This window comes from Rhipicephalus microplus, chromosome 4, assembly GCF_043290135.1.
Source record: "Rhipicephalus microplus isolate Deutch F79 chromosome 4, USDA_Rmic, whole genome shotgun sequence".
Lineage (NCBI taxonomy): Eukaryota > Metazoa > Arthropoda > Arachnida > Ixodida > Ixodidae > Rhipicephalus > Rhipicephalus microplus.
In genome coordinates, this window is record NC_134703.1 from 150679489 (window position 1) to 150823667 (window position 144179).

The 144179-nt window shown below is 45.0% G+C and overlaps 1 protein-coding gene across 2 annotated transcripts; it reads left to right on the forward strand.

Annotated features, from left to right (window-relative positions):
* The first annotated feature begins 27924 nt into the window (after positions 1-27924).
* Positions 27925-85293, forward strand: LOC119171487 (uncharacterized). Of its 2 annotated transcripts, none has more exons than XM_075893746.1 (4): positions 27925-28163; positions 29439-29638; positions 30597-30674; positions 83782-85293. In XM_075893746.1, exons 1-4 carry the CDS (start codon positions 28063-28065, stop codon positions 84042-84044), a joined length of 642 nt encoding a protein of 213 aa, XP_075749861.1. In that variant the 5' UTR covers positions 27925-28062; the 3' UTR covers positions 84045-85293. The 2 variants fall into 2 exon arrangements, with proteins under 2 accessions (XP_075749861.1, XP_075749862.1); XM_075893747.1 differs by lacking the exon at positions 83782-85293 and adding an exon at positions 37169-42383.
* The last annotated feature ends 58886 nt before the right edge of the window (positions 85294-144179 follow it).

A 144179-nucleotide genomic window follows, 5' to 3' on the forward strand; every position in this document is an offset into this window, starting at 1 on the left:
ATGCCATGTTACCCAACGTCACCGACGAAGAAAACATCGATGTGAGCGAGTACCTTCATCGCGCCGAAGAAGCCCGACAACTTGCGCGGCTCCGTATCAAGAATCAACAGACGACCGACAGCCACCGTTACAACCTTCGACGACGCTTCGTGGAATACCAGCCCGGTGAACGTGTTTGGGTGTGGACGCCGATACGCCGACGTGGACTAAGTGAAAAGCTTCTGCGACGGTACTTCGGACCGTACAGGGTGGTTCGACGTCTCGGCCCACTTGATTACGAGGTTGTCCCCGACGGCATCACGAACTCTCAACGACGCCGATCGCGACCTGAAGTCGTCCATGTCGCACGCCTAAAGCCGTTTCATGCACGTTAACAAACTGAAACAGTGTTTTTTGTATTATTGTTGTATTGTAATTTATTCATTGTACTTTCTTGCATTATTATTGTACCTTCATCTTTAGTTAAAGCATCGAGACGATGCCTTTTTCAGAGGGGGGCAATGCCACGTTCCATTTCCCAAGTTTTTGTTATCGTCCCAAAACACCACACGATTCTCAGCGCAAACCGCGCCAGCAGTTTTCGAGAGGGTTCCGGACTGTAGTAGATCGTTTCGATAAGATCACGCCCACTGTGCGAATGGTACAGATTGTTCTGGAACGTACGCCGCCGCCAGCGGTAGCGCTAGAACATTCGACGGCGGGAGTATAAATGCCAACGCGCTTCGCCGCTTGTCAGTTGTTGATCGAAGGCCGACGCTCCGTTCGCCGCTATCAGTCCGAGGCTGCTATCTGTGCAAGACTACTGCTGTAATTGGACTTTCCGTTTACCGGGCACAGGTTCGCCCAAATAAACAGGTAAATCCCAACACGAAGTCTCCTGTCTTCGGCCACGTCACGACCCCGTGACATTTGGGAACCCTCTCGAAAACTGCTGGCGCGGTTTGCGCTGAGAATCGTGTGGTGTTTTGGGACGATAACAAAAACTTGGGAAATGGAACGTGGCAATATTAGTGCTCAATGTGGCAAAAATTTATTTCTAGATGACGATGTCCACTTATCCGCTTTAAAACGACACTCAACAAAAATTACTACCTAGCTTGTATTGTTAAACGCCACTCTGAGAACTCTAATAATGTATGTCCTTTTAAAGAGACACTAAACAGAAAACTGATTTTTTACGTATTAGTAAAGCACAATTTCACAGTACCGAAAATACCACTCTTACCGCGAGATGACGCTTGGTAAGTGAAAAAACACGGGCACAAAAATGCTAGCGCAGATGCCACCTTGAGATTCTGTGAAGCTGTGAACATCATAGACCTAACGTACAAAGTTTCAAAAAGTTTCATCGAGCCCATGTTGCAAAAATACAAAAGATGCGTTATTAAATTCATGTCGTCACGCAAGGAGACATCGGCCGCCCTGTCGTGGTTGTCTAGTGGCTAAGGTACTCAGCTGCTGACCCGCAGGCCGCGGGATCAAACCCCGGCTGTGGCGGTTGCATTTCCGATGGAGGCGGAAATGTTGTGGGCTCGTGTATTCAGGTTTGGGTGCACGTTAAAGAGCCCGGAACCCGGAAATTTCTGGAACCCTCAACTATGGCGTCTTTTATTATCATATGGTGGTTTTGGGACGTTAAACCCCACAAATCAATCAAACAACGAGACATTGGCCTGACGATTTCAAAGCAAAACTACAACATTAATTTTCTCCTGTAAATATGATAGTCAGACTTGTGAGATGAAGTTCTCAATGCACCGTTTATTAATCTAAATGAGGTCAATGTTTCCCTCTCAGGAATCCACCAGCTATCGCTGATTATTTTATCTTTCTTTTCGTTTTGTACGAGGCTCGTTCCAATCTTCAACTTCTGCAGTGTGGTGTCATCTTACTGGTAATTTTTATATGACGCGTCGCCAGTTATAAGAAAACGAATTCTGAGATTGCTCACCACACATACTCTGAAAATCCCTACCTTCATCCAGATTTCTCTGCACTCCACGTAAAAGGTAAACATGAATGTCATAATACTATTATTAATGATAATGATTGCCGCTTTAAGTTACAAAACCATGATTACGAGGGGCGCCGCAGTGGTGGACCCCGTAAGTTTCCACCACATGGGATTTTTTAATGTGAACTTAAGCACACACTTTATGACGTTCATCTGGTACAACACTGTGGAAGCTGTGCAATAAGTTCGGTCAGTGAAATGTGTGCGCCCGCAAATATCGAGTTTAGATTTCATCGTTGTAAACGCGGCCTCCTCGACTGGCTGCACCTGCGCGCTACCGGTACGAATGGCGTAGGCCACAATACGACAACAAAGGGGAGTTAGGTGATCCAGAACGTCTTGTTGTCTACCACATAAATAAAAAGATTTGCGCAATTATTCGGCAGAAGGTGTCTTCATTTACTACTCAGTCTAAACACGAGAAGATCCCTATCATTTCGTTCCGTCTAAATACGCCGCCCACGGCTTAGATTCGATACCGGTACCTTGTGGTCAGCAATGGAGCACCCTAACCACTTGACCACCTCGGCGGGTGAGGCAATGCGAAAAATTTCATGTCCTATTTTTTTTACGAAACAGAATCATGATGGTATGTTTCTGTAGTTAGCTACTACTTGAGCAAATCTAGCAGATGAGGCGAAGGCTGGAATACGGGTTGTTTTGTACTGTTTAAAGTGAGTTGAAGTCATTGTGGTAAGTGTGTCAAGATAGTAACGTGGACGAAAAGACAACTTGCCATCAGCAGGGACTGCGCCTGCAACCTTTGGATTACGGGCACGAAGTTCTGACCAATTGGGCCACGGCGGTGGTCCCCCCTGGTATACTTTATGGGGCATTTGTATCCATGCAAACGAAAAGAGTTGATATCTCACGAAGCATAAAATACGGCAAGCGCAAGGAACAAGTGAAGAAAACCATAACTCGCCTGTGTGTCTTCGATGTATTTTTTAAGCTATATCTACTCGGTTGTCTATTTTTTTGGCCAATGGCTATTTCCTCTGTGCATTCCACACACCCCATGTATTCGCGTGAGACCCCTTTTTCGCTACTGCTGCGTAACAAAATGCTTTAACAAGTCAAGCGAAATTCGTATTTACAACATGCCCAAGCACAATATTGAAAGCCATCGTGTTAACAAAGCTGTAAGCATATAGCTTGACGAGGCCAGGGCACCGCAATCAGACAACTGCACTGCACACATGAGCAATACAAACAAGTCTTTTCGCCGTTGTAGTTTCATTAATGTGACGCGTCTTTCTTTGGTGAAAAACAGACATAAATACTTGCATGCGCACAGTGGACAGGTTAAAATACGTATGAATAGTACGACCACTACGTAAATGAATAAAAACAGCAGTAAAAATGAGTATGCATGTGACGAATACTTTATAGTAACCATAGACACAATGTTTATTTTCAAGCCTCAGGCGCGCATTTAAAACTTATCAAGGAGAAAGGCATAACGCAGCCAGGTGCAGGCGTGATAAAATTTATCTGCATTTGCGCACTTCTGTGCTTCTGGTGCTGATTTACCTGCTTGGGTACATTGTAGCTGTTGTTCGGAGTATAGTCATTCCTTCGATGGCGTTATATTAACCATCTTAAGAGTGGTCATGTTACGCGGGCGCTGGGTTGTTCTAAGAGAGCTTACAAATTCTTTAGAAAGTGTAGAGTTTTCTTCTTATTAAAATATAGTAGGAGCTGGAGGCGGTATGTGTACGGATCTTTCACGGTAATTATTCTGCTTTTCAGAAAAAGCGAGTTTGTGAGATATAAATATTGAACATTTAAAACGCAACGAACGGTATTCTCTTCAACTGGTAATAATATTCTTTTGAAGTTTTAGATTATACTACAGGGCAGTGGCTCATATGTGACCGAAAGAGAGAATAGTAATACTAAAGCATTACGCGAAAAGAGAACATGTGATGGCGTCTAATTAGAACTGAAGGCGCAGCAGAGAACTTCTTTCGAATAAGGTCTGTGTGTGAGTTCCACATCACGTCATTTTCATCACTTTATTTCCTAAAGACCCCTCAAAGGTAATACATAAGGGCTGGGTGTACAGTATATGGCCAGGTGTATTCGATTGCTAATAAAGTGGGTTAGATTGTCCAAAACGTTTGATAGAACAGTAATGGTTGCAATGATGTGGGAAATGCCATTCCTATCTGATGCTGCTCGAGGGAAAAATCACAGTATATCCACGGAGTGCATGACGATGAGTGGGGCGAAGCGTCAATCCGTCCGTTCGTTCTTGCTTCCGTCCGTCCGTACGTCCGTCTGTGCGACGATCCTGCGTCCATCCTCTGTGCGTCCTTCCCTGCGTCCAAACAGCTGTCCATCCATCCGTGCGTCAGTCCGTGCATCCGTCTATCAGTCCGTCCGTTCATCCATCCGTCTATCAGTCCGTCCGTTCATCCATCCGTCCATCCAGTGAACAATCCAAGTACGGCCTTCTCGCATTTTTTCATCATATATAGCATATAGAAATATCGCCATCCAGCGGATATTCCAAGGACTGACTGAGAGGTGGCAATGGCGCACTTTCTTACGGCCTGCGCTTTGTGTCCACTTCCCACCTTTCACCGCTTCTAGTTCATGGCTATATACTAGTTCACTATATTCATGGCACTGCGGCCCAATGCTCGCTAAACCTTGCTGAAACCAAGGAGGTTAGCCCAGCGAGTTTAACTTTGCAACCCTTTCTGATCAGATAGCGCTCAAAGCGCGTCCTTCTGATACTAGATTTTTCAGTAAGCATCAAATTCAAGGCAAATTTTATTGGAGATTAAGTCCCCAATACTTGTAAGAAAATTATGTGCTAACGCGAGAAATCAGACAAGCAGCCAACTTGCCCTTCGCATCTTCAACTTCCTCGTCTTCTCTCGCAGACCTAGGCTGCGTACATTGACTCCTTTTCTTCATCCTCCCGCCCCAAGGAGTTGCAGGCTGTCTCTACCTTATAGAGCTTCTGCACCGTTAGCCGCACAATGTTGCCTTGTTGTGTCTTGATTTGATAGGCCCGCACTACACCGTCCTGACCGGGAACGACTTCTGCCACATGGCCAAGAGGCCAGATGCACCTCAAAACAAATGGCTGCTCGACAACAACGATGTCATTCACTTTTATTATGTCCTTGCTAATACGTGATGGATACCGATGAAGGGCTCGCAGCTGTAGCAGCTACTCTTTTGTCCAATGGTGTCCACTGGTGATCAAGCAGTTGCAAACAATACCTCAACTTTTTTGTAAGGTCACTCGTTGTTGTTTGTGCGCATCTAGCTTCATACTCGGAGCTATGTGGCCCTGAAGAAGCAATGAATGAACATCTGATCAGAAAATGGGTGGGGCACACTGGCGTAGGTTCTTCGTTGTTAAGGAAAAGCGTCATTGGTTCACACGTTGGTTAGACGTTTTTGTCGGAAGTAGGATATCCGTTTGTTTCAATAGGTCATGTCGACCTTGGTTGATCTAGCGATCTAGGACCCTTGCACCTGTACTTTTTGTCCAGAAAGTTATTTAGAGACGGTGAAGCTCAAGTGCGCTGAGCTTTGCTGTCGGCAATTCTTGTGTCACTTTTCTGAGGGGTATATCGTAGACATGCCGGCTGTCAAAAACATCTTTAGGCACTAACTCAGCGTGTCTGAGCAAAAGATATTGTGTGACGACCGCGTCGTATTGGTGAAGCTGTCCATTTAGAAAAAGCCTTCCACCTGGTTTCGGTAGTCGAGTGAGAGGGTTGCCATAGTTGATTCCGTGGTGGCTCAACTGTACACTTCTTTTGCAATTCGCCTGTTGTCTGATGGAGTGCGTCGAAAGTCTTGAATTGTGCAGTCACTTTGGTCCATGATACCACTTGCCCCGAGTTTCTCAGAAGGCTGTGCTCTCTGTGATGTCACTTCGTCGTCAGGCTGAGTACTAACGTGTAGTGCACAGATGATCAAATTCGCATTGCTTGCGGTGGATATCGCTTGCTGGGTTGGTCCTTAGAAGGTCCATCGAAATAGTGAATTCTTAGCGGCCAAAGCAAGGATATATGTGCTGCGCGAGAATTCGCCAGTCAATATCTTCCAAAGGTTACATAACGCGATGAGTCAAGACAGCCCGGGTTCTGCATCTGCTCCAAGAAAGCATCGTTTGTCAGCGATGAACTTTCCTTCAGCTCGCAGCTGTCTCACGAGTTTGTTGTCGTGAGATGGTATACAAAGGTCATGGCAAATAAACGGCACTGTGATGGCTTGTTCAATGCAAACTTGCGAGTTATGCTGGCTAAAAATAGGCACTTCCACAAGTTTCAACTTTTCAGCTCTGGAAGTTGTAGTTCTTCCAGAAACATTAAATGCGATTCTGGTCTCCCGAATGATCTTGAGTCGTAGCATAGTGGCGAGATGTTCCTTCATAAATGATCGTTGACTGCCACCATCCAAGATACCTCTTTTGTATCGACAGTTATTGTTGTGACCTGCCCAAGCACGGAATGTTTGAAGATATACTCCGTTGTCGGTCTTAGACAGAATACCCGATGACTCATTATGCCGGAATACAGCTGTTATTGTAGTTTGGGTCACACATGCTTGAGGCATATCTACAATGGAAAAGTGAAGAAGTGATCTTCACAAGACAGGACCGCGCCTGATGACATCAGGATGTACTCCTGAAGCAAAAATTGTCTTTGCTTAGCTGTTGTCTCTTCGACTCGGGAGAAACGTCGAACTCACAAATATGGGTGTCATGCTTATTTGATCCACAAAAAAAGCATTCTCCACGTACTGCCCCAGCAGTGATATGCAACACCGACACGGTACTGCGATCTCTAAACTCTTCAAAGTTTTCTTTTCGCTCTTTTGGCGTCGTAAAGCACTGCTCTCGGCTTTCTAATTGAGGAATGAACCCTTGAGGAATGAAAGAGGTCACTCAGATAGCTTTCGGAAGACAGATCGCGAGTGCCTGTTGCGACAAATTACCTACAGGTTCTGCAATGGGAGTACTTCTTAGTATCTCTCTCCGTTTTTCGTGAACGAACGCCAGGACAATGTCACCCGGTAGGACGTTGCGCAGGATATCGACAAGCATTGCAGAAAAGCTTAGTGTCGAAATGCTTAAACCTTTCAGCCAACGAATGTGGAGTTGGGCAGCATCGTGGAACTTCCGAAGACCTCTTACATTGTTTCCTGACATGACGTGATAAAGATTTCTTAAAGCTGACAGGTGGTACTTTTCTACTTCCTTCTAGTCCCCGAACCTTACTTTCAGAATTTTGACGGCGTCCGCATAGCATCATTCTGAGATTGGTAGCCCTACGATAGATGCCACTGCTTGTCCCACAAGGAAATACGTAAGTAGTAATACTCCGTTGTCTCGGACAGTGTACATTGCGATGACCGTATGCTCTAATTGTTCCCGAAATCCTGCTCAATTGTGAATGTCACCGTTGAAGTCGGAAGGCTGAGCTTAGGCAGTGGTAAGCCGCAAGAAGTTCCCGCGTTGTCCTCGCTGTACAGTCGTTGGCTGTGCAATAGCTTCCGCCATAGTGGTAGTCTGAGCTGATACTGCTGGTGAAGGCTAGCTTCTAACACACACTAAAGCAGCGATCTGACAGCGTAATTCAACGAGCATGCCTATCGCCTGGTCGTTGTAATCTGCCGCAGCTCATCGTCAGGAATGTGCTCTTTGAGAGCGGCACTGATGCTTGATAGTTCCAAATTACTCACGCTGAGGCGGTCGCGAATACCCTTGAGCTTGGCGATGTCGGCGTTGGAATCGTTGATCAACGTTCGGTTCTCCTGCAGTAGCTTGGTGTTCTGTGCGCGTCGAGCCACACGCTTGGCCTTGAGACGATCCATGATGCAAGCCTTTCGGCTGCGAGTAGGCAGGTGTCCGGCTCCTCCAGTGAAGATCAGCGAAGCGCTCGTCGGTCGGTCGATCCTCACCACCCGCAACGGGACGTGGACAAGTAGAAGATCCCTTGAGTCGTGCGTAGAAGTGGTTATACGTTCCGCGCGGGGTTTTCGGCACCATGAAGTGTAAGAAAACTATGCGCTAACGCTAGAAATCAGACAAGAAGTTACCTTGCCCTTCGCATCCTAAACCTCCTCTTCTTCTTCTTCTTCTTCTGATGATGATGATGATGATGATGATGATGATGATGATGATGATGATGCTCCGAGGATCACTGGCACCTGCCCACTCTGGGATCGGCCATGAGTCGGGCGAATCATACATACTGAATTCATAATTAAATTTAGTAAGATTTAAAATATTTTTAGATTACTTTAATGTAACGTTAATTATGAATAATTGTAATTTTCTCGCAGACCTGGGCTGCACACTTTTATTCTTTTTCTTCACTTGTATATGAAAGTTATTTCATCAGAAACAACTATCATTTATCTTTGATTAACGTACGTAGGTTTCCTTCTTAATTGAAAAGGGTGTGTGCGTGCCGCTCCTCTAGTCCGGCCGTGGAGGTGGCTACCCACTACTACTACTGCATTCATCACGGACACCCGACCCACGGCATAGGGGCCATCGCCCCCAAAATGAAAACGAAAATGTGACGATGCGAGCACGAGGGTGTGACACTTGTAGTTGCTGTCCACTATGATGAGACATGCGGGCAAGGGGAACAATGTTACGTGAATAACCGAGATCCCCCTGAAAAATTCTGGAATAAAGATGGCGTGGCAACACAACGACGAAGACCGACATTAGATAATCCAGAATCCGCTTTCAAATAAAGCACGCTAGCTTGTTACGATATGTGGAGCGGATGAATCTAGCAGCTCGGTTCTGGACTGCTCGCCGGGCAGAGGCGCAGTAGGAGTAGTGAGGGCTACAAACTACGAATGCATACTCTAGCTTTGGTACCGTGAGTTATTATAGACTAGTAGTACCTATCTTCCTACAAAACACAACACGCAATTGCGTTTCTGTATACCATATTAAGCGAGCGAAAACTTAAGTTTAAGCTGGCACACAAAGCAGCACAGATTTGCTTTACAGCAAAAGTGATCAAAATTCGGGTTACGCGCGGTGTCGTAGCCGTCCAGTGCAGCCGCCACCAGTGTCCGTAACCACTATCGCTGAAATAAAGAAAAAAACTTGTACAAAGGACACAGGCGGCTCGAACACGGGTCTTCAGTGTGCAAGCTCAGTGTTCTACCACTGAGCCTTAGCCAGGCGTGAAACTTGCCCCAGGCAGGCTTGATGTCAGGAAATGAATCGCGTTACTATGAATAATAAAGTGTTTTAGAACAGCGAAAAAAAAACAGTCGTCTCACAATGCGAATAAGGTAACGTGTGGGTCGTCCAATGCTCCAACCCAATACAAAAGCTTGTTTTTTTTCACCTATTAGCTGGGGCGCATACCCACTTCAGGCATAATTCATCATCATCCGCAAGAACGTTTGGCACAAAAATCTTTGCAAGTGTTTAGCGGATACCACGCTTTTCAGAAGAATGACGAGCAATATCATAGCGAATGCCGGCGTACTCCCCAGGAATTATGATTTTTAATGCTGCAGTGGGTACTCAGCAAGTGTTTTCGCAGCAGTTACTCAATGAGTCCTTAAAGCAGGCTCTGAAACGCCGCTCTTCTAGCTTTCGCTGTCACTATGCTGCGCCTTCCACGCAGGCCTTGCGTTTCTATCGGAGCTAAAACAACAGCTTTCGGATTTTCGGACATTGATTTGTAGACTGTTGCACAAGAACAATTAGAAACACTTTAGACAGCGCATTATTCAGTTGTGAAAACGAGTCTAATTCGGTATTATAGGAAACAAACAGGCTAGTGTTACCTGCGTATAAAGAAAAGTTGTACACTTTTCAACAAAAGCTAAGTGACTCACGTGTGCGTAGAATAAAAAGGGCCTCTAAGATGCTTCGCTGGGGCATGCCACTTACTAATGAGTGAAAAGATCCACCGTTCTGACTGCAATAGACTGCCCTCTTTCTTTATTATTGTTACGGAAACCCCTCGCTGTAGTTTCCACTGTTTAGGCAAGCAACCCTGTCGATACGACCAGCTCACTTCAGTATGACATCGTACTCTTCGTCTATTTGGGCATGATGACACTGAAATGTAGCAATATTGGCAAGGCTGTTATGATTTCTACCTTGTTGCCAGGGGGGTGTTTTAATTCCCTGTCTTAAAGGCATGCTTTGCATCAGCCCTGTCAGTTTTGCTGCCCACTGACCTCTGTCCGCCTTATTTATTGAGCGGTATTGCTATTCAGGAAGTAGAATTGGCGGGTTACAGGAAACAAAAAAAACAATAAATGTTAACAATCAATTTAATGGTCGCTTCACAAGTACTTTTATTTACCCCTTGTTTCTGAACGTTATGTACAAATCGCTAAGTATCCATGAGCCGTAGACTAAAAACACTTTTGAGTAGCTCCACGCCATCTGAAGCCGTATGCTGAATTTAAATGTGTTTCACCGTTTTATAAGAGTAAAATACGTCAATACAAATAGTACTATGGAGACGGATTCGCGGCTCGCCATTATACGTACTGCAATGACACGACTGTTTCATGAATTCTGCAATATCTCGCCAATGATCTCTGTGGTTATGAAGGTTATATCCTGGATAACAATGTAACACATTCGTATCATCCTTCATGAATCACTATTACTATGCATTTCTGTCAAAATGTATGTACCTTTCTCCACACAATTCTTCGAAAAACGAAAAAGTCACTACAAAAGGCAACTTTCCGAGCCTCCGAACTTTTACATCGAACCGAGCGAATTGTGCGAGGCATTGAAAAACGGCTCAATTGACCACGATGGAATTTCACCGTGTCTTTGAGATCCTTCGTCCTTTTCACCTTTGGTTTCAATGGCTCACAGTAAGAAGAAATCAATTTATCGTTCTTACACCACAATAAGGAGGAAGGAAAGTCGTTTGGCGACCCCATGAGAGGGCTATCGATAAAGCCATCTGCGCAGGAAACATCTGTTCGCCCAACAAAGAATGTAGATTCTATGCGTTTTGCTCTCCTTATTCAACGTAAGAACAATAGCGTTTCAGTTCTCCGTCGGTCAATATACAAAAAGGAAGGTGGATCAGTGCCGACGTTATCTGAAAGCCGTCAGCCAGAATTTTTCTTGTGGTACTAGGCTTAAAAAACTCCAACGGGCTATTCCCCGTTCTCAGCGCTTCACGGAAAAAGAAAAGCTTGTAATATTTGTAGGGAGCAGCATGCCCGTAGCCTGGGAAACTGCCAGAAAACTCTCTCACACCCTGAAATTCCGATAGAGGGGGTGTTTGGCTGAGAATAAGAAAAGACAATATTTGTTAATTTAGTATAGCAAGCCTTCTAAAAATTTCCAGGCTACGGGCCAGAAATTTCTTTAGGAGCACATGCATATATGCGCCGAGCCTTCTGATAAAGAGAGAAACGAGAAAAAAAAAGGAAGGCAGGAAGGTTAACCAGATGCTAATATCTGGTATGCTACTCTACACTGGGGTTGGGGAATAGAGGGTTGAAAGAGAAAGGGAAAGTAAAAATAATAAATAGGAGAAAAACACCGACATACACGCACACACAAAATCAGTCCACTCAGAGGCGTTCCGACAGGCCAGTAGTTCGTAAAAAGACCAGTAGCGCTTGCACGGCTTTCTTCTGTGACGATGAGTCATGACGATGGCGCAGTATACTTTCTTCTGACAGCGGCTGGTCATCTAACCTGTTTAGTTAATTAGAAAGATGTTGTCTTTCCAGGTTGTATTTCGGGCAGTCACACAGGATATGTCGAATTGTTTCTTCATCTCCGCAGTGTGCACAGTCGGCGGTGTCGGCCATACCTATGCGGAATGCGTACGCATGGGTAAACGCGACTCCATACCATAGTCTGCACAGAGCAGTAGCGTCGCCACGTCGAATTTTTGTTGGAAGCTGTATGCTTAACGTTGGATCATGGGATCGTAATCTTGCATGCGTAAAGAGACGCTCATTCTAAAGAGCCATGGAGCGTTGGTGAGCAAGCATGCAGAGCCTCCTAGCAGCGTCCGTCCTTGAGAGAGGTATAGCCTTCTGATAACATAAGTTTTATCCGAATAAGTGGAGAGTAGACTATACACCCTCCACCCCCGACTTCTTCAATATTCACCCTCTCCCCTTTTTGTCGACAACACCCATTCTACTGTTTCACATTGAGCAACACTGTGCCGAGTGCCGAGTTCATTACGCAGATTGCATGCATGCATGCATGCATGCATGCATGCAAATGGATGGATGGATGGATGGATGGATGGATGAATGGATGGATGGATGGATGGATGGATGGATGGATGGATGGATGGATGGATGGATGGATGGATGGATGGATGGACGGACGGACCGACGGATGGACGAATGGATGAATAGATGGATGAATGGATAGATGGACGGACAGATTCATTAAAGTATCGATGAATGGATGGATGGATGAATGAATGGATGGACGGATGAATGGATGGGCGGACGGATGGATGGACAGATGGACGGACGGACGGATGGATGGATGGATGGATGGATGGATGGATGGATGGATGGACGGATGAACGGACGGATGAATAGACGGACAGATTCATGGATGGATGGATGGATGGATGGATGGATGGATGGATGGATGGATGGATGGATGGATGGATGGATGGATAGATGGATGGATGGATGGATGGATGGATGGATGGATGGATGAATAGATGAGCGGACGGGTGGATGGACAGATGGACGGACGGATGGATAGATGGTTGGATGGACGGACGGATGGATGGATGGATGGATGGATGGATGGATGGATGGATGGATGGATGGATGGATGGATGGATGGATGGATGGATGGATGGATGGATGGACAGATACATGAATGGATGGATGAATGGATGAATGGATGGATGGACGGATGAATGGATGGGCGGACGAATAGATGGGTGTACAGATGGACAAGCGAACGGATGGACGGATGGACGGATGGATGGATGGATGGATGGACGGACGGACGGACGGACGGACGGACGGATGGACGGACGGATGGATGGATGGATGGATGGATGGATGGATGGATGGATGGATGGATGGATGGATGGATGGATGGATGGATGGATGGATGAATGGATGGATGGATGGATGGATGGATGGATGGATGGATGGATGGATGGATGGATGGATGGACGAATGGATGGGCAGACGGATGGACGGACGGACGAACGGACGGACGGACGGATGGATGGATGGATGAATGGATGGATGGATGGATGGATGGATGGATGGATGGATGGATGGATGGATGGATGGATGGATGGATGGATGGATGGATGGATGGATGGATGGATGGATGGATGAATCCTTAGTTCGGGCGGCGGCTAACGCCACCGTTCCGTAATACTTAGTGAACCAAAACTATATTATGTTTTTCCCCTTTAAATAGTGAGGTTGAGGACTGGTACTTTGCAGTGAGGAGTTTCAGTCGTGGCTTGACTTTAGCCACTAGTCAGATAACCTCCTTCTCGTTGATTCTACCCGCTTAAAGTCTTTTTTGCCTTCCCAGTTCCTAAACCCCAGTGCTTTGAAAAAGTCTGCGCCATAATCTTGAACTATAGGGTGAAGCCCTTTACAGAACATTATCAAGTTTTCGGCAGTTTCCTCCTCCTCTCCACACGCACTGCATAGCGTGTCTACCTCTTCATATTTGGCCTGATAAGTCTTGGTTCGCAATACTCCCGTCCTGGTCTCAAACAGTAGAGAACTACCCTGAGTATTATCATAGATACTTTCCGTGGACATTTCCTGCTTAAAAGTTCGATAGAGCTCTAGTGGGGACCTCTTAATCATACCAATTCTCCACATATTAGTCTCAGCTTCCTTCACCTTCTCCTTAACCGATAGTTTTTTTTTTGGCCCCCTGCTGCTTTCTAAGTATTTACCCGTCAATTTTCTGGTTTGCCTCCTTCATTTTATAGCGACACTTTTCATGTACAAGTAGCTGGAAACCATCCTAGCCCAACAATCCCACCCCCCCCCCCCACCATTTCTCTCAATCGCTTCTCAAATTTTACCTTGCTGCCAGCTTCCCTGCCCACAAATGATGTCCACCCATATCACATTGTACTCACTCATTTTGGTGTATTCCCGTGAGATCCCAAGGCAATTCTACCTATTCCACGTTGCTTAATTTCTAATCTTGCTTCAACTTCTTATCTTATGCACAAGACCGCATTGCCGAACGTCAGACCAGCAACGATAACTCCTTTCCATATTCCTCTGACAACATCATACCTATTGTAATTCCACAGTGCCCTATTTTTCATCACTGCTGCATTCCTGCTACCTTTAGTCATCAGGTATATTTCATGCTTCCTTAGGCACTCGGTCCCATTGCTTATTCATACGCCCAGATATTTGTGTTTATCTGTTATCTCTAGCGTGACATCCTGTATTCTAATCTTACAACCTTTATTATCACAAAAATTGTGACTGCTGATTTTTTCTTACTGAATCTCAAATCTAACCTATCTCCCCCATTACCACAGATGTCCATCAATCTCTGCAAATATTTCTTGTTTTCAGCCATTAGCACCATATCATCTCCGTACATCAATACTGCTAGTTCCTGTTTAATGAGTTTTCCTTGTTTGACGAAAGAGAGGTTGAAGCTAAGTCCACTTCCCTGTAATATAGTCTCTAATCCTTGTAGGTACATCACGAATAACAAGGGTGACAGAGGACACCCCTGCATAAGCCCCCGTTTTACCTCTGTGGGCTTGAGTACTTGTTTTTCCCACTTTATAACTACCTTGGTATATAAATACCTTGCAAGGCCAGGGTCGCAGCGCTCCTACCACCGACAGGTGATGAAACATACTCAGAAACTCTTCCATTACTTTCGCGAGGGGTGAGAAGGCCGTAAAAAAAGAAGCGCGCGCAGGTGCAATATAGCCTGGCCGTGAATAAGTAAAGGTGCGTGTGTAAGGTGTTAGAAGCTGAGTAATACTTGCGCAATTTATATGCCACATACGCCCCCTAAAGTTCACCCAATGTGCGTAAAATTTGCATTTTTAGCAATACTGCACTTTGTATGAATAATATCTGAGTAATGAATATTTATTTCACCAAAATTATATTTTGCGGGTAAATACTTTAGACCACTCAAGCGGCTCGAATATACAGGAAAAAATAATGAATTTCACGAAATCGTCACTTTTGTCCACATTGAGACGCAATGTGGGCCGTATGGTGGTCCAAAAAAAGATTGTCTATATATATTATTCAAAAGCAAACAACCAGTTCTTTTTATTTGGCGAGTTTTTTCTGTAGAAATTTCTGTTCAAAGAAAGGAAATATTTTTTTTTGCTTCTCACTGTAGTTGCTTCTCAAGTTGCTTCTCAATGTAGAGCATGACGCTTCAATCTCTCAACCGGACTTGGTCGACCAGCGTCAAGGCCAGATGGTTCCTAAAATAAGGCACCCTCCCACCATTCCTCACAAGCTTTGCCTAATAACATTGTCTTTCTCTCTCCGTGCCGATTTCACCAGTTTTTTTTTTTAGAAGGCCAAAGCAGAGTGGCGGCCGCTGCCAGTCCCCGTATACGGCCGGGCGTGAGGACTCGCTCGCATGCATCAGCTCCCAAAAGGAGTGGCGCAAAAAGCGTTGTGCTCTGGCCGGAAAGTGATGATAATTGTGAAAGATGAAGAAGAAGGCGCTACATATAACCAGCTGTTTTGATTCGTATCGCGATCCAGGCTCTACCTTGCGCACGTTCTGTACCTGTACTGGGAAGCTCGCCTGTGAAGAAGCTGCCCGGGCTCAGGATCGGGCCGCAGTATCCTTATTGCTTTTTGAGAGTTCGTTATTTTCAGTGACTGTATCGGTCTCTCTTAGCTGAAGCGTGTCATTCGATCTCGATGTCATTTTCTTCTCCCGGCCAAGGGCACTCCCCTTGGTTAGCTTTCACTCCCGCCAAGGATTAGCCGATTGACTATTTGTTACGCGGTGGGGCGAGCAGCGTCCCTGTGGCTCTGTTACCTACAGATAGGGGCAGTATTCCGATGAAGAACCCACAGGCGATTCAAGTAAAACTTTGAAAAGCCACTTCGCAATTGCAGGAGATCAACGAGGTCCACAAGTTGGGTCGTGCAGGCATCCTGTGCTGTTCCGCAGATCAGAAATGCATTCGTGAGGGCCAGCAATGTTAGGAATTTGCAGCGCACCCGGTAAGTCTGTTCATTCCGGCCCACCTCGAATACTCGAAAGGATTAGTCCACGGTATAGACACAAGCCTGACACCTGCAGAAGTGCTCGATTTGTTTTCGGTGGCGGGTGTAATTTCAGTGTACAGGTGCACCGTACAACTTACCACGGAAAATCCCCAACGTGATTGGTGATAGTGACCTTTTCATGAACACTCCGACCTTCCGAACTTAAGGCATGGCAACTGATCTACAAGGTAGAGCCACTTTCCCCCAAACCACTGCAGTGTTTGAAATGTTGGTGATGTGGTCATTACATCGGAGGGTGCCGATCAGTTCTTAGATGCCGTCGGTGTGGTGAAAATCATGACAGCCGTAAGTGCAGCTCTGAGAAAGAGCGGTGCTGCTTTTGTCATGGGGCGCACCGTACAGACTGTGCAGACTGTGCAGCAGAAGAAAGGGAGCTTGCTATATTGGCTATTGTAGAACGAAAGCTGTGCTCTCGGAGACAAGCCATTGCAGAAATGCAGGAGAGATCCAAAGGATATCTAATACCACCGCCATGGATGCATCTATCGCCACATATGTCGCAGAGGCCATAGAGAAGGCTACGGAAAATGCAATGGAACGCCTCGCAAACAACCTTTTTGAAAGCTTGGCCCAATTGGTTTCAAATCAACTGTCTCAAATTCTTCGTGTAGCATATACGAACGATCAGGATCCTCAGGCATCAGTGGTATCGCAGCGTACGCAGTTAGACAGTGCGACAACACGTCAGCGATCGGTTTTTCCTGAGGCAGGGACTTCCAAAACAATGGAAGGGGGTGATCTAACGGATAATTCGAAAGCATGTGCAGATATGGCTACGGACTCTCATAAGGCTCTGAAGCGAAGCCGATCTCCCCATTGAAAAAGTTCTTCGAATAACTTGAAATCAAAAACGTATCTGTCCAAAAAGAATTCTTTGAGGACATGTCTAAGAAAGACTTTTGCGAAAAGTTATTTTGGACCAAGCAGTTGCTGCTATGGTTCTGTCATCAAAATAGGTTCACTAACCATATTACAGTGCAATTGCAGATCTGTTGTTTCTGCAGCCGCAGACGTATCATAGTTTTCTTCACAACTTTCCCGGATATTACATCACTGCAAGAAACCTGGCTTTCAACCGGCCAGAAGTTTCACCTAAAAAAGTACTGCTATTTCGATTAGACCAACCTAGCAGAGGTGGTGTACTTGCTGTCTTGATAGCAACTAAGTTTAGTCAAAAATTAAGGTCTCTAATCGGTGTATGAATCCAGATTGTGAAATTTTGATAGTAGACATAATATTATCCGATGATTCTTCCTTTTCGTTTGAAAATGCATATTTCCCAGCTGGGGTGCAAGACACACGAAGTCTAGACGATATGTTCTCTGCCTGCAGAAAGAATATATTAATCACTTTAGATTTCAATTCATATCATGTGGCTTGGCGTTTCAAAACAGATTCAAGCGGAAAACACTTGTGGGAATGGGCTATTCAGAAGAATTTATCTTGTTTAAATTCGAATTCCGCTACATTTGTCCGAGGTCTCTGCTTTAGATTGTGCTACTAACAGTGACCACTTGCCTATTAGTTGTACACTCAAGTTTTCGAGAATACTTCTCGCCGAAAAGGTCGGCTCATTCCTCATTTATAGAAAATTAGTTGTAACGAGGGCAGTGAGCATGGAGCTCGAGTATAGAAAAGGAAGAAGACTTGCTGTGATCGCAGGCTTGCGTTCAGTTAGCCCTTGCGCTAAATAAAGCTCCCGTTCGCCGAGTCAACTCCTGCTTGTTCAACAACCCGTTTCAAGTGGTGGAAGTGCGGGGTACACCTGGTCCTCACCCGTGTAACTTCGCAGCCGCACACTCCAACGACCTCCTACAATGACTGATCCGGGGCCATCTCATGCCGCTACTCCAGATCTCGCACCTGTCCCTGTCTTCTGCGCTGGCGCTCTCCGGCAGCGCGACCCCGCCATATTTAGTGGCACAGAGGACCAAGATGTGGACAACTGGATTGCCGAGTATAAACTGGTGAGCGCACATAAAATAAGTGGAACGCAGCCGATAAGCTCACAAATGTGAGTTTTTACCTGACCAACGTGGCAAAACTATGGCACAGAAATCATCAAAGTGATTTCAGTACCTGGTCGGAATTGGCAAAAACCCTCGCGGAAGTCTTTGGCCGTCCTGCTGTCCGCCGCCTTTGTGCTGAACAGCGCTTGCGGGGCAGAGTACTGAGAGCAGATGAAACTTTTACGAGCTACATCGAATATGTGCTGTTTCTCTGCAAGCTCGTCGATTCGACTCTGGACGAGGCAGGCAAGATCAAGAACATCATGAAAGGAATCGACGACGGTGCATTCCAAATGCTGGCTGCGAAGAGTCCCCAGACGGTCGCCGAGGTGATTCAACTCTGCCAAAGCTATGATGAGCTGCGTAGGCAGCGCGCTTCTACACGTTGCACTGCTCAAGACACCGCGGACATCTCATCCCTCGACCATCGCCATGACACCGCTGACCACTCTGCGTTGATGCCAGTCATAAAGCAATTCATACGCGAGGAGGTCGCCTGGCAGCTATCTATAATCACAAGAACTACCGAGCCGATGGCACCCTTGTCGCCTTCGCTTCGCCAGGTCATTCAATCGCAAGTTGCCGAAGCATTGCCGCCAGCTCAGGCTCCATCAACTGTTACCGCACCACTAACGTATGCAGCCGCAGTTGCTCGGCCACGTGCGCCAGCGTCTCCAGCCATCTACGAAGCTACTCACCACGTTTAATCGTCGACGCCACCTTCCCGATCGCTGACCGTCTCGTTTCCGGCTGTATATGAAACAGGTCAGAACGTTTATATGACGCCACCGCCTGCACGACCATTTACGGTACCTTATTCAGCGAACAGGGCCCCTATCGTCAGCCAATGGCGCACTCCGGATAATCGGCCGATATGTTTTTCATGTGGCATCCCTGGTCACGTAGCTCGTCACTGCCGTCGTCGCAGCTTCCCTTCTCACGACATTGTAGGGGCCTCACATTACATGTCCACCATGCCCACTCAGCCGCGATATCCCGTTCCTGCCGATCCACCTCTAACGTACGTCCCGGTCGCCGACCATCCGGCGCAAGCCGTTCATCTTCTCCTCGTCATCAATCTATTTCTCCGATCTTACGTCGCAACAGCCCACCGCGAGGCGAAAACTGACGGGCGCAGTTCCGGAGGCAAGAACTGCGTTGGCAGCAAAAATTTCAAGACCTAACTGCTGTCTTCCGAACGGAATCGAACTCTATATTGATGGCATTAGGGTGCACGGACTTGTTGACACTGGAGCTGCCGTATCTGTAATTATCGAGAAACTGTGTCGAAACTTGAAGAACGTGACCACGCAACTTACCGACCTATCTTTGCAGACAGCTACGTCCCGTCATATTCAGCCTTCAGCTTTGTGCACTGCACGAGTCGTCATTCAAGGTGCGATGTACGTCGTCACATTTGTAGTTTTATTCCGTTCTTCGCATGACGTTATCCTAGGGTGGGATCTTTTTTCGTCGAATTCTGCTTTGGTCGACTGTGCTCGTTCTGAACTCGCGTTATCTGTGCCGTGCTATGACCCCGACGATGGTGCTTCGTGTAGAGTGCTTGCTGCTTCTGACGTTGACATTGCGCCTTTCTCAGCTGTTGTCTCGGTGTGTTGTGCCTCCCCTCTGAAATCGCCTGTGTTGTTTATGTCATCGGTCCCATCTGCGTGCCGTCGAAATATCATACTTTCGTTTGCCGTCGTTATTTTTCGCAATGGTCACGCTGCCATTTATATGTGCAATCCCTCGGACAGCCCGTCATCCCTACTAAGTGGAGAATGCCTGGGAAGCTACAAACCTTGCGAGTGCATTCTTCCGGCTACTATACCCGATTCAACGGTTTCGCTCCCAATTTGTGCTGTCACTCCTACCAAAGCGCCTAATGATGCTCTGGACGTATTCTCGGATGCCATCGACTCTGAGCTCGCACCAACTCAGCGCGAAGAGATTATAAATCTTCTTCTCCGCTTTCGTTCTTCATTCGATCGTGACCAGTCAGGCTTAGGTTGAACCTCTGCGGTCGTTCACCGTATTGACACCGGTCAACAAGCCCCGCTAAGACAGCGTCCCTACCGTGTGTCATCTGCTGAACGCCGTGTCATCGACGAACAAGTGGACGACATGTTGAAACGTGGCATCATCAAGCCCTCCAACAGTCCCTGGGCTTCACCGGTTGTTCTTGTCGAGAAAAAAGACGGATCCATCCAGTTCTGCGTTGACTACCGCCGACTCAACAAGATAACGCGCAAAGATGTATACCCCCTGCCGCGCATCGATGATGCTTTGGACTGCCTACAAGGAGCAGAGTTCTTTTCTTCGTTAGATTTACGCTCCGGCTACTGGCAGGTGCCCATGGCAGAGGGTGACCGCCCGAAGACAGCCTTTGTAACACCAGATGGACTATATGAATTCACCGTTATGCCCTTCGGCCTCTGCAATGCGCCTGCCACTTTCGAAAGGATGATGGACACCGTCTTGCGAGGTCTGAAATGGAAAACGTGCCTCTGTTGTTTGGATGACATTGTGGTATTTTCAAGCGACTTTGCGACCCACCGCAGCCGCCTCGAGCAAGTTCTTACGTGCCTTTCCACGGCAAGACTTCAACTTAACTTGAAGAAATGCCACTTCGGTGCTCGCAAGCTTGTAATTCTCAGCCATGTGGTTTCTAAGAACGGCATTCTCCCTGACCCTACGAACCTTAATGCAGTCGCGGCGTTCCCAAAGCCAACCACCATCAAAGAGCTTCGAAGCTTCATTGGCCTATGTTCTTACTTCCGGCGCTACGTCCGCAATTTCGCCTCCATTATCGCCCCCTTGACCGATCTTCTCGCCGGAAGTTCTGATTTGTCAGCATGGTCACTGGCGTGTGATGATGCATTTCAGGAACTCCAACGGCTCCTCACCACGCCTCCCATACTCCGACATTTCGATTCGTCTGCTCCAACGGAGCTTTATACGGACGCTAGTGGTGTCGGTCTAGGGGCCATACTGGCCTAACGCAAGGAGGGCTTTGACGAGTACGTCGTTGCCCATGCCAGCTGCACCATCAGTAAAGCCGAGAAGAATTACAGTGTAACTGAAAAGGAGTTCCTCGCCATTATTTGGGCAATCGGAAAATTTTGGCCTTATTTATATGGACTTCCGTTTGATATTGTAACAGACCACCATGCGCTTTGCTGTTTATCTTCACTAAAAGATCCTAATGGTCGGCTGGCTCGTTGGGCATTGCAGTTACAGGAGTTCGATATCCGTGTTATCTACCGTTCTGGCCGGAAGCATTCCGACGCTGATGCCCTGTCACGTTCGCCATTGGCTTCAGAGCCTGTCGGCTCGCCTATCTCCACTAGTGCTGCCTTGACCATCAGCATTTCGGACATGCCTTCCGAGCAACGCAAAGATGCTTGAATTTCTTCTCTTTTGGACTTTCTCTCAAACCGGACGCCCGCTCCAGTTTCCAGGACGCTTCGCCGTCAAGCAGGACACTTCGCTATTCGGGATAACCTGCTTTGCCGCCGAAACTACAGCTCGATCGGCCGTAAGTGGTTGCTCGTCATCCCCCGACATCTGCGCTCTGACATCTGTGCCACGTTCCACGATGATCCGCAATGTGGCCACGCTGGCGTGTTAAAAACATACACTCGCTTGCAGCTGCGGCACTACTGGCACGGTATGTACCGTTTCGATCGCCGTTACGTAAGGCCTTGCCTTACGTGCCAGCGACGCAAAATTCCCACTCAACATGCCACAGGTCCCTTGCAGCCGTTGCCATGTCCAGCACGAGCTTTCGATCGTGTCGGAATCGACCTTTACGGTCCGCTTCCCTATACTTCGAGTAACAACCGCTGGGTCATTGTCGCTATCGACCACCTAACGCAGTACGCTGAAACAACGGCGTTACCTTCTGCTACCGCCAAAGACGTTGCGTGTTTTATACTGCAAAACCTGGTTTTAAGGCATGGAGCACCTCGGGAGTTACTAAGCGACCGCGGCCGCCTTTTTCTCTCCGATGCCATCAAAGCGTTGTTGAGCGAGTGTCGCATCATACACCGCACTACCACAGCCTATCACCCGCATACTAATGGGATGACAGAGTGTTTTAATCGTACACTTGGGGATATGCTGGCCAAGTACGCTTCATTCGACCAGTCAAATTGGGATAGCATACTCCCTTTTGTGACATATTCTTACAACACTGCAACGCAAAGCACCACTGGATTTTCGCCTTTCTTCCTTCTTTATGGACGCGAGCCATCATCAACAATGAATACCATTCTTCCTTATCGACCGGACCCTTCAGAGATGACTACTGTTTCACGAGCAGGAGCACACGCTGAAGAATGCCGGAAGCTTGCTCGTGCGTTCACGTCACATGGCCAGACGCGCCAAAAACATTGCCACGACGCGTCAACCATGCATATGAGCTTTGCTCCGAACTCACTGGTGTGGTTATGGATTCCTTCTACTCCTCCAGGACTCTCCCACAAGCTTTCGTCCAGGTACCATGGCCCTTATCGAGTTGTACGCCAAACATCCCCTGTCAACTACCTTGTCGAGCCGCTGGATGCATCTCCGGGCAAGCGCCATCGGGGACAAGAAATCGTGCACATCTCTCGGCTCAAGCTATACCATGACCCTTCTGTCTACACCTGTCCTTAAGTCGCCAGGATGGCTCTCTCATCGGCCGGGGGTGATTGTAACGAGGGCAGTGGGCATGGGGCACGAGTATAGAAAAGGAAGAAGACTTGCTGTGATCGCAGGCTTGCATTCAGTTAGCCCTTGCGCTAAATAAAGCTCTCGTTCGCTGAGTCAACTCCTGCTTGTTCAACAACCCGTTTCAAGTAGAAGATCTGAGGGCTACTTTTGATCGCCGCAAGGACATGCAAGGTGACATAAAGGCTATGAGTCGGTGTGCAGTGTTAAAAAAGATCAGTAAAAGATGCTACGTTTAAATTAAACTCAGCCACAAAAGATTCTTTTAGTCCATGGTGGACTGAAGAGTGCATGAGGAGCTATAGAAAACGTAAAGCTGCATGGAAACAACTGCTGGTCAACCAACGTCCTAAATATTGGTGTCATTATAAAGTCGCAGCAGCAGACTTCAAAGGCACAGTAAGTACAGCAAAAGATGGCAATAATATGAAACGATATGATTATCTTTCTAGGGCTAAAAACGAAAAAACTCTCTTTAGATTTAAGATCGCAAAAGATGTTTCCACCCACTGAAAATATTGACTCTTCCCTCCTTTCCCCCCATGAACTCTCTGATTTAGTAGAAAATATTGCGAAAGGACTCCAAGATAGATTTATGTCAACTATACCACTACAAATTGTGAACCCAATGGCGGGCGAGGATTTCGAGGAGGTTACATTGGATGAGCTGGCAGAGATAATAAGGCACTTATCTCCTTCAGCACCTGGACAAAACGGGGTAACAAATGAAATGATAAAAGTAATATTGGAGATTTCTTCAACTTAAGTACTTACTCTGGTGAATTTTTCTTTTACAAAAGCGTGGTTACCTGCGGAATGGAAGCTGTCTAAAGTGATTCCACTTCCTAAAAAGCAGAAAACAGCATTTGCCTTACACAATGCAAGACCGACATCACTGACGTCTAATCTGGTTAAGCTCATTGAAAGAGTTTTCAATGCCAATCTTAAACCACAGTCAAATTAGTTTTAGATCTGGTTGCTCAATATGGTGTGCGCATGTAGATTTAAAGAGCCGAATACAACTGGCTAGGCGTCGGCGCCAATACTGTGCATTAGTTACTCTAGATTTGGCTAAAGCATATGATAGCGTTCAGCATTCAATTTTATTAAATCAGATGGGATATCCCAACTACATTACTGCGTGGGTGTCAGAGTTTTTAAGAGGGAGAGAATATTACTGCTTTAAAGATGGGTACTCATCGAATGTATATAAGCAGACACGTGGCGTACCACAGGGCTGTCCTGTCGCGAGTTCTATTTAACATCTTCTTGAGCTCCATTCTATCAACCAAGGATATTCAGTTATATTTGTACACGGACGATATTGCTTTCTTTGCAAGTAATACCGATCTTGAATCTCTATACCAGAGTCTACAAAATTATCTCAATATGATAGGAAGATGGCTAAAGAACATCCATATGACGCTGAACGTAAAGAAAAGTGAGCTTCTTGCATTTTGTTTTCTGCAGCCTATCAACATCTCGTTAATATATAGTAATGAGCTCATACCGCAGGCGAATTCCCCTTAAATATTTGGGCATCCTATATAATTATACATTCAATTGAAGAAGCCACATTGATGATGGGCACTTCAAGGCAACAGGAGTCATGGGCTGGCTACGTAAGCTCGCAAACCGTAAAGCGGGTTTCAGAAGAGATGCGCTAATAGTGATAATGTCACAAAGACACAGGTACGCCGGTACAAAATAAGGCGTTTACTTTCGTAACCCAAGGGCTAGAAACGCGAACACCAGAGCACGTGCACACAGAACTACTTCGTTGTCATCCTCAGAGGCTGGCTACTATAGTTGCCAGCCTACCTTGCGTCAATTCCCCCCTTTCAAGAGCGACCGTCCCGGTCGATTGACTGAGATGCTAGAGGTGGCCATGAAAAAAAAAATGATCACGTCAACGAAAAAAAAACCCACGTTGTTGTGGATAATAAGGAAAAAGTTCGAAGTGTTCATAACTCGCGGGAGTGGTACGGTTTCATCCGTACTACATAGACTACTTCTGGACGTGGACGTCTTCGGTTTAAGCTGGTGTCAGAGCTTTGGGGAACTATCTCGTAATTCACGTCACTGAGGCAGCGCACAACTTCTTAAGGGCCAAAGTAGCGTCGCAATAGCTTCTGCAAAAGCCCACGATGTCGAATTGGTGTTTACATCCATACATAGTCACATGGTTGATAGTGGACGTTCCTTCTGCCTTGGTTCTAACGGCGAGCGTCGATATCTTGCTACGCGCGAATGCGGTTCCGTGCAAGCTGGTGGGCTCCCTTGGCTTTCTCGACGAAGTCGTCAATGCTGTCACTTCCGCTGGTGTCTACGGGGAGCATAGCATCTAACCGTGTTGTGACGCGACGGCCATAAACCAGCTCGAATGGTGTTAGGTCTGTGGTCTCTTGCACAGCGTTGTCATAAGCAAACGCGACGTACGGCAAAATTTCATCCCACATTTTGTGCTCTACATCAACATACATAAACTTTATCTGCGGCCTATCTTGAAATTCGGATGTGTACTACTTTGTGGCAGTGCAGCTTATACAATGAGACCTCTAATACTGCTGGAAAGAGAAGCGTTGCGTTTGTGTCTGGGTCTCCCAAAGTTTGTTGCAAACAACGTGTTGTATAAGGAAGCTCGCCTACCTTCTCTGCTAAATAGGTTTAGAATTCTTACTATGCTAGTATTCCTAAATATGTACAGTGCCCACCAAAGACATTCATTTTACGTTTTTATTCAAGAACCAACTTTATTTTCTGAAATACATTGGTCGCGACTACACACCCCGCAAATAATATTTGCACAAGCGATGCTACAGAAGCTGAATGTAAAAATTAAACATATTGGTCCAATACACAACCTAAAGTCAATGCTTAGCATACAATTTCATGATATATTTCCTCATAACACGAAACAATTGGCACAAAGGTACTTAAATTACCAGTTAGCAGATCATCTAGCTCATCTAGAGATAAGCAATATCATTGCGACTGATGCATCTGTGTCAAAAGAAAAGGCATCTTCTCTCCTTCTTTTGACTAGTCCTTTTCGATTCTACTTCCATATTATACCCCTGTATTCATTGCAGAATTCTTGGCCATTGTTGTTGCCCTACGCAAATTGCCCTCAAGCCAATCATCAGCAGTTATCATTACACATTTTTTATCAGTATGCAATGCACTTTCTGCGACAGCAAATGCAGAGCTGATGAATACATTTCGGCATTTAGTACCGAAAAACGTAAAAACTGCATTTGCTATGGGTATCATGCCACCGTGGATTATATTAGAACGAAATGGTGGACTATTTAGCTGCAGTAGCCCTGAGAGGGCCCACCATCCCAGTTTTGCCAGATATGGCTCACATGATAGCGCTGAGGTTCAGAAATGCTTGTTTGCAATGGGGAATAGGTAATTTGGATAAATTTATAGATTTCGAGCATTTAAGGCATTGCTAGAAAAACAGTGGTGTGTATCTCGCCAGTTAGAGGTCACTTATACCAGAGTGCGTTGCACAGTTCCACAACTAAATTATTACCAAAGCTCGGCTCAAGGCGTCACCACTGTGCATTTTTGCAACAAAATTGAAACAATTGAACATTTTTTTTTATTCTGTCGTCGTTACTCTTATCAGAGAAAACAGATCTTTAGTAGCTCCATTACAAAAGCTAGGAATAAAAGTAAAACTACCAGTACTTTTATCACTTGGTGGCCCTCCATTTGGTTACTGCCACAGGGATATATGCTCAACTGTGTGTGATTACATCAATGCAACTAAAATATTACCATGCTAGTGAACCCTAACCTTTTCAGATATTTAGTTTATAATTCGTAGCGATGTCTGTCAGCAATAAGAGATGGTTTGACCACTTTCTCAGCAAACACTATTGTTTATTGGCACTATTATCTCTAAACTTATTTTTCAGATTGGCATTAATTTCATTTTAGTTTCATTTAAGTATCCTTCCGCCCGGTTCTTGGCCAATCCCTCTCTGTGGGTGAGCGCCATCTATCTGAGGTCATCAACATCAGCATCAGAAAGCTGAAACGTGCAGCCCCGGTGTTTAGCAATGGGTTCAACCCGACGTGGCACAGAAGCCAATCACAATAATTGGTTACATGTTCGCGCTTCTTTCCTAAATTACACACGTTTGGCTTGAGTTTACCACAGTGTTCATTAAATATGCCGCACATTGTGCCTCGCATGATCATAGTCATGCAGAAGTGTAATCAGCGATAAAATGCGTTTCGCAATGTGGTAATCACAGTGGTTGTTCTCGAATGACAGGCGGTCACAGACAACGCAGCCAAAGCCAAAGTGCCGCTTGAGAAACTCCCGTCAAAGGTGGGCGTTCTCTCCGGCAAATGAGCTCCCGCAGTCATCACGTTGACGTAACAACGCCACCTGTGCGGCGCAGGAACGTAGCCGTGCCACCTACAGGCCGGCAAAAGTTAGGTGCCTTTTTTTCCTTCTTCAACAACCGCAGTCATTGTTAGGCGCGGTACTGTTGGAAGCGTTTGACTTCGCGAGTTAACTCACCGGCGTGGTTTGCAGAATCCATCCGTCACAGGCGCTTGCATTGCCGTTCTCGATTTAGCGTAGCTTCCAAGGCTGCCGCATTATCGGTACGCAGTTGTGCCGACACTCGGCCTCCCGACCCTGTTTGTTTTGTCAGGACAGCACCAGGGGGTGAAACTTCGCGGTTTTTTTTTTGTCCCGTGACGGCAGCAATCCTAACGTTTGGGGGCTGTACTACCTAAATGAACGTTCTTGTTCTATTTTATAGTTATTACTAGGTTACTCATTAACTCCGGAGTTTTTACTACACAAGTGAACCTAAAGGGTGCAGTTCGAGATTGCGAAAATAAGAGCGCCCCCCCGAAGTGGAAAACAGGAACTGCGCAGTCGTCCTATCTCTCACGGCGAAAAAGGGGCGTTTCTTTTCGCGCGCCCATGTATGCTACAGCCTGCGGTGTCCCAAAGGCCGCTTTTACCGCTGTAAAGTTTGTTTTAGCGAAACCCATTCAAAATTCAGCCAAACAGACGCATCAATGGATTCTCGCCATCATCACAAATCGTGCTGCGCTGAGTGGTGTCGGAATTCTTCACGACACACCGGCATAAAATTTTTTCGGATCCCGGTGGACGAAAGGTACGATCTGCATGCTGCTCGTTTTGTGTTTCTACGCTTGCACGGCATATCAGGATGCGGTTGCTGCAGTAGCTGTGTAATTTAATTGAGCTACACGTACATGATTTATTCATTACATTCTGATTGTCTGCTTTTCGGTTTCAATTATACATGACATGCACGGCAGAGCATCTGGAAATTATTCCAGCGAATACATTTGCTACACACGATTGTTTATACTTGCGTTTTCAATTTAATGTGTTTCGATCGTGCATTGCATGTCGATGTTGCACTTTGGCTCAAGGCGATGCAAGGCATGTCACAAATGTATTTGTAGCAGCATATACAGTAACTAATAGAACAGTGTAAGCTTATCCGCACTCTTTTTATTACCTTTTGATTGCCTGCGTTCAGTCTGTTCTCGTTGCACGCGTTATTATTATTCTTGAGTATTATCAGCCTATTTATGTCCATAGGTGGAGGAAGGCGATTCCCATTATCTTTTGGCTATAAGGGAGGGTTCATATACGTTCGTAGCATGTGTTGTTAGTACTATGTTAATTAAGTACTGAGTACATAAATTATTACACTTGCGAGTTTAGACGGATGTTATTACATTATTGCGTTTCATTTGTGTGTTTTCATTTTGGCCTCACGTAAATCCACGGCATATTGCAGAGGAATTTAGCAAGAAATTTATAAAGTAACAATTTATAATGTATACTTCTATTTCATGTTTTCAGCTTGAGCCTTAAGTACAATTACGATATATTTACAAGAATGCAATTGCAGCTAAAAGCCCATAAATAATTGGACAATGTAAACTTACGTGTTCTACTAATTTATTACCGGTTTTAATAAGGTTTTTATGAAAGATTTGCAGCAGGGCGCGAGAAATACCCGAGGAACACGCAGTTCGCGAGGGTATATATGTACAAATAGTTGTTTAGAGATTTTGGTGTGGGATGATTGCTATTGTCTGCAGAAATATATTTTGAATTAGGAGGAAAGCTGGGGTCGTTGCCACCAAACATTACTATCGCGCAAATAGAAGCATGTATCCGCGTCTCTTAATAATAAAGACAGATTTTAATTTAAAGTTTGCTTTCAGGATTGCTATCACAAGTCGTCTTGGTTACAAAAATTCAATTAAGAAAGGAAGATGAGAAATGTATCAAATAACGCTTACTTCGAATAAAGATGCCAGTTTTCACTCAAAGCTATTTATCTACGCCTGAAAACAGAAATAAATCCATTCTAACCCAAATATTACGCACGCACACATTGATTTTCCAGATCTCGCGCTTGGCTTCAGTATGCGAGACGGCAGGACCTGGCTCATTTACCACCTCGTCAGATCCACAGCAGCTACCGCGTGTGCTCTGCCCATTTCACCAGCAAAGACTACGCAGACCCTGGACAGACAGGGCTGCTAAGATGTGCTGTGCCAACAGTTTCCATCTTTGGCGATGGGCAGACACACGTCGAAAGTCCAGGTGGGAATACCGTAAAGCGATCATACAACAGCACAAACTTTCATGCCTCTTCATCTATTTACAGAAATGTCTTAATACTCAATATGTGTACCTGTCCGAGTTATCATGACTCAGTATTTCTAAGATTCTCGCGCAGATTACACCAACAATACCAACGCATGGTGTACACAGCATCCATGGATTCGCCGGCATGATTTTGCTGGTAGATATAACTAGCTAAGTAAAAAATTTGCCGGCTTCACAATCGTTAAATTTAGAGCAAACGTCTCACTCAGAACGCTCTGCATGTAACCTCCTCGATTCTGATTCCGTTGTCTCTGCTATTTTGCCCGTGGCGTAGTGTTTTACAGGAAAAGGCGAAAATGACCTCATAACTTGAGAGAGTGCTCCATGTGGCGCGTTATCAGCTACTTCGCACATGGCGAGTGAGTAGCGGCCAACTTGGTGTCGCTGTTAAAACAATTGCGCGATAGCTCTGACAGTGGGAGCAACAGAACTGGCCTTTTAGAAATATATATATATTCTACGACACCCTAGTTCAAAGTCGCTTTTAAAATTAAGAATCCAAAAGGTACTTTATTTTTATTAGCTTTATTATTACAAAATTACTTTAATTTTCGATGGGCCAAATAAGTGTAATTGGCAAGAATTCGGTTACGTGCTAGGTCATCAACGGCACCACGATGTTAACCTGTTCTAGGCACATCGCATTAAGATTTTTAAAATATTGGTTTAGGATAGTTGGGACACCCATATATTTAGTGAGTGACACGTAGCGTTCTCTTTTTGTGTGTTTACACTTTTTTATTACTTGTACTGAGAGATAATACGCGAGGAGACCAATTAATAGTGAGAAAACGCCCTGAGTGATTGTAATTGCAAATATTTAATGTGACGCCTAATACCAGCTGTATGTATGTCACGCTGAAATCTGTGCCCCGCCAATTTCTCTTCACAGGCTCTCCTCGGCCCGCGAATACCAATGCAATGCCCGCTCACAGCGCCGATGAAGAAGTTCAACAGACTGAGCCCTCATGTACGCAAATTGTATTGCTCTCTAAGCTCTTTAAAACTATTCCAGATAAATTAATGCCCTGCAGCTATCGTTTTAATGTCACGTACCATTTAACAGATCCTAAAGTGCACTAGGGTGTCAGCTGGGCGAGCTAGTTCATTGCTAGGGGACGAGAACCAGAGCGATGTATACCGAAAGGCAGGACGAGACGAGTGCTTGTCCGATCCCTTTCTTGCTTGTTTGTTGCCTCCTAAGAGGGATTAGTGCCCCGCCGCGGTGGTCTAGTAGTTATGGCGCTCGACTGCTGACCCGCAGGTCGTGGGATCGAGTCCCGGCCGCAGCGGCTGCATTTTCGATGGAGGCGGAAATGTTGTAGGCCCGTGTGCTTAGATTTAGGTGCACGTTAAAGAACCCCAGGTGGTCGAAATTTTCGGAGCCCTCCACTACGGCGTCCCTCATAATCATATCGTGAATTTGGAACGTTCAACCCCAAATATCATTATTATTATTATTATAAGAGGGATTAGTGTTTTTAAAGAAGACTATGAATTCGTTGTTTTTTTCCTAAACATACCATTTTAAACGTATAACCAATAATGTTTGTTAACAAGGAGTATGCTAATGATTAGGAAAAAATAGTTGACGCTTCATGTTGCCCGCGATGCTTATACATGCCATTAGTAGGCTCAATGCCCAGCAGTGTGCTTATCAGAGGCCTGTTCCCAATGCCCCAAGTTTGAATAATTGAAGGATCGAGAACTAAATATGACCAACTGATTACTCATGGAAGTAATTCCTTCAATTCTAAAAGCCGCCAGAACTTTTACTAGGTTTAAAGATCATGGTCAGCTTTCACAAAAACACAGTATAATTGAGCTTTTTTTCTAAATCTTTCGGGTTCCAATCCAGCGGGTCGACAACACAAGCCTTCTAGGTGCTCGCCCCGGAAAGCCAGAAAAATGAAGAACCTGGAAAAGATAAATTCAAGGCTTCGGAAGGCACTGTCAAGAATTGGCAATAGAAAGGTTAAAAAGCTTTCCCAGTCTGAAGCGTTGAATGCTATCAGGCCCTAGGTCCGCAAGACATTCTTTACATTGCTTGAGACTCAAGTTAAAATTGATGGCGTGAAACGTAGAGGACGGAGGTGGTCGCCCGAGCACCGCCAGTTCGCTTTAAACTTATACTTTTATGGTCCGAAAGCGTACAGACATATGTCAAGACTGCTTGACATGCCAACTGTGAGGTCCCTAAAGCAGTGGTTATCAAATATTCCGATGACTCCCGGAGTTATTCCAACCACTATTGAAGCCCTCGAAGAAGCTACCCGAAATTGGCATTTAACAGATCGTGCGTGCACATTAATATTTGACGAAACGTCCTTGAAGGAACATCTGCAGTATGATGCAAAGCATGACATTGTGATGGGATTCTCCGATGATGGTAGGCAAAGAACACCAGCCGTGGCAAATTCAGCGCTCCTGATACTTGTGGCAGGCATTTCAAAAACGTGGATTAAGCCTGTTGCTTACACAGTATCAAGGACCAAAACGCCCGCAGATACTCTTCGTCATCTGATCATAACATTAATCAAGCAGCTGCAGGGAGCCCGGTTGTTTGTGAAGGCGCTCATCTGCGACCAGGGGGGAAGCAGCATCACTTTGGCAAGTAAGCTAGGTGTGACGCCTGAAGAGCCGTTTTTTGTGCTTGAAGGCCGCAAAATTTATTTCCTATATGACACACACTTACTTAAATGCACAAGGAATAATCTCCGCGCACCTCACAAGCTCCATATCGCGCAAGAAATTGTAGATTGGTCTTTCATTACGCAACTATACGAAAGCCCGCATCCTCTCAAACTCAAATTGGCGAAGAAACTAACCGACAATCACAATTACCGGAAGCCTTTCACTAACATGAAAGTTAAATATGCCAGCCAGGTGATGATAAAATCGGTCTCAGTGGCCATTGATGTATTCATTGCTCTTGGCGTGTTGCCGGCATCCGCCAAACCAACAGCTGATTATCTCGAGAAGATAGATAGGTTATTCGACTGTCTGAATAGCTCTTCTGTAAAAAAAGCCAGTGACAAGTTACGTTATACAATTTCGGAAGGGTCCGAACACCTAGCCTTTTTGCGGGATTGCCTGTCGTGGGTTGAAAGGTGGAAACTTGACGGGCCTCGGCAACCCCACACAAATGAGGCATGGAAGGTCACCTTAAAAGCTATCCTTCTCCTCTGGGACGACCTCTTCCAAGATTTTGATTTTCGTGTTCTCTTGACTCACTGGCTACAGCAGGACCCCCTGGAGAACCTTTTCGGGCTTCTTAGGTTAAAGCATGGCTGCAATGACAACCCAAATGTGCTTCAGTTCACATCAGGTCTGAAACACATTTCTGTTGGCAAACTGGTTGCCCTTTTTTCAGAAGGAAACTGTGAACAGGATCACAGCACTGTGTTGGCACAAATGTCAGAGCCACCACATTCGCTTCCTACTACTTGTGATGCAGCACCAACAGTCGATATGCTTCCTGATGAGGAACAGCCCGTTAGCCATGATATAGTAGAGGATAACGTTCTCTACTATGTTGGGGGATATCTCGTACGGCAATTTTTGTTGCACAGGCCTCCACACTGTGTGTGCAACACCCTTTTGAAGAATGCCGACCGCCAGCTTTGTGCATCACACCAGTATTTTGCTATGTTTAAGACAAGCAACATCTCCTCAGATTTATTTGGCAATGTAACAATGCCTTCTGACGGTTGTTTTCAGGATATTAAGGCCACGGAAGCTTGCTTTTTGGAATATATCGGTGTTGTGGCGCACCTGCCTAATGTGAGTGGAGTTTTGGCAGGCATTTTGCACAGTTGTATGGGAAGGCAGAAATTCTGCTCTGAAGAATGCAAGAAAGCCTTTGTGCACCTCTTTGCAAGGATTCGCCTGTTGTGGCCTATTCGCTTCGTGAACATCTCCTTGGCTAAACAAAGCACCAGAAAATCTGCTGCAGCACGAAAAATGCGGAAGTTTTTGTAACTTTTAGGATTCTGTTTGCATATTTGAGGTCTTGAAAAACTGAGCGCTCAGAAAACACAAACGACAAAAAGACACACATATGCGCAAAAGTAGGCGCTACTTCCATATTTTTGAGTCACGGATACTTCTATAGCTGAGGTCACCATTTTCTGCCTCTGAAGCGGACATGTGTGTGTACTATTTATCTGCTTGTATTTTGTTTTTGTTTTTTTTTCATTAAGCAATATAGGTATGTTACGCTGAAGAAAGCATAAACCCTTCGTGTTATTTTATGAGAACACTTTATAGTGGCTTCAGTGTTTTGTAAATTTTTGCTTAAACTTTTATAAAGAAACCTGATGCTAAATAGAAAATATAGCAATGTCTAACTCCGGTACCTTATGGTTTTTGTATCATTTCCTCTTGCATCCTAAGTGTGCGGTGTGCCGTATTATGTTGTCCCACTCATGGGATGATTTTATATCGGGATACGTGCTGTGAACTTGTGTATAGTTATTACTGTTTTTCTTTTGTCTTTGTATATACGTATGTGCGTCAATGTGCACTGGATTGATACTAGGTTATTAGGATGCTGGCATGTGCGGTCTACTTTTGTATGCGACCAAAAACGTAAAACATTCAAGTTGTGTTTGTACTGCATAAACCGTACGTTTAGGCAACAAAACATTCAAACAAACTCTTCTCTTTATTCTTGTCTAATTTATGTGTACACGTAAACAAAAACAACGTCTTACTTAGAATAAGTAGTACACAAATAGGTGGATGGGCAGACCATCGATCAGAACGCAATGATGGCCGTTCTCATCATGTGGCGGGTTGCGCAACAGGAAAAAGGTCGCGTGCTCGCCATCTGAATACCTTCCACTCGCTTAATTTGACTTGCTGGTGCATCCCAATTGAATTTGGCGATAAATCCCCCCCCCTCGCCACTCGGATCCTCAGTCCTTATCAAGATGGCGTCCCCCAGTGCATGTCTGCAATGCGCCGCCATGTTTTCGTACCGCCCCCAAACACCAGGCGTTCGTCCGGCACTGCGAGCGAATATCGCGTTCCATGGAGGGTATAGGAAGTTTCACTCCCCTGACAGCACCATCAGCCCAGTGAATGCTAGAACTGTGGCGTTTCCACTGTCGGCGCTCTTCTGGAGTTTTCCATGACTCATCCATGTGAAAGGTTTCAGGGGAAAGTGATGCGGGCATGCTGGGCGCCTCAGCTGTGACCAGATGAGTGACGTCATTCAAAACGCAGCCAATGGCGCGCGTGCATGGGTGCGACGCTCAGAATGACGTAGCACAACCAATAAAGACCGCTCGTGACACCATTGCCGCACAGTTTTAGGGGCGAACCTCATTTGGGTGTTGGTTGTTCTTTCCTCTGAAATACTATGTTGTACCAGCAACTTCTAGTTAGTTTTAAGCATTGCTCGCTCGATGGCGTTGTGTGTATATGTCCCTGGAAATATCACTAGATGGCGTAAGTGGCTTTCTATAGTTGATGATTAAAGACGATATATGGCATAAAGACAGAAAGCTGGCTCAGTTGGTGACAGTATACTTGAACATAATTAGCACATAACGTCATTTGTTTGTATAGGTCTGAACGCCCCTAAACAATGATATGATTATGAGGAACGCCGTTGTGCTTTACTCGAATGTCTATGTATACGGAACTATTTCCGGTTATATCGAACATGCTACGGCCGCTTTCAGAATTCGGTTTCGCGACCTAGTGTAAAAATCATAGTGAGATCAAGTTTTGAACACAGGCACTGTACGTGGCAGTCAAGTTTTCTACCACAGATTCACGCTAGTGCTTCACAGTGCTTCAGTTACATGTCGGTTACAGTGAAACATGTTTTAGTTATTGGCTATAGGATCTTAGTAAAAATGTAATAAATATTATGTTTATACTTTCATGACTCAACAGGCTACTGTAAAATGTTACAGGAATCAGTAGGGATTCGCTAACGGACGAAACTTATGTTATGCAGATTATTCCTCAATGATGTGCTCTTAGTTTTTATGCAAATCACGACTGTACTGCACATAGCATGAGTTCGGAAGTCACGTAGGACCATAAGCGACCATTTAGGCGGCGTTGTAGTTGACGTGGGTGGTAAGCCCTTGGTATGCTTGAAAGCGCCTAATGTACAAAAAGGCGTTTTTTTTTTTTCATTTCGTAACTCTTCGCTCCAAGCAAAAGGAACGAGAACAAAGAAAAATGAATGCCGCTAACGCAGCTGCTAGAAGTCTTCTTCGCGTGGTGTCGATTTCCGCAATGCGTTGATTCTGGCGGAATTTTTAGTTACGACAGTCTTCGTCCCCGACATTCTTACGGTTATCAGGTCGAAGATTGATGAGAAACTTTCCAACGTGCGATTGCCACTGCCTGTCTACAGATACTGGTCTCCGAAATTTTATGTTGCATCAATGAGTGGTAAGTTTACTGGACAAGGGTCAAACTAACTTGAAGGATGCTGGTTAACACTCATAGCGTCTCTCACTGCAAATATGCAAAGGTGATCTCGAAAAAAAAAAAGGAAATTGCTTAGGGCTGGAAATGTGAATTTCACTGACATCAGTGTGATGTTGTTGTTCCAATCGTTTGAACGTCTGTTAGCCGATAATTTCCGCAAAACATCCCCAAGCTTCAGTAGTGATTCTCGCAGCGTGTGCTAGCTTTTTTTTTTTCGAAGTGTCTCACATGTATGCAGTACAGCTTGGACAAATGCAGCTACTCGCTACTAAAAAGCCGTCCTTCTGTAGATTATGGCCGAAAACTGTATATTTACGCTGTTTGCGAGCACGGTTAACACACTAAAAACTGGCTGCTTCTGCAGAACGCTGTACAGGATGTAAAGCGAGCGTGCACATGGTAGTGTACTGCAGTGCACACCACGATTGTGCTATGCTTTCAGTCAAGAATGGGGCCTGAAGAAAAAAGAAATAAGCATCGTTGTCGGAGAGGAAGTGCAAGGTAATTCTCACGACATGGCGAGTGCGCACTCCGGTTCGCGCTCTCTATCGCGTTGGCGGTCGGCTGTAGTGCGACAACTGCGATTCAGAGCGGAGAACGCAGGTCCGTAATGGGGTGCTGGAGCCTTATCGCTCCGCCGCGAGCTATAGCGCACCGAGAGCTCTCGCTGTGAGCATATACTATAACATGGCTAGTCGCCTATCACTGAGTGCTCGGTGGAGCACGGCGGGCTGTGTCAGAAAAACAAGGAAAAAAGAAAAGAGACAGTCTAGGACGGGGCCTGTTTTCACCTCGGCCGTTGCTTCTTGAGATCTCTCTTATATGATGTGCCAAACGATCGAATGTGAGCTCTGAATGCCTCTACGAACAATGGGCCGTCTTTGCACTATCCCGGAAAAGTGGTCGCCACCAGGACAAGCGAGAGATGAGAGGTGCTTCATTCTCGTTGTCACCAATGCAAGACTTCTTATCCCCCCCCCCCCCCCCTTTTTTTTTCTTTTTTGGCAGATCACCGAGCTGGGACACCTAGAAGTAAAGAGGAAGTAGAGAGTGTGAGAGAGAACGTCGTCGAGAACCGGCACGTGCATTAGTTTCTTTAGGAGCGTTAGGTACCAGCGCTGAGCTGAGGTGTGGATAGGCCGAACGAGTGGCTTGCGGCATAGTAGATCTCGCGACGCTTACAACGTTCGTTAATGCATTATGTTCAGTAATTTTTTTATTATGTGTGCCCAAACATTGTTTGGTGTTTGCGCGAGGAAAAAAATAACCCAAAATTTAGCTTTTTCTGCGATTTCGTACCTGAATACAACAGCCTGCACACAACATACCAATTACACATACAAATTAAGTGTAGAGGGAAACATAACTGGCAAAATAGTCCCCCTGTAGTGGCCTAGTGTTTATTGTGCTTGAATGCTATTGTGAAGGTCACGTCATCGAATCCTACATGCAGCGGCCGCATTTTTAAAGGCGCAATATACTAGAAGCCCATTCGCTTAGTTGAGAATGACGTTAAAGAACTCGTAGTGATGAAAAGCTTTGGAGCTGTCCATTATAGTGTCACTCGTAATCATATTGCGGTTTTGGGACAAAAAATCCCTACGAAGATTTTCTATCATTTTTCAGCTTGCATCACATTAACTATATGGCTTCAGTGTACGTTGTGATATTTCAAATGACTGCAAGGGTATTTCACCTGCCGGTTAACACTATCTTGGAAATAATTATCAACGTGAAATATACATCTATTTTATTTTGTTAAGACGCCTAAACATACCCTTTCGTGGGACTGTGCCATGACTTCTACCGTTGCCTGACACCGCGTTCACAGTTGGTACACACCAAAAGTATCGACTAAAGGGCCCCAAGAACTTCTAAAAATACTAAACACGAGCACGTTTTTTTTTTCTCCTAGTACTTCCTGTCTCTGCAGTACGAATTCTGCCACCAGCTGTTTTGTTCACAAAACGTCAACGTGCAATAAGTACTCGATTGGCCAATTATCGATTGATATTTGTTTTTTAATTGCCACTCCCCTTGCTTTGCCATTCAGTCGCAGGCCCATTCTGTCTTGTCGCGCTTGAATATTGTGCTCGATAAACTGATTTTACTTCGTTTTCTGCGTTTGCGACTGCGCAAGCGGACATAGCTTGGGGTCGAAAATCGTAAAATACTGACTGGCTCAACTCTCAGTGCAGACATTAGACGCTTTTCATGAAGAAATAAGTGGTGAGCAGGAGATAGCACTTGCAGGAAGTATAATCTAGGTGAGAAAGAAACTACATTCTCGCCTTTGAACTCGCTGAGGTTTAGGGCCCTTAAAACTTGGGTGGCGCATATATATCTGAGATATATCAAAATAATGCTATGCATTCCCTTAGGACCTGCTGCAAAGTTATCACCTGCCGTCGCATTTCCAAAGTGTTTAATTTGACAGCGCGTAGAATCTAGGCGAAATTATCTGCCGCTACGCTACATGCAGGGACCTCTTTTAGAACGTCTTTTAGTATGTCTTTTTACTATACGTGAACTTGACATCCAGTTGCGTTGCGCTGAACACTACGGCGCCGAAAAAATAGCAACAAAATAATAAAAACAGGTGATACAGAGAAGTGTTGGCTGTACCCTCAGGTTTATTTTCTAAGACACGCATATGGGTATTGATTGACCATTGGGGATCTGTAAAGGAATAAATAATAACCACAAGCATTGCGCACATAAACGGAGTTTCTGATTAAACAAAAGCGTTATCTGGCAGACGCCTCTGCAGGTGCAGCCTAATCCCGTTCCACAGTGAATAAGTTAGTGGATGGCGATCAATATCGGCCGCTTCTCTATTTTTTTAGTCAGTCGATTGCTCCTCAACACAACCACTCTTTCATTGTAAACAGGGCCGCACCACAATTGGTACATTGCGCATTCACGTGTCATATTTCAGAAAGGTGATGAGTTGCCACTCAGCACGCTTCAAAAGGGTTCATGCGAGCTTGCATGAACACGTCTTGAAGTCTGGGCGGCGTATTTCTTGACGAAGAAACAAAAACGACGTATACAGCGCTGCCGACACAAGGCACACTGTAAGCAAAAATAAGCCCAGAGAGAAGTAAATGACTTGTCCTCTATCAAAAACATCGGGGCGTGCTCTATAAAGCACGCCCTAATAATAAGAATTCATAAATACCGTACGGAGGGAGTAAACAAATTCTTCCCCAAATGGCAGGGTATTAGGATGCGTTTTGGGGAGTGTTTATTTACATCACCGGAGAACTATAGCATTTATGTATGGGAATAAATTATCACATCCAGTAAGAAAAATGCTGTCAGTCGCACCATTCGCAAGCGCACTTTCTAATAAATTACCTTCGAAGCACATAATCTTGAATCCACGTACAAAAACATGCCATCCTATTTGCGTAATATTAAAACAATAACACTTTTTTCCTTATTGGCTTGCATATGAAGACTGTTCGTGATATACAAAAGACTAGCAGTAGAAGTCCTATGAAAAAACGTCAGCTCTGAACTGAGTATGTAATGATCAATGCAGATAACCTTGAACAGTGAAATCTACATGGCATTCGCTTTCTTTCAATTAAAAATGGAGGTATCCTTAAGCTTCGCTTTCAAGACGTGAACGCGGTCACAATATTTTGTCCTTAGTGTCTACTTTAATCACTTAAAGTGGCTTGTGTCAGTGAAGAGAGGGAGAGAGAGATAAAGATGCAAGGAAAGGTAGGGAGGTTAACCAGACGCACATCCGGTTTGCTACCCTGCACTGGGGAAGGGATAAAGGGAAGAAAAGAGGTTGTAGAGAGATGAGAAGGTAGACACAATCACGAGCACACTCGGGGAGCACACACAGTCTACAGGCGGTCACTCAGGTTTGTTGACTTTAGGTAAATTAGCAGTGCTTTAGTTGCTTTCTGCGCAACTGAGGCAGATACCCAAGGTCCTAGCATCTTCTGCACACAAAATGGTCCGGGGTCAAGTTGATTCAAAACCATCCGGGGCTGGCATCGCTGTGTGTCGTAGCAAGTGCAGCTGCACAGGACATGTTCGATGGTCTCTTCAGCTCCGCAGTAGTCGCATGTAGGAGTGTCTGCCATACCAATGCAAAAGGAGTACACCTTTGTAAATGCAACACCCAACCAAAGGCGGCATAACAGTGTCGCATCGGAGCGGGAAAGTTGTGATGGTAGCTTTAGCTTGAGCGAAGGATCCACTTCATAAAATTGACACCTTTGGAAGCTGGTAGACGACCAGAACGTGCGTGTGAGATCTCGAGCCAGCAGGTAAAGTTGTCTTGCCGCATCATTTTTTGATAGAGGAATTGGGACTACACGGGTTCCTTCATGGGCTGACCGGGCTGCATCATCGGCTAATTGATTTCCGGTAATACCGATATGTCCAGGCAGCCATTGATATATAATATCATGCCCTCGTGCTAGAGCTTCATGGTGGCAATGTCTTATTTCTTGTACCAATTGGTCATGACTCCTCCTACGCATGGCAGACTGCAAACTCTGAAGCGCTGCCTTCGAATCACAGAATATGACCCATTTTCCTGGACGTTCTTCAACGAGATATTGTAAAGCAGCCCTTATAGCAGCAAGCTCTCATGCCGTAAATGTAGTCATATGCGACGCTTTCACAAATGGCTGCGTTCTGCGTGTAATGGGTAGCATTCTTTAAACCACGGGTCGTTATGGGCCTGAAAGTTTTTTGAACTGGCTATGCACATACTACGTGTCCTTAAAAGAGCCCTGAAACACTTTTTCGTGTAACCATGGAATGAATTCACTGGAAGATCTTATTGCCTCACGACCTTAACGCCAAAAAAAATTTCAAGAATCCGTCCAGTGCGAGTGAAGTTTCGAATATTTGTCGCTTTTCTGCAATTACATTCTCTCTTCCTTCGTCCCGACGAAAGTTCTGGGAAGCTAAGCAGGGAAGAATGGCCGGGGCAAAAAAATTAATAAATACGTCACCTGCGCCTCGTGACCTTGAGCACTTTTTTACTTTTTTTTTTGGATTCATGGTTCTTCAGTGTGATCGCACGCGCACGCGTGGACAAGTCTCGGCCAGCAGCGGCGATATCTGTAATGAGCGAGCGCGCCATAATGATACCAGCCAATAGCTCACAGACGGGCTTTCTACGATTGATGTTCGAGCGTCTTCCGTCATTCATCGAGAGAAGAGAGAGCAGTTTTTAGCTGACTTCGATAATTTATTGAGAAATACAGGTCACGTGCTGTGCTATAATATTTAGCGCACGTGTTGTCGGTAGCCTCTACTACCGACCGGCAGGGTTTTCTGACCATGCTCAAAAAGAGGTGCAGGGCCCCTTTAACCGAATAGGCATAGTAACATGCATGCCTTTTGTAGTGAGTGGCCGTCTTTAAACAACGAAGTCGTCAGGATAATCTCATGTCTTGACGCCTATGGCAACATCCGCTTCTACCACGCATTAATACAGTGATATTACATGTTATGCTGTGAAGCATGTATACAAGACGCGTTCGTTTAGCACAAAAGTTACTTCACTGAATTTCGAAGCAGAGGCAGTTATTTTCACTCTACGCATAAGTTTGCATGTCTGTGTGGTGGAACACCCACTTGCCCCGCAAACGCCCCTGGATTTGATCCGGATTCGGTTCAGGAAGTTATCATTTTTTATTTGTTTAATGCTCTGTCTATGTCACGCATAAAATTATTATTTTTTCGCTCAAAATCAATGACGCTGACTCCATTACCGACGCCGACACCAGATTTTTCGCGAAAGGAGCTGTTTAATGGTGTCGCGTTAAAGTGAGGCCGATGTACCTTATGATGTACTAGTACTCCTGGGCCTGCAGAGTATATGAATAACACGAAATGCCTTCGAGAATGCTAATGTGGAAGTGCGATTTGTGCGAGAATGCAGTTGCTATCCTCTTTTTCAGGATACCAAAGTGGTTTTTCAATCTAACAATTTATTAACTTGTGAGTTAACAGAACCTTTTCAGATAAAAAAAGTGAAGAACAATGCGTCGGCCAGCCTTCGGTTTTGCTGCACGATAAAGAGTTCGTTTTTCTAGATTATATTTGTGGATAATATCTCCGCTTTTACTCTGTGTTCCCGAGTTGCCACGGGTGTATATTTTGCCTGCACACGCATTCGTTGGCTTTGATTGCCTACTTATATATTCTTACCTTTCCAATAAATTGTTTGATTGCGAGAAAGCGCTTGTCCTCCCTTCCTTTCTGTTTATTTGTGCGCTTGAACGACAGTTAAACCGTGCGAGAATATTTTCGCGAGTCTGTGTGCCATTTTCTGTGAGCGCTGAAGGTTGCAGAAGGATGTACCGGAGTGGATTGCGCAAGTTGAACCATTGTTACGCAATCCAAACAATACCCCCACTCTCATTTCACAAACACACTTCAGTTGTGGGGTATACATATAGGCACCGCATTTTGACCTCCCGTGTAGCACTGTTGGAACGCTTCTTTTACTAGTATATAAGGTATTAACACCTATGGCGTTAGTTCGCGGTGACGTAAGAGACACTCTTCAACACACATATATTATATTATAAACAAGCGTAATATTTTATGCTTTTTCAAGTATAGCCAGACGTATACTCATCAGCCTGGGCTCAGTCACGTGGGCTGAATACGTGCTAGCAGCAATGTGTGTGAATTCGTATAATGCACTAAATTGTGCACAGAGCCTACGTGGCCGTGCATGGACGCTTTAACGGCCCACATTCAATTACGCAGCCCAGAGTTACTACCTAAGTTTTAAATGCGAAGCATTCATTATCGAATTTCGGTGACTTCGAGCGTATCTATCTATATAGCCGCTTACGTTTGGGTGCTGTCATGGTCAGCCACTCAACTTGGCGTGAACCAAAATTAGCATGGGAAGGTAATATGGTTTGACGAATATGATGTGCTAGTCAAGACTTGATTAATGTCACAATTCCATCACGTACGTCGTTAAACACTTCTTGCCAAACAGTGGCACATACCCACAGGTTGATGTGCTCCGTTCGTATGCGGGCATGTGGCACAGGTCAGTGACACTTAGTATCTACCCAGGAACGACGAGAACACACGTGGGCAATTTTAACGTGTAAGCGTTAAGCACTAACCGTCAACGGTAGCATCGACCCCAACGAACACATAAAAGAATTGTCATGGTTCCAGCTGGAATCGAACCAAAGCATTCTGCATGGCAATGAGGCATTCTACCACAGAGCTACGCCAGGTCTTAGAACTACGTTTCAAATAGACACTAATCTACGTGAAACGTCAATAGTGATTGCAATGCTGCCTACCCAATTTTATAAACATTACATATGTACCCTTTGGTACCGCCGTCCCGTGGGGTTACGTGAATTGTGGTTAGGTGCCAAGCACTGAAGTTGATTTATGTAGCTGTGTCCAGGGCCAGCATCTTCGCGACCATCAACCTTTCATATTAGCTTTTGGTGTTGCTAATACGCATGTCCCGGTTGGCATCGTTGCGCAAATGCAAACAGCTGCTCATATAACCATCCGCAATTATTCAACATATGGCTATGTCTGCAACATTTGTACATATATTCAGCGTCATTTCATGCCGTGTTCCTCAATAAAAAAATTGCAGCATGGTCATCTTCTCTCCGCATTCTTCGCATAACGTCAATTCCCAGGTACGTGTGATCTCCCAAATTCTTTTGCTCATATTTTTGTAGTATCTGATACTTTGTTGCAGTACTACTTTTTTTATCTTTAACTAGAAGACGTTTATTCAAAAAAAATAAGATTTTTTAAACTAGCTGGTTCTTGGCGTGGATGTGTGCCCCTGTTCATGCTTCTACTCTACTGTACATTCAGCAGCACCAGCGAAGAACAAAAGCACACCACCACTAACACGTTATATCGTGAGGCATTACCCAAGAGTACGGCACGTCTATACAGTGTCAAGACGGGACGGTGTCCCAAGCGAAGACGTTCCGCGAACTAGTTCGATTTGATAGGAACGGAGGAACACCACCGTTCTATTCAGGATTGGTGGAACTGTAGGGCAACGCATTACATATAGCAGTGAATAGCAAAGGGAATGGGGTTCCTTTTATAAATGTTCCAAGTTGCTCAACAGGGGTTCAACGCGCAAGCAGCACGTCATGCAGAACATTGCGGATGGCCAACCACGTCAGGCACGGCACTAAGCTGCGCTCCAGTTTTCCCTTCAAGGCGCTCACCGGAGGGGAAGGAAAGTGCGTGACGCCGAGACCGACTGCAAGAGAAAGGGACAATGGATCGTGTAAAACAGAGCTGCTATGGTCAAAGTTCGCCATGGACACAAGACTGTCGTCCTCATTAACCAGCACAAGCCCTCATCAACCTTTTCCTGTTTTCCTTCGCTCTCAGAACAAGTGCATTCTTTTGTCAAGTGTGGGATACAATGATTTCATTGAGCGGCAAAGCGGGTAAAGAGGAAGCAAAGCAAGGGATATATAAAAAAAAACAAAATAAATGCTTGGCGAAAAAAAAGTATCGGCGAGGCGAGATTTGAAACTGCTTAGCCATGATTCGAAGAATAGTGTCGTAATATAAGCACTTGGTTATAGAGTATTTGATGGTATTTATGGAAAGCCCGGTACTTTCAAGGAATTCAATACAGGCTGATATGTTTCAAGGAATTCAATTAACTGATATGTTTATTTGCTCGCATTGTCGCCCAACGATGTACACGTAGCCCTAAAGAATAATCATTCATCTGAAGAGCGAAAACCTAGCAGCATATACACGGAATGAACGAAGATGCGTGGTGCGAAGCGCCGGGGGGTTTCATTGCTAAACCGTGAACTATCCGCAAATATCGCCCACTGTATATACTTATACAAGAAAATTTAACATTCATAAGTTTTAACTATACGTTACTTCGGTTCCCCTTTCCTTATAGTGGCTTTATGGAGGGTGAAGTGGTGGACTGGTGACGGAGCGTAGTGGGATGTTTACAAGGACAAAGTAGTGAGCAGTTTTCGAAGGTGGAACTATGGGCGGTCACGTACAAACAAATGATAGACACAGTGGGACGATCTATGGTTCACTTACATACACCTGGACACAAGTACACGACCATCTTGCATTTCATATTGACTATATATTTTTCAACAGTATTTGCTTTATGGTCGGTGAAGTGGCGAATCCGTGATGGGGCGTAGTGAGATGTTTTCAAGAAGAAAATAGTAGGCAGATTGCAAAGGTGGAACTATGGGCAGTCATGTACATACGTGCAAGAAATAGACAGACCCACGTGCAAGAAATAGACAGACCCACGCCTTGAGGAGCTATATATATAAATATATATATATATATATATATATATATATATATATATATATATATATATATATATATATATATATATATATATATATATATATATATACATATATATATATATATATCAAGGCATTTTCCAGTCGTATACACTGTTGCGGCGGTAACGTTCTATAAACACCCTACCAATTAATGCATGTAGAATTCCGGTTTACTTTCCATTTCTTCGTGTATATGTCTCAGCTGAGTGGCGCTGAGGCATACCCCCACTACGAGAGGTGAAATATATAGCTTCCTTTCTTCTCTTCCTCCTCATCCAAACTACTCTATCGCTTTTTTTTTCGCTTGATAGGCTATGCGTTTCTCTGCAACTTGGGCGCACGCTAGCAGAGCATAGCACAGCTTAGTATAGCAATGTATTGGGAAAGTATAATAAGGGTGAGAAAAAAAATGACGGAGAATGGGCATGAAAACAGAAAAATAGAGAGAAATACAGAGAAGAGAAAAGTAAGAAAAGCAGAGAGAAAAAAACTCAGAAATATGTTACAAACAGCGGAGACTACATTAAGTTGCAAATGTGTTTCTTAGAGAATATTTTCTACTCCCACTGAAATATCGCATCAGCGTTCAATAAACGTGGTGGTATTGTTCATTTCGATTATGTTTCCTCTGAAAGAAATTTAGTTATATAGGTGCATGGGTGGAAATTTTTATATGGATTCTGAAGGGTTGACTGCACCTGGAAAGACCGACTTTGAAAGTATCACTTGTGTGGGTCATCTTGTAAATGACTAGCACGCAAGCTGCAGTCACACATGCTTGTTATACGGCCGGTGATCTCTATAAGAAAATGGACTCGGAGCATTTATCTGTATTCCTTTTACCTACTTATAACCTGGTGTCGGCCAAGCCAGACTCGCTTAATATATGTGGCTTAATGGGGAGGATTGCCACCTTTTCTCGAACCAAAAGCCGGCCTTTCGACGAGAGGGGATTAGCTGCTAGAAGATTAAATTAGTGTTGAACAATCGACGCCGAAGCAGGACTTTGACATGCAGTGACATTTAATGTAACGTTGCTTCCTTGAGCCAAATAAAGCTTATGTACAGACGAAACGGCCCACAGAGCGCACATATAGTCTCCTTGCTGGCATAAAAATACCCGCGATTAGATTCAGACTTTTTCAGATTTTTATTTTTCTTTAATTGCAACAAGAAATATACCTAGTGCAAATGTATAGCAATACCTGATGAAAGGTGTCTGATCTGTACCTGTTTTACAAAATTAGTGAACAGCAAATATAAACAAAATTGTTCGTAGCATACAATTTTTTTGTGTCCATGCAGATTGAAAAAGACAGACAAAAACGTAGCACACAGTGCCTATTAACTAAACAGAAAGAACTTTTGTAAAGAAGTAAAAAATTGAAAAAATTAATGTGGCCAACTGGAATGACGCTTCGTTTATAGCTCTAAAAACCGGCCAATTACGGCACATGCCAACCGCCTACCAGTCCACTGTCTGAAAAACCGGCCGAGCCAGTCTAAAACCGGAAAGGTGGAAATACTATTGATGTGAGCATCAATATTTTTAGCTTATTTCGCTTTAAGGAATAACCTGCACTATATATTTATGTATAAAAAAATAACCGACCGACCACTGCATACAAATGGTTAACCAACGAAAGCTGAAACGTGGGGCCCGAGTGTCTAGTAGTAGGTTCCACTCTACGTGACATTGAAGCCTTTCATAATTACTGGTTACATTTTTCACGCTTCCTAACGAGGTCAGACACAAAGTTAGACCCACGTTCGGCTTCGGTTCACCACAGAGTTAATTTCACATGCCGCGCATGGTGCCTCGCATATTACAGTCATGGAGGAGTATATTGAGTGGTTAAATGCGTTTCGAAATGCCTTAACCACAGTGGTTATTCTCGGACCACAGGTGGTCACGACGTCACAGCCGAAGACTAGGTGTTGCTGGAAAAACTCCCGCCAAAAGCGTGCGTTCGACATGCCGAACGCACTCCGGCTATCATCACGCTGACACTTGTGCCCGCAACGTGCGGCGTTGTTGCAAGCGTTTGACATCGCGAGCTTACTCAGCGGCGTGGTTTGCAGGATCTGTCCCCTACCGGCACTGGCATTCCCGTTTGCTATTTAGCACGGCTTGGAAGGCTGTCGGATAAACGGTACGCTGTTGCTGCCGGCACTCGGCCTCCCAGTCTTGTTTTCTGCATCGACCTGGCGAATACGAGCAGCCGAACACACTCACGTTTCCCGGTTGCTCTTCTTAAGTTGTTCATGGCTTACCGATGTAAAAGTTCTGAGTAGAACTGATGCGTGCGTGCTCGGCGCCACATCTGCAGTGGTGGAAGGGATGACGTATTTGACAACGCAGCTAATGGTGCGCGCGCTTGCGTATGTCACTGAAAACAGCGTAACTGATCGCACAGCCAATGGAGACCGCCCGTTACAGCGATGCCGAACAGTTTTTCATTTCTCCTAGCCACATACCGCTTTCTCTGTAAAAAGTCGAATGTAACGGTGAGGTAACGACACGTTCCGATTTTAGAAATGTAGTTGGAACGAGTTCAGTTCGCCATAGATAAACTTGTAACGGAAGCTTGTTCTTAATATTTAAAAGGAACGAGGAAACCGCTTTCGTTTCTGCTGTAAAGCAACGTGTGCAACACTCCGTCTATACGATGAACGACTGCTGGTAAACACAAAATGCTTGCTGCTCTCCAGTTTTCATCGTCGTCATTTTCCACAGGCAGAAAAATAGGTGTCTGCTATCCATGCAGTTTAAGCTACGCAGCAACTGACTTAAACGAACGACACGATTCGCAGTCGGGTTTCCTGTTGCTCGCAGTGCAGGGGCAGCTGTACGCTGGTTCTGTGTGTCTCCGCCTCTTATGGGTGCTCGCTATCGCGTTAATCATTTCACAGCTGCGGTCGCGAAGCGCTGAAGAACCATTCTAAACTTTATTCATTCTATCAGCCTTTATTTGTAGCGAAACACAGTGTTTGCTTCGACGGTGGCTGGTGCGAGCTCGTAGACCTAGGCACAGCGGCCGAAGTAGCAATGTGAGCTCGCTACGTCGCCGGCTTGATGCCGATGACGTAGCGAGGCCTTATAATCACTGAGAAGGTGTAGCCGGTGAAATAACCGGTGAAATTTGGAGAAGAAGCGCCCGCAGCCAACAGTAGGGGTGATCGTGTCGCCGGCCAGCTTGCTGCCGTAGCGAAGCTCACTTCGTATCGTTTCGAAAGTCTCATACGTGAAACCCTAAGAGCAACCGCTCACGATGATATCACCTAACTTCTGTTATGATTGAATCTATTTTTCTCCATTCCTTAAAACTCAGCACTATGAAGCGAGGTATTTGCGGCCTTTCGGTGAAGAATGGAATCGATGTCCAGCGCGTTCGAATGGTGCGAAAGACCTTGACATGGTCACGCTAAACGCCAGCCGATCATTGCGAATGCTCGCTTTGCTGATAATTTCGTTCTGTCAGCTCACACGGTGACCCCCACAAGGTACTGGAGCTTCCCACCGGCGTGCTAAACAGATACCCGCACGCACACACCGACGCACGCATGCACGCTCACTCTCTCTCTCTCTCTCTCTCTCTCTCTCTCTCTCACACACACAACACACGCGCGCGCACGCACACGCACGCATGTCACGACCAAAAAGGGTTTTTAAAACGTCCATGGGTAGTTTCTAACCACGTGACATGAGCGTCATGGCCAAAAATACCGTTTAAAACTCCAATACGGAGTTTCGATCAACGGAGCGGAAACCCTGTTGACAGTTTAGCAAGGTCGTGTCATTCATGAACTCTGTCGTTACAACGGAGTACTCCGCTACAACGGAGTACATAATTAGGGCACGGGAGTTTTGAAGGGTGATATGCTGAGAAAACTCCCATTTCGGCTGATTTTTGGTTGCAGCGTCCAAACGATATCCTTGGCTTGATCTCGTAACGATATTTTCTTGTAGAGGATGCCTGTATGGGTCGTCTTGATCGCGCATATATCCGCTTGGCACCGACTTACCCACTAAGCAACTAGATTATCTCTCCACCGCAAAATTTTGCGAGAAATTGTGCTTTGATTTGCCTTGAATTTTTTTTTTCGTGGCGCTTGTACTTTGCTTAACCTTTTTTTTTCTTTGCAATCTCAGACTCACATTTGTTGATACCTATATGTGCTTTAGGGAACGACTGAAATTGGCCTAATTGATTAGGATTCACAATTACAAAATGGCTCTACACTGTAAGACAAAATCAGGGAAAATTTATGCTTGCTTTCTGCTTGAGTCTTTCGTGTGCTTCACATTAGTTGTGCTTCATGGGGCCATTTCATCGTATTTATGAAATATACGTGCATGTCTCAATATTAAACTGCCTTCTCAGAAAATTTTTGAATGCGTCCCGTCTCATCGCCCATTCAGTCGTTTTCTTTTTTTTCACGTCGTAAACTTTTTTTGCTGTTCAAGTAACAACTCGCCCAAGTGTTCACGTTTTTCTTCTCTAATTAGGGCACGTTTATAATGTCTTCGCTGATACTATGACCAAGCAAACTGCTTGCGTATTGCGACAATGTGGTCATGTAGTGGATTCAATGCCCCCTGTAGTCGCTCACTGTTCTAAGACATTTTATTGCGATAGCCATTATATGGATGCTCTCCGTTATTTTGCTGCTGGCGTCGGCGTCGACGTCGGCGTCATCGTGTGCATCGTTATCACTCACCGTGTATATATATATATATATATATATATATATATATATATATATATATATATATATATATATATATATATATATATATATATATATATATATATATATATATATATATATAGGCGTTAACCACCGAGCCACCAAGCAGCACGTTTTCCAGCATTCAAACAGCAAGCTTTTTTATATTTACCACTTACCACTGGTGATGGGCATCTCGGGGAGAGACTAAAGTGTTTTCAGCATTACCAGCAAGATCGCACATTGAGCGCGTGGCGGCGCTTGTCTCGGAGAAAAACTATTACGTTTTCAGCCTTACCAGCAAGATGGCGCATTGAGCACGCGGTGGCGTGCGTTCTCATCTCCCACGAGTCCTTTGTTCCTCATAGTGGAGAAGGTGGACGCTTGCTCGCGCGCCCTTATATCGCGGTGTGGACGATCATACGCCTTGGCTGTCTTTGAGCTTTCACCGGAACAATTTTGTTGTTTTTGTCGGGCGCACGAAGGTCACTGCAATCGTTGCACAGTCTCCGTTTGCGAAAAGCGCGCTGTTCAGACACAGTGAAATAACAACTCAGATGCTTATTCGCATTTATCTCTACTTGTGAGTACGTTTTGTGCGTTATTTGTGCGTGAGAAATGCGGGGCACGTTTAGATCTGCTTCTCATTCGGCGCGTGACCTTCCAGTTTGTTGCTATCACGTTATTTGCTTCGCCTTTGCGGCAAAGCTGTCATGCTCTTAAGCTGCACACTCTACAGATGGCAGCCGTAACTGTCAGCAAGTACTCAATGAAGAAAAGAAATGCACATTCAAGGGCTCGTTTTCTGTTTTAGACACAATAATAATGAGACCTAACAGACACTAATGCCAAGCAAAGTATAGGGGAAGTTATTAGGAGGAATTGCATTGTAAATGTGAAGAAATAAGAGTGTAGGAAATGATAACTTGCCGTGGGCAGGGACTGAACCTGCGACCTTGGAATAAGGCTTCCATTGCTCTACCCACTGAGCTACCACAGCAGCTATCCCCCTGTGAACCTCACGCAGTGTATATTTGCATTACACGTAAGAGAATTATTCAGCGCCACCAGTAGACATGTCGGTGAGTGTGGAATGCTCTTTATGTGCCTGTTTCGCGTCCCGTAGAACGTGAACCAAATGCAATCTGGCAGCTGACCTTGTATACTACTGGAAGGTACGAAGTTTGTCAGAACGACAACCTCGCTGAAGTAGTACTCAAATATCAAAATAGAAAAAGATGTCGCTATACAAGCTGCTCGCGGGCACATAATTCGCCGCTTCGCAGTCAATGTTTGAGGTTCATTTGACTTATTCATACCATCATTATTACAATCATCATCACCAGCCTCACTGCACCTACTGCAGGGCAAATGCCTCTTCCATGATCCGCCAATCTTTCCCTCCTGCTGCCACGTTTTACCTGCGAACTTTTTTAATCACATCGGCCCACCTGACTTTTTCTCTTCCTTTTTTGGTTTGCGTTCTCTGGGAATCCAGTCAGTTACGCCTAATAAGCAGTGGTTATCATGCCTACGTGGTACGTGCCCTGTTCATGTCCATTTCTTCTTCTTGATTTCAACTCAGATATCCTCAACTACAGTTTGTTCCCTGACCCAATGTCATCTTTTCTTGTATATTAGGCTTACAGCTATTATTTTCTTTTCCATCGCTCGCAGTGTCATCTTCAATTTAAACTGAACCATTTTCAGGTTTTTGCTCTGTAGGTAAGTACCGGCAAGATGCAGATGTAAGATACCTTGCTCTTGAGCATTAGTGGCAGATTACCATTCATGGTTAGAGAATGCTTTTTGAACGTCACCCACTCCATTGCTATTCTTCTAGGTATTCCTACGTGATGGTTCCATTCCACCGTTGCTACCTGCCTCAAGTAGACATATTCCTTTACAATTTTCATCGCCTTTCTACCTACCGCAAAGCGCTGTTTTCTGCCGAGACTGTTGCACATAACTTTAGTTTTGTGCATATTAATTTTCAGACCTACTTTTCGGCTTTCCGTGTCCAGTTCGGTAATCATGAGCTGTTTTGTCGCCTAAGTTACTCTTCAAGGCAATTCCATAAGCGAATCTAAAGTTATTAGGATACTCTCCATTAACTCTGATCCTTAACGTTTCCCAATAAAGGGTCCTGAAAACCTCCTAAGCACACGCGGTGAATAAAATTAGAGAGATTTTGTCTCCCTGCCTTACACCCTTTTTTATTAGGATTCTGTCGCTTTCTTTATGAAGAACTATGGTGGCTTTGGATTCACTGTAGATTTCTTCCAGTATGTTTGTGAAGAGTTTATCGATATACTAATTCTGTAGTGTCTGCATTACCACTGAGAGTCGCGACTGAGTCAAACGTTTTCTCGTAATCTATGAAGGCCATGTATAAGGGTCGGCTGTATAGGTGCATTTCTCTATTAACAGATTGATAGTATGATTATGGTCTATTGCGGAATAGCCTGAAAAAAATCCTGCTTGATCCTTTAGTTGATATAACTGTAATGCTACCTTATTTCAATTAGTTATTATTCTTGTAAACAGTTTGTAGATGGTGGACAGTAAGCTAATCAGCCTGTAATTTAAAAGTACTTTACACCTCCTTTCACAAAAACAGAATGACGTTGGCCTTCTTCGAAGATTCTGACACCCTTCCCGACAAAATACTTTTCGTGTAGTGGCCAGTTTTTATAACGCATTTTTTTGCCATCTTTCTGCCTTTCTGCAGGTACGCTGTTACCTTATCCTCACCAACGGCTTTGCCTCTTTGTATTCCTTCTAGAGCTTTTCTTATTTCCCCTGTCGTTACTGGTAAGATATCAAATTGTTCTGGGCTGTTATTGCTTCCTACGAAATCACCCTGCTCTTTCGGCTTCTGTAGAGGTCTCGGTAGAACGCCTGTGTCATCTCAATTATCCTATCCATATTGTTTATGAAACTGCCTTTCTTGTCCCCAATTGCGTACATTCGTGTTCTGCTTATGCACAAATTGGCTTTCGCAGCTTTTAAGGTTCGGCCACTTTTTAGAGCCCGCTCAATTCTATTCATGTTGTATACATTCTGGTTTCGTCTACCTTGCGCCTATTGATTAACTTCGGAAGCTCCACTAGCTCCATATTGTCAGTTGCATTTGAGGCGTTCAAGGTTTGTCGTCTCTTAAAAAGATTTTTTGTCTCCTGATTTCGCCTGCCAGTGTCTAGTCTGGTGGCTGTACCTCCGAATTCCAATACACACTCTTTCATATCCACCCATCACTTCAATGCCACCCATCTCACTTAGGATTATGGCAGAAGGAGCCCAAATCGAAATGCTGCATAGAAAAGGAGACGTGAAAGAAAAAAGCAAAAGCGTGATTGATGATTGAAAATTGTCAAGTATAGAATTGTTTTTCAGTACTGCCCACGTACAACGAAAAATCCTTTTTCGTATGTATCTATCACTTTTGAATCATTATTCAGTGAATCTTTATACATAAATCTTGAGAGCGACGTCGTCGAGACAGTCACGACTGTGTGCTTAGGCGCTCCATTTGTCCACGACTGCTGTTTTTACACAAAAACTAAATAAGTCATATCAGATGGATGTAGAGAAAAAAACAGCCGTGTAAACAAGTATCCCTTTCAGTGCTAAAATTTTTATTTTTCCAGAGTACCCATATTACTAATAGTACGTATATTACTAATAGTTAGAGCCTCAGGAGACTGCAAGCAACAAGTTTTGCCAGTGGTGTAAGTATTTTTTTATTTTCAGACATGGCCTCAAATTAGGCCATCATGGCCCTGTATGAAATGGCAAAAATGACAAATTTATTCCAGCTACATCATAGAGTACACAAAGTCTCCACCAACATGGTAATTGTCAGTGGGAAAGCGCTTAAAACAACTCCGGGGTGGTATCCCAAGAACACCGCTTTCCGCCTCTGTTTGGCCGCCTCGTCGTTACCCGTGACTTCGGCCAAAGTTATTCTTTTTTACGGCTCCGAACTCCGCAAAATTGCAACACTGGTGGTGTCGATCGAAGTGCTTATAGCTGAATAAATACTTGTACAAGAATTAAGAATTAGCAGGTTTGGTTTTGTTTTCAAACTTCGAGAAGTCTTGTATGGTGTCGTCATGACGCCCAAAAGGGATAGGCCGTAAATCTTCCATAAATTGTTTGTACGCCTTCGCCAACGACTGGCTACCTTGCTACATTAGATACAGCCGTTTAATTACTCTTAAGAAAGATAAACCATCGGGGCCTGAGCTGGAAACTCATTATTAGGGTTGTTTTTTTTGTACTTGTTCTTACCCAAAAAATGAGGTTCTTCAGACTCCTTACTGCATAAAACTCTGAGAGTGGATCAATCATTTATAAGCAATAATGAACAGTAGTCAGTGCACTGGTGGCGGTAGTGAATTGTGACAACATTGAGTACGATCGAAACTCGTCAATTCTTCACGCAGTTATCTCTTCCAGATCCAGAAGGTTGTGTTATCGAACGGCCAGCCAAGCAGACTATAACAATTCATTCATGCTTTTGCATATGCAACACGACATGGTAAGTAACTATAGCATATGCGTTAAGCACAGCAGGAGCAGACTGGTCTTTTTCCGATGGAGGCGGAAATGTTGTAGGCCCGTGTGCTCAGATTTGGGTGCACGTTAAAGAACCCCAGGTGGTCTAAATTTCCGGAGCCCTCCACTACGGCGTCTCTCATAATCATATAGTGGTTTTGGGACGTTAAACCCCTCATATCAATCGAGCAGATTGGTCTTATACGCTGAAAGGCATCGTCGTACACCGGGCTTAGTGGGAGCCGACGCGAACGGGAACAATCAGGTTATGTTTCAGTTTGTCAATCAGTGGGCCACTCTTACACAGTCCACTGGTGTATTTCAGAAGACTTTCTCCTTTGTGGCACTACACTCCATGTCACTACCACCGTTGAGCATTATCTAAGCTATGGGTTGTAGGCAAGCGACGCGCTAGCGCAGCGATACGTAGTTCCAGATATATAATTACTTTAGACTTGACAGGGATTACACATTTGTACTTGTTAGTCACATGTTACGTGACATCAAAGCGTGATATGTTGATCATTCTTCGCATAGATTCACTGTGTCTCACGGCATCTGTAGCCACCGGTATTTGTGTTCACATATCAACAAGATAGCGCTCGCAGACGCGACCAGCCGCTTCGATCCTAACGTGCGCTTGATATTCACTCACCGCCCAGCAGCAACAAATAAATGGTGAAATGAGTCATGACCTTGGGCCACTTCACGCTCAGGACCAAGCGTCACGTACATTTCACCGTTCTTTGCTAGATAAGCTGTTCGTTTAGCCATGCCTGTTAAGCTTAACGTGCAGAGCTTTTGGTAATGGTTCTTGAATTTCGCGCATCATAGTCGAAACACATTTCTGTTGAAGCACCAGCACAATGACCGAAGGCAACTACAACTGTCTGTTTATACATTTCGCTTGACGCAGCGCAAAATCGCGAGTTGAAAAATTCGAAGGGGATCGCACCATCGGCGATGGGTGTAGCCATTATTTTAGCTGGCAACACTGTCTGTTCCCTTTACTCACGCAATACGCGTGCTAGCAAACGCCATGGAGACGCCGAGCACACGTCACGACACAAGTTGGATACACGAAGAGGGGCTAATCGCCCTTCTTATACTAAGGAGCCCAGTAGCCTTCTCAGTGCTGAAAGGAAGCTCTGAGAAGGAGGAAAGCTTGTGCTTTGACGCCCCTGTTGACAAGTTCATCACATGAAGTTGCGACCACCTGACCTATTACACAGGGCGCACTTCCTGTGACTCAGCACTCACAGTTTAGAAATTGCATGAATTAGTGCTTATAGTTACGATCAGTACTGCCTCACATTGCGTGTTTTTCGGGGATTTCACAAAAGTTCTTATGCTAAAATTTATGGCGTCCTACAACGTTTTACGTCAGCAACTCTCCTCAAGGTATAAAACCTATGAAGTTTTTGATAATGAGTTATCTCACAGGAACGTGCCCCGCTGTGGTCGTCTAGTGGCTAAAGTGTTCGGCTGCTGACCCGCAGGTCGCGGGATCTAAACACGGCTGTGGCGTCTGCAATTTCGCTGAAGGCGAAAATGCTGTAGGCCTGTGTGCTCAGATTTGGGTGCACGTTCAAGAACCCCAGGTAGCCTAAATTTTCTGAGCCCTCTACTACGGTGTCTTTTATAATCATATGGTGGGTTGTGACTTTATATCCCACATATCAATCAATTATTTCACAGTAACTTCGGGTACAGAGAAGTGTTTCCACCATGACGTAGAGTTCGTGTGTGAAAACAGCATGGTCTTGAATGTCATTATTTGTATTTAGAACCTATATTGCATAAAAAAAAGCTGGTATATATCACATTGTGGCTCAAAAATCCCCGCATACAACTGAAACAGACAAAATAAAGCTTCATTGTGTGTGCCTTTATCAGCCTTCTTTCGTGTTTCACCGCCATCACCATCACCGGCAGCTGCCGCCGCAACCGACCAAAGTGGGGGGGAACAATTGCATCGTCTGACGCCGCTTAACCGCATTTGGGCGACGTGATAGATCGAAAGGCTCCGCTTGCACGATAGGAATAGAATGTAGAGAATGAGTGGTGGCCGCAGTCTCTCCACGGGCGGAAACCGCGTTTAATTTCGGTCGAGTGATCTAATGAGGAACATTTACAACCCACTGCGATTAAGATCAATACGCAGCTGACTGAGCGTTATGCCAGAACCCCAGTTTAGCACGCCACTTAGGCACCAAGAACTTTTAAATTGGACTATTGAAGTCGTGGTGTCCCTTTTGCCGCTCCGCCAGCTTTTCAAGCGATTGTTCGATGACAATTTCCTTCTTTATTTCTTGGGATTCTTCTGTTTTTTAGGATCAAGTTAAAAGAACATCAAACAATACCTTGCTTTCACAGTGACATGTAATAAAAGACTGCTGCCACTTCTGGCGGTGAGGCAGTAAATTAATCTTGCCATACGTCAGCCCATTTATCCTGTTTTAATGAATTCACTGCGACATAGAGATGTGGTGGGCCGGCTTAAAGAAAAACGTTATGAGCGTGAAACTTCCCTCTTTTTTTCCAAAACGTAATTTGCGGAAAAATCTAACAGTGAAAACTAGACAAATAAGGAGCAGTGAACGTACAATAATTATTCAAAACTTACATTGGTGTCACTTAATGAGTGTAAACAATATTTCTGATAGTGATGTATATCATGTGTTTGTTGTACTAGGACACACCCTGAACATATGTCACATGTGTCTTTGCCAAATGAAGAGTACAGCATCTTACAAATAAAACGGCAGAATTCTGGATCATCCTGTCATTTCTGATTACCCAGACATCTTTCATTTGGAAGTCTGACGGATGTCAGTTTCTGTGCGAGGTAGTGTGCAGTACTTCGTAAGTTATAAAAGCATATTTAGGTAAGTGATTTTTCCTTCCCTTTCTAGATGTCGAAGCACGCGCCACATCCGGCTGGAGTTTCATCTCACTTCCAGTGTGGTTAAACATTAGCTCGTTTCATCCAATGCCAGTATCAAATTTCTGCAAAATTGAGCGACTGGTCTTTCTCTGCAAATAAATAGGCATATATAAAGTATATTGTGCTGCCGAAAATGCACACAAACTGTCGGGAAGAGAAAAAGACGTGACCACTGATTATTGCCTGCCTTTCGTGGTTATAGCAAGCACACTATTTATTATAATGATAAATGGTTTTTGGCATGTAGTAGTTGTGTCTATGCTTTTTTTTACTAGGGACAACTGTATAACATAGCAAGTACTATTTAGACCAAGAACAGTTCTTCTAAAGCAGCAAGGCTATGATTTTCCTCATTACAGCAAAAAAAGTGCAATCATTTTTTTTGTTATTTCTTAAAGACATACTAGCGCTTTGATCTAGCCGCGGGTGGTGCTTTTAGCTGATATCAGAGATACTGGCTGCAGGCCAGTGTCATCAACGTCTTGATGAAGTGCACCCGACGTACTCGTGCAATTGTTCTCTCAAAATATTTGAAGTGAGAGCCATAGTACGAGGCTTATGAGGCGGAAAATATGATGACCTGCGTCCTTTGCCACGGCACAGCAATTAGTCAGGTGCCGGCGCGAACCCAAACGGCACATTTGGTCACTCGACGGCGGTGCGATAGGCGCCTCGGGAAGCGTTACAAGAGGTGGCAGTACAACGCGTGTCTAGAAAAGAAGGGGGCGTGGTAGCTACGCGCATGCAGATGCTTAGCACAGCATTTATGGTGTGATACAGGCAAAACAGTATTCGTCTTAGAGGTCGTTAAATTCAATTTCTTTATTACAGACATACATGCACAATTCGCAGTGTGAAATACTTCCGCGAGGTAAAGCAACTCATATAGGAGACTCATGTCTATCCTGGCGAGGCCATCTCCCAAGACTTACAAGTCTGCCGTGAAGCATTATTAAGGAAAACCGTGTAATGTAGTAGACAAAGTGATAAAATGAAAGTTATGGAGAGAAGACACATATGGGTAAGGATGTGAGAATGAGGGGAGGGAGGACGGGTGAATCATGGTATAGCCGTTTATAGCACATTGTAGCAAGGGCAATGATGTTAATTGGGATGGAATGCAGGAGAGGAAATTGAGAATGGTAGAAGGCGCTACTACATGTTAAGTGATTGTTTCACTTCCCGCAATGAACGCCGAGCGGGCTACATGTTCGTGCGCTTGGCCGAGGTCATCAGCGTCACGGAAGGGCAGGCGAATACTTTCTACGTGTAGCCGGCAGTTTTCACCCCGAGTGCAACTTAAAAAGAAGAAACCTTATTGTGCATCATCAGACGCGAAAATTGACTGTACTGTTAGTGTTCAGCGACATTGGGGACAAGTGATCAAAAAGTCATTATTACATTATGACATCGGCATATAACACCATCATTACGTCACATATCACAATTGTGGCACAGCGTCACATGCTAATGTGATGTGATAACGTCAGACGTTATCGCAAGACATGATGGCTTGATTGAAATCGGCCCGATGACTGAGGCAGGACAGAATCAGGGGAAGTTCCTCCGACCAAGGAGGCAAAGTAAAATCACGTTAAATGTAGCAAGTTTTCGTTGAGTGTATGAACAAGATCAATGCACTCATTGAAGAGTAAAAAAAAAAGATGACTCTGCCTCGGAATAGTGCTATGTGAATGCATGAATGACTTTGCGTGTTTTTTTATATTTTTAACAACGATGCAATTAAGGAGGCATTTGGCCCATTCCGTATCGCAGAAAAAAGTTACACCATATTTCGTTAAAGAGAATCATGTGTAGGAGCGAAGCACAGGAGAGATGGTTTGCTTTAGCGAGAGACAGCGTAATTTATTCAGAGAACGAATGAGAATATTATAACAGTTATAAGAGAAGAGAGAGATTATTTTTGTCGGTAATTGTTGCGTCTTTATATAGAGACAGTATGGGATTCCAAGCGTCGGTACATGCGGCACTTTCAAAATAGCGGCCTTGTGGCCATCGTTTTCAAAGACTTGTTTTCCACGCCACTGTCGTTGACACTGGCTCTAACAATGCCGCTAACGCTGGCACTGGCAGTGGCCTTGACACTGGCGCTAGGCGATGTGCTGGAGATAACGAGGCGCACGCGCTCTGTGATTTCATACCGCGGAACTACCGTGGCACTCCCAGAGGTGTACGTAGCTGTCGCACCACATGTCGTGCGCGCCACTCCGTAGAGGATTGCTAAAAGAAGAAAGAGAGGCGGAGGAGGCGTGCATGCGGAGTGGGTGTGTGGACGCCACGGTAGGGATGTACGAAGCACCCATGGCTTCGCATCTAAAAGCTAGCTGAGCGATGATGTCACCATGCGTCACCTAGCAAGATGTCGGAGAAAGCTAAGGAAGGGCAGAGGAGAAAGGAAGTGGGGAAAATTTTGGAAAGAAATAACAAAAGGGAAACAAACTTTTTGCCCAGGCTAACCGGGTTTTGAACTTCGATAGCCATTGTCCAAAGGCATGCGTCCTTACCACGTGGCGATCTAATGTTTTTGTTTTTTGAGTTATTGCTTGGCAATCGAGTCAGGATAGCAGAACGAAAATTTAGTGAAACCATATCCACACTGCTACAAGTGGGAGAATGAGCACAACCAACAGAGAAAAAAAACAGATAAATATGCAGACAGAAATCAGCACGGAAAAACAGAACGAAATAGGGATAGACACAATCATAAAACGAGACAGAAAAAAAACAGAAAGAGAGAGAGTACTCACTTGTAATTTTAGTCTAAACTTTCCTTTGTGTGTAGAGAAAGTGGTTGACGATTTCGAGTACTTTGTACTCATATGTTCATATGGCTACATTTCGCTTAGCTATTTAGCTCTATGTTATGCATGGTTGGTATGATAATGAGGGACGCGTACCTGCGCAGTTTCTTACCGTTTGTCACCTAAGTGCACAGCTGTCCTAGCTTTTTCTCCTATCTTCGCGGGCATACGTTTTCTGTGGCAGTTATAACCTCTCTAATTTATTGCTTTAAATACAGTAAACTCCCATTTATCCACCCAAGTCTTGCAGTTATTTCCGGTTACACATGCGTGAGAATAACAGGAGAAATTTAGGAAGTGCTCTTTAGTTTCCACGTTCACCTGCGTTTGCTACTACAGTCGGCGGCTTATTGGGGCGCCAACGTGTACTCTTACAAATATTCAATGCATGCTCAGAAACCAAATAAATGGTGACTGTTTGTCGCACTTCAACGTCATTTTGTGAAAATTCCATTCGTTTTTCTTAACGATTCTGTTACGAAGCACTCTCCTGTCTAAATTTGGTTTTCATATGGTAGGTATATTGATGCAAGTGTATCTGTTTTTACCACGCAGTACTGTAGTACACTGCTTGGTAATTTTTTTTTTCAAATGTAAGTACTACATCGCGCAGTGCAGAGTATGGGAGGATTTTGTACAAAATTATGTACAGTGAAAGGTGACGCAGGTGGTGGTCACACGGAGTTTGTAAGCAACTATACAAACATTGTATATATTACAAATGCTCCATAACTGTAGTTCAACGCTGTTCTTCTGTTGTGAAACCCCGCTTACCTAATGGTTACGTCAAACACTTACCACTTATACGGCATCAAAGAACAACATTAAAAGGTTCTTCCCGATCGAAAAAAAACAGCGTTTCTAGTGCCTCCTAGTTCATTTCAGCGTGCTGGTTCACACTGGAGGCACGCACCAGGCCACACTGTAGTGTGTGGTTCAGTGTCTTACAGTGTTATTGGAGTCACTGCTCCCGCTGTGCAGAGTGTGCTTCGGACACTTCGAACACTGTCGGCACGTATGGGAAGAATCTGCGTGCACTCCGTGAGCTTTCTATGAGACCTTATAAGAGATGGTAGGATGTTGAACGTGAAATTTACCGAATATTTTAAAAATTTTATTCTATTTCGTGTGCTACACCTATGTAGTTTTATTCGAGCGGCGGATGTGCAAGTGCACAAAAGCGATCATCTCTTGGGTGCGCCCGCACGTATACACTTTTCCTGTACAGTGATCGAGTGTCGTCAATCTAGTCTATAAACCACATTGAGAGAACTGATAGTGCAGAACACACTATGACAGTAGTATTAGACTTATAATCAAGATCAGCCTACTCTGGCCGTCAGTAGTTCCGGCTTCAAAAAGCCGCACGTCACCGTTCGTACTTAGCCACTGAAACACCGAATGTCGGCGTTTTTAACTTCTGATTTGTCGAAGATGGAGATATCACCTCACAAGGGTTCGTTATGATCGAAACTACATTTGAGGGGCTCTTGGGCTTTTCGAAATACATATATCTACTATCTTCACAGTAAGTGTGGCTCACGAAGTACAGCCCTAGGCCTAATCGTCATTTTCACTAGAGCGAATCGCTGAGGTTGTAGTACGTGGAACGTAAACATGTAGGACGAAAATATTTCTCAAAGAGCGACGAAAGCTACAGTGTTCAGTGAGCAATTCAGATGCACAGTGTGACCAGCTTAGCGAGGTAGTGAGCTTGCCGCAACACATTGGTGTTTACGCTAATAAGTTTTGCGGCAAACGTGCCAGATAGACGTTCCGAACCAAGGCTGCCTACAGCAAACTAACAATCAGCTGTTGTATTGTATACGGGCAATCGCGTCTTGCAAGTGTGGTGTGGCGGGTAACCCTTCACCCTCAAAGTGTTTATTGCTTGAAGGTGGTAGGTTCTACTTTTTTGCACTCATTTTTTGTCGCAGTTACAACGTGAACGTAACCAAAATTTTGAAAGACGATTTAAAAGCCTGATATCGGCCCATAACTTGTGTCCCAGTATGCACGGTACCTTCTGCAGCTTTCCAGCGTCCCAGTATTCAGCGCCACACTCGTTCAATAATGAGGCATGGTGCTCGGATACTGCTACTAAGTTTTTCAATAGAGCTGAGCACCCTTTCATGCTTAATGAAAGGGCAGCCACAACGAAAGACGGATGCGACTGGGAACGCTCCTCCCCGAAATCTTCCTTTGCGAAACAAGGATTGTTTACCAGCGGAGTGTGAAGCAGCCTTCTTTCGTGTGCTTTCCCTTCATACAGAGGCCTCTTATGGCGCTCTTCTGAGCGGCCAGTGGTTTCATTATCATGCCATAGAGCAGATTGCTGCTATTGGTCGATATCTGAGGTCAACCAAGAGTGACGTTTGGATCAGGTGCCCTAGCTTCTTCCCGCGAATTGACAGCATGTGCTGGTGCCACGCTCTACAGTATGTCAAAATTTGTACAATTGCACAGGAGTGGGGTGCGGGCATTACTGATGCACAAAAAGGACGCTCTTTTTGTCCCGCGTCGACACACATTCTTTCCCACTTTATCCTGCTCCTTTATTTGCAGCGCTCTCATGGTTACGATAAACAGGAATTGTTTATTGCGCAAAACGAACTTGTTTAACTGCACTTGGTAATCAAGAATTCAAAACACTTTTGCAGCGAACTATTCGTGAGACAATAAGCTGCTCTAATGAGGTGATTCAATGGTTTTTTACCACTGCAATTCATGATCCTTTGAAGATTAGAGGCCACCTGCAAGTACGCACGTTCACATGTTGGCTGAGGTTTCCGCATTATTGCTCCTACAAGCAAGTAGGAAAATTAAGGTGCCACCTGTTTCGCGTGATACACAGAGTATCGAGGTATCAAAATTGACTACATTGAATACAAAGTAGTAGCCTTATGTACACGCGGCTTCATTGAAGAATTTCGCGCTTCATTGTGACTGGTATTAAAACAAAGTGTGCGCCAAAAAAAGAAAGAATTATGGTTGCCTCCGCAAAACATTTGCTTTTTTTACCGTTTTGCTTAGTATTTTGCGCAGACTACTCCTCACGCGTGTGTTTTAATGTCGTTTTGTGTCTCTGTGTTCGTTCACTGCCTGCTTTCGAGGTCTACTTAAGCATAATTATTTCATCCGTATTATACGTATCTCATTTTCATTTTCACTGTGAAGCGTGACTTGCAGCCCAGTATACGTGTACAGTGCGCATAAGCACACTCACTTTTCTTCGCATCTTCACACAAAAGAGCAGTACATCGGCGGTGGGGAATTAATGCACACGGCTGAATAGGTTTACCCTACACTTCTCGCCAGTCACTTATACGTTAATGTTCTCAAGTTGTTAGTTGCGTCTGAAGGAGGTTAATGTTAAATCAGTAGTGCCCCTTATTTCCCGCTTCTTAGGAGAAAGTGTTTTGTGTCACTTTCCATGCTAGCACTGTTCTGTGGAACAAAGAAAGTATGATTTGCATGGAGTAAAGCAGCAAAAGGAAAACGCGTTGTTTGATGGAGGAATTATACTAACTTTCTTCTCAGCAGAATAATCGCGCCATTGTGCACTCATACAACAGTGCCAGAAAAACAAGGTTGCCTTGCTCAAACATAGAAGTGGAAAGTTTAATAAAAACCCAGGAAATAGAAACCAAGGTGATTTATTTAGAACGCTTTACTTTGGGTAGTGCTAAGAGAAAAAGGAAGAGTGGTGCAATTGCGGAAAACGGATTCTACCCGATGAGCGCTTTACTCAGATAGCTTTGCTTTGATGAGTCATTTAAACTGTTTATTGCTTGAGCTGCTAGCTTCTAAGCTACAGCTGAATTGCTCCGATATCGGGCGCTGCACATGCATTAGGAGAAGCTGAATGGTGTGGAAAGAAAATGGCCCAGCTGTACATTTCCCGTGAATGTTCTCAGGGATGGTTATGGGCGGGTATTAAAGTATCTTAGGATATCATTATCTGCAGGCTAGTCATTACGTTTTGCAAGCGTTACTGCATTGCTGAGATGGCGAGCATTAGTAAACATTTGGTATACAAACCCTAAGCTGAAGAGTATTGCCAGCAAAAGGAGCGATAATCATGTTACAGACCAGGCTCTGTGTGAAATCGGGACACAGAGCGAATGACGCCTAGATTTTGGATGTATTCTGTACAATGAATGCAACGCGATTTCCATGCACAGCCCATATACCTTGATTCCGGACAGTCCCTTATTTCTGTGCACTGTTTCTCGGCAGTCTGGTGGATGCATTCCTAACGTTATTCGTCGCGCGTCCGAGAAAAGAGCAGCGATCTCTTGCACACAGTCGCATACGTTGCCGACTAGGTGTGTTAGGGCAGCCGTCTTGAACAGGGAGAATCATCGTATCTGCAATAAGGACCGACATTTCACCTGCATGTGCGTACGAATGCGACGGCGAATTCCACGTAGTCCTGGTGAATGCAAAGCCTCGTAACATTAAGCGCTGCGTAGTAAAGCAAGAAAATTCATACAAGCTGTTCCCTTTCAGAAACTCTCGGTTGTGTGTGTGCAGCTCATATGGAAGCCTCAATTATTCATAACGAAGCGCTTGGTTCACCCTAATATCGAGATATAGGATTGTTTACCATTTTATACAGTAGGTAAACGAGCACGAGACGGAGGCTGAAAAGAAGCTTCACACACACGAGCGCTCGTGGGTGTCAAACCTGTTACTGTATTCGTCTTCTGCGCATTTATCATACGTCATTTAACGCTTAGCCGAAACTGCTATACTATTTGTTTACCATTCGTGACCCTCTTCGACAACGAGCTTATGCAACTGGCAATCAAACCAATCGAAAAAACGCAGAAATAAGTGTAAACTTTAAATGAAAAAAAAAGAAAAATATCATAACAACAAACTCCTTAAAACTTCGGACAACTGGCTTGACCATGCGATCAGATGCTTGCATAAGTGAAAAACCTGCTCTATATAGTGACAGATCTTTCATAATTTTTATAGACATCATTTTCTCATTGTCATGAGGATTTAAATTTTTTAATCGTGTTTAAAAGGAAAAGCCAGTGTGCTACGCTGCCTAGCGAACGAGCCTAAAAGCTGTAATATTTTATTATATTTTTTTGTACAGAATACTGCAGACCTAAGTAGGTCTATTCAGGAGGGCAGCACATAAATACATACATGCACAGAAACCACAACAAAATAAGACAAGTTTAAAAGACCAAAAGAAAAAAAAGAATAACAATAGCATCAGAACAAAACAAAAGTAATAATAGAGAACATAATGCACACGCATGAACATTAGGTAATACTCATACAAGATCGAAGACAGCAATAACACTATTTAAATACTGAAGAACAGTAACAGTAAAACTATGTAACGAAGGGTTAATCAATGTGACATTGTTGACATCATTAACCAGATATATGTTCAACAGAATCTGCCTTTACTGTTTGCAGTGCCTCCAGGGTATTCCAATCGTTTACAGTTCATGGGAAGAAGGAAAACTGAAATAGGTTAGTTCTGGTGCTGTATGGCGTTAGAAAAAGATCATGACGATGCCTTATTCGACGTGCTGTAAGTGGTGGCACTTAAGCCTGTGGGTTAAGAGAGAAGCAATTGTTTTTAAGTTGGAAAAGAAATTTTAACCGGTTTATTTTCCTTCAGAGTTATACAGTCTGAATATTATTATGTATCATTAGGGCTGTGGGAGAGTAATGTATTCTATATTTCGAGAAAATAAACCTCACTGCTCCGCGTTGTGTCATCTCTAATGCATTATTGTTAGTTTTTGTGTAAGGGTCTCATACAATGCAAGCGTATTCGAGTTTTAGTCGGATTAGTTCTGTGTAAGCCAAAGTCTAGTGTCATAAGGCGCATGTTTTAGTTTGTGCCTGAGGATATGAAGTTTCTTGAAACAAGAGTTACAGATGTTGTAAATGTGGTTATTCCAGCTTAGGTCACTGGTTATTGTGATTCCAATGTATTTATATTGGTTTATTTCGGTGAGCGGTGTGGATCCTAGGTTGTAAATGAACGACAATTTGTTAACTTTTTGTTACATATATGTAAACAGTTTTTTTCAGTGTTCAATTCGATGTCACACCGCTTGCCCCACGACAAAATATATTGAAGGTTAGAGTTAAGTATTAACTAATCATTAAGGGAACAAACTTCGTTATACAAAGCACAATCGTCTGCGAATAGCCTAATTTGTAAAGGGGGACAAATTTCAATAACAATGTCACTTATATTTATTATAAACAGTAATGGCCCTGAAACACTACCCTGGGGAACTCCAGAGGTTATGGAAAGTGCATTACAAAATAATTATCATCGATACAAACTGCTTGCGTTTAGACAAATAAGCTGCAACCCAGGTAATAATGTATGCTGGAAGGTTAATTGACTGCAATTTTTTTACGAGTTTACTATGAGGAACAAGGTCGAACGATTTTTTAAAATTCAAAAATATAACATCAATTTGGTTTGACTTGTCAAGAGTACTAGCAAGGTAGTGAATGATTGTCGTAAGCTATATGTTACAGGGGAAACCCTTTGCGGAAACCATGCTGTTGAAGCGACAGTACAGTGTTATCATTTAGAAACTTTGTTATTTCATTAGCAATAATATGTTCGACTAACTTGCAGCATGCAAACGTCCATGAAATGGGGCAATAACAGGTTAGCTGGGCTAAGCCGCCCTTTTCTGGAATGGGAACGTCCCGTGCAGTTAGCCAGCCTGCAGGAACAGTAGCTGATGGCAACAAGGAACAATAAATGATTACTAGAAAGGGAGCTAGTGCTTCAGCATACTTGCGCAGAAAGGCACTCGGTATGTCATCTGGTCCTTGAGAGGATTTAACTTTAAGGTTCAACGGCATTGACACAACTTCTGGTTCATATATGATATCAGTGTTCGAGTGACATGGCATGCGATCAGACTTTATAGCGGTATCAGAATGAGAAAATACACTTTGAAAATAATAATTAAAGTGCTCCGCGATACATTTCTGATTGACGACGACGAGGCCTTTGTGAACAATTTGGTCAATTCAATTGCTTTTCTCGCTATAAAAAGGCCAACATTTTTGGTGTGCTCTGCGGATAAGTCAGTAAAGTGAAAAGTTGGGCGAGTTGATGCTGGTTCATGATGATACGGGGCGCGAAAAAACGACACACAACAGAGAAGAAGTACACATACGCTGCGGATAAGGTTTGACAAAGTGTGTTGAAAATATCAGGGCTTAGCTAGCCGTACTTCTTCATTTAGTATATTTTGCATTTGGTAAACAATAACACATGAGGCTCGTCGTCGCCTTTAGCGCTTTACTTTTCTTTTGAGGTGTAATATCACTCTTGTTGTAAATCCTTGCTAATTAGCACTTACTAATATGATGACAATTAGTATCCTGATAATAAAAATTACGTTCAATAGCTCCATTCTTTTCACGGCCTTGCTGATTGCACCTTATATAGTTACCTTTTAATTGAAGCCTTGTCAATGAAGACAACATAGCTCTGTGTAATGGGCGTTGAGCCTCAGCTAATAATACAATAAAATTAGGAGGACGAAGCTGACGCGGTCGTGACTTAGAAGCCGACCACGCACATGAGTATACGACCAACCAAATAAGCTGCAAGAAGCTAGCTTATCACAAGCTTCTCTATGGTCCCAGCCTTGCGCAAGTATAGTGTAAGCTCACCAAATTATTATATATGCAAAGAATCTGCCGCGTAGCGTTCACCACATCAAACGCTTGACAGTCACAACAGCATCATCACTGTCACAAGTAGAACTTGGGACTTCTCAGAATACGAGTTTGTATCCGAGTTCATGCGTCAATCATTTTGATTGACAGACGCCTACCGCGAAAATCGGGTATGCCCTTCACGTTTTTTCTTGCCCGGAAGCAGTTCTCACGCCGAGAGGCACAATTTATCTGTCAGTTTTATCCCGTAGACTATGCACACATGCACACGGAAGTAAAAGTGGTATCACCACGCAGCTTCGATGTTTCTTACTCCATTTGACCACATTCACGACGTATCCAATCACAACTGCGTTGCCGCCATGATGCGAGTGCCCCTCGTAACAAGCCGTCCTCATATTTATCTGCAACATTTGAAAGGAACGAAACGAGCAGCACTAGAGTGCTGCGTGTGCACCCTTGCTGCCTTCGATGTGGAAATTTCCCTTCTACAGCTGGAACGAAAGAAGTTGTCCAAAAGAAGACATACGCCCACGAACACGCCTGTGGGACGCGCGCATTGAGTTGGCAAAAAGATAGCGTGGCAATCACGCTAAAGTCGCTGCACTGTAAATATGTCGACTGAGTGATGCCGCTGACCTGTTCGCACGTGGTGTTTCTTTGATAACCACCGCAAATCTCCCACGTGCGTTTCCAACGCCACGCGTATTCTTGTAGCCATTTTCATCAACGCTGATATCACGTGCTCCGCGCTTTCTTCGTGTCATGGCTGCCGCAGAGCGAGCTCGTCTGCCTGAGAAACTCGGACCATCCTGGAAAGTACCACAGGCCTGAAAATTAAGTCTTAGGTGGTATGGGATCTGCTGAATGTTCGGGTGTCGAATGGATCGTTTAGCGTAAAAAGACGAGCAGCAAGTCATGCTTGCTGCTTTTTTATATACACTGGTCGTGAAGAAAAGTAGTCATCTTGAAGCGTGCGATGATACTTTATGATTAACGTTGAGTGAGCGAAGTGATGTCGACGTGATAGTGATTTTAAGTCCCCTCGTTTTCTCATGGGCTCCTAAACCACCCCGAAAATACGAAGAACGAGCGCATTCTTCCAACAGTTTCTAAAAATTCTTCCGCCATCCTCACACCCTCTTTTCTTTGAGTGCTACGTCACGCCAATTGTCCGACAGCTACGCGTTTTTTTTTTCTCCGACACGCAGAAAAAAGCATGGCTTCCATCTATCTCGCGCAGGGATTTCATGCCGACAGTGCATGCGAAGGTAAATAATCGTAACATTACTATATCGGGCGTAGGAATCTTGGTTCTTATCTGGGACAACTGGAATTCTCGAAAGGAAATGGTCGAAAGGTTCACCGGCATCATGCGATGTCCACTGGCCGTTGTAGTCAGGCAGAGGGTCTGAATGTTGGTGCACCTGCTTAAGGCGATGTGGACGTGCTTTCGTGGGTGCCGTTCCCCATCTCTTCGCTGCTTCACATCCACACATGGTTCCCTTAAGCGGGAAAAGGCGTAATTGTTTAGATGCGAAACATCTTATGATGCAGCCCAACCCGGTGTGCGTGTGGCGGGACCACCCTTACTACGCATCCGCCTAGTCTCACACCTCTTTCCTGAGCGCGAGGAGGCGTGTAGACTTTCTGTTCGCGTGAGCGGCGCGAGGAAGTGGGGTATAGCGGGTGGCATGAGTGCTGCCTCCACTTTCTGGAGTCACTCAGTAGAATAAATCCTGACACGCTGCTTGTGAAATTAGAAAATCGCGAATTTTACGGCATGCTTCATGAGCCTATGAAGACGTCCTTGAACGCAACAAAGCGTGATCGCTATAAATTATCAATTACGTTACTGAACACGTAAGCGGGGGGTCCATCGAGAGCGTTGGCTCGTACTCCTTTTGACCTGCATCTTAACGAATATAAAAAAATTATCTACGAGGCCGCATTCATAATTTTCGCTCACATTAAAGCCCATTACTTCACTGTTTATTAAACATTATCCATTTGCAAAAACACACAAAATGTTTCGGAAGGAGGCAAAAACAAAGGCTTAAAATAATTCCTGAGGGGTTTTTGATCTGCTGATAAATAAAGAAAGTATACGCATTGGTGATAATACATGCTATACTTTTCATTAGTGAGATATATTTATTTGACTTTACATATTTATTTATAAAATAGCAAATTTTTATGATATACTGCATTATATGCGTATTATGTACACAAGTAAGATAAATGCACTTTCTAAGAGACATACAGTCGAAATGATCTATACGTTTATATCAAGTTCGCCTGCATTCTGCACCAAAAATAAAACATAATGTTACAATCAAATATGCCTGTTTTTCTAGCGTGATTAACAACTAAAATAAACAACAAAATCAAGTAGTTATACAAGACTGCTTGATTGCTAATAACTATTTTTCTAGAAAGACGTTAGTCAAAAGAATAAACTAGTCATGATGGCGCTTAAATAGATCAGTTTCCTGTGTAAATTATAATTTTGCTTCATGAAGGTTCAGTAGTTGTAGCTACTGAGTAATTTAACAATCCTATATTCTATCACCTGCGTCTGTGTGTTTGTGGGTTATGGCATTTGCCAGCATTTACGTTGTTGCGGGTGAAGTTTCTAACCTATTTTCGTCATGCAGTACGCGGAAAGGAATCGTATAGTTTGTGTTCACAAATGTGTGCATCAGCTGAAGCATTTATACTTTCCTACCAGGTATAATTCTGTTTTCAGCCTCAAAACATAACACTTCCATGACTAGGGAATGCCGCACTAAGCAATCTACCTGTATTGTAAAGAACAAATTTGTTAAATTTACGTCCAGCTAAATCACCAAACATACTTAGGTCAGCAGTATGCTTAGTAAATTGTGAAGCAGTATTGGCGCAATAGTTGAGCTCTAGTTTTGCAGTTCAAACTCTTTTGCCCACAACTGTGGTATAAGTGCATATTGTGTTCGACTGCTGAGCCTATAGTTATAAACTCGTCAACTGCGGCAGCGTTTAAATGAAGCCGAAATTCTCTATACCCGCTTCCTTAGATTGATATGTGAACAAGTTAAGGTAGCCAGGGTGGCCGAAAATTCTTAGTCTTCGACCCTGGCACCGCTCATAATTATATCGTGATCTCATGATTCGAAACCCCAATTGTTCTTATACTCTATTCTCACGCAAAATGGTAAGACTTATAACGGTTGGGGTTTATTATCACGAAGCCACATGATTACGAGAGACGCCGTAGTGGAGGGATTCAGAATGTGGGACCACGTGGGGTTCTTGATCAAGCATTTTCACTTGTGAACAAACCCCACGAGGTCGGAATATTGCGATAAAACTCAAAATAAAAAATAAAACATGCACAAGCCCTGTTTGCGTGCCATTCTACTGGGTGTGGTAAAATGAGGAAAACGACATGGCTTAGTAAGTCGAATGACCTCGGGGTTATCGTCGAACACACTTCAAAATTTACAAAGTCTCCTTAATATTTTTTTGCTCCATTCCCGGTATTTTGTCTTCTACGTAAAAACTGAATATGAAACAGAGTCGACTTCAAATATATAGTATATATTACCAGGTGCTTGTCATGCCAGAACTACAGTACGACTATCAAGCATGCCATAATGGAGGGTTCAGGAAATTTTGAATATATGGTGTTCTTTAACCAGCATCATTTTAAATAAAAGTTTTCTAATACAAGATGAGGAAAATCCTGCACATGTTTTAATCAAACTCAGCAACGGCCATTAAATTAGCGCTGCGTCAACAACCGTAACAAAAACAACCGACATGGTCTGATGCAATACGTTTCATCTTTGTCCTGTTGCTTTGCTATCGTGTTTACATGTCTTGTTCTCCAGAAAGAGAGGCACTCATTCCGAACCCAATATTGAACTGCATGGGCAACGTCTTCCCGTTAATACCGAACACTAATTTTTAGGCCTAATCTTGGACAGCAAGCTAACCTTCATACCACACATCAAATATTTAAAAAACAAGTGCATAAAAGCTATGAACGTTCTAAACGTGTTGTCACGCACTACAAGGGGAAGTGACAACAAGTGTTTAATGAATTTTATGAAATCCTCATACGTACCAGCCTAGATTATGGGGCAGTAGCATATAAGTCTGCGACACCTACTGCCCTTAAAATGCTTGACCCTGTTCATCATTTTTAGGCATGCATCTCACTGCGGGTGGTTTTCGCACTAGCCCCGTAGAAAGCCTGTACGTGGAATCGAACGAATAGTCGCTCCGCCTACATAGATGTTACATGTCTCTTGAATACTATCCTAATGCAAATGGAGTGAAAGATCACTTATCACATTCCACAATTATTACATGTCAAGCCTTGCTGTGTTTGAGAAACGGCCTTCTAGGGACCTTGCGAAGGAAACTGGTGCGCCACTTGAACATCGTTTGATGGCTCCCGCAGTTTGCCTGCCACCATGGCAATGGCAGGTGATAGATTGCGACGTGTCTTTCTTGGAGGTTACGAAGCATGACCAATTGCACATATCCAGACATACTTTCTAGAACTACAACATAAATACACACGCCCTGAGTTCTTCACGGATGCTGCAAAGTCCGACACTTCTGTCTCGTATGCATCCACCAGCCCATCCTGTTCGGAAGCCGGCGTTCTGCACTCTGATTCAAGCATTTTCACCGGCGAAGCTTATGCGATACTTGCGGCCGTCAAACACTATAAACAAATAAAACTACAGAAAGCAATAATATATACAGATTCACTCAGCGTAGTAAATTCTCTGAAAACTCTTAAAAAGCCCAAAAACCCTCTTTTTGTCTCGCTTTATTCGCTCTTATGCACCGTCTACTCATCTAAGCAGCATGTTGTAGTCTGCTGATTGCCAGGAAACCGCGAAATTCAAGGCAACGTTCTGGTGAACGAGCTAGCTGGATCCACCAACAAAACCGCTTCCAATACATTGATACCAGTTCCTGCACTCGACTTGAAACCTTTTCTAAAACAAAGGCACAGGGTCTATTGGCAGAGCACATAGGGCACACACAGGTAATAAATTGCATGTCATCAAGCCGCAACTTGGTCATTGGCTGCCAGTATCAAAATTACGCCACTAATAAGTGATCCTTACAAGGTTAAGAACAGGCCATACAAACACAACACATTCATTTTTTTTTGTCTGAGGGCGATCCTCCTTTGTGTGACAGATGTGGAGAAGCGCTCACCGTACTTCACATTCTAATCCAGTGTAAACAATTAGACACGCTGAGAAGACGACACTTTCCGTTAGCCTACCGACAACAGATACCACTCCATCCTGCAATGTTCATCAGTAGGGAACCACTTTTTACACATAAATCATTGTTAGCTTCTATAAGAGAAGTTCGTACTTTTCATATTATATACCAGGGCGTTTCATAGCCCGACCTCTCCAGAGAGGTCTCCGCTGCGGTGGCTACACTCAATAAAGCACTTGCCTCACGGCCCTTGGACGCAAGGGTGTCATTGAGTGAGGCACTTGTGCTAATGCCATACATGTCCACCATCCTTTTTATTATCACAAACTTTTGTCATTCATTAACACCACACACGTTTCACGTCATGGTCATGATTTTATTACTTGTATGTTTTTACCCACTTTAGCGCGAGAAATTTCATGGTCCTTATGGAGGACGACGACGAATTGCCGGTGTGGCAGAATGCCGAATGTTTTAGTTCCATTGTTTTTTGTGAATAATTTTCATTTCACCTGTCAAGCGCGGTCTCCTGCAGGTGAGCGATGGAAGTAGAAGTAGAGCCCTACGGAAGACTTCCCGACACCGGAATGACCCAGGGTGTCGCTTCCAGGAAGCGCTACATCTCCGAGAATGGCACTAACAGTGATGACACCGAACCCTACAACGTCAGCAGTGATGAATCAGAGGACGACAACTTTGAGCTCGTGAGAAACCACAAGGGAAAGAGACCATTTCTGAGCACGTTACCCAATTCGAGTGAGCTCACCATGCGATCTTCACGGAATACCGAGGTAATAACCATCCTTTTCATGCCAGTTCTCGCTATTGACAAAATGAGACGCCTTAATTGGCAAGCAGTGTCTGTACAGCTAGAGGCACTGGTGCCGAATGAAGTAAAGGAAGTCAGAGTGAATAGCCGCAAGAACATCCTAGCGATTGACGTCAATCATAGACTGCGCTTGACAGATTACTTGAAGTAACGGAACTTAGCGGGATGAAAGTCTGCTCCCATATACCGCTGGGCAAAGAAGTGAGCACCGGGGTGATATATGACGTTGCCGAAGCCATTACAAACTCGGACCTACCAGTCTTGATTAAGCCGGCTTCTAAAGATACCATTATTACAAGTATATGTCGTATCGGGACATCACGATGCGTTAGAATTACATTTTAGTGCGAATCACTTCCATCACACGTAAAAGTGGGCCACTTCTGACGCGCAGTTTGCCCTTTTATACCGAAACCACTTCAGTGGTGAAAGTGCATAAAGTTAGGTCACGTAAGTGGTGTGTGCACGAACTTTATTACCTGTTCCCGATGCACTGAGCACCACAACAAGGACACGTGCCAGGCCACGACTCTGAAGTGCTCAAACTGCGATGGGCCATATGATGCCGCTTCAAAGGACTGTCCTTTTATTCGAAAAGAGCTAATAATACTGAAGAAAGGGGCCACAGATGACATCTAATACCGAGAAGAAGCTGCATTCATTGCGCGACGATGGTCCCGTCACCGGCGCTGCACCAAAGCCACCAAAACCTCATCACCTCACGAAGCCCGTCCAAAACCACCTCCACCTCTCCCGCTCTGGCCAAGCCCTATCAAGCACGGTCAGAGCGGGGGAGGTGGAGATGGTTTTGGTTCCAAGAACAAAGACGCTTGTGTTAGCAGTGGAGGTGTCGCTTGATCCTCATTACCCAGTCAGAACGCCGCCATTTTAAAAGAAAGTGATACCTCTACCAGCAATGCAGGTGACGCTTGGCCCGAACTCCCAAAGATTCATGCGCCTGATGAGAGGCATCAGATTTTGACAGTGAGGGGCAGTTCATCGGTACTTCATCACTTTACGGACGAAGCACAACTTATCGGCATGATAAGCACCCTGGTCAGTGCTATGCGCGTGATGCTGAGCAAGATGCTGACACTGACAGTTCAAAGCGTGTTCCAACTGCTTGACACCATCACTCCCGTTCATGTAGGCCTTCAGAAGTCTGCTGCTCGAGAACGCAAGCAGCTCCATCATGGCTTCACCATCGGCAAAATTTTGGGTGCATGGAACCGTGCATACAAGTTAATGCAACGAATGTGCTCAATTGAATAAGACACGGATGTGACTCCCCGTCTGTGATGTTAAGCACGTAACTGCCATTTTCTCTATGGCATGAGTGACATTTCTCTCCTTCTCTCTCTCTCTCTCTCTCTCTCTCTCTCTCTCTCTCTAACGTTTATTTCCCTTACTCTCTCCCTAGTGCAAGGTAGCCTACCGGGCTCAGTCATGGTTAACCTCTCTGCCTTTCTTTCGTCCTCATTCTCTTCTCTCTCTTTCTCGCTATGGCCCTTAAACAGCCGGTTATCACAATCATTGTCTATATCTTTAGTAAAATGAACTGGCGCTCTTTGGCCATGAAATGGCCCTTGCACCACCAAACATCAAAGGTCACGTATCGTGTTTACGTTCCACGATTAATTTTTTCGGGCTAGTTAGAACTTAGTGAAGGACATAATGTTGCGTGGCAAATATCGAATAAGAGAATGATTTTCAGGTTCCTTAAAACCTTTCGGCTTTTTTTCCGATTTTAACGCCGCTGTAGCATTACCTACCTTCACCCCAAGATGATATATTTGAAATACAAGATACTACAGGCTAAAAAAGTGTGAGGAGTATTCGGACGCACGCAGATCACTCTTCGATGCTTACAGCAAACTGGGACTCTCCACCAGCACTGTTGATGTGATTCTCTTTCCCCGTGCGCACGCATGCCTGGTGAAGCGCGCGCAAGCTGCCCTCATCACCTTCCTCACGACTTATGCGCTATTTGAGCGCTTGTGAACTGAAGGAACATAGGTGCCTCCCCATTGAGGTCCACTGTACTCGTATTAGTGAGTGCTACGGACCACAATTTTTTTCGTACAGAGATTACGCGCTTCGGCGAGTGCTTCACGCGCTTTCTACGACTCGCCAATCCATCCCGTTGTCCTCCTCTCGATGACGATACCTCTCCGGCCCTTGGTAGCTTTCCTAGTCTGCTGTGCATGGCGCGTAGGGGCTTGTGAGTCCGTTGCGGGAAGCAGATCGAATGACCCTCGCTTCTCTTTTTTTTTTCTCTGTTCCGATTTCTCCCTCCCTATATCTTTTATTCCCCATACCCCATTCCTGTGCTGACCTGTTGAGGTGTCCTTGTAAGGAGAGACGGTTACGGGTCGGCACTTTTCTTTTCTTCTGTTATAACCACTTATATATAAAGGCTTGTGCAGAATATATTCGGCACTAGCCTATTTATAAAGCAGCAAAAGTTATCCGAAGCGGCATGGCACTTCAGCAGAAGAAGAAAAGCTGGGGCATTTTTCGTAACCTTCAATAGACGCCAAGGACAAGAAAACGCAGCCAACAGTCCAGAATTGTCCACCGTTTACCCTGAAGACCGCATGCTCTCGAAGTCTAGTCAACACCCGCGGTAGTCCAGTGGATATATAGTGAACTCGTGGCTGCTGACCAGTAGGTCGCGGGATCGATTAGTGGGCGTGGCGGCCGCATTTTCGATGGAAGCGAGGATGTTCGAGCCCCGTGAGCTCAAATTTAGGTGCGCGTCGTGAAACACCAGATGCACGTGGTTGAAATTTCCGGAGCCCTCCACTACGGCGTCTCTCATAATATTATGGTGGTTTTGGACGTTGAACCCCGACAGTTAATATTTAGTCTGGTCATTGCAATAACGATCATTACGCCCGACAGAAGCAGATGGTTGTTCCTAATTTTATCAAAAAATATTGTTATACCATGCATTAAAATCATGTTGAACTTCTTTTACGAGCAATTTCAGGCCCAAATATAATAATATACTCTATAGGAGCGAAACACAAACTTCAATCCGAAATACCGATGATACAGAACTGTGTAGCTTTTAGCCGCAATGTAGATTGGAGGTAATTTGGGTACAGGAACAAACTGCGAAAAAGTGTTGGAGAACGCCCCACCACAACGACTGAAGCAAAAAAGTTCTTTTTATTTTTATTTTTTGCTCATTCTCAGAAGGGCTGCACCTAGCGCTTCTTAAAAAAACGCCAAATATGTACGTTTTAGAAGTCAGCAACACGTGTTTCACTTCTTTCAGCATTGTATCGTCTCTGTGGTGCTGCTTTATTCATGGCATGCTCGGCAGAACAGAGATGAGGGACACATTGAAGGGAAGCACGTTGGAATGCGCAATAGATCGGGCAGGTGGAATATTTGAAATGACTTTCTGCATATCGGTCAAGCAAGATCTGAGCAAGAACTTCATTCAACGGTGGGCCGGGCCGGTGTCTAAAAATGCTCAGACAACCTGAAAAGTTCGCCAGGAGGGAGGAAGTTGAACCACATTCTTATTATAGGCTTATGATCATATAACTTTCTGGCCAGAGCTTCAATACACCGGTTTTCTTTTTTTCTCGGTAGTTTGGTTTCCAGGCAATATCATAAAGTTGCGTTTTTATCTCTCCATCAACGTAAAGAAAATGTGATTTAGCTATAAGAAAAACGCTTTCAGAAGCCGTGGCATTCTTTCGAACTAGCTATATTGAAGCGTTGCGCCTGCTCGACCTTGGAGGAAACTTCTATAGAAGTTACGTATGATGTTCCCATTCAGGCATTGTTAGGTGTGTGTTTTTTCGCTCACAATGACGTCTGTACGTTAATTTGAGTTTTCTCGCTTAAAAAAGCCACCGAAGCCGGCTATAAAATGAACACTAGGACTCCATCAAGTCCCATTCACAATTGTAATACGAGAGAGGCGTGAACCGCTGAGCTCAGAAAAAGATCACCCAAGCTACTGAACCTAATAAAGCGTATTGCCAACAATTTTTGTCGAGTACGCCAGCTAATATGCGTTACCGTAGTCAGAATAATCGCAGTTGGTAAAATCACTTACGAGCCCCTTTCTGCAAAGAAAGCCAAAAAAATTCTCCTGAAGATATTTGGACCATTACGGGCCCCTCCAAATAAAAAAAAAACGATATTTGTGAATCTAACGCCCATGTCACTCAGTGAAGGTTTGCTTAGAAGTTTGAGCAATAATCATGTAAGGTTCAACAAGTTAAGCAAGATGAGAGCGGAAATTCCCAGAAATACTCAGACTACTTTATAACTCTTGGCACTCATACATACTACGGCAGGACGCCCCCATTTCGGACACGAGGCATGCTCGTAGGTAACCCCGGGAAACTGCAGCCACACAGCGGCTCTCTCATCGACACAATCCGCACACAACCAAAACCAGATTTACTGCAGTACAAACCTTTAAGCACAGCACAAACTTCCAAGTGGTGGAGCCAAGCACTACACAATCATAATGGAATACGACCGGACTACAGAAGCAAAACTTTTGGCTATCTGCTCCGCCCTGCTGAATAACGTAGTGCCATCTGTCGTCTGCACTGACTGATATGAAGCGTCAATGACGAGAGTAAAATACAGAATGTATCACAGCTTTAGGTATACGGAGGAGTCTCCTGCACGAGAAGAAAAACAAAATTCGCACTACAAATGTCTGCGTGCAGGATAACAAGGGGATTCAAGGTGTGGGTGTTGAGGTGGCGCAAACTCTTGCTCCTAAAATGCTGGAGTTCTGCTTCCTCGTATCGCACCTCTTCTACGAGGTCATCTCGATCTCTGTATGGATCCTGGGACCAGTTTGCCCCTCAGATCCCAGCTAGAGAAGACAGGCCTGCAAAGCTCCCTCAAATACAGTAACAGAGAAAGGCTGAAAGAGGCCACCCCTCCTCACATCTTTCAAAAACCCATTCTCAGCCGAGCTTGCGAGGTATTCATAATAAAAGTACTCGCAGACGTAAGCACTACCTCAGACATGAGATACCGATGACAGATTCTTGCTAACCGTAAGTGGCATAGATCATCTCCCCCCTGTAGATGTAAATTTTGCCACTCTTCTTTCATAGCGACCATAAAGCAGACAATATTGTACTGCCCTGCCCCACGTCCTAATCGAAATAACAATGCTATTTTTCAAACGACTCGATTTGCATTTCAAACGTCAGATTTGTGGTTCATAACTGATTAAAATAATGTGGGCAAAGCAGAAATATCGATCAGGTTCTGAAAGGCAGAGTGGCAAGGTTGTATTTCTGAGCGAAGAAATTGAAACATGCATTGGAATAACTCATGATGTAACAGAATTACGCGTTGCTGATTACAGTTTTCTGTTGTTGCTACAATGAACAAGCACGCTGTCATCAGGTAAGATGAAAGACGTATAAGTAAGCATTTTACTTCTAATGGCGACCAATAATAACTCCGGTATCCGAAGGCTTTACCATTAGTTCATTGGAAGTTATGCTAAACAGCAAACGACTAACATTTCCTGCCATCATCAGAAATGCGCTAAACTTCCCAAAGCTGTTAACTTTTGAAGTCACCACTCTTCATTATATTAGCTTTTTTATGCTCCCGTAGATGTATGCGAGATTAAGCAAGGCCGTACTAATTGACAACGTACGACGCTCTCTAATGGAAGTCACTTTGGTCCTCTGCCCATTCGGTCACTCAGCTTCAAAGCCCTGAGGCAGTATCTAGCTAAGTTAAGGGTTCTGGTTCAAAGCGATGAATCTGGCGTTTTTTCAGTCTAGTAATTGGGCGTATTGCGCATTGCTTTGCAGTAATTAAGTTTGCACCGACGCAGCCAGCTCAGTAATCATTCCATAAAACTTTTAGTGGCTTTCTTTTGTACAGCTTCTGTCCTACACCCTTACAGAATAATGCATAGGGCACTTGTAGCAGATGAAAGGGAGGCACAGTACGTACTCAAACTAGTCAAGCAGGCTTCACTTTACTGGTCGCTTCTCGTATGTCCTGTCAAAGGCTTCCACCACTGCGGTCAGTCCCTTTGAAATGGCGCATCAAGGTTGCGTTCTTTTTGATTACTTTTTTTATATTGGTTGAAGCCCCACTACAGGAAATATGGCTTCATATCACCGATATTACCTTCTGCACCAGTGTTAAAAATGTTTAGGCCTTAAGCCGAGGTCAGTCGTATCGATTACGAAGAACAGACTCGGCTGACGTATGAAAGAAGGGCACCGAGTAGAAACACGAACTCCTTCATGACTGCCTACGCAAAAAGTAATTTGCATAATCATTTTACATGCTAAATTAAAGTACAACTATTTTCTCCAGCCGTACAAATATTTCTTTTGCCTAATAGCATAACGCAGTTGATCTTGCTTCTAATAAATAATGCACATATATGACAATGAAACTTATCGAAAACTTTCCGTTGGACTAGGTAGACCAATAATATTTACACTAAGCTTCCATAAAAACAGATTCATCTTCGTTTTATATCAAGATCTGTGCTTTTCGAGCAATGCAAAAAAAGAACGAAAAAAGTTCGATAGGGTGCTACAATGTAACAGTGATAAGTGGTGATTATACTGTTTATACCATCGTCGAGAAATGCTTGTTACTTACCTGAACAACTCTCACTGTAAACTTACAGTTCAAATTCACAAGCTTTCCTTGTGGACACATTGACTCTTAGTACAATCTAATTTGCCATACGCTCATACGATATTAGAAGCACGGGACGCATGCCGGTCAAAATGAAAAGAATGCTGATTATGCGTCACGTTTGCGGAAACGTTGATATCTACAGTGTCGGTCTCAAGTCGTTTAGAGTTTATAGATGACATGTCGTTTGATGCGCAGAATGTACCAACATGTTCTAATTAATGCGTTACATGACTATTAAACTCGCGGCATATAAAGCAAGCACTGCTTAGAGATAACAATGACCAAGAAAAGAGCCTCTTAAGAAAAAGAGACAATGCACTCCCCACGTATGTGAATAACTATGCAAAGTTTGCCATCTGAAATTGCATATTTATTTCTGTGGCATTTGTTTTTACACTTCAATGACCATATTATTCAAATATAAAGAAAAACTGCCTATGAAATGTAAGTTCCGCTCAGATCCCGGCTATATTTCAGGCACCATACTCTAACCTCTCCCTAATTTCCGTTCCTTCGTAGGGATTTGAACTACTGCATTGAATCTTGTGGACTTGTATATAAAACTCCGTTAAGCCCATTAAGGCATATCCAAAAGCAGGCACTTCGTCTCACAACACACAGTACCTATCACACTCATTTGGCTCAACCATTCTCCTAACTGAATATTCTTCCTATTTCAAATAGTATTGTTTTCTACTTAGCAGTAATCGCTTACCGCATGGTACGTAATCTGAATTTCTTGTATATTACACAGAGTGAAATTTACAAATTCCGATAACAATCCTTTCGGAGTCCTCCACTACGGCGTCTCTCATAACCATATGGTGGTTTTGGGACGTTAAACCTCATATATCAATCAATATAGTCAACCAATGACAATCCTCGTTTATCCCTCTAAACTAATATTCTATTGCCTCCTGTACGCAGACATTAGGGAAAAAAGGTAGGCTCCTCTGCAATCATGATGTGGATCACTCTGCATGTGTTGGTTAAAATCTCGAACTCACTATATACTTACAGAAGTTCAGTTTCTCATCGTCTGACTGATTCTTTGAATCATTTGATTAAACACAATCATTCTCGTTCCTTCTTCGTCGCTCCTACAATCATTTTAACACCACTCCTAGATTGCAATATCCAAAAAAGTAATCCAATATATTCACTCTTGTATTTGCATTAATGAGTACGTTCTCTTCTTTGTTTTGTAAAAGTATCCGCAGAACATTCCGTGACGTCTGGTGCAAATGTAACTCAATATCTCTATTTTAGGCCTCCAGCATGTGCATACATATTTCAATATCTGTATTGCGGCGAGCTCTTGCGAGGACTCATTTCTGAACACCAAGCCCCGAACTCTAAGCCTCTAAGCTAGACGACGAATGCATCATTCGAAGATCGCATGTTCGGTCCCTGCCCGTGAAAAGTTCTATTCTCGTCCACTTTTACTTCTTCACCTTTACATAGGTTTGTTAGTAGGAACGTCTTCTTTGTTGTGCTTGGTATTATTGTCTGTTACTTTTTATTATTATTGGTGTGGCACCTAACCACTAATCAATCTCAATATGGCATACATAGCATGGCTGCTTAAACATCTGCGCTGTTAAAGAAAGACATAGTTACTATCACTAAAAAAAACCTCTGCCTAAACAGCTGTAGTTGCGTATAGAAATATGTTTAGCTAACATGACAGATTTCTACAGGCGTTGGTGCACTCTCGCTGACTCCCATAGCTACATCTCGGTTAAGCATTTTGATCCTGTTCCTCAGTGTCTTTGGCAAGTCGGAAAGTAATTTCGCACTCTAATTCATGAATGTCAGAGGTGATATTCTTAGTGTACGCCTGTATTGCGGGAAAGCATAGGGCTTCCTGCCGGTGCACGCTTTTCCAACGCAACGCCGTCATAAGCGCGTCCTGGTGCGCTCAGACGCTGTCACAGGCTTTTGGCGCTTCACACAACTGCTCCTAGGTGACGGCGCCACCATTGCTTAAGTGCAAAGCATGTATTAGCATTTTTGCAGCTTGGATTCTGCTCTCGTCTTTGGAGTAACCGTCAAGGCGTCCCACCCTCATCCTGGAAGTCGTGGTGTGAGAGAATCGATTCTATGAGTCGAGTAACTCAGACAAATTTTCTTTTCTGTTTTTTTTTATGATCAATCAAAATGACCTTGCGTTGACCTAACTTCTATGGTAGTTACGACATGCCTAGAACGCGGATGACATAGGCAATTTAGGAATACGGGCGTCCTACATTTTAATGAATGTTCAAAAAAGGTGCTTAAATTCCCTTATTCAAGGTGAGCTCACCCTGATTGGTAAGTTGCGATATCGTCATTTGCATTGCCTTCCCATTTTTTTTTTTGCCTCGCTCGCTTCTCGGTAGCCACAGGTGTCAACTGTGTCATGACAAAAGAAAAGTCTGCACGCGAAACATAGGCCCTTGTAAACTGTCCAAGAGCGCCTACTGTGAGTACACTTTCGAAGTTCTCATTGCGTCATTATTCACCATATCCCCTTCCCGAAGGGGCAGGCAGGCGAAGGGGCAGGCAGACTGCCCATAGGTGGCAGTTTTCAGCCTATTTCCTCCCTATTTTCTCTGTCTTCATGTTCTCTATGTACTCAAACCAAATAATAATAATTATAATGACGAAGTACCAAATACTTGTCCGCGAGCCGATGCACGCACCATGTATTGGCACCATGTATTGGCATCATTGGCAGCAGCGGCCGCGCACTGAGCAACTGACCGAGATTACCGTATAATTTACTGCAGTTACTTCGGCCGATGCCCGATCGTCCAAGCTTGCTTCCCGAGGTGCTGCTTCATCGCCGGACGCCCTGATTGCTGCCACGGACTACCTTGCTCATGGCGCCTTCGGAGACTGCGCAGCTCTACCTACGGCTGCGTTTTCGGTGATATCACCACTGGGCGGCACTGGAATCGTCAAGCAACGCTATAAAAGACCGGCACTGTCAACGGGATGTCATTGGCAGCAGCGGCAGCGCACTGAGCAACTGACCGAGGTTACCGTATAATTTACTGCAGGTTGGTTTTCACGCCATTTCCGATTCTTTCGTTTTTCATTTGCTGTCGCTGCTGCCGTTGTTCGCATTTTGAGCTTGTCTGAGTGTCTTCTAACTGTGTCCAAAATGCCAACGAATGCTGAACTTGCAAAGAGATTAGAAGAACTCGAGGAGAAGCTGAAAACCGAGGCTTTGGTGGAGTCGGTGTTCGCAAGGATTCTGTTAAAGCTGCATCATTCTGGTTTCGATGCGGTGCAAATGAAGAAAGAAGTTAATGACCTTGTTGCTAGCGCAAAATGCACGGAAAAAATTGTTGAGGAATTAAGGCAAGACAACGCTGTCTTGATGGCCGAAAACAAATTACTGAAGTCTGAAAACCGCATGATGTCTAAGAAACTAGCTGAAATCGAACAATATTCACGGCTCGCAAACGTCGAGATCAGAGGTGTACCGTGCACACAAGGGGAAGACTGTGTCGCGATCTTGCAAACGGTGGGTGAAAAGATCGGATGCCCGGTGTCACCATCTGACCTTGACGTCGTTAACCGTGTTCCTACAGCAAAGGAATGCAACAAAAACCTTCTTGCGCGATTTTGTTCAAGGGATAAGAAGACTGAATTCATAAGCAAGGCCCGACAAGCTAAGCTCTGCCTGAGGGACATCAACATAACACAGACACCTGACAATCCCGTGTACGTAAATGAGCATTTGACCCCTGTGAACAAGGCTCTCTTTTCTAAGGCTATGGCCCTAAAGAAAGAGAAAAAGTGGATGTTTTTGTGGACAACAAACTGCCAAATCAAAGCTCGCAAGACAATCGACAGTAAAGTATACAGGATACGCGATGAGGCTGATCTGGCTAAAATAAACTAATTGGCTCCCATTGTACATAATGCGCATGCGCCAGCCATGGCTTCCTCGTCGGCTCTTCTGTCACCTGTGCAACTAAACTCGTTTTTAGAGAGTAACTCCCGCTTTTTTATTCATCCCAATGCCAGAAGCCTACGAAAACATGTTGATGAATTTCAAAGTCTTCTTTCCACGTTTACCAACCCTTTCTCAGTAATTGCAGTTACAGAAACTTGGTTATTAGAAGACGATAGAAATCTGTTCGGTTTCCCTTCCTACATGCCATATTACAGTCACAGGTTATCTTGCAATCATGATGGCGCAGCCACATACGTATTTTCTAACGCTTCCTGTAAACGAAGGTTTGATCTCGAATTAAACACGCTCTACTGTGAATTGGTCTGGCTTGAGTTTGAGCATACTTTTCTTAATATAGATAACAAAAGATTCATATTAGGCTGTATATACCACTCACCATCTTCTCCAGTTACTGAATTTTGCATAAACTTGCAACGCTCCCTAAATGTTATTTCGCTTGAAAATAAAAATGCTAATATCACTGCTGACATCAACATTAATTCACTAACTCTATCAACTATCTAGCTGCACTAAACAGCTTTGGGTATGAATCTTTAATCAGTCTTCCAACTAGACCAAACAGCAATAGCAATGGGTCCCTCATTGAATATGCATTTTCAAATCTACTCACGGCATCAGACGCTGGAGTGCTAGAAATTAATATTACTGACCACTATCCCATATTTCTGCGTTTCGATTCCACTGGAAAACGTGATTCACCTTCCTTTATTCGTGATATATTGGACAAGCAGAAGTTTATTGATAACGTTGCTAACACTAACTGGCCTGAAGTTTATCTTAAAGCTGATGCACAAGACGCTTTCACCCCCTTTTCATCTTTGCTCCTATCACTTGTTCAATCTTGTACAGATAAGCAAAAATGCAAAAAAATAATCGCATCACCAGCAAATCCCTGGCTGACGAGGGGATTACTAACAGACATGCGCAAACGTGACAACCTCTATAAAAAAACTAAAAGGCAACCGTTTCACACGGTTAAAAAAATAACACGGTTAAAATAAAAAAATTTGCAACCTAATAAACACCCAGCTAAAGGAAGCTAAAAGAAAGTATTATGCGCAAAAGATAACTGAGGCCGGAAATAGTACTAGGAAAAAAATGGGACATCATTAATTCTTTTTTAAATAGGAACCCACGTTCGGATAAAATAGCTACAGTTCTTCATACAGATGTCACTTATAGTGACCCAGCTGACATCGCCGATCAGTTTGCAAACTTATTCTTTAACGTCGAGCACACCCTACCTTTATTAAATGAAATGGCCTTAGATCGCCTCCCCCATTCGTTCTTTCTGTTTCCCACAACTCCAGATGAAATAATCAGCGTTATAGGTACCCTAAAAATGACGAGTGCTGGCCTTGACGGCATTCACCCCTCCATTATAAAAATGGTAGCTCACCCTATATCAAATGTATTCTCTTCAATTGTGAATTTAATGTTTATAACAGGTGTTTTCCCGCATGAACTGAAGCAGGGTAAAATAATCCTCGTACATAAAAAAGGAAATGCTTCGTTATTGAATAACTACCGCCCCATTTGCATCTTACCCTTTTTGAGCAAAGTAATTGAGAAACCGATCTGTACACGTCTCACAAATTACCTGAACAAATTTAAGATACTATCGGCTTGTCAATTTGGCTTCCGTTCCGGCTACTCCAGTGACCTTGCGCTAATCCCACTTACTGACCGATTAAAAAAGGCTATTGACAACGGTTACTATGCGGGCAGAGTTTTCATCGACCTAACTAAAGCTTTTGATTCGATAAATCATCACATTCTTTTCAATAAACTTGAAGCATTTGGTATAACTGGCTCAACATTACTATTATGGCGTAGCTATCTCTGCAACAGGACAGAGAAGGTGGTGATTTCTAATGCATATTCGTCAACCAAATTAACTAATAGTGGTGTACCCCAGGGGTCCATTCTAGGGCCTCTTTTGTTTTTACTCTATATTAACGGTTTGCCGAAATGCCTTTCTTCATCCAGTTGTATATTATACGCTGACAACACCCCAATTTTTAACTCCGATAGCAGCATTACATCCTTAACTGGAAAACTAAACTTTGATCTGGCACAACTCGTTCGGTGGTGCAGTAATGACATGTTAGAAATTAACTCGTCTAAGACAAAATTTGTTGTCTTCTTTCCCCACAAAAACTCTTACCTTCTATCCCTCCTGTTATAATTGCGCGCAATGACATCCCTGTGAGCGACTGCTGTAGATTTCTAGGCGTTGAACTCGACACTAACTTGAAATACCACCGACATGTTGCACATATTAGGAAAAAAATGACGTATGGCGTTCGACTACTGATTAAATCTCGTCTTTATTTCAATCCATCAATACTTATGTCACTGTATTTTTCTTTTGTTCATTCGCACATTTCTTACTGTATTACTTCACGGGGTAATACATACACCCCTCATCTTACGTCAGTTCAGACAATTCAAAACCAAGCGATAAGAATTCTCACGTCAAGCATATATCTCTCTAACGCTAAGTTACTACTTCACGAAAACAATATAATAACTGTATCTGAGCTAGTTAAATATAACCTTGGTATTTACATGTATAGAACTATAAATAACCAACTCCCACACTTTACTATCATTCTCTCAAATAACAATATCACAAGGTTTGTCCTTAAAAATAACTTTCTACTGCCAAAAGTTCGCACCAATTATGGCAAACAAATCATTCATTTTTCCGGAATTTCTTTTTGGAATAGTTTATCTGTTGACATTAAAGTATGCCGTTCCCTGAAGGTAATTATATCGAAGTTAAAAAATCATATCATGTCAACTAACTAGCCTGTTTTGCTGTTTCTTAATTGATTCCTGTTCATTGTGAGTTGCGTTCTGTAATCACTTGTCATTGAAGTTAGCGCGTTATTCTTGCTTTTAAATTGTTTCTGTGAGATTACAAGGGTATATTCTTACTTTATTTGTTTCAATTGCATTTTACTGTAGCTCTGTCTCCCTGCTATGTACATCACAATCATTCACAATTCTACATTGTACAAGAGGTCCTCTTGCAGTCTCTGACTATGGGACCTCTTTCTGTATATCATGCACATGTATTCTTCTTCATTTAGCACAATAAAACCTTCTGTTCTGTTCTGTTTTGTATATGCACACTTTCTTCGTGAAGTAATGATGGTTAATTCCGACTGATTACCTAGTGCCCTCGTAGTGAGTAGGAAGTTTTAAAGCGTCCATTCATGGCTCAATTGACATCATGCAATGTCTGGTGGAGTTCTGCGCATCTCCAACTCAATATTTTATATCTTATAGCGACTTCTCGCCCGATAGGTCATATTTAAGTGTTTGCTAGAGCACGGCTGTAGTGAAATAGCTGTGAGACAGACTTGTTGTCTGGCGCGCAAAAGTCATGACATAGTATGGATAGCTATTTAAAGAGAGCACGGCACATCTGTGACCGATATCACGTGCTCTGATACTTGACGTTCCCATACAAACAGCAATTCCCTAGTAATATGGCTAACGCATTAAAACACGAAAAGGCGTTTTGAAAGCACAAGAATTAGCATAGAAAGGGCAATACGGAAAGGTGAATCATGTCGCTTGTGAATCACCAGTCTGATCAGGTTTCTCGAAACACAAAACGCAAAGGATGCTGAGGAAAGAAAAACTGTTAGCCATTTCACAACATAAAGAAACTGCGAGACATAAAAGGCAATGGCGCCTACCCGCCTTACTATGGCTAAGTAAACGTGATTAGCGTGCATTGTCCGGATACGGTCATTACAAGCGTTCTTTATATTTGATAGTATATTCAATTGAGTCGTGAAGTAGCTAGAAGCGCTGCAGTAAAGTCATAACGATAACCAAGAAATCGGTCATCGTTAACGGATGGATCGTCTGGAACCTGCTGATAGCACGAAAGGGCTGCACTAATGAAGAAAAAGCTGCATGCGTGTTCACTGTGGCAGCACGTGCCCCGTGCCTCCATTCTGTATCTGGGAGAACCCGTAGGCTATCGCCATTCGTGTTGACATTATTACGATTTTAGTGGAACTGCGCATGTATGGAAGGATGACTGGCAGGGTGCGTGGTCAGATGGATGCATGGATTACATGAGCATTCCCTTCAAAAGGTTGCGGTGACCTGCGAGTCACCAGGCTCCATGTTCATTCTTCATACAGTGTTGCTAACATGAATTAGGTGCTGCAAGTTTAATGAAGAAAATTTTATAATTTATATAGCTTAATGTTTTGCGTTTCAAGTTGAGTAACATTAGTTTTCACGCAATTCAGGTTTTTGGTTTCCAATATGGTAACGGTACTCTACTGCTCTCGATCGCATGTTTGTATTTTCTGTGCTATACCTGAAACGCAGGGCTGTATCTAGACTAACTCCAATTCAGATATCCAGTTGAATATCGTCACATTCAATGAAACCATGCTCCACCATTTCCATTTTTTTCATGTGCCTCCTCCTTTAGGAAATCTCATCTTACAGATACTCCCTCTATTCCAAGCAGACTTTTTTTAGCAATAGTAAGTGCGTGGGAGACAGCCTCATCTGGCGCTATTCAAACGAACGCAGATACGTGTAACGCTGGAAGCTGTTCGCAACGCCACCTCCTGTTCTCCATTTCTGTACGTCCTTCGTCTGCGCAAAGCTCTACTGTGAGGTTGGTTAGTTAGCTTGTTTGTTTTTTCTTCAAACAATCACTCAAGGCGATTGGCCAAAAATGCATAGGTGAAAATTAAAAAAAAAGAATATTTGAAGAATGTTGAGTGATTAAAAAGTATAGAAATGCAAAGGAAATAACATATAATAGATTGAACTAGGACTAGCAGTTATATGCTAGTGAGCTCGCATTCAAGGCTGCCGTATTAACCTGATTGGAACAATTTTAACCCTTTTGTTACCACGCCTATTGAAATCAATCACCGGTGAACGACGCTTTGATTCGTCAGTTATGACATTTTGAATTTGCTTCTTGCGCACCCAGCACTTTCCAGTAGTTAGTCCAACCACTGAACTTTTGAGAATCAGTTTGAATTTGTCAGTTTTGGCAACATGGTGATTTTTGTCAGACGTTTACGTGAACCAATGTGTGGGTGTTTTTGGAAGAATGCACGTGGTTAATAAACTCGACAGACGTGCGTACCGATAATGGTTATGATTCAATAGCATCAAAGTCCTGTAATGAAAAGTAACTTTTACAAGTAAAATATAAATATAAAGTGGCAGCTTCGCATTATGACAGGGTTGAAGGGTAATAAGGGCCTAAAATTTATGCCAGCTATTTTCTAGAGAACTGTCGCTTCGAGTCGGGGAGATTTATTGCGCAAGTAAAATTTCTAGTGGTACACCGCATATGTAAAGTGTGAGAGTGGCCTTTTCGACGAGTTTCAAGCGGCTTCGCTTGTATCGCTATATAAGGCACAGAGCCGCATTTAGAGTCACTAATCGCTAGTATACGGCTTCGCTGTCACACGCGGCTCGCTTGCACCGCACCGTGACGTGCGCTGCTCGAAATTGTCTTGAAACCGCACCTAACTTGAGTGACGACGAGCTTTGAGTCTGAATATGACAACCCCTTAGCTTGAAGCTCGCATAGCAACGATGTTTCGCGTCACCCTGGGGCATCCGCAGCCATTCAGGGGTTGCTTTCGTCTGCGGCCTCACGTGGTCTCTTCCGCCACAAGTGCAGAGCTGCTGACCTTTCTGCCCAATCTTAGAGCTACTCTGGTTACGCGCGAGGTCCTCAAGTCGCAAGAGAGCGGTCTGTTGATGCCGACTGCAGAGATTCTCCTCAAGACAGAGAAGCCACAAAACATCTCAACCCTGCACTACTCAGTGGCGCTATCGGTTTTAAAACTGCGCGCGAGATTGTTCTTTTGCTATGCCGTCTACAAAATCACTAATAAATATGCTTGAACGCATATATTGGAACGCCAATCTATGCGGACAGAGGTAGCTCACGAAAGGAGGTAACGCTAGACTAGCTAGAGAAGTTCATTGGACGTATGATTTATAAAATACTTGTTCACCTCACGGGTATCCATCTATATAGGAATACCTGTAGGCTTGTATCGCAGAAAAACAAAAATTTTGAGAGAAAAAAAGGAATGAGCTCACCTGTGAATTGGTAATAAAAACACTGTGTGGAATATTCATTATTTTTTATACTTTTCCTTTATCACTTGCGTTCAAAAAGTTTATTCCGCATTCTGTTTCTTCTGAATATTTTTTTGCACATAGATTGTTTTTATTGCACTGTTTTCCATCTTACTGTAAAAAATTACTCACATTTCTTATTTTTCCATCTCAAAATACTTTTTTTGCTCAACAACTAACATTTTATGCAAAGAACATTTCACTGCTCACAATATGATACGCTGCAATGTGTGTTGAAATACTTTTCAAAATGGCCAAAATGTTCTTCTCGAGACATGAAACATAACAATTTTCTCCTGGTAAGAAAAACCTAAATAGGTTAGTTATATGTTACTACATCTTCGTAAGGAATAATTATAAGACAAGATTAAAATTGTACTTGTTTAGCAGTTAGGATGAAATTCCACATGACATCAGAGGCATCCCTGTGGCAGTGTTCCAAACCTAAGCCACCGAATGCGTCAAAATGGCAAACTGCCCTTCTGTTATAGACCCAATCGATGCTGTTCGGGGGAGTTTCGTTCAATAACTACTCTCCAGCCAAGAAGGCCTCACAGTGCACAATACATCCGGCGCAAGCTTTCTTGCATGCATGCTCACTTTGCTGCTTCAAAATTCATACGCAAACTTCGCTTGTGCATTGTCATTTTATGAAGATCGAGCCGTAAATTGTGAGCTGACAAGAATACAACGGCGTAGGTTGCCTCATGTGCATCAAGACGTGTCAGATCACCAGTCAAACGCGATACCTCAAATGGGTTCACGTGTTCAGCGTGGCGAACTGTAGTACATACCGCATCGGCAATCGCAAATTATGCTAGGAGCCGACGCGTCGTCGTACTTTTCAGCCGGAGACGAACGCACTCACACACAATCACATCCATTACATTTTCAAAGCGATAGCGTTAAGGAGTTTCTTTCATAGATATTCAGAAGTTCGTTTTGGTGTCAGCCTCGGTCTCGGCATCATTAACTACGAGCACAAAAGAAACACAAGGGCGTTTGCGAGTGAGAGTTTGGGAGATATGCAAATAAAAGGAATTAAAAGGTGCCGCTCACGTGAGAGTTGAAGAATCGAACCGAGGCAGACGCACTGCAAGCAGGTGTTTTGTCACAGAGCCACGCCATTGCGTGTAAATGCTCCCGAAAAAAAATTGTTGCACGATTGTCGTGTAATGTTGTGAGGAACAAGCATAAAATCGCGTTAGATGTCAATACATGTGCATTACACATAGAGTGAAGGCATTAAACGCCCCCGCCCCCCCTATTACAAAGCGTTCACACATCTTTCATCCTAATCGTCAGCCAAAGCGACCACTACGAGCCCTAAGACACCAAGTGGGCAGCTGCGCAGGTACACTTGGTGTCTTAGGGCGTGTAGTGGGTGATTCGCTAATTCGCAAGAGGAAGGCTACAGGCGAGAAGGGCACTTCACAACTTTACTTGCAGTAGACGCTCTAGTATAAGTTTAAATGGCCAGTTTTATATGCACCGACATTTCCTTCCTTGTGGAACGGCTGAAGTTTCCACTGATAAGAAAATTGCGGCTACCGATTGAGAAGGCAGTGCAAACGTGGCCTGAGTACGCTAACGCATTCCGCTCTCCAGACGTAGTTCAAGTGCCCTCCAATGTTTATGTTCTCTAAAATGTCGAAGCTTGATAGTTTGTCGACAACCAGTGGTACCAAGTGATCTTATTAGACACGACGCATCACACTGCTTCCACAAACACGACGCACCTCTAATTTTCCAGCACACACTACATACAATAGTAACTGTTTCATCGTCCGTAAAGATGAATCAACATAGTCGCTGCCTTACAACTGACACTACATGTCGCAATAAACATGGGCCATTTTTGCAGACGATAAACATGGGCTATTTTCGCAAACGATCACGTGAGTTCACTTCCACAAATTCAACAACCAGTGACAATGGAAACTTCTTCATCCCGCAATGTGCCACACGTCAAGTTTTCTGACATCTATCACACTTAAGTTGGCCGCGTAGAGATGTCGCCAATATTCTTCAAAAAAAGGGGGGCGTCAAGCACCGAGTCACTGTATAAAGCTGGGCTAGCAGCGACGTTGCTTTAACAACCCCCACCGCTGCACTTGCAAACTTGTCGTCATGTTATGATCGGGCAGACAGCATACCCTCGAACGACGCCTACTGTGGAAGTGCATGGTCACTTATATGATGCTTTTGAAGGAATTATTTTTTTCTCCGTCAACTAAATCGTGTTCTCGATTTTTAAGAATACTTATTTGTGTTCAGCCTAACGAAACAAAGACAGTTACTGGCATTTTTTTTATTTTATCGATAGCAGCGTGATTCTTATTCAACATTAAATTGTGAGAGGACGAGAACTGCCGGAACCAGAAACATCATTTACTTCTGTACAAGGAACTGAAGATGTCTCGATAACGAGAAGAGAACCAAGCGGATGCATGAAAGAACGCCCACCTGCTGCAGGCGGCAGCTCTTGCGGCCATCACGCACAGCCGGCACCGAATGGTCCCCAACCATGCAAGATCGATATTTCTTTTGTCGCGGTGTTTTCAAGATGGATTTGTTCTGTTCCTTAGTGACCAATACATCTACTCCCCAGCGCTCGCGAAACATGCACCCATTTCCTGATTTCACCTTTGCTTTGACGTAATAGGGTTCGCAAAGATATAGAACCACAATGAAAAAAATTTGTCCCGTATCTGCATGTTAATCTGCAAATGTCGTCGAAAGGCGATTGTCTTGCGTGTGTATAAATTGAACAAAATATTTATTTGATGTTCTGCACAAGAAGTCGAGGAATGCTATTCTGGAGGCGCTGCATTAGAGGGCTTCGAGCATGCAGCGGAGGTGAACGAGCGCATCAAATCCTGTCACGCGTGAGACATGAGCGCTATCTGGCAGTTTTCTTGGAAAACGAAACGCGCAGCTCTGAGACGGGCGTATACACCTGTTGCAGAGATGATAAGGTATAAAACGCAAGGCGACAGGTAGGTGCCACCACCGTGTCGTCTTAGCAAACCGTTGGAAACACAGCCTTTTTGTGCAAGCTTTCCATCATGGAGGAAGCAAACATATAGGAGAAGCCATGACGTCATATTCATGAAGCCACCACATCGCAAGCACCCGCACTACCTCTAGCGGAAAAGCAGATAAACAATTCGAGATATCCTGCAAACAGCCGCCGCAGCGGCCTTCGAAGCGGCCCCGGCTGAGTGCGAGATGTTCTCTGCCGGCAGGAAGTCAATGCACAAGTGCTGCTTCTTTTGCGTGTTTTAAGAAAGCTGTGCGATGCCCAGCCGTAGTGCATACTCGGTGCTAATCGCGTGCACCGCCGGATGTACCTGGTGGCAGTCTTCATGTATGTCTGCTTCACTGTTGATCAATAATGCATGGTATTTGCATGCAGAGCTCTCAGCTGTACGCTACGTTGGTTCTTACTCATTGCGCCAACTGAGCTAGAACACACGTCAACTTTCGTTTTTAGTGTTGTAGGCATCGTGTCACGTTTTTCGAAGTTGTGTCGTTCATACGGAAGGACAATAAACTTTTATTCTTATCAGACTAAATGTGTATGTATTGTACGGTGTGCGCTCGCTGCGTGTTAGTTGTGTGCACGCGCCCTGAAATTACACACTTCACATGCACGATTGCGTGTACAATACAGAGGTGCCTTCTTACCGACGTCAAGTACTTCAAGTACTAGGCTGGCGTTGAACAGAATAGCTGCGAAGCAAGCTTTCAAAATCGTGCATTGCCACACTGACACTATATACGAGCAAAGAACTGCTAATGGGTCCGAAGACCGGGAAATCTGGCTAGGAGAAAAAAAAAGCAAGGCCTCATGGCGAGTAGAACGCGTAAGTCACTGTCGGGTGAGTTCGAATACGATGATGCAGAAGCTGAATCATTTTGATTAGGACACGTACCGGTGCTTTCCATGCTGTTGCACAAAAACACTCCACGAAGTATTTAAGCCTGTCGCGTTTGGGGCCTGCCACGCACGAACAGTCTGGGAAAGGTGTGCTCGCAACATTTTGGTGCATGCAAACCATACAATACGCGTTGAGTTTACGCCGGAACTATAAGTCCGCGCAGAAGCGAACCATCGCTGAGAAGCACGCCGCGGAGCGTCTGCTGTTTTCTTTGCCCCATACCAGTTTGTTTGCCCCATTAAATTTGACGTCACTTCCCCTACACTTCTCGCAATGCATTGAGATAGGATAGGGCCTCGCCTCAGTTTTTCTTTCCTCCATGCTTTTCCATGGTCAACGTAGCGTGATAAACGCTACGGTTCTTAGAATTACTTGTGTATGTCTTTTCTAGTGAATGTACATACAGAATATATACGTGTTGTTATGCTGCGTCAGATATGCGCAATAATGGCTTTTTAATTGACAATTACACAAGTATGAACGCTAAATCTTGAGCAACGTTGGTGGGTGCTAAGGATGGGGTCGGCCGTTTGGGGTATCGGCTGGTGCGTTAGAATACCCGGAACCGTTGAAGGTGGACAAACAGACAAGTGTACAGACAGACAGACTAAAATTGTTGCGTCGAAGGTCCCCAAGAAAGACTATCGTCTTTCAAAGAGCTGACACCTGTCCGGGGCACCAGCAGAGAATCCTGTTGCCATGAAGCACGCGGTTACAGCGACCCACAACTTGCACTCTTTCATTTTTACTGAAGCAAGAAACGCTATGATGCTATCTCTCAGGTGAAGGAGCTGGATAATATAACTGCACCAAGAGTTTCCCTTTTACGCTGTCACAAACAGCGTAGAAGATTGAGCAAGTCGGTGTAGTATAACTTTCGGCTTTTCACATGAAGTAGAAAAACAACACAAAACAAAGAACGCGTTCCTGTATTACTCTCTCTTCTGTAGTTTGAGTCGGGCGCAAAGCTGATTAGGCTCAGAAAATGATGCACATGGTTGCCTTTGTCATTTTTCTGTACACAGTAGGACCCATTCGTGGTACATTGAAGCTGTTTCGAGTAGAAAAGATTAAACATAAACTGTGCATGAAGCATAGATTCTCGTGTATTGTGAGTTGGAACTTCAACCCCGACTACGCAGAGGTAAAACACTTAAACACTGCTCAAAACTCTAACTCAGCCCCAAAGCATTTTCTCACGTAAATGTTTAAATTTAATCGTCGGTGGAGAATGGCCGTCAGAGAAAGCATAGGTTTAAGTATTATTTTGGAGAAGATATTTACACGATATACACACAGAATAAATTCAGTGGCTGGAAAGATGGCGCACTGTTCGCAGTGTCTGTCAACGTCTTCTTTGCAGTCATATTCGTCGCCCTCTTCAGACCGTTATATAATTTTCCTCTAGCTGGAGCACCGACCTGGTGCTAATGAAGGGGCAGTCACGTGTTGTGGTTCGAGCTGCGGAAGATGCACTACGGCAGTATTAGGTGACTGATAATGGGGTCGATAGGGGTGACTCCGGAAGTGACGTAAGTCACTTACCTTAATTTGCGGTAGGGCATGAATAGCATGGGAGTAACTTCTCCGGAAGTCCAACGTGCCACGAGGGGGACCAAAGCAGGACCAGATTATCAGCTGCTTAGAAGACTTCGAAATAGCGGGCGTCATATACGCGCCAATGATTGTGCTAGGAATCCACTAGTGATGGTCGAGCAACATGACCCGGGTCTTGGGTCTTCGTTATTGCTTCCCGAATTTACTCTGAAGTGTAACTTGTTCCGCTTAGCCGAAGCTTTTAAAAGGGAGCACAGGGTCATTGCCGAACAACAACACTTCCTCTCGTGTCGAGAGGAAGTGTTGGCGAGTCTTTGTCATGCCAGCAAAGGTGAATATCATTACCGAACGTCTACAGCGTACTTCGACTGCCTACTTCGACTATTGTCATCAAGAGACATCTTTTCGGCGCGTTGGCATAGGAACACCGACAGATGGCGCCTATTGTGTGTTTTCTGCGCAGTGTACTTTCGATGGCGGCATGTCGCGCAATCTATCGGTTTCTGTACTGAAGTTGTGAGGAACACAAATAAAAATAGACGTTGCGAACAATGTCTCTTATGCAGGGATGTTCAAGCGTGAGTTATCATTTCCTTTCGGGAAGTAGAACTTGCCCAAGGAAACCAAAGCACCCGCTGCTTTTCGAAATTCCAGCTGTATTCAGTGCAGGCGATGCTTTGTTACTTTTAATGTTCACAGGCGTTAGCCTTAGCCAATAAACAAGCATCGTATACTAATCATTTGCAGTGCTAAACCCGGCGAATGACACGTTATTAGGCAAATGTTGTAACACCTAATAAAATATTCTATGTTTGAGGTTTCCTTTGTGTATATCGCAGAATTCTGTTCATGAGGCCATACAGAAGCCGTCGTTACCCTCTCTATTCTCTTTTCTCTTTAGCACTTACGAAATATTAGACCATTTTACTGAAATTTTAAAGAATCTGCTTTAAACTAAGTGTAAGATAGTCTTGGAAAGCAGCCCTTGTTACTATATATATGTGCTCGTCCTTAGTCTGAGACATTCTTATGTCAAAGAAATTGTGCGTAATTGGCGCAAGAATTCTTCACACAATGCGTCATGTTCATCCCCCCCCCCCCCCCCGTTGCCTCGATAAAAATGATCCCTGCGCTTTTCACACTTACAGTTGTTCGCTTAAAAAGTGTCTACTGCACTGAGTGGTTAAACGAACCTTGCAGCTTATGGGAGCGGAGGCCGCGAGCATGCCGATCGCAAGTAGAAAGGGAAGACGACCATCGTGGGTGCACTCATGGCACGCTGCAACCACTGGCAGCGGGAAGCTGAGGCGGAGCTTGAGAGTAGTAAACGTGGTTGGCGGTTTCTCTCCACCTCTTTTCTGGGGGGTTTTTTGGCTATCCGCAGCCCCGAAACTTCCCTATATTCTGAGCCTAATCTGAAAGACTCAGCCTCAAGATGGCCTCTCGAAATCCATCCGATGGTTCCCACCAGCTCCCGACGTCGTGACCTCGGATGGACATATCGGCTACGAGGCGCTTGGGCAACTTAAGCGGGCCTGCCTGGAGGTATTCCTGATCGGAACTTGTGACCATTTTTGGCTGCACCAGCCGGTCTCAGCTCTCCACATCCTTTTAGGGGCGAAGCTCGAGAAGCATCACTCTTTTCAAGAGATCATGGAGTGCCTTCGTTAAATGTGCTTATTGCTTCAGGAATAGATTGTTACAGTTTTTTAATCTGTCAAGCACGAGCAAAGTTAAGGAATAGTACTAATAATTCTGAGATTTTTGTGTACCGAAACCTTGATTTAAATATAAGAAACGCCGTAGTAGAGGGCTCTATAAATTTCAACCATCATGTGCTTTTTTGCTGTAACGCGTGCCTCAATATGAGTACACGGGCCTTAGCATCTTCGCCTGCATCAAAAATGCGGCCTCCGTGGCCGGGATTCGATCCCACAACCTGTGAAGCAGCAGTTAAGCGCCATAACCACTGCATTACTATAGCGGGTGGAATTATAGGCATATGTCGCACACTTAAAGTGCTCTCGCTCTTTTTTTTTTAGTACTAGAGAGAACGCGAAAGCTACGCAAAGAAGGGGTAATTTCAAAGGGGTAAGAAGTTGTGTCCCCTTGTCAGCGCACGCCATGACCTGGAACATTTCATTTTGAATTCTGGTTTTCGAACACGTGGTTTACTTTTTGTGAGATTGTGAATATACACGCGGGCATATGGGGGTACCCCACGGCGGCCGTGGTAACTGCATATATGTGGCTCACGATGCTCAAATCAGGTAATCGCAGTAGACCTTGGATTTATGGCACGGCCTTTGAATGTAAGGCACGATTTGTCGAGAAAAGCGAGAATGATTTCTGTCTGACTTCAAGAATTATTTGCGAATTCCAGGATGCGTGCTGCGCTTTAATGTTTAACTGGCGCGTTTGCAGAACATTAACTAAAGGCTTAGTGGGTGCTATAGAATAACAGTGTTTTCTGACCACGCAGAAAATTGTTGCACGGCCCCTATAATTGGCGTTCTTCTTCCCGCCTTGAGGAGTACACTACTTCATGCTTTAATTTCATATCCTTAATTGTGTCTGTGAGTATGTCCCATTTCAGAGAATGCTGAAGCGCGGTTTCATTCCAATATTGCAGATATAAAAGTCATGTCAAATACGTAAATGCAATACCGACACAACCACTCAGTGTATTTTAATAAAACTTTACGAAAAAGCAAAACGCTCGTCAAAACAGAAAGCGAAACATAGATGCAGGCAATCAAACGTAGAAATGCAGCAAAAACATTCAATTCAGAAATTTTCAGACAACAAGCGAGTACTATTTAGAAATATCAAAGTCAACGGACAAACCATCGACCTAGCTATTCTTAGGCAGTATTACAGGCAAGACCAGAAAAGCTAAGGAAGATGCAGGTGCCCAATAATTTCAGCCCACTATAGTGACTTGTCAATTAGGGTGTCATCGCACATATATTAGAAACGAATCTGCAAGTAATCAGCTTCTTTGTTTTAACTTAGAGTTATGAATGAGATGTTTTTCAGTCTGCTTTGGTCAAAATGGCTGAGTGGCACCGTTAGTTTGGACCTCATTAGCGAACCTGCAGTCTGGCTTCAGCGGAATCCCTGCTGTGGCGCAGCGATTTCGCCCAACAATCTTCGAATTTCGGCAGCGCACTGCACTAACCAGATCCCTTTGATTTTTCCGCGAACGTGACAACAGCCAGTGAGTCAGGCTGCGTTGGTGTGGGTTTTATTTACTCCAAACAAACCTGCTTTCGAAAGGAAGCAGGTTTCTTTGGAGGCTGTCCTTATGCGCCGCTTAATGTGCGCTCAATCACTTTTGTTTGACGGTGGCGTTATTTTACACATACACCTAAACTGGCTCGCGCTAAAGCTGCTATAAGCAGTGAACTGAAATTATGGGGACGATACCGAACTAACCGGCAGTGAACCAATGCTACGGGCGATGCTGCCTATACGAATTTGAGAAATCACTGATGACTTCCAGCAGAATCCAGATGTGGGAGACGGCGAAGGTGGTGGGCGAACGCGACATAAGCGCATTGGTGACGCAGTACCATAGACACAGTACCATGGTGATGCACACCACGGAATCCCGCGATGAATTAGAGTAATACTTTTATTGTATTTTTAAACGCGAAGCCTTTCTTAGCGAACTTCGGTGACTTTGAGCGTATCTATCTATCTATCTATCTATCTATCTATCTATCTATCTATCTATCTATCTATCCGCGTACGGCTTTTAGCTCTCCTGGCCGTTTAGGTGATGGTATCGATACCGAACTTCGTGTGGCATAAGATGACTGTATGAAGAACATAACCGACTAGTCATAGCGTGAAAATCATAACATGAATGTCATTAATGCCATGATTTAGATGTCATGGTCCTGCAGCTGTTGCGGTGGTTCCGTTCACATGGCATGTTGCAAAACTGGTATGCTACGACATGATTGCATGGCCAACACAAGCGACAGGCCCAAACATGAAAATTATGACATGCATGTCATGTAACAACATGACTACATGCCACGCTCATGATGGGCTCAAGGCCGTTTCGCTAGCGTCACGTTTGCCAACTTTGGTATTACGGTACTTGAATGGATGATGAAGGTACGTGACTAGTGCAAACATTAAAACCATGAGATCCGTATCGTGTAACAACATGATACCTGCCCCGCTCATTATGCGCTGGCAGCCGTTTCGCTAGCTTCACTTATACCAAATTTGGTATTACGGGACGTGAATGGAAGATGATGGTATGATACTGGTGAAAACATAATAAACATGAGATACGTTTCATGTAACAACATGAGTACATGCTATGCTCATGATGTGCTCGCGGCCGTTTTGCTAGCTTCACATGTACCAAACTCGGCATTACGCAACGCGAACGGACAACATAGGTAAATGACACATTCAAACATGATAATCACGACATGCATGTCATGTAACAACATGACTACATGCCACACTGATGATGCACTTGCGGCTGTTTCGCTAGCTTAACATATGCCAAATTTAGTATTACGTGATGTCGATAGATGACGAAGGTATGTGACTGGTGCTGACATGGTAATCATGAGATGCATGTCATGTGAGAACATGACTCCATGTCACAGTGAAGGCGCCAATACATATAGACGTGACGCAGTGTGCGTTATCGCCGGCGTTCATTTTGTGGTGTCACGCCGGCGTTGCCACGCCAGGCGCCAGTCCTGCCATATGCTCGCAGGGGCGCGCCGCGCTGCGTTGCTTTGACGCATTCGCGTTTCAGCGCGTCCGGCGTCCGTCCTTCTCGAAAAGAGGAACACACAGTATTGTCTGGGTAACGCATCAGCGCGAAATGCAGCATGTCGAATTTAACACTGGTTGCTGTCGGGCGGCGCCGACGGACGTTGGTCGCGCCGGTCACGCCTGGCGTCAGACTAAAGAGTGCTCGCGTTTTGCTAACGTAACGTCGCTGTGCCCAGCGTGCGCGCGCATCAACGCTACATTGGAGTATATTGGGCCCTTCATGATGTGCTCACGGCCGTTTTGCTAGCTGCACATATACCAAATTTGGTGTTACTTGACGTCAATGGATGACAAAATATATTATTGGTGCAAACATGATAATCCCGACACGCATGGCATGTAAGAACAAGACAACATACCACTCTCATAGCGTGCTCTTGGCCATTTCGCTAGCTCCACATATACTAAATTTGGTATCATGTGACGTGAATAGATGACGAAGGTAAATGACGCATCCGAACATAATAAATATGACACGGAAGTCATGTACAGTATCATTTACCGCCACCTCTTAACGTTGTGCTGATTTTAAAGTGGCATACCAACCTTTCTCATTTGTGCTTCGCATACCATCGATTCCCATTGTACGTGAGACCTGCCAATTTTTTTTGTTGATATGTACTTGGGTTAAGTATTTCTTATTTTTATTTGCATGTGTACAGTTTAAAGTACCAGTAATTGTTATGAGTGCGGTGCTGTGCAATCCTCACCTGATCAGTTCACTCTATGAACGTACTACTTACTACCCTTGAAATCCCAAATACATTAGAAATTTTGGGCATAAATGAGTTCGCTTCATTGAAACCTAACTTAGTATGCCTACAATGGTTTTACCAATATGCCTTTATTGATTCCATTCAACGCCTCTTCTGGTATATTGTGGATTATACCAGTCTTCCACAGTTTGTTTTGCAATTTAATAGTTGATTGATTGATATATGGGGTTTAACGTCCCAAAACCACATATGATTATGAGACATGCCGTAGTGAAGGGCTCTGGAGATATCGACCACCTGGGGTTCTTTAACATGCCCCTGAATCTGAGCACACGGGCCCACAACAGTTCCGCTTTCATCGAAAATGCAGCCGCCGCATCCGGGATTCCAACCCGCGACCAGCAGGCCAGCAGCCGAGTGCCTTAGCAAATAGACAACCGCGGCGGGGCTGTGCTCTTACTGTGCTGAGACAAATCAGCCCACGTAAATTGACTGCAAATTTAGCTACTTAGCTTGCTTAGCTTACCAGCACATGTTACAGGCATCGTTAGCATTTTTATAATTTATTTGTCGTTTTCAAAACAAGTGGATCAACGCTGCGCATTAAAAAGTTAGCGCATCATATTCTTCATGAGTGGTATTTGATGGGCTGTTCCTATTCATAACAGTTTAAACTTTGCAACCGATGTCACAATCATTCAAAGTCGCGAAGGTGTGCAAGTTTGCTGTTTCCGCTTTGTGTCCTAGGCTTCTCTGAACGCGGTTTAGCCAAAATGTGCAAGGCACCACTGTGATATGATCCGTAGCTGGCATTCAGTAACCACAATATCACTTTAATTTATATCGCACGTTCTCTGCAGACCGTAGCACCCCCGATAACATTCTTCCAGATACGTGACAGCCTACCACATACGAAAAGAATCTTCACTTAAACCATTAGAGTCATTCTTTACAAGCCTAATATTTTGACCACAAATGAACGAAAGGGTGAACCATTTTTTAAATAATTGTAACAAAATTGATGACGTTATCTGAGGTCGCCTTGGCTCATTATCGTAACCACCAAGCTACTTCATGTCTAGATACAACAAGAAAAGCAGGACTGTTTTTGTTTCGTTTTTGCTTTGCAGAATGAGCCACTCAAGTTCAAACGTGTTTCTGCCAATGAAAGACGTCAGTGACCTGTAACGGAGATTGTGCAATAAAAAATGCAGAAGCATCTATGAAAGAAGTTTGGCCAAGAGGTAGATAAATCGCATTAATACAATGGCAAATATTTCCGTTTTCTTGAGGGTCCAGATCTAAGACCTAACGCTAAACAGAAAGCCGAAACTAGAAAGCCTGTTCACAAGCGAGCAATACGATAAAATACCATAAAGGGATGCTTATTCCAAGTAAACGTGCAGAAATCCAGCTGTAGGCACATGGGAACTTGGTTTGAATGATCGTTTGAAGCTGGTGCCGCACAAAATGTGATGGGCGCCACAAATGAGGTACTTCCCACAACGACATCATCAGCGATAACTTGATGTGCGATTTGTCCTCAGTCGAAAAAAATTTCTGCCGCATGTTTCCTCGTCGTTCGTTTACCGAAAGCGTTTTCTTTCCCGCCCAATGGCTACTGATGTGTGCACGTGAGGGGGATGACTTGAGATTCGAAAGCGCAATATATGTCCGGTGTCGCGTCTTTCTGCCCCGGCAAGAGACAATCACTGAAACATACTAAAATAAGCGCTGATACCCGAAATATTGGCTTACTTTAATTATTACTTATTGAAACGTGCTCTTATCTTCATTGAACAACGTTCGTATCTTACTGGGATTACTTATTCAGAGGATAAAAGAACTGGTGAGAATTGATTGTGTGAGGCGAGAATCCCTCTTGAGGAGGAGAAATATGGAAATATTATCAAAACATAAATTTTATATAGAGTAGAGATGTTTCTCATTCTTGAATCTATGCTTCAATATTTTGACAAGTTCAAATGAACGATTCCATTTTCTTTATCATCCTGGTTAGCAAAGTGGGCAGAACAACTGTAATCAAGAGAAATAATCCCAGCACACCGACCCATATTCCTCCCAAAGCACACTTCTGTTCTAATCTTGTAAGTTCAGTTGTCCTGAGCTGGACGACAGGTTTCTATGTATTAGTATTTTAGTGAATACATTTGCAAATATTTATCAAACGAATACCTGAATGTTTTTATGTGTAAATGGAAGCTATTGTGCTAAATTCTAGTAGGGGCAGCCTCCTTCGCTACAGCTTCATTTGATAGCGGAACCACGGCCACTTAGATTGGGCGCACCCGTTCCAGGTGGCCGTGGCTCAGCGAACATACCGCCACATGCTTGAGGACCCGCAACTCGACAGGGAGGCGCTGTCACCGGTAGCACAACTTCAACCTAAAACTTTCTTTCGTTTCACGTTATGTTCAACGTTACAATACAAGCTGTTGCGAATATTATTCTTGCGTTGGTACTTATACACACAATCCTCCGATATCATACAACGTGTTTTTTTAAGTTGCATAATTTTTAGAAAAATGTTTTAACGGTCAAGTCCCTCATATTATCACAAATGGGCGCTACGCTGAGGCGGAAAACTTTGCCACACTTAAGTTTATGATCAATTCATTGATTAACAAAAACGCCAGGCTTGCGCGGAAGGCGCAGCACAGTCACAGCCAAAGCTAGACGAGTGGCTTTTCAGAGCCTTTTCTAAACACTCATTGGGTAACTGCTGCAAGCACACTTGCTTGATACCCACTAGGGCATTATTAATAAATTCTTGGGTAGTAGGCCGGCATTTTCTACCCTAATTTTTATCATTATTGTGAGAGAAACGTGGTATCCGCTAAACACTTGCAAGGAATTTTGAGCTAAATGTTTGAGCTAACTGCAGACGTCTTAGGAGCCGGAACAGAAAAGCAGGCTGTACCCTATCGGATACTTTAGCAAGATCTATTCGAAGACGGGCTACTTGGTTCATAATACCACCAATACACTCAAGGACAGGCCATGCTATATAGATATTTCATTGTTTCTAGAGACCTCAAACCTCATATGTTTGTTGCTCATCTGCATATTTAGTGTATACTGTCTGTAGCCGATTAGTCAGCAGTTTCGCAAATATTTTGTAGTCAACGTTACATCACAACACAGGCCTACATCCTTTAACTCTCTTGGGTGCTTCAGGATAATAACCTTTTGGAAATAACGCCTTATGGCCCTGATAGAAAGAAAGAGGAAGTTGACCACGTGGATAAGCCTCATCAAGAAGTTGTTCAAGGAAAGGTATCAAAATTTCCTGAAATATTATGTAGAATTCTCTGCTAAGGCAATCTGGGCCAGGAGTTTTGTCTTTCTGCAACCTTGTAATTGCCAACCTAATTGTTCTCTGGTTATGGGCTCATCAACAGTGAATCGGTCATCTCATAGTAAAGGGGGCACAAGGCCAATAATGTGATTAGCTTTTTCTTCAAAATTTTCCGGAAGCTAAGCCGCGGCAAGGAAGCTATTGTAATATTTTTTGAATGCGGCTCTTCACAAGATTCCCTGCAAACAGAACCCCTTGTTTTCATTTGCTGCATATGTATGGAAAACGCATATCGCTATACATACCCAAGAGGCTCTGTTAGTGAGTTCCTCTTAAGTTAAATGAGTAACGCGGTAACAAAACATTGCCCCACCCCTTGTACACCTGTATCATGCTTTCGTATCTGTGCTCAAACCACATTTATCTCATCAAATAATAACTCCAGCTCTGGACTATCAAAACTATTGAAGCTATGAAGTAAACAACAGAGATAGCGGTTTTCAGCATTTTTTTTCTTTGAGGTAATTCACATGAAATACTAATTACCTGATGAATAACGTTTTATCTAAAACTTTTCCATTCAGCGAAGATTGGCAGCTGTCGAGATTGTGTTGCCTCTTGTCCCATGTCTTTGATTATTCTTCCAAAACAGTCCTCGCGAACAAATGTACATTAGGCTTTCATAGGTCCCATTTTAGAAGGAGCTTACAAAATATTTTTAAGGCTCCAAGAAATGGTGACTAAGCAATGATCTGTAAGAAATAAGGGCTTTACAGGAAAAATGTGAATATAGACCGTGGGCTCATAGACACATACACACGGTCTAGCCGAGCATTAGAGACACCTTCAAAGTGCTAAGCCTCACCGAGGAAGATGATACGCTCCCACATCCATTAAACTGTGGTCATTCATTAATTTCTGCAGTAAAGCTTCACTTCAATTCATAACGACTCCTTATATATGAATGATCTGTAGCGTGACAAACACAATTGAAGTCTTCCAAAACTCTCAATTAGTGTTTATTTAACAATCAGGTCAGTGTTTATCCATGGCGGTAAAGAAAGAAAAATCATTCCCGTCATTTACTTTGGATGAACCATAGACACAGATTAACCTCCAATTAAGAGAAATAAAAGTAACAACAAAAAAAGCGGCCTTCCCTATCAACGCGTTCGACATCAAAGTGTGATGAAGCACTTTCTAACTAATAAAAAGCATCCAGCCGAAGCGCGACAGGCTTGCCTGGTGCATATATATCTTAATCTCAAAAAACTTCCAGTGCAAGGTCGGTATCACGAACGTAGGAAATATTAGGCTCTTGCACTGCAGGTACATCAATGTTATCCTCTTCAGTCACGTGGCGCAACTGTCACGACGCCTTACATTTCTCAAGCCACGTACATTGAGAGTCGCTACGCATCTAGCAAAGGCTATAGCGGAAGCCATTTTGCTCTCTAAAAAATTGAGTTGGTCACCTTTACTTACAGACAGCCTGCGGCTTTACCTCCTATGCACTTCTTAGCAGTACTTTCTTAAGAACGCCGGCATAGGCTGTGCGTCGCTCGGTCCCCGAAGAAGGTGACCCATGTACATGCTTGTGCTGAGCATATAACGGCGAGCTATTCATATGCACCATTTACCACTCGGGGTACGCAGATCTCGAAACAGCGGGAGTGCAATTTATATCCGCAAAGCTTTTACATTTGATTTTTCTGTCAAATGGAAAACTGCTCTTGAGAGGCAAACATTAAAGTGCCCCCCTTTTGTATCACTCGTGATGGTGAAGAGAAAAAAATGACAGCATATCCACAGGGTGAATGATGGAGAGTGGGGCGAAGCATCCGTCCGTCCATGCGTCCATCCGCCCGTCCGTGCATGCGTCTGTTCGTGCGTCCGTCCCTGCGTTCGCCCATGCATCCGCCCCTGCGTCCGTTCATGCATCTATCCATGCATCTGTCTGTGTGTCCGTTCGTCCATCTATTCAACCCTCCAAATACCACCATCTCGCATCTTTTCATCATATATTTCCCATATAGAAGCACCGCCATCTAGCAGACATTCGAAGGACTAAACGAGAGGTAGCACACGCACACTTTCTTACGGTTTGCGCTTCGTGTCTACTTCCCACCTTTAACCACCTCGACATCATGGCATATACTAGTCCACTGTATTCATGACACTGCGGCCCAACGCTCGCTAAACCTTTCTAAAACCAAGGAAGTTACGCCCAGCGAGTATAACGTAGCAACCCTTTCTTGTCAGATAGTGCTCGATGTTCATGCCAACGGCTGCTAATTGGGAATGAGAGACAGGAAAATTCGGCTTTGAGTTAACGCGCACGCTGCGAATTTCGTATTGTTCAACAACGCACAGAAGAAATCTGCAATCGGCACCACGTAGCAGGGCTTAAACATAAGAATGGTTACGCACTACGACGAGGGACGAACGGGTGCCGCTTTAAGAAGCTTCGTCCCTAAAAAAATGCAGATCTAACGTACAGTGGGAATCGATCATATGTGAAGCACGAATTCGGCATATGTGAGGCTAGCAAAACCACCACGAGTGGGCCACGAGCATGGCGTGTATTCATAACTTGCATGACATGCTTGTCATGATTTCCACGTTAGAGCCTGTCACCTATGATCGCCATGCAGTCATGTCATGTTATACCAGTTTTCGCAGCCATCAGCTCAAAACGTGGTAACGATATTTGCTTCATTGGCGCTATTCTTCTTTTTGCAATTAGTATTTCAGCCTCTTTTCCTTGTCGTAGTGATTATTCAAATATGCCGCTGTGTGTACGCGGTTTGTTTCTATGTCCAAGAAATGCCTTAGCTCTGTATGTATGTCAGACCTTTCCACTTCAACGTGAAGTGCCATAACGGTTGACTGTTTAATTAACGTTGTGGCAAACTTAGTTTTGCCCTGCACCGTCCACTTGAATGTGGTCTCTGTTCCTGTAATCTTCTCTTCCAGTATTCAGATGCCTCCGGTCATTATTTGCCAGTACTGGTCTGATCCAAAAAAGATTCCGTTTTCTCTGCAGTTTGTGCTTGTACATAAACCGTCAGCCAACTTTAATCCGTCGTCTTCATACTTCTCCTTCAATGAAACTGGCAGAAGTGGTATTTTTAGATGCGGAGCATCTTATACTCGCGCCTTGTAGTGCGCCGTCCGCGCCGTCCGCACCGCTTCTCGAACATTCGACAGCTGACGCGCGCGCATGCGCCGTCGCGCCGTCGCCCACTCTTCCACCATCTGTGCATCCCTTCCTCCTCTACACACCGCGCGCGCTTCACTCCTCCACCATCTGTGCACCCTTCCTCCTCTACACACCGCGTTCGACATCTACAATTCTCCTGATTCTCCAGTGGACGCGCATGTGGCGTCGCGCTTCGAGAACATTCAACAGCTGACAGTGCATGCGCCGTCGTGCTGTATATATACTCAAGGTCGGCGCTCGCTCGCTCAGTTGCCGCTCGTCGGTTGGTTTGTACGGTGCGTCGACGTCCAAGGTCGCGGTGAAATGAATTCCAACGAATCCACAAACACAATGATCGACGTCCCTTCGACCAGCGCCGCCCTTTCGCATACGTGTGTACGTGTTCACTCATTTAACACCCCCTCCTACAACCACGTTAACCAATTTAGCCATCGACCCAAGTAAGTCGCAATTTAACACCCCATTTCACAACCACGTTAACCAATTTAGCCATCGACCCAAGTAAGTCGCACTTTAACACCCCGTTAACCAATTATATGGTCCGCATCCTCCTCAGTGTTCCCCCGAGGGAAGCTGCAGGCAATTTTTTTTTGATATAACGTCAACCCCGAGTGCTTTCAACAAAACCTCTTCGCCACTATATGCGCTTCTAAGTTTGACTTCAGCCTAATGCAGTCTTTTCCTCTTGTCCTCCTAAAGAGCCTATGGTCAGTCTTTCTTTTCCCCTGACCGTGCAACCAAGCGTTTTGACCAGCTCTTAAGGATAAATGTTCTTTGGCTACCAGTGTCCAACAGAACCCGACAATAGCACGACTCGCTTCTACCTTCTGCTATTGTCATTGCAGTCTGCAGAAAAATGCTTCACGATATATTCGTATACTGGCATGTTGACCCTTGCTCTTCCTGATTTTCATTTTTGCCTTGAATGGCTGCTGTGCCCTGCGCTGTGAGGTCTTTTCCCTGGCACATAGACGCTGCGTGCCTTTTCCGCATATTTCGCTTCTTATGTTTGTCTTGCATACTTTGGTGGTATGGTGAGGCCTTGTGCAACGGAAGCATCTATGAGGCGCTTTCAGCTTCATTTTTTTCTCATCATATGGTATTCTTTTTGCAGTCATCAGAATAGTGGGTATTAGTCTCACAGAATATGCAAAACTTTGCCGTCGTGCTTTGAAAATTAACCATTCTTTTCTGTTGCTTACTGTCAAATTTGTTGCCGTGGCTCTCCTTGCGCTCTCCCAATATTTCTGTGCACTCAATTTGATCTTCTATATACCTCGTCAAGTGCTTAGAGTTTCTTCATGATGTTTAGTTGAATTCTGATCTTGATCTGAAGATCTACCGGCCGATTCTCTTTGTTTCGGTTGTAACCTCATGTGCATCTCCGCAGGCAAAGATCTTTTCAATAGGGGTAGTGGCATAGATGCATAAGACTCAATTTTCACGCCTAAGGATTACAGCCCACGTGTATGCACTTGTACTTTGTCTGACACTCTTCTCAATCATTCATAGTCAGTGCTGCTTGCTACTGTACTCAAGTTAGTTAGCTCCTTCAAGCGCATTTCTATAAGCGCTTCGTCTTTCTCGTATCGCTGTTTGAGCATGTCGATAGCTTTCACATAATTACTGTCTGAATATTGAAGTCCCTCCACGTTAGCTACCACTCTCCCGGGTATTGATGACAGAAGGCACGTGAACTTTTTATTCTCGTCCAATTCTGTTCTCTAGTGAACAGCCAATTCAAACTGATGCCAGAATCTTTGCCACTTCCTCTTGTCGCCATCAAACTTCATTAATTCTACCTTTGGTAGCTTTACTGCATTTGCTTGCGGCGCTTGCCTGGCATTGTCATTCGAAGTGACCTGTTCCTTCACTGGCTAGAACTGTTCCTATCGACAAAGGTAGGTATTGATGTTTTGCAGAATGCTAATCGTTTTTAGCTCGTACTCAGTGGTCTTTGCAAACTCGGCTTCGGCTGTTTCCGTCGTTATGAACTGTTCCATCTGTTCGTCAACTTTCTTTAACATATCGGCGATGCCTCTATTATGGCTGTCCATCAGCGTTGCCACAGGGTCTTCATTCTCATGAAGCTTATTTTCTGCTTCGCTCACTAAGTGGGTTCATTGCGTCCTCAGCGCTTTACTTTTCTTCGAAATTACTTCCCTGTTCATTTTTAATAAGGTCGCTTACAGATTTCAGCGGCGAATCTCCATCCGTGGCTGTGTCGTCTTCCGTGTCTGTGCGGCTCTCTCAGATGGCGATGTCCCGTCCCGCTGCTGTCGGTTCACACTGGGCCTTCTCTTCGTTCGTCCTCTGTTGCCTGTCCTTCATCCTAGTATTCCGTGGCCAGTGGAAAGAGGAGAAGCCACTATCGTGGTCAGGACACCATATCGCAGAAACGAGACGAGACAAGCGTTGACTGTGTTCGATGTGAATAAAGAGCAAGAATCTCCTTTTTTTTATTTTGCTTATTCACACACGCGCTCTTCCGTGGCCTTCGTCTTTTGCGTCTTCTTCTTCTCCAGGTCTTCGGCGAGTTTCCATAATCACTACAGCTTCTTCTGTTTCTGGTTTTCGGGAACTAATACCTAGTTTAAGTACCAATTGTCAGTCAGCTCGCGGTGTTGATACTTGCAACATGGCGCCACAAATGCGTACCAGATAGAGTGGAGCACCACGCTAAGCATTCAGACCAATTAAACTGTTCAGGTGGACTGGATATTGCAATTAGATTGACACTAACAGCGAGTCGTCTGTAAGACAAAGTTCCTCTTATTGGCCTCACTACAACTGGTACAATTGTAGCTGACATACCTAGATATTCCAACAAGCATGCGGTGTCTAACGTTTTGTTTGAGCACTTATGTAGCTATAGCTTCCATCGTCTTGCAACAGACTTCACATTTACAGCAATCTAAACACCGTCTGGAATAGAAGTGTTGCTAAATATGCACTATTACAGGAGCATTTACTACCTAGTTATATGTGACACTCTATGCAAAGCTTGACATATAAAGTGTAGTACAGTATGTGTGCCCATCAAATGCACAGTCCAAAAATTTGAAGCCTGCACAATTCTTGTAAATTGAGCCATTCATGAAGCAATAAACAATTATGTGTGCACGCAAGTTTGTACAGCTGGAACATATCATATACTATCACTGTTTTTAGCATAAGGTTTCCACTTGTCCGTCTGGTATATATTGGTGGTGCATGGGGTTCTCAAAATGGCAACTGTTGAGCTTCTTACGGCTTGATGTGGGTAGCTTGGGAAACAACGGTCTCTCTTTTGTCCAGTTTTCTGAGAAGAAAAACAAATCAGTCATCAGGAGGCGAGGACTAAAATAATAAACATAAATAAATATTAAAAAGGTGTCTTCAACCATGCTTTGCGAAAATTTTGGCCCATGAGTTTGCTTTGAGTGATTACACATTCTCGGCTGACTTGAAATAGGTTCAGTTCGTTGATATGTGGGGTTTAACGTCCCAACACCACCATATGAGTATGAAAGATGCCGTAGTGGAGGGCTCCGGAAATTTTGAGCACCTGGGGTTTTTTAACGTGCACCCAAATCTCAGCACACGGGCCTACAACATTTCCGCCTTCACCTGAAATGCAGCCGCTGCAGCCGGTATTCGATCCCGTGACCTGGCGTTCAGCAGCCGAGTACCTTAGCCACTAGACCACGGCAGCGGGGCTAAATAGGTTCAGTGATGAAGCATCTAAGCGTACGCTGATATGAGCAGTGTTTTGGAGGCTGTGGTTGAGTCGTAAAGGTAAAAACAATCATGGTTACTCTATTGAACAGATTTGTGATGGACGACTAAAAAGAATGTATAAAAGAGCACTGCATATAAGAAAGGTAGCATGGGCATAACATTGCTATTTTTGTGAATTAGTCTTGTGGATTGCATTTTAATTATTTCTTTAGAGTTGTTTTTCGCAGGACAAAGCTAGCGATTTGCCCTACTGGATGGACTATATGGTTCATGCAAATGTATTACACTTGGTAGTAAACTTACAAAAAACGTGCCTACGAATATATGTACTACCAGTTCACTAAGCTCTACCATGCATTGAATTTATGAGCACATATTGCAGCAGACTAATTTTGAACAGAAAGAGGTAAAACTTATGCTGTGTAGATGTGATCTGTGTTACGAGTATAGCAGTAAAGATATTTTCAGCGAATGTGAGAAAGAAGTAAACAATCTGAAACATTGCAAAGTGTGCATCTCATTAGCTGGCGAAGTTGAAAACACTCATGAAACGACGAAAATTGTAGCGCATGCAAAAGAAAAGGGCCGGATGTTTAGATAGATACCATGTATTTTAACTTGCCGATACGCACACCTACATTACACATGATTATTCTGTTTTCGTAGGCAGTCTCCAAGCAATTTGCCAGCGTAGAATATTCATGCTGGAGGATGCACAACCCCACGTCGGTGAAGCGCCACAGCTCACATAGCTCATAGACTTTAGACACGTTTCCTTCGTCGTAGCATCACGCAAATTCTGAGACACAAACTCGCATTCATATCTCAAATTTATTTAAAACAGAGCTTCGTAATGTGAATCGATAAAACGCTGTATCCGCTAAACACTAGCGAGAAATTTCGTGCCGATTGTTCATGCAGTGGCTGACGAGCATGGGGAATCATGCCTGTAGTGGGTATGCGCCACAGATAATAGGTTAACGAGAATGGAATGGAATGAAAAAACTTTATTTCAGTCCTGCAGGACGCGCTTAGCGCGTAGCGGGCGTCTCCCACGTAGGGACTGACAGGGAGTACCTGGCGGCCGCTTCGTGGGCCTGCTGGACGGCCCATTGCTGGTCGGCGAGAAGTGAGCTCCTGAGGGATCCCTCCCACTTGCTTGAGGTAGAGTCGGGAGGAGTTGTTCTACACTCCCAGAGCATGTGTGTGAGTGTCGCTGTGTGTCCACATGATGGGCATGTGTCGCTGGGGTATGCATCGGGATAATAAACGTGAAGCGTGGCAAGGTTTGGGTACGTGTGTGTCTGTAATAGGCATAGGGTTAATGTCTGCGGTCGGTTAAGTTTTGGATGTGGGGGAGGAAAAATGCGGCGTTCCAGGTAAAAGGGCTTTGTAATTTCATTGTACGTATATGGTGCATCCCGATTGGTATCTAACCCAGAAAGATGAGGTTGCCCTGTGGCAGTGCGGTCGGTAAGTGAGCGCGCTACATCATGGGTGATCTCGTTGAGGTTGGGTAGGGCACCCGGCACCTGGCCGAGATGGGCGGGGAAACAGATGACAGTGTGGTGCTTCAGGGCACTCGGGTCTGCATTGCGCAGGATACGAAACGCCTGGTCGCAGATGACTCCGCGTTCGAAAGCTTTGATGGCCGGCCTGGAGTCGCTGTAGATAAATTCCCGTTTGCTGTCGAGCGTAGCTATAGCTATAGCTACTTGCTCCGCTACTTCGGGGTTTCAGGTGAGGATTGTGGCTGAGTTAAGGTACTGCGCGGATGATACTGCGACCGCGGCGAAAGCTTGGTTGTTGCGTTAGGCAGCGGCGTCCATGAACGAGACGTTGTCCGCTTTCATGTCTATGCGCTTGAGAATGGCGGTCGCCCGCGCAAGGCGCCTGCCTCTGTTGTATTCGGGGTGTACATTTCGTAGTATGGGAGTGATCGTGATAAGGTCGCAGATTTCGCGGGGAATCCGAGTCAACTTTGGGGGGTCCCTGGCCCTCGAGGAGAAGAAGCCGAGCTCGCGCAGAATATGGCGGCCCGCCTTGGCGGTGGTGAGTCGGATCAAATGCACGCGTTCCTGAGCTTCGGCGATCTCTTCTGGCGTGTTATGTACGCCAAGCTCGAGGAGTTCGTACGTTGGAGTGGTGATAGGGAGGCGAAGGGCTCGTTTGACCACCTTGCGAATTAGCGCATTGGGTTGATCGCGTCCAGCACGTAGCCATTTGTGTATAGCGGCAACGTAGGTAAAATGGCACAAAACAAACGCGTGTACGAGACGCAGCAGATTGTCTTCTTTGAGGCCATGGTGCCTGTTGGCTACTCTACGTACGAGTCATATGGCATTCTCCGTCTTAGTACTGAGCTTGTGTACTGTTTGGGTGTTGGTTCCGCGGGACTCGATGATCATGCCGAGGACCTTGATTGTAGTCTACCCTGGGTACAATACGACCATCTCTGATGTGGAGGGTGATATTGCATTCCGCCGGAGGTTTCAAACCTTCGGGCTTGGCACCCCGGCGTTTGGGCAAATATATCAACAGCTCCGACTTCGCAGGTGAGCACCTGAGACCGGTGTGGTCGAGGTAAGACTCGGCGGTGTCGATAGCCTCTTGCAGGGCGGACTCAATGAAGCTATCCGACGCTGTGGAGCACCATATGGTTACATCAACCAAAATAAATGGTGCGATTTAGCCCGTCGATTTTCGAAAGTTGTTCGGAAAGCCCGATCATCACGAAGTTGAAGAGCGTGGGCGAGAAGACGGATCACTGAGGAGTGCCCCGCTGTCCCAGCTCCACTTCTTCCGACACTAGGTCTCCAACGTGGAGGACGGCTCTGCGTCGAGTGAGAAAAGAGCGGACAAAGTAGTAAAATCGATGACCTAGGCCGAGGGCTGCGATCGCTTTGAAGATTGACGAGTGCGTTATTGTATCAAAGGCCTTTTCTAAATCGAGACCGAGTATTGCACGAGTGTCCCGAGTGTTTCCGCCATTTAAAATTTGATGCTTTAGGAGTAACATGGCGTCTTGAGTGGATAACCCTGATCGGAAGCCAATCATGTGGTGCGGGATGCAGTCTTTATCTTCGAGGTATCGACCAACCCTGTTAAGGACGACGTGCTCAGCCACTTTGCCCACGCACGACGTGAGAGATATGGGGCGTAGGTTATCTAGGCTCGGCGCCTTTCCCGGTTTGGTTATGAAAACTGCGTGAGCTAGTTTCCAAGCATCGGCTATCTCACCCTTTTTCCATATTTCGTTGATAGTGTCGGTGAGGTAAGTGACGATGGAATCGTCCAGGTTGCGTAGGAGCTTGTTGGTGATGCCGTCGGGGCCAGGGGCTGAGCGGCCATTGAGCTCATGGAGAGCTCGGCGCACATCTTTAATAGAGAAGTCGGCGTCTAAGTTAGTGTTGTCGCTGCCAGAGTAATCAGGGTGAAGGGTCACAGGGCCCGTGGAAAGCGGGAGATAATTTTCCACGAGGTTCTTGACAACATCTTCCGGTGACACTGTCCGTTTAGCCTGATGAAGTATCTTCACGATCGAGTGACGCTGATTTGTGCGGGTGTTGGTTTCATTGAGGAGGTGTTTGAGTAAGTTCCACGTTTTGCCATTTCGAACCTGACCATCAATCGAAGTACAAATTTCGTCCCACTGCTGTTCTGAAAGGATGCGGCAGTGACCCATCATGGTCTTGTTCAGCTGAGATATGCGTTTGCGTAACCTCCGATTAAGGCGCTGGCCCTTCCACCGGGCCAATAGAGACTGTTCGGCCTCTAGTAGGTGGGTGAGACGACTGTCCATCTTTTCAGTTGGAAGGTCTGTGCTGATAGTTTTGGTTGCCTTGTTTACATCAGCTTTGAGCTGGGCCGTACACGTCTCGAGGCTCGGTGGGGTATCGGGAGGAGGCCGTTCTGCGCGGGTCTTACGAAGGAGGTCCCAGTCGACCCACGTGTACAACTTGGTCTTCCTGCTTACTGTGGGGAGGTGTGTAGCCAATATGAAGTGGTCGCTACCCAGATCTACCGCGAGGTTGGACCAGTGGGCGTCGGAGATATTCTTGACGAAGCATAGATCCGGCGTAGTATCTCTTTGCGTGGACGTACCAGTGCGAGTGGGGAAGGCCTTGTCCGTAATGAGAATAAGGTCCGTGTCATTCGCATTTTTCCGAAGCTCGTTACCTTTGAGTGTGTCGTACGTGCAGCCCCAGGCGCTATGCGCGGCGTTAAAATGGCCTGCAATCACTAGCGGGTTAGGCCCCGCGAGACGGACAGCTTTTTGGAACAAGCGTGTGAATCTTTGTCTATGGTGGCTGGGACTACTGTATACATTGAGCATGTATACGCCGCTTTGTTATGATATGTTGCCAGGGAGAATTTCAACTATAACGTGTTCCATTTCGGGCTCATTGAGGCTGTGCGCTGTGCAGGTAATCTTGTTAGCGACCAGAGTGGCGATGCCGCGTCCTCCAGAGGGGCCGGGCAACCACTGGTATCCAGAAAACGTGGCGGTTGGTACTACAGTCTCTTGTAATAGCATGATGTGAGGTTTGGCTTCGTGGCTACGGAGGTATTGCTGCAGGAAAGCTTTCTTTTGGGTGAAGCTCTTGCAGTTCCATTGCCAGATTCGCAACTCGTCAATTGGCGGTGAACGAGAACAAGCTTTTGTAATAGGTGCTTTTCGAGCGTCTGGATAATCATAATACATGAACTCAAACAGTCACCGCTGTTGTATTAGTAATAGAAGTAATACAAAAAGATTCCGCACTATAATTAAGAATTATGACCCAGTAACTTGGCGTCTAACGGTCTTTTTATACATGTGGAAATAAAAATTATAGCTGCGTTGAGCGCCCCCAACAAGAAAAATGCACAATAGCTTATCTGACCACTAAAAGAGGAGTGAGTAGCTCCACTGTATGCGCAACTCGATGACACTCGCGGCAGTCAATTCTTTTGCCATCTATGGCCATTGCTGGAATCTATGGCCATTGCTGGAGTTTCTGGGCCCTCATTTTAATGAATGGGGTTACCGCAGCAGAACGACAGACACGCAGATAGGCAGGCAGACCAACATTTTTCCGTTGAAGTATCTCAAGAAACACTACAGTTTTAAATGCGAAGCATTTCTTAGCGAACTTCAGCGATTTTAAGCGTATCTATTTATCTATCTATCTATCTATCTATCTATCTATCTATCTATCTATCTATCTATCTATTTATCTAGCCGCCTACGACTTCTAGCTCTCCTGGCTGTTTGTATAATGGTATCGATACCAAACTTGGTTTGGCATAACATGATTATATGACGAGCATATCTGACTAGTCATAACATGAAAATCATGATATCTGTGTCATGAGTGTCATGATTTACATTTTATGGTCGTGCTGCTCTTGTGGTGGTCTCGTTCACCAGGCATGTTACAAAACTGGTATGGTAAGCTATGATTGCGTGGCGAACACAAGCGACAGACCCTAACGTGGAAATCATGACATCTATGTCATGTAAGCCACGAGTCATGACTACGTGCAAAGCTCATGACGCGCTCGCAGCCATCTCGCTTGCTTCACATATACCGAATTCGGTGTTACGTGAAGCGAATGGATGAAGAAGGTATGTGACTGGTGCAAACATGATAATCATTAGATGCGTGTCGTGTGACATTATGACTACAAGCCACACTCATGAAGCCCTCGCAGCCGTTTCTCTAGCTTCACATACACGAAATTTGGTATTAAAGGATGTGAATGGACGAGAAAGGGATGTGAATGGTGCAAGCCTGATATTCATGTGATGCGTGTCATGTAACAACATGACCACATGCTACGATCATGATGCGCTCGCGGCCGTCTCGCTTCCTTCAGAAGTACCAAAATCAGTATTACGTGACGCGAACGGACGACATGCGTAAATGACTTATCCAAACATGAAAATCATGACATGCGTGTCTTTCAACAACATGACTACATGCCGCACTCATGATGCGCTCGGGGCCGTTTCGCTAGATTCATATATGCCAAATTTGGTATTACGTCACTTAGATGGATGACGAAGGTATGTGACTGGTGCAAACAGATGCGTGTCATGTAAGAACATGACTACATGCCACACTCAAGGCGAAAATACACTTATACGTGTCCCGGTGCGCGTGTGCTCCATCGTTCATTTCGTCGTGTCTTGCCGGCAATGCCACGCCAGTCGCCGATCTGCCTGGTATATGCTCGCAAGAACGCGCTGCATGCGTTGCTTTGACGCATGTGCGTTTGAGCACACCCGGCGGCTCTTCGTCACAAAGCTAGGCAGACGCGGTGCATTCTGGGCAACGTCGTTGGTGAGAAATGCGGCATGTCACATTTCGCACCGGTTGCCGCCTGGCTGCACCTACAGACGCTGGTCGCGTCTGGCGTCAGACTATAGAGTGTTCGCGTTTTGCTAGCGTAGCGTCGCTGCGCCGAGCGTGCACTCGTAAACGTTAAGTCGAAGTATCTTGGACCCTTCATGATTCTCTCTTCGCCGTTTCGCTAGCTTCACATAATCCTAGTTTGGTATTACGAGACGAGAATGAATGATGAACGTATGTGACTGGTGCAAACATAATAATCATGACATGCGTGTCATGTAACAACACGACCACATGCCACGCTCATGATGCACTCGCGGTCGTTTTTTTTTTAGCTTGACATATACCAAATTGGTATTGCATGGCGTCAATAGACGGCGAAGTTAAATGACACGTCCGAACATGATAATCATGATATGCGTCTCATGTAAAAAATGACTACATGCTATGCTCATAGCACGCTCGCGGCCGTTTCGCTAGCTCCACAAAATTGGTATCAAGTGGCGTGAATAGATAATGAAGATAAATGACACGTCTAAAAATATTATATATGGCATGAAAGTTATGCACGGCATATTTTACCTCCGCCTCGTAACGTTGTTCTTATTTTAAACTTCATATAAACCTTCCTCGTTCGTGCTTCGCATATCATCGATTCCCACTGTACGTGGGATCTGCCAATTTCATGGGATACGCCCTGCGTTTCTTGCCACGTGGTAGGCAGGAAACGCAGGGCGAGGGGGTCATTTCACGTGCCGCAATTTAAAATAAAAATAAAAATCAGCCAACATCAGCTTCTGCACTGTTTTCCTAAATGTGTAGCGCGTTTTTAAAATACCAACACGTAACAAGTATAACGATTGTTAGTTCCCACTTGTTCAGTGTATATCTATGCGTTCTTTTCGAGCGTCCTTCTTCGTGCTGCAGCGGCGTCCTGAAAGTGCTGAGCTGCTTCCCTTTTTCGTGAGATATCTTAAATTATAGTTTCCTATATTATAATTTATTTCGATCAGAATCAGTGCTTCGTCGCAGTGGCGAAACTGTGACTTTAATGTTTAATGACCGGGTGAGTTTCTGGTCTGACGTGACGTGGCTGACGGAGTTCCTGCGCACCCGATGTGCTCAGTTTTCGTATCTCTTCTCCTCAATTGGGGCCTTGAACTTGATGGAAGCTGATTTCCATCTCAAATTGCTTGCGTTTGAAGTGACTTGAAGAAAGAAGTCGGTATGTTACAAATTGTCACGCCCTACAACACTTTCATATAAACTACGACACTGAAGATAATATTTTAAAAGATATTTTGGATTGTTTTCTAAGTGTTTAATTAAACTTGACTTTAGATAGAGCAAAGCCTTTCTGCTTCTGCAGCAAGTTGTTAAGAGGAATTATCAAAGAGGCTGTGGCTTAGACCTATTTCAACAGCAACTGAATAGGGGTCGAGGATGAATCACATCTCTCGTCTTTGTTGTGTAATCTTGTTAACTTCACTGCAGCGGTAGGAGAGGATTTTCACTTTAATATCCAATTCCATCCGCCAGCTCTCGGTCATTCAAGATTTCCGACTTGCAGCGCTCCCAGATTCACAGCACGCCTAATTAACGCGCGCATATTCAATGCGCCTAGCAAAACTGACTTCGCTCCTCCAGTAATTGGACTCAGTTCAAACAGCTTTGAAGGGATCAAACATTTATGAGCGACGGCAGGGACCCACCGAGGAAAGACGTCTCAGAGAGTCCAAGCCTGTAATCGAAAACCTTCCGGAGGAAAATTTTGCACACCTCTCCCTTAGGCCGGCGGCTAAAGACTTTGAATGATTCTGTCACTGAAAGTTAGGCTCTCCGGTGATGACAACCAAATCGAAATGTTTTGTAATATTTATATTTTTCCCTGTTGTTATAAGTTCTATTTTATGCAGCAATACGGGGTCAATTTTTTGTTGGCGAAGAGAGCGCCCGTTTACATTACGCTGCAATAAGGGTTGAGTTGTCTACCCACTGTTACAAAACATTATTCAATTGCAACGTTTGCAGTGCCGATTACACATGACTTGAGGCGGTATCAATACTGAAGTGCTAACAGTATTTCATTTACTATAGCCAAGTAGTTCACTATTCTTGCGTGAAACATTGCTGCGTAAGATTGCTAATAAGAGCTCTCAAGGAAAGCCAGCTATTTTCTTAGGAGAACCGATTTATTTGGCCACAAAAAAACTAAACATTAGAGATGCCGGCATCAAAGTGCCAAAAGTGTAGTCGACGAGACGAGCAAACTCTCATTACTTTCAGTACCTTTACAACATTTTAGGAAATTTCAAATTTAGAAAAGAGAAAGTGGGGCATCTTCGGGATGGCAATACGTCTTAGAAAGCCCGAAGATAACATTCATCTGTCCAGTTTAAGGTTTACTGCATAACTGCAGGTTAATTGCTGGTTAGTATGCAAACACAACTATCTTCGTCACGTTGTCATTCCCGGATGTTCAATGCGTTATGTCCCTGTAAGGCGAACACGCTCAACGCGCCTGGAAGTAAGCCCGGAACTCGGGTCCTTCTGTCTTTGCACGTCGAGTACAGAACCATGCAGTTTCAAGGATAGCTTTTGAGGATTATATACTTGTATGTGTATTTCTTTTGAAAGTGGTTTTCAGGGTGACGTAAACAAATTCTTCAAAGTTTTCATCTGCTTACTCTTCCGTGATGTCTAGGGAACATACGAATTTATGAGCACTACAGGCTTTCTCACTCATTTTAATCTCAATTTGAGCTTAAATAATCTGCACGTCATTAAAATAATCTGAGAACAGACTCCTTAATTCATGTGTCAAACATTTAATCCAAGCGCCAACTAAATCAGGTCACGTGCCAGTGAATTCAATACTAGTGCCACCATATTTATTTCAACAGCCAATAACTTTGTTTAAGGTGCCAGTCAGTTTAATCCATGCACAAAAAGCAGAATCCAGGGCGTCAGTTGGGAGTGCAATTGAAAGACAGATACTACATATTAAAAGAACATAGGCGGAATGTAGAATAAATCATTATTATTGGCAATCATCGCTAGTATTCGTGAAAGAAAACTTACTGCCGTAGTTCGCTTGAGCCGTGTTCGAAGTGCTTATATGTTTCTTTGCACAAGTTTGTAGATGAGGGTTTGGCCCGGGTGAAGTCATTTTAATGACAACGAAATAAAAGGCAAGAACATGATAACGAAGATTGTGTGTTCGTCAACAAAACTCATAATTGGAATTGTATAGCATTACATGACCGGGTCAGGTCATGTTGTGCCAAAGACAGAATAATGTTAATGGAGTACCGGAATGCCTACCAAGATATGAAAAACCTGGCCATGGGCAGTGATGGGTCAGTGCAAATATATAATCAAGAAATTTGGAGGCCCTCGCAGGGCAGATTGAATTGAGATCAATCGTTGAGGTTTTCGTCTGGAAGTGCATATAGGACGTAAACTCATGATCCCGATGTAGACAACAGAAGTCAGATTTTACATTCATATTAGCTGTTATTTTTTATTCAAGAAATTATATGTATGCGCTGAAACACGCGGTTTCCAAGCAAACACGCGTCAGCGACACTAGCGTCGTCTGTTACATGAAAACAACAGTATTAGCTTTAATGCCTTTTTTAAGAAAACTTAATTCCACTTGAACGCAAATAAATGCAAGATGAGTTTTTCAAATGGTTACTTCTGATTTGAAGAACAGAAAAATATCATCTGTTGATCTCCATCCTGCTCAGCGGGCAGAGCAGACGACTGCGCACGTCTCAGCGAATAAGCAGCCAAATTCCGTCTGCTAAGCAGACGACATAAATCTCGGCATACGCGATGGTGTAGTTGATTAGCCTGAATAGTGCAGTAGCAACGAAGCAATGAAGCATAGACTAACGTGGACTCTATGAGGAAATACAATTAGTACCCGTAAATGCGACTATTACGCACTGTTTTAGGGGCGAAACTTTTTATAACAACACCCGTTCGTCCCTCGTAGCCGCTGTTGTGCAACAAGTATAACATTTTGACCTCCAAGGTGGTGCTGGTGGGAGATTTCTTCTGTGCGTTGTTGAACAATAAAAAATAATGCTCAATGTACTTGACAATGGCTGCAGATGGGGAATGAGAGACAGGGGCGTTTGGCTTTTAGTTAACGCGTACGCTGCAATCCCCATTCGCAGTCATTGGCATGTACATTGAGCACTATCTGGCAAGAAAGGGTTGCTACGTTATACTCGCTGGGTGTAACCTCCTTAGTTTTAGAAAGGTTTAGCGAGCGTTGAGCTGCAGTGCCATGAATACAATGAACTAGTATATACCATGAACTCGAGGTGGTTAAAGGTGGGAAGTAGATGCGAAGCGCAAGCCGTAAGAAAGTAAAAGCCGAATTTTCCTGTCTCTCATTTCCAATTAGCAGCCATTTGCATGTACATTGAGCACTATCTGACAGGCAAAAGGTTGCTACGTTATACTCTCTGGGCGTAACCTCCTTGGTTTTAGAAAGGTTTAGGGAGCGTTGGGCCGCAGTGCCATGAATACAAGGAACTAGTATATACCATGAATTCGAGTTGGTTAAAGGTGGGAAGTAGACCCAAAGCGCAAGCCGTAAGAAAGTGTGCGTGTGCCAACTCTCGTTTAGTTCTTGGAATGTCCGCAGGATGGCGGTGCTTCTATATGGGGAATATATGATGAAAAGATGCGAGATGGTGGTACTTGGAGTGTTGAATAGGTGAACGAACGGACACACAGAGAGATGCATGGATGGACGAATGAACGGACGCATGGGCGGATGCATGGACGAACGCACGTACGGGCGGATGGACGCATGGACCGCCACACAGACGGACGCATGGACCGCCACACAGACGGACGCATGGACGGATGGAAGCAAAAACAAATCGACGGACGAATGCTTCGCCCCACTCTCCATCATTCGCTCCGTGGATATGCTGCAATTTTTAGGGGCGAAGCTCCTTAGGGCGTGGGCTGTGCGTCCCCTGTAGCCTGTATGTAGCCACCACTAGTTTAGTTCTTGCAGTGTTCACTAGATGGCGGTACCGTCCCCTGTATGTAGCCACCTCTAGTTTAGTTCTTGCAGTGTTCACTAGATGGCGGTACCGTCTCCTGTATGTAGCCACCTCTCGTTTAGTTCTTGTAGTGTTTACTAGATGGTGGTACTTGTAGCTGATGATGAAAAGATGCAAGATGTTATAAACTAGAAAGCGGTACTTGTAGTTGATGAAAGACGCGAGATCTTATAAAATAGGAATGATGTCACATATGGCTCGTGTCATTGGTTAAAGGCAATCGTTCGATTTAGTGCGGCGATGTACGCTAGGGGGAGCGATGTAATAAAATCGAGTGGGCAAAATGTACAGAGGATTCATGGTTTACCAGGTTTACCTCCGGAGCTTCGCCCACTCATCATCATTCACTTCGTGGATTTGGCGGAATTTTTTTTTTGAGCCTACGACACCGAAACAATTAGGGAGAAATAGCGCTGCACTTCATTCCATAAGTGCTAGCATGTATAGGCAAGCGAAACGTTCTTCCTGTCATTTCGTATTTACATTATTCCGACATTTAAACTTCATAAAGTGACAAACCATGTGTTTCTGTGACATGGATTAAACTGGTTGGCACTTGATTTAAAGCCATGGCAATTGGACTAAACATGGTGGCCCATTGATTAAAACCCCTGGCACGTCGCCTAACTGAGTTGGCGCTTGGATTAAATATGTTGTCACTTAGATTAATTGTTTGGCACGTGGATCAAATAGCTTGGCGCTGAGATTGTTTCAATGGCGTGTGGATTATTGAGGCTGGCACTAGGAATAAAGTGGGCGGGAAAACCTGTAGTATATGAAAGGAAACACGAAATCAAAATAATTGGGCTGTACACACTATTTTCTCTCTCACCCCTATCGTTTAGTAGTGTTAAAGCTACGGCGTCCAAGTAAGCCACATGCTTGCGCAGGAAATCATGGCTCGATCCAGATATAATAACTTTCCAATTTGCACGGTTGAGACATTTTCTCTTGTCTTGCTTCTGCTGCTGCACATCATTAACTACTATATTTATTCCTCGTTGCGTTTGCAGCGTGTTTCTTTGTTGTTGTATCGGCAACCACAGGTAACTGTATTTGAAAATCGACATGGAAAGACCCATGCAGACACTACCGCCCACTTCGATCCGAACTTGCCCTTGACGCTCGGCCAGAGCGCTTACGGAAAATGAATGGTGTAGTTAGATATCGCTTTATGCCATCTAATGATCAGGACAAAGTAGCATGTAGGTTTTTTTGTTGTTGGTGACGTAAGCTGCTTCTCTTACAATGCCTGCTCAGCATACCGCGCCGATAATTTGATATCGGTTTATGGTAATATCACAGTGTAGTAGCCAAGACATGAATCTAAAGCAAATACAAGCGTTAGTATGGCAATTACGAGCCAGAGAGCACACGACGATGACGGGATAAACCCGAGGTGGGGGGGGGGGGGGCATCGGCGTCGATGGGTACAACCACGCCCTATTTTGTCGGCACTGCCGTCTGCTCGCCGATCCTGTGCTTGAATGCACCAGGGGGACACCTAGCAGATGACGCAGTGCGGGTGAATACCTGTGGAGGGGCTAACCACCCTTCATATTGGCCAAGTGGCCCTGCAGCCTCCACAGTGCTGAAGGGAACTGCTGCGAGAAAGTATCAGCGTGAAAATACTGGAAACTGTGGAGCTAAGATCTTTCCCCTTGTATTTCCTTTTCTCCTCACACTCCCCTATCCGTAGCTGTTGCTGTACTATACCACACAAGGTTATGCTATGCTCAGCTAGCGTGTCTTCAGATGCATTCCTTTTTCTCCTTTATTCTTCTCCACACCTTCACATGTATACTTGCCACCATGATCTCTATTTCCAGGCCTTTGGCTATACTGTGCCAAAGAATACATGGTTATTCCATGCTTCGATATCATGTATGGAGATACTTCACTCTTTCTGCTCAAGCTCGCATCCATTAATTTCATTCCCGTTTACTATTTCCATACCCTTGCTACGGTACACCATACAAAGCTATGATATGCTCTTCTGGTGTACCTGGATATGTTTTAGTTTTGCCCCCCTCTACTTTTCTTCACCCTGAGATGGGTTATTCTCATCCTCATTTTTCTTTCCCGCATCTTAGATACACTATGCTGTACATAGCAATGGTGCGCTCCGCTTGCATGTGTGAATAGCCGAGTCCGGAAATAAAGAGAAGAAAATGGCAGATCCCTCGTACTTTGGAAATCGATGTTGTGTGAAATATACGGATGTAATAAAGACTGTGTTGTAATTTTTTATCGAACGAAACCTTACAAAGTGGCGAAAATATATGTAAAGTTCACGCACGGACAGGCTAAGCAGCTGCATTTGTTTTACATGACCAGTTGTTTACAGTTGAGTAACGATGGCAACAGCAGCATGTATATTGTTACGAGGCAGTGGGCATGGCTCCGCCGTCGTAGACGCAACGATGAAGAAGAAGCGCATTCCGCGCGAGATTCTAGCAGCCCTGGGGTGTCACGCCTACCTGTAAATATTGTAAATACACTCGTTTCTGTCTTCCGTCTATTTGTAATCCACGTAAAAAATTGATAGACGTGCTGGGTAAGGAAGCGCCATACAATGGAGCTCCGCATTGGTCGTCAAATCAGAGTTTCCATAATGGAACATGGAACTGATCCCACGACCACCTCTCCATCGGCCTCAGCGACGCCTGCAACATCCACGGCAACGCCTCCACCGGCCCCACCCCCATCCACGTACGTTGTGACGCATCCGGAACATCCAGGAACGTTCAGCGGTACGGACGAAGTTGTTGTTGACGACTGGATAGCTGACTATGAACTTGCCAGTGCGCTCAACCAGTAAGACCCGACGCTCATGGTGGCCAACGTGCTGTTTTACCTGATAAAATCTGGTACGAGAACCACAAAGAGGAAATCGGCAGTTGGGACACATAAAAAGAGAAGCTCCGCGACCTATTTGGGAAGCCCGCCGGTCGAAAGCCGGCTGCAAAAAAGGAGTGGTGTACACGTGCTCAGACGTCCACAGAGCCGTATATCTCGTATATACAGGACGTGATGGCTCTATGTCGTGAAGCCGACAGCGAAATGTCGGAGTCTGATAAGGTTGGCCACGTCCTCAAGGGGATAGCGGACGATATGTTCAACCTGCTAATGTGTCGGAACTGCGCGATCGTCGGGGAAATTATTCAGGAATGCCGGCGTTTTGAACTGGCCAAAAGCAGGCGTATTTCAAGATCATTCACTCGACTGCCGAACACTGCTGCGACGTCCTCCTGCGAAAATAGACTGACCTTTCCTCGGCAGTTTTCACCTGTGTCTGAAATTACGAGAATCGTCCGGCGGGAAATCAAAGCTATTACACCTGCTTTTCTCACCAATGGCCACGTCGATTCGCAAGTACCTCAGGTTTGCTGGTACAGTCGATTGTGCGCGAAGAGCTCACCTATTTCGGCTTCGATGTCCACGCTGTTGCTCAGTCTCGGCCAAATGGCTTTTGTTCAAGGTCGCCGCATTGCCCCCGGTCACCGCCCCAGTAATGGTCTTACCCCCAGGTGGACAAAATTTCCGGAGCCCTCCACTACGGCGTTTCTCATAATCAAATAGTGGTTTTGGGACGTTAAACCGCACAAATCAATCAAGAAACGGTCTTATCCACGCTCTCGCAATCCGGCCAAATGGAGAACTACGGATGATCGACCGATCTGCTTTAACTGCCGCCGCATAGGGCCCGTCGCACGGTATTGCCCCAACCACTGGTCTTCGCCCCGAACACAGTATAACACTGCTCGCCGCGCCGACAGCTACCACCTTTTCCAGCCTCCTGCGCCGATCCTCGACAGCTACCGCCGCCTTCCACCCTTCAATGCCCCTGGTACGCAGCACAGCCGCTCACCGTCGCCTCGACGTCATCAGTCTCGTTCGCCGCCTGCACGTCACCCGTCGCCCCCTTCTCCTCTACGACGACGCCAAACGTCCCCGCTCAATTTTCATTAAGGAAACTAAGCGGTGCAGCTCTTAGAGGTAAAGCTGCATCCTCGATACCGACCTCAAATCCTCTCCTTGTACTGCCGACACGACGAAATTTGATCGACGAAGACGTTGACGGCCTGACTGTTCTTGCACTTATTGACACCGGGGCGCATATTTCTGTGATGAGTGCCAACTTCGACCCCACTGAAAAAAGTTATCACACCGGCTGCTTCTGGCATTATTCGTGTCGCCGACGGCAGAAGTCTTGCCATCACAGGAATGTGCACAGCACGCATCACAATCACCGATCACCCCACATCTGTTCTCTTTGGATGGATGGATGGATGGATGGATATGGCTGAACCCTTTAGATCGGGCGGCGGCTAACGCCACCTAGCCGTAATACTTAGTGAACTAACCATTACATTTATCTTTTTTTCCTTTAAATAATGAAGTTGAGGATTCGTACTTCGCAGGGAAGGGTTTAATTTTCACTCGTGCCTTGACTTTAGCCACCAATCAGATAACCTCCTTCTAGTTAAGTCTACCCGCTTAAAGTCTATTTTGCCCTCGCTGTCCCTAAATCCCAGTGCTTTGAAAAACTCTGCGCCATAATCCTGAACTATAGGGTGAAGCCCTTTACAGAACATTATCAAGTGTTCGGCAGTTTCTTTTTCCTCTCCACACGCACTGCATATTGTGTCGACCCCTTCGTATTTGGCCCGATATGTCTTGGTTCGCAGTACTCCCGTCCTGGCCTCAAACAGTAGAGAACTACCCCGAGTATTATCATAGATCCTTTCCTTGGCAATTTCCTGCTTAAAAGTTCGATAGATCTCTAGTGCGGACTTCTTAATCATGCCCATTCTCCACATGTCAGTCTCCGTTTCCTTCACTTTTTTCTTAACCGATAGTTCTTTTTGGTTTGGCCACCTGCTGTTTTCTAAATATATACCAGTCAACTTCTTGGTTCGCTTCCTCCATTTTGTATCGACATTCTTCATGTACAAGTAGCTGAAAACCTTCCTAGCCCAACGCTCTTCCCCCATTTCTCTCAATCGCTTCTCAAATTTTATCTTGCTGCTAGCCTTCCCTGCCCTCAAATGATGTCCATCCCATATCACCTTGTACTCCCTGATTTGGTGTATTCCCGTGAGCTCCTAAAGCAAGCCTACTTATTCCACGTTGCTTAATTTCTAATCTTGCTTGAACTTCTGATCTCATGCACAAGACCGCATTGCTGAACGTCAGCCCAGAAACCATGACCCCTTTCCATATTCCTCTCACAACATCATACCTATTGTAATTCCACAGTGCCCTATTTTTCATGACTGCTGCATTCCTGTTACCTTTAGTCGTCACGTATATTTCGTGTTCCCTCAGATACTCGGTCCCATTGCTTAGCCATACGCCCAGATATTTGTATTTATCTGTCATCTCTAGCGTGACCTCCTGTATTCTAAGCTCACTACCTTCGTTGTCATTGAAAATCATGACTGCTGATTTTTCCCTACTGAATCTAAAATCTAACCTATCTCCCTCATTACCGCAGATGTCCATCAATCTCTGCAAATCTTCCTTGTTGTTGGCCATTAGCACTATATCATCTGCGTACAATAATGCCGGTAGTGCCTGATCAATAAGTTTTCCTTGTTTGACTAAAGAGAGGTTGAAGCCCAGTCCACTTCCCTCTAATTTTGCCTCTAATCCTTGTAGGTACATCATGAATAATAAGGGTGACAGGGGGCACCCCTGCCTAAGCCCCCGTTTTACCTCTGCAGGCTTGGATACCTGTTTCTCCCACTTTATAACTACCTTGTTACCTTTATAGACACCCTTTAAAAGATTAGTGACTACATGTTCCACGCCTAGTGTGTCCAGTATTCCCCACAATTCCTCTTGAACCACGCTATCGTACGCTCCCTTGATATCCACAAATGCTAGCCACAGGGGCCTGTGTTCTTTTTCTGCTATTTCGATGCACTGCGTCAGTGAGAACAGATTGTCTTCCAACCTCCTGTGTTTCCGAAACCCATTCTGCAGTTCCCCCAGCACCCCCTCATCCTCTATCCACGCCTGCAGTCTTTCCTTTATAATCTGCATCGCCAGCCTGTAGACCACTGATGTCACTGTTATAGGACGGTAGTTGTTTATGTCAGCTTTGTCCCCCTTTCCTTTATAGATCTTGCTCATCCTGCTAAGTTTCCATCCATCGGGAACTTCACCGTCGATTATTATTGTACTCACTGCCTCTCTCAAAGCCTGCTTAGACTTCGGACCTAATGTTTTTATCAGCCTAATTGGAATGCCATCTGGGCCTGTTGATGTACTACTAGGAACCCTTTTCTCAGCCCTTTCCCACTCTTGTTGTGAAAATGGAGCCATTGCACCACTTGATTCGTCTTTGTCTATTGTGGTGCATAAAGTACTTCTTTGTTGAAATTTTTCTGTCACCCTTGTTCTTATATATTCAATAGCTTCGTCCCCTTCTAGCCTAGCACCTTGGGCTGTAGTTATAAAGTTCTGCTCTAGGCTCGTCTCATCTCTTAGGGAGTTTAGATGGTTCCAAAATTTCGCAGCTGCCTTTCTATCTTTTTTATGTACTTCTGCCAGCCACTGAGCTCCCTTCCTTCTAATCTTTTCATTGATCAGAAGGGATGCATCCCTTCTACAGCTTAGAAAGGTTGACCATTTTCTTTCCACATCATCTGTCGGTTTACCCCGTTGCTTAGCATGTCTGTGTTCCCTAGAGGCTTCCTGACGTGTTGCTATGGCTCTCTTAAATTCCTCATCCCACCACCTTTTCGGTTTGTGTCTTCTTTTCCGGGGCGACTTGTCACGCGTCTTAGCAAGCTCTATCTCAAAGAGTCTAATTAGATTCGTGTATGTCCACACTGTCTTATTATCCTCCGTGATTACTTTCTCAATTTGTTTAGTGGCCATTTCAATTTGCCTTTCTGGATAAAAATTTTCCTGTAGTTGCTCATCTCGTCTCCTTCCCACTTTCACTGCTCTTCCAAAACTTAGCTTGATACGTTTGTGATCGCTACCCAGACTTCTGGAGCCACCTTCATTTATGTGCATTTCCCTGAGCTTATCATACATCCCATGTGACATCAGTGCTTAATCTATCGTCGACTGAAGCCTTCCTACCTCCCATGTTATTTGCCCTTCACACTTCTCGGTACTGTTGCAAATGATCAAATCAAGCCTTTCACACATATCCATGATCATTTTGCCTGTCGGGTCGGTATACCCATCTATAACTTCTATGTGCGAATTCATGTCTCCTAGTATAATTATCTCGCACTCTCTTTTTAACTCCTGAATGTCCTATGATATACACTCTACCATTGCCTGGTTTTCCTCTCTGGCCTTTGCTCCCGTCCACAAGTACACGAAACCAAGGAGTGTCATTTGACCAGCCACTTTCCCTTTTAGCCATTAATGTTCCTTGCACTCCTGCTTGACCCTTTGCCAGTCTGTACTTTTATGAATGAATGCCCCAATACCACCCCCCTTTCTGCTGCCTTCTGTTCTATTACAATACTCCCACGCGTAGTCCGGATTGTTCGGAGGTTGTTCCATGTCCCTGAGATGTGTTTCTACAAAACCGTATACCATCGGCCTCTCTTCCCTTAGCTGTTCTTCTATCTCTTCCCACTTCAGCCTGTTCCTACCACCCTGCATGTTAATATACCCTATGTCTGAATTGGCTCGGCGCTCGTGGCTACGTCTATTTATGCCCCGGACTCTACGTATCTTAGAGATTGGGGCCACTTTGGAATCGTATCTGTCCATACCACCTGTCGAAGAGTCTCCCTGGTTGTTTTCCTCGTTACTAGCTATCCTGCACCCCGAAGGGCTCGCTTGCCCCCCAAAAAAGCTACTGCGCGTCCTGCAAGTCGCCAACCCACCTCATGATCTAGCCGCCCATCGAAGTGAATTCTGTCTCGCTGAAAACCCCCCCACCTATGCACCTCTCTGTTTATTTCCACCACCTCAAAGCCTTTCTCTCGACTCATCCGCCATATCTCTTTGTTTGCGTTGACCACCGCTCTTTGCAGGTTGCTATCACGCACCGGTACCTCCGGTATCGTGCATATCACTACCTGTACCTTAGGAGAAGTGGCGCGCATGTCATCGACGCCTTTCGCCAGTGTGGCTGCTAGTCCTGCTGCATCTTCATTTAGGACATCGTTTAAACCGCCAAGAATTATCACGAGGTTGCGTCTATCAGCTGTCGTTTTGAGCTTTGCGCTCGCTTGCTTCATGACTGCTTCCCGCTTGCGTCCTGGGAACGCCCCTACTGCAACCCTCTTGTCACCTTTTACCCTCTCTTTGATGGCTTCTGTGCATCGATTTAAATTTGAGTCCCCGGCGATTATCACATGCTGTGACTTTTCCGCTGGAGCGTTCTGCACCTGGGGGCTACTTGCACCTGTGACGCCGGCTCTTTTGTTCCCTTCCTGCCCCACCACTACCTCGCTGAAGCTGGGCCTTGCGACAGTTGAACCGGCTAAACCTGTTTTTTGCAAGCTTGCTTGCTTTTCCTTCTCCACCATTCTGGGTGCCGGTTCCCTACTGTTCTCTCGGTAGGTCGCTTCTTTGTTCAGCTCCGCTAGCACTTCCTCGGCGGACTTCAGTATTTCTCCCGTTGCCCTCGTTTTTCTTGCTCTGTCGCCAACGCAGTCTCGAGTTTGGCGATTCTCATCAGCAGTTCACTCTGGGCAACCATCATTTTCTCCATTTTTTCCTCGACCTCACATTGCCTACACTTCGCGTCAGCCTCTTCTCCATCCGCTTCTACGCTTGGGTCCACTTTCAAACCCACTCCACATCCTGAACACTTTACAGTCTTTTTAACCATGCCTTTCTGACACCAATTGTCCCTATACTCGATAATTACTAAACTCGAGCCCTGCAGTACGAAAAAAAAGAAAGTCCAAGCTCTACTACAAACATTTGCGTGTTCAGTGTACGCGCACCTCCCCAACGGGGTGGCAAAAGAAAAAAAAACAACAACAAAAAAATTCCAACACACACACCCGCACTAACTAATAAATACCTGGTGACTGGCCCCCGAAAAAGCCGTACCATAAAATAAGTGCTACGAAGATTTCAACCGCTGCCTTATAATTATAGAGACAAGCTCGAAACATGCAACAACACTTATCTGCGCAGTCGATCCGGAGCGCTCAAAAAACACGTCCATCCACCTTGACAGCCTGAACTTTATTAGCAGTTATTGAGCAGTGCCCCAATGACCTGATTCTTGGATTGGATTTCTTGTCCACTCAAGCCGATCTCATCGACTGTGCAACCAGCGTTGTCCAACTTGAACTGCTTCGACTTGGGGCTGTGCCGTCCTCACCGTCACACCGCTTGTGCGCTGTTGTTTATGTTCGGCTTTCACCGCAAGCCACCACGTTTGTGGCCTTAACGATATCACCAGCTCTTCCTGACGATGACTACATAGTGTCCCCATTAGTGGATGTGCTCTTGCCGCGAAGTGTTGCTGTGCCACATACCATCGTGACTATTGTGGACAACGTTCAGCTTCCACTTCTCAACATTATTAGTTCGACCCAAGTTCTCCCGCAAGACATTTCGTTAGGCCATTGTTATGACCATCGTCAGTAGGCGCCAGGCTGTCACTGAGAAGCGTAGCTGGGCAGCGCTCCCACGCCTAGGACCCCAGTTCTCTTGGAACAAGCATCCCGCGGAGGGGAGCGACAAAGGGTATAAAAGACGGTTCGTGAGCCAATGTCCCCACAAGCGATTCCTCCGGGCCGGCTTGTTTAGCGAGACGGAGAAGCAGACCGACCGCACAGGTCGTGTCTCCGCGATTCAAGTGTCTACTTCTTGGCTGCCCTTCCTGGGAAAGGCGGAAGAAGCATCGCAACCACCAAATTGTTCCGGGAAGAAACCCCATTTCCCCTATCCTCAGAGCATTGCATCAAGAGGGGCAATAACTATTCGGCGGACCATGTGCTACTGAATTATACCCTGTGGGCGGTGTCATGTGTGTGTGATTGACGTTCCAATCAAGGAGGAGGAGCCCGACAGGGTTTAAAACGACGCCGCAGAAGGCGGGACGTCACTCTGAACCATGTAACGGTTCAACCACCACGTTTGTCGTTTGTGAACTCCTAACCTCATGCTGTAAATAATTGTAAATAGTGCCATAAACTTGTTTGTTTTTCGTATCGCCATTTTGTCATCGTTCGTTTCCTCCACCCTAAGTTACACCACGCTACCACAAAAGGCCGGGTAGACCCCGGTCAGCAACAACTGGTGATCAGCGCTGGAATTCGAAGCGACAACTGGTGAACAGCGCCGAGAGCCGCAACATCATGTTTCCGCACTTGATGCATGTAACATCGTGGCATTAGACCCTGAAGACTGCTCGTCCCTATTGCATCCAGCCAATTAAACGCACCTACCGATGAAATCATGATGATGATTGCCCCTGATCTTGCACCCTGTCAGGATACGCAACTCCTCCACGTTCTTACCACCTACCGAGATATTTTCGACATCGATGACCACCCTTTATGTCAAACGTCCGTCGTGCGTCATCAAATACATACCGGCGATGCTAGTCCTGTTAGACGATGACCATATCGTATTTCCCAGTCCGAAAGCGAGGTCATACAACAAAAAGTCGAGAAGATGCTCTCCAAAGGAGTCATAAACGCCTCTTCAAGTCCATGGGCGTCACCTGTTGTTTTAGTCAAAAAGAAGGATGGCAATTGGAGATTTTGCGTTGCCTACCATGCCTTGAACAAGATAACCCGCAAAGACGTATATCCGCTGCCACGAATCGACGACGCCCTTGACTACCTTCAAGGCGCGCGATACTTCTCATCTATAGATCTGCGTTCAGGCTATTGGCAAATTTCCGTCGACGACATAGACCGCGAAAAACGGCCTTCGTCACACCAGACGGCCTTTATCAGTTCAAAGTTATGCCTTTTGGGCTGTGCAACGCCCCGGCAACGTTCAAACGCATGATGGACCTCCGTGGTTATAAATGGTCCATGTGCCTTTGCTACCTCGACGATGTGATTGTGTTTTTCCTAACATTTGAAAGCCACCTAACTCGTTGGTCGACCATTCTAGCCGTTTTTCGTCGAGCGGGACTTCAGCTGAACGCGAAAAAGTCCAATTTCGGCCTACGAGAAACCACGGTCTTTGGTCATCGTGTAAGTGCTGCTAGCTTTCAACCAGACCCGGATAAGATTAGCGCTAGCAAGAACTTTCCTCTGCCTTCTACTACCAAAGATGTTCTTTGTATTTTTGGGCTTATTCTCGTACTTCCGACGTTTTGTACGCGATTTTGCTACAATTGCACGAACACTCACTGATCTTCTCGAAAAGCATGCGCCCTTCTCGTGGGGCCAAGACCAAGCAACCGCGTTTTCCACGCTGATCCAGCTGCTCATTTCACTACCAATATTGGCGCACTTCGACCCGTCCATGCTCACGACATCGGCGCCGTCCTCGCTCAACACCAGCGGGTGTTATTGCGTATGCCAGCCGACTTCTCTCCACATCTGAGCGAAACTATTCGATAACGGAGCCCGAGTGTCTTGCGTTGGTCTGGGCTGTAGCGAAATTTTGGCCCTACTTGCACGACGGGGAGTTTTCAGTTATTACGGACCACCACGCTCTGTGTTGGTGGTCGTCGCTCAAGGACCCAACTGGTCGCCTAGGTCGCTGGGCTCTACGTCTCCAGGAGTATAACTTCGCCGTAATTTATAAGTCTGACAGGTTACACTAAGATGCTGATTGGGTCTCGCGTTATCCTGTGGACCCTGCTAGCCTCGCTGTCCATGAGAGCGATTCTTGTGTGCTCGCCATATCCGATTTCCATGACATCGGCGCAGAGCAGCACCGGTACTCAAGCCTCCAGACGGTCATTGAGTGAGTATCTTCAGAACACTCTGACCCTTCGCTTCGTCAATACGTCCTCCACAACAAAATTTTGTACCACCACAACATGAAGCCTGATGGCCCGGAGTTTTTGTTAGTTATTCCCAGGCACCTGTGTGCCACCATTCTTCAACATCTGCATAACGCTCCGACGGCAGGACACCGGGGTTTTTCGCGCACCTATCACCGCGTGCGGCAATGGTTCTTTTTGCCTGGCTTGTATAAATTTATGCGCCGCTATGTCGCAGCTTGCAAGCGCTGCCAGCGTCGCAAACGTCCTGCTCTCTGAACGGCTGGCCTGCTCCAACCTATCGACATTCACCCGGAACCATTCTTCCGCATCGGCCTCGACTTGCTCGGACCTTTCCCAACATCCATGTCAGGCAACAAACGGATCACTGTCGCAACTGACTATGCGGCCAGATACGCTATAACTCGTGCCTTACCAAGTAGCTGTGCTACAGACGTCACAGACTTTCTACTGAATGGCGTCATTCTGCGGCACGGGGCTCCGCGTCAGCTTCTGACGGATCGTGGCCGTTGCTTCCTCGCCAAAGTTATCGACGAAATCCTCCGTAGATGCTGTACCGAACATCAACCTTACTACTGCCTGTCATCTCCTGACCAAAGGTCTCACAGAGCGCCTCAACCGAACTTTTACAGACATGTTGTCCATGTACGTCTCCGCTGATCCACGTGACTGGGACGCAATGCTCCCCTACGTTACGTTTGCGTACAATTCATCAAGTCATGACACTGCCGGCTATTCTCCGTTTTTTGTTCTGTACGGCCGCAACCCTGCGTTGCCATTCGACACACTCCTTCCTTCTGACACTCTCAAACCAACAGTGTATGCTCAGGACGTTGCTTCTCAAGCCCGTGTCGCTCGCCAAAATGCACACACAAGGCTCACTGCATCTCAGGCCTCCCAAAAAGTCCGCTATGATGACGCACCACAACGTTGACTACCCTGCTGACTCTCTCGTCCTACTTTGGACGCCGCATCGGCGTGAAGGTTTGTGTGAGAAGCTCCTTCCACGATACACCAGGCCCTACAAAGTTCTCCGCAAGGTCACCGACGTCGACTACCACACTCATCTTCCACACTCATCTTCTGCCACATTCATCTTCTGCCACACCACCTACTGATGTTGTCCATGTGTCGCGACTGAAACGCTACAACACTGCCAGTCCTGATTGACTTAGCGGTGCCGTGACGGCGCTTCGTCCGCCGGGGGTGATGTTACGAGGCAGTGGGAATGGCTCCGCCCCTTTGTAGACGCATCGATGAAGAATAAGCGGATTCCGAGCGAGATCCTAGCAGCCCCGGGGTGTCACACCTACCTGTAAATATTGCAAATACACTCGTTTCTATCTTCCGTGTATTTGTAATCCCCGTAACAATACTAACAACACCAGAAGGCGTAAGCTTTAAGCGCTGATGCTCGCGACGACTGTAGCGAGCATTCACGCTAGCCGTGAACAGTGCAACCTAAATCAAGTTCAGTGGATTTTAACCTAACTACAAGTGACGTTTACCTGACGTGACGGCTTGCTCAAAAGAGTTCAGTCGAGCGCGATTTGAAGGTTATCGCATGAGCATCAACCAGGAACCCTACCAGACAGTATTCCCCATCTTGCTGCCTCCGCGTGTGTGCAAATACGTGCTCAGCGGTTTCTACTGGCCGCTTTGCGGGACCTTGTCAAAGCTAATTTGGTAGCACCCCCAGATACATCGAACGCGCTTCCGCATTTTCCTGACTACGCTCAAGAACAGATGCTCCGGGAAAAAGAAGGCCTTCAACGTACCACACTATCTCTTATACCGCCGTGGAGATAAAATATCCTGGTGGTTTAACCCGCTGAGAGGAGGTTACGTTGGAAAGGCTTGGTGTTGGGGTGTCGTTTACCCAATGGTAACCACCGTTTTAGCGCAAAAGTACCGAGGCCTGTTTGGCACATCATGCCCATTTCCTGACGCCCCAATGTAGAATGTAACTGCCTCACACTGACTGTGGACCTGAATTGCTATACAATTAAGCCGTTGTCGTCACATCCATGCAACAGGTCGTAGGCCTGGCCGGCTACCCGACTTTTACTGTTGAATTCGTGGACCTCAGCACCATTCTCTATTGGACTTTGGAGACGAAGCAAATCTGTATGTGTGTTTTTGAATAAAAATACACCTAGTGGCAGACTTTCGAAATTATAAAATACAAGAGTGCCACGTCGTTAGCGAGTGATACACTTGTTAGAAAGGGCGGTATCACGCTTTCCTAACAAGTGTAGGAAAGGGTGGTATCACGCTACGCCTCTGAGACGCAATAGGCTACTTAGACGTTACGCTGGTCGACGCCCACGCGATAACCTTCATGTCACGCGTGACTGTACATATGCAATATTTATAAAACTGAATGGTCAGGAATGCAACTACAATTCACGTTTCACGAACGTAAGGGTCTATTTGAAAAGTAATTCCGCCGAGACCGGGCGTGGCTCTGTGGTAGAATACTTCACTGCCACGCGAAATGCTGGGGTTTGATTCCTGCAGGCACACTTATTCTTTGCATTCGTCGGACCCATGCTGCCGATGTCTTGCTTATCTTAACGGCCATGCGTTAAAACTACCCGTGTGTGTTTTCGGTAGATATGACGGGTCAATCACTTGTGGCACATACCCGCATACCAGGGGCACCTACATTACCGATGGTATGGGCCACTGTCCGGCGAAAAGTGCTTGACGACGTAGTGATGGGATAGTGAAATTAATCACGTTATGGCGAGCAAGTCATGTTGTCACGGGCTAAGTAGATGCCTGACGATGACGACGACGAAGTGCTGAACGGGAACGTGCTCGGACTGCAGCATCGTCGTACGCATTAGCTCGCCAGTATATTCGCCAGTACGCATTTGCTCACCAGTGTATACTTTATTCGCCGTAACATCATTGGTGGAGGTGCTGGGTACCACTCGCTATACAGCCCATTGAGCTGGATCTTCGCAGCGGACGGCACATTGCAGCTACCATGATGACTGACCAGGCTACTTAATGTCAACAAGATCCGTCAGCCCCGCAGCCGATCATTGTGGTGCAACCTCGTGACCCAGATCCATTCAACGGCACAAGTGGCATAGACGTCGATGACTGGCTGGTTCAATATGAGCGCGTCAGCAGCAGCAACAATTGGGGTCGGACGCTTATGTTGGCGAACATCATCTTCTACTTGCATGGCTGGCAAAACTCTGGTACGAGACACATCAAGAAGAGTTGACTAGCTGGGACGTCTGTAAGCAGAAATTGCGCTATCTATTTGGGAAACCCATCAGACGTCAAGTGGCCGCAAAGAAAGAGCTTGCGACTCGTGCCCAGACATCCAAAGAGCCGTACATCGCGTACATCCAGGACGTGTTGGCTTTGTGCCGCAAGGTCGACAAGGACATGCTCGACGAGGACAAAGTCGGACACATCCTGAAAGGAATTGCGGATGACGCCTTCAATTTTCTCCTGCGCAAGGACTGCTCGACGGTGGAGTCGGTCATCGAAGCATGTCATCGCTTCGAACGGGCAAAAAGTAGGCGCATAGTTCACCGATTTGACCGCCTTCCCAACACGGCGGCTACGTCCTCTTGCGAAGATTTGCCCACATTACACCAACCACCAGCGCCAGAAAACGTCACCAGAATAGTCCGTCGGGAACTTGAGGCTATGGCTCCAGCTATGTCTAGCGTCAGCGCGCCAGGACACAACCTCGATGCTGTTTCAATGATACAGGCCGTGGTTCGCCAGAAGATCGCGAATATGGGCATTTCGCCACCTCATCAAAATGCCCCTGCTACTTCCAGCTCGGCTCCAGTCGTTGCGGCTGCCACTCCGAACCGCAAGTTCGCGCCACGACGAAACCCAGCTGAATGGCGCACTCATGATGATCAGCCCATATGTTTCACGTGCCATCGGATAGGACACATCGCTCGCCATTGCCGCAGCCATTGGACCTCATCACCTTGACCGAGCTTCTATAATTGGCGGCCTCGCTCTGAACGTGCACCTTATGCCCCGTCCTACCGTGCTGAGACAGGTGCAGAGCATAATCCAGAACGTCGGACCAGTCGCTCGCCATCGCCCTTGCGTCGTCAGTCCCGCTCACCCCAACCCCGCCGTTCTCGGTCTCCCTACGACCGTCGCTCGGAAAACTAGCCGGTGCTGCCCCCGGAGGTGACGCTGCATACACGACTATGACTGCAAATCCTCTAATTACTCCCGACCAGCGGTGCAACCTTCTTACAATTTTCGTTGATGGTTTACGTGTAACTGCTCTTATTGATACCGGTGCGCAAATATCTGTGATGAGCTCAGACCTCCGCCGCCGCCTCCCAAAAGTTCTGACGGCTGCGATTGCACCTACCGTTCGTACAGCAGATGGGAGTACTCCTGCTGTCCTTGGGATGTGCACTGCGCGAATAACAATTTCTGAGCATCATACTTCAGTTCTGTTTGCTGTACTGGAAAATCGTCCTCATGACCTCATCCTTGAACTCGACTTTCTGACTTCACACGCTGCGCTCATTGGCTGTTCCAAAGGTCTTCTTCGGCTCGAACTACTATCCTTTTCGGAGACCGTCTCTACCAGCCCACCTCGTCTCCACTCTGTCGATTTTCTTAGACTTCCGCCGCAAGCCGCAGTCCAAGTCCAACTCTCGCCATATCCTGCAGTACCCGATGGTGATTATGTTCCTGTCTCAATTTCTGACGTCGCCATGACACGCAAAGTTGCACTCCCTAACACGGTGGTTACCGTTAAGGACAACCTAACTTCGTTTCCTGTCCTCATTTTCGGCCTCTCAGCGCAAGTTATTCCTCGCGGCATGTCACTTGCGCATCTTACACCACTGGTCGACCACACAGTTTCCACTCTAACCACCGATTCACCACCCGATTTTTCATCAACGTCGTTCTCGTCACGTTCCTGTACCGACCTTTTCAAGCCAATGCTATCTGACAAGCTCACCTCCGAACAAGTCTCTGCTTTCTGCCGTGTGCTTGCTTCTTATCAGGACATCTTTGACTTCGGCGACCGTAATTTGGGCCAGACATCTGTGGCAACCCATCGCATCGACACCGGTGACGCTCGACCCATTCGACGACGACCCTACCGTGTGTCAGCCCCGGAGCGTGCTATTATACAGTGAGAAGTCAATAAAATGCTTGATAAGGGCATAATCGAACCCTCATCTAGTCCCTGGTCTTCACCCGTTGTACTTGTTAAAAAGAAGGACAATAGCTGGAGATTCTGTGTTGATTACCGCCATGTCAACCGTATTACCAAGAAAGATGTCTATCCCCTACCACGCATAGATGATGCACTCGATTGCTTGTACGGTGCCAAATATTTCTCTTCAATAGACCTTCGCTCAGGCTACTGGCAGATCGTTCTGGGACTGTGCTCCTATTTCCGCCGTTTTGTCGAGAAGTTTGCTGAAGTAGCCCGTCCTCTAACCGGCCTCCTCAAAACGGATGTCACATTCACCTGGGGCTAACAACAAGCAAACGCCTTCTCGTCGCTCGTTGACATTCTCACCGATTCACCAGTCCTAGCACACTTCGACCCATCTGGCGCCACGGAGCTTCGTACTGACGCCAGTGGCCACGACATAGGCGCAGTACTCGCGCAGCGGCAACAAGGCATGCACCGCGTCGTCGCGTATGCAAGCCGACTGTTGTAGCGCTCGGAACAAAATTATTCCGTCACAGAACGCGAGTGCTTAGCTCTCGTCTGGGCCATTGCGAAATTCCGACCGTCCCTGTATGGCCGACCATTCTCAGTTATTACCGACCACTATGCGCTTTGCTGGCTCTCCTCACTCAAGGACCCTACGGGACGCCTTGGTCGCTGGGCGCTGCGCTTACAAGATTACACTTTTTCGGTATCCTATAAATCCAGACAACTTCACAAGGATGCCGACTGCTTGTCCCGTTACCCAGTCGATCCCCCTGACATGAGGAAAGATGAGCAAGAGGCCCTCTTTCTTTCAATTACCGACTTCACCGACATAGCTGCTGAATAAGGCCGCGACCCCTCTTTGCGTGCTATTATCAATGGTCTGCACTCTCCCCACCCTGACCACTCCTTACAACTGTTCGTTCTTCACAACGACATATTGCACTGCTACAACACCCGCCTTGATGGTGCTGAGCTTTTACTCGTTATCAACTGTGAAGTGCGCGTTGATGGCGTTTACACGCAAACCAATGACGCCATACCCTGTTTACATCAATGGGCAGAGTGTCAAATATGCACGGACGCATCGTTTCCTGGGCATAATAATCGAAAGAAGTCTTTCATAGAGCCCACATTGTGCGTACTTGAAGAAGAGACTGCTATCTATTGTGCATGTCATGAAATTTTTGTGCTGTAAAGCATGGGGAACTTCTGTGGCCTCCATGCTACAGCTGTACAGGGCCCTATTTCTGGGTCTATTGCGCTACAGCTTGCCGGTACTGACTAACACTTGCAAATCGAATACTCATTCATTGGAGAGTTTGCAGGGTCAGGCACTGCGTATCTGCCTAGGACTGCCCCGATGCGCTTCTACTTATGCCACAATCATGCTTGCCAAAGACCATCCGGTCAGGGCATATATAGTTGTGGATTGCCTCAGAGCGCATATTCGACATGCTAGCCGTGTCCCCGACCACCACTTGGCCCTTCTACCTTCCGGAAGACCACGTGCTACGTTTTCAGACGTCATAGCCAAGCACCTAAACAGCATTCCATCTGGATATACGCCAGCTGTGAGAACGGCTTGTCCTTTGTGGTGCCTCGACCAGCCGCAAGTACGTCTAGAAATTCCGGGAATCAAAAAAAAAACCAGTCACTCCAGAGTAGCATTGAAGCAAGCAACACTGCTATTATTACATGAGTTGTACTTAGACCGAACGCAGATATACACTGATGGGTCCGTCTCATCCAGCAGCTCATCAGGTGCCGCTGTAATTCCGGCTGCAGAAATGACAATCAAGTTTAAGTTGTCGCATATGACTACATCTACGTCATCAGAGCTTGCTGCTATAAGGGCTGCTTTACAATACCTCGTTCAAGAACGTCCAAGAAAATGGGTCGTATTCTGTGATTCGAAGGCAACGCTTCAGAGTTTGCAGTCTGCCATGCGTAGGAGGAGTCATGACCAACTGGTACAAGAAATAAGACATTGCCATCATGAAGCTCTAGCACGACGGCATGATATTATATATCAATGGCTGCCTGGACATATCGGTATTACGGGAAATCAATTAGCCGATGATGCAGCCCACTCAGCCCATGAAGAAACCCGTGTAGTCCCGATTCCTCTATCAAGGAATGATGCAGCAAGACAACTTTACCTGCTGGCTCGAGATCTCACACGCACGTTCTGGGCGTCTACCAGCTTCCAAAGGTGTCAATTTTATGAACTGGATCCTTCGCTCAAGCTAAAGCTACCATCACAACTTTCCCGCTCCGATGCGACACTGTTATGCCGCCTTTGGTTGGATGTTGCATTTACAAAGGTGTACTCCTTTCGCATTGGTATGGCAGACACTCCTAGATGCGACTACTGCGGAGCTGAAGAGACCATCGAACACGTCCTGTGCAGCTGCACTTGCTACGACACACAGCGATGCCAGCTCCGGATGGTTTTGAATCGACTTGACCCCGGACCATTTTGTGTGCAGAAGATACTAGGACCTTGCGCATCTGCCTCAGTTGCGCAGAAAGCAACAAAAGCACTGCTACTTTACCTCAAGTCAACAAACCTGAGCGACCGCCTGTAGACTGTGTGTGCTCCCCGAGTGTGCTCGTGATTGTGTGTACCTTCTCATCTTTCTGCAACCTCTTTTCTTCCCTTTATCCCTTCCCCAGTGCAGGGTAGCAAACCGGATGTGCGTCTGGTTAACCTCCCTACCTTTCCTTGCATCTTTCTCTCTCTCTCTCTTTACTCGTTGTTCCTGTGCATCTTCGCTCAGACGTTTTGGCCCAGCTGCATGATGCCCCCTCCACTGGACACCTATGGGTGTAACGCACGTATGACCGCATTCGCCACCGATTCTTTTGGCCTGGCCTCTACCGTTCTGTGCGACAGTACGTTGCGGCATGCGACCTCTGCCAGCGCCGCAAGACACCTGCTCTGAGACCTGCTGGTGCCCTCCAACCCATTTAAGTACCAGATGAGCCATTTTTCCGAGTCGGCCTCGATCTTCTAGGACCCTTTCCCGTGTCGGCCACTGGTAATAAGTGGATTGCTATTGCTACCGACTACGCAACGCGGTATGCCGCTACTCACGCCCTCCCCACCAGCTGCGCTACTGATGTAGCCGATTTCCTTCTTCATGACATCATTCTGCGTCATGGTGCTCCTCGTCAGTTGATCGCCGACCGCGGCAGCTGTTTTCTATCTAAAGT

Excerpts from the sequence above, each read along its gene's own strand:
- LOC119171487 (XM_075893746.1), top strand. The coding sequence starts at position 28,063 with ATGGATTCTCGCCATCATCACAAATCGTGCTGCGCTGAGTGGTGTCGG. Across the intron at positions 29,639-30,596 it reads GACACACGTCGAAAGTCCAG|GCTCTCCTCGGCCCGCGAAT; the intron begins GTGGGAATACCG and ends TTCTCTTCACAG. Across the intron at positions 30,675-83,781 it reads TCAACAGACTGAGCCCTCAT|TTACTTCGGCCGATGCCCGA; the intron begins GTACGCAAATTG and ends AATTTACTGCAG.